The 102,865-nt window shown below is 71.6% G+C and overlaps 2 protein-coding genes across 2 annotated transcripts; both read right to left on the reverse strand.

Moving 5' to 3' along the window:
- Window positions 1–188: 188 nt before the first annotated feature.
- Window positions 189–81,510, reverse strand: IPO13 (importin 13; the record flags this gene model as incomplete). The annotated part of the gene is made up of 19 exons (XM_075914636.1): window positions 81,324–81,510; window positions 67,224–67,960; window positions 59,156–59,296; window positions 57,470–57,611; window positions 55,621–55,787; window positions 54,957–55,077; window positions 52,867–53,014; window positions 52,259–52,440; window positions 51,683–51,709; window positions 35,130–35,264; window positions 34,560–34,703; window positions 32,493–32,573; window positions 11,539–11,676; window positions 11,189–11,285; window positions 9,963–10,015; window positions 4,093–4,159; window positions 3,963–4,021; window positions 594–683; window positions 189–203 (listed from the first exon to the last, which is right to left on the reverse strand). Coding segments are annotated over exons 1-19 (2,604 nt in total), but the record flags the coding sequence as incomplete, so codon positions are not given.
- Window positions 81,511–88,153: 6,643 nt separating this feature from the next.
- On the reverse strand, window positions 88,154–97,607 carry ARTN (artemin). The gene is given in 6 exon segments (XM_075914637.1): window positions 88,154–88,389; window positions 88,391–88,722; window positions 91,171–91,360; window positions 91,522–91,589; window positions 96,367–96,469; window positions 97,276–97,607. Coding segments are annotated over 6 exon segments (813 nt in total). The 5' UTR covers window positions 97,300–97,607; the 3' UTR covers window positions 88,154–88,293.
- Window positions 97,608–102,865: the final 5,258 nt, after the last annotated feature.

The following is a 102,865-nucleotide window of genomic DNA, read 5'->3' on the forward strand; positions in this document are numbered from 1 at the left end:
CCTGCAGGGACAGCGCCGCTGAGCCCCCCGCCGGCCCCCCACCCCGCCCCACCCGGCCCCCGACCCCCTGCAGGGACAGAGCCGCTGAGCCCCCCGCCGGCCCCGCCCCGCCCCACCCGGCCCCCGACCCCCTGCAGGGACAGCGCCGCTGAGCCCCCCGCCGGCCCCGCCCCCCACCGCCGCCCCACCCGGCCCCCGACCCCCTGCAGGGACAGAGCCGCTGAGCCCCCCACCCGGCCCCGCCCCGCCCCACCCAGCCCCCGACCCCCTGCAGGGACAGAGCCGCTGAGCCCCCTGCCGGCCCGGCCCCGCCCGGCCCCCCCACCCCCTGCAGGGACAGAGCCGCTGAGCTCCCCGCCGGCCCCGCCCCGCCCCACCCGGCCCCCCCCACCCCCTGCAGGGACAGAGCCGCTGGGCTCCCACGCCGGCCCCGCCCCACACGCTGCCCAGGATGGGGCAGGCCCCCCCAGGAGCAGGAAGCCCACCAGGCACAGGGAGGAGTCAACGCTCCACCAAGCCTCCTGTGGGGACGCTCATTGGCAGGCACAGCAGCCCCCCAGGCCTGCCCCCGGCTCCGGGCCCTGCCCCCTTACCTCCAGCACAGCCTGCAGCAGCAGCTTGCCATTCTCATGCACCACCTGCCCCACGGGGGGGACTTCTCCGCAGCGAGGCAGCAGCTCCGTCTGCAAGGGGACGGGAGCCCAGAGCAGCCCGTCAGGCGCCGCCAGCCCGTGCCCCAGAGAGCCCCCTCCCCCCGGAGCTGGGCCCGTGGACGTGGGGCCAAACCCCAGGAGCCCTGGGCACAAAGGAGCAGGACACCCAGCACCGGCTCCTTGCCTGCTCAGACAGGCCGGGTGGGGAGCGGGCAGAGCGCGCCGCAGGGCAGGGCCGGGTGGGGAGCGGGCAGAGCGCGCCGCAGGGCAAGGCCGGGGTGAGGAGCGGGCAGAGCGCGCCCCAGGGCAGGGCCGGGGTGGGGAGCGGGCAGAGCGCGCCCCAGGGCAGGGCCGGGGTGGGGAGCGGGCAGAGGGCGCCCCAGGGCAGGGCCGGGTGGGGAGCGGGCAGAGCGCGCCGCAGGGCAAGGCCGGGGTGAGGAGCGGGCAGAGCGCGCCCCAGGGCAGGGCCGGGGTGAGGAGCGGGCAGAGCGCGCCCCAGGGCAGGGCCGGGGTGGGGAGCGGGCAGAGCGCGCCCCAGGGCAGGGCCGGGGTGGGGAGCGGGCAGAGCGCGCCCCAGGGCAGGGCCGGGTGAGGAGCGGGCAGAGCGCGCCCCAGGGCAGGGCCGGGGTGGGGAGCGGGCAGAGCGCGCCCCAGGGCAGGGCCGGGGTGGGGAGCGGGCAGAGCGCGCCGCAGGGCAGGGCCGGGGTGGGGAGCGGGCAGAGCGCGCCCCACGGCAGGGCCGGGGTGGGGAGCGGGCAGAGCGCGCCCCCAGGGCAGGGCCGGGTGGGGAGCGGGCAGAGCGCGCCCCAGGGCAGGGCCGGGGTGGGGAGCGGGCAGAGCGCGCCGCAGGGCAAGGCCGGGGTGAGGAGCGGGCAGAGCGCGCCCCAGGGCAGGGCCGGGGTGGGGAGCGGGCAGAGCGCGCCGCAGGGCAGGGCCGGGGTGGGGAGCGGGCAGAGCGCGCCCCAGGGCAAGGCCGGGGTGAGGAGCGGGCAGAGCGCGCCCCAGGGCAGGGCCGGGGTGGGGAGCGGGCAGAGCGCGCCCCAGGGCAGGGCCGGGTGAGGAGCGGGCAGAGCGCGCCCCAGGGCAGGGCCGGGGTGGGGAGCGGGCAGAGCGCGCCCCAGGGCAGGGCCGGGGTGGGGAGCGGGCAGAGCGCGCCCCAGGGCAGGGCCGGGGTGGGGAGCGGGCAGAGCGCGCCCCACGGCAGGGCCGGGGTGGGGAGCGGGCAGAGCGCGCCCCAAGGCAGGGCCGGGGTGGGGAGCGGGCAGAGCGCGCCCCAGGGCAGGGCCGGGGTGGGGAGCGGGCAGAGCGCGCCCCAGGGCAGGGCCGGGGTGGGGAGCGGGCAGAGCGCGCCCCCGGGCAGGGCCGGGGTGGGGAGCGGGCAGAGCGCGCCCCCGGGCAGGGCCGGGGTGGGGAGCGGGCAGAGCGCGCCCCCGGGCAGGGCCGGGGTGGGGAGCGGGCAGAGCGCGCCCCAGGGCAGGGCCGGGGTGGGGAGCGGGCAGAGCGCGCCCCAGGGCAGGGCCGGGGGGGGGAGCGGGCAGAGCGCGCGCCAGGGCAGGGCCGGGGGGGGGAGCGGGCAGAGCGCGCCCCAGGGCAGGGCCGGGGTGGGGAGCGGGCAGAGCGCGCCGCAGGGCAAGGCCGGGGTGAGGAGCGGGCAGAGCGCGCCAGGGCAGGGCCGGGGTGGGGAGCGGGCAGAGCGCGCGCCAGGGCAGGGCCGGGGTGGGGAGCGGGCAGAGCGCGCGCCAGGGCAGGGCCGGGGTGGGGAGCGGGCAGAGCGCGCCCCAGGGCAGGGCCGGGGTGGGGAGCGGGCAGAGCGCGCCCCAGGGCAGGGCCGGGTGGGGAGCGGGCAGAGCGCGCCCCAGGGCAGGGCCGGGGTGGGGAGCGGGCAGAGCGCGCCCCAGGGCAGGGCCGGGGTGGGGAGCGGGCAGAGCGCGCCCCAGGGCAGGGCCGGGGTGGGGAGCGGGCAGAGCGCGCCCCAGGGCAGGGCCGGGGTGGGGAGCGGGCAGAGCGCGCCCCAGGGCAGGGCCGGGTGGGGAGCGGGCAGAGCGCGCCCCAGGGCAGGGCCGGGGTGGGGAGCGGGCAGAGCGCGCCAGGGCAGGGCCGGGGTGGGGAGCGGGCAGAGCGCGCCCCAGAGCAGGGCCGGGGTGGGGAGCGGGCAGAGCGCGCCCCAGGGCAGGGCCGGGGTGGGGAGCGGGCAGAGCGCGCCCCAGGGCAGGGCCGGGGTGGGGAGCGGGCAGAGCGCGCCCCAGGGCAGGGCCGGGTGGGGAGCGGGCAGAGCGCGCCCCAGGGCAGGGCCGGGGTGGGGAGCGGGCAGAGCGCGCCCCAGGGCAGGGCCGGGTGGGGAGCGGGCAGAGCGCGCCCCAGGGCAGGGCCGGGGTGGGGAGCGGGCAGCGCGCGCCCCAGGGCAGGGCCGGGGTGGGGAGCGGGCAGAGCGCGCCAGGGCAGGGCCGGGGTGGGGAGCGGGCAGAGCGCGCCAGGGCAGGGCCGGGGTGGGGAGCGGGCAGAGCGCGCCCCAGGGCAGGGCCGGGGTGGGGAGCGGGCAGAGCGCGCCCCAGGGCAGGGCCGGGGTGGGGAGCGGGCAGCGCGCGCCCCAGGGCAGGGCCGGGGTGGGGAGCGGGCAGCGCGCGCCCCAGGGCAGGGCCGGGGTGGGGAGCGGGCAGTGCGAGCCCCAGGGCAGGCCCGGGGTGGGGAGCGGGCAGAGCGCGCCCCAGGGCAGGGCCGGGTGGGGAGCGGGCAGAGCGCGCCCCCGGCCAGGGCCGGGGTGGGGAACGGGCAGAGCGCGCCCCAGGGCAGGGCCGGGGTGGGGAGCGGGCAGAGCGCGCCCCAGGGCAGGGCCGGGGTGGGGAGCGGGCAGAGCGCGCCCCGGGGCAGGGCCGGGGTGGGGAGCGGGCAGAGCGCGCCCCAGGGCAGGGCCGGGGTGGGGAGCGGGCAGTGCGAGCCCCAGGGCAGGCCCGGGGTGAGGAGTGGGCAGAGCGCGCCGCAGGGCAGGGCCGGGGTGGGGAGCGGGCAGAGCGCGCCCCAGGGCAGGGCCGGGGTGAGGAGTGGGCAGAGCGCGCCCCAGGGCAGGGCCGGGGTGGGGAGCGGGCAGAGCGCGCCCCAGGGCAGGGGCGGGGTGAGGAGTGGGCAGAGCGCGCCACAGGGCAGGGCCGGGGTGGGGAGCGGGCAGAGCGCGCCCCAGGGCAGGGCCGGGGTGGGGAGCGGGCAGAGCGCGCCCCACGGCAGGGTCGGGGTGGCAGCAGGAGAGGGGCCCTGGCTATGTGCCCCGCCCCCTCCAGAGCCAGGGGTGCCCGGGGGAACAGCCGCCATACTCACAAAGAAGCCACAGGCGGCTTTGACGGTCAGGGCCTCGGGGAACTTGAGGGAGAGGACACCTGAGGGGCAGAGAGCACTGGGGTTAGTGGCCCGGCGGGCGGGGGGAGGGGGCGTGTGGGGGGCTACTCACCGCACTGGAACACGGCCGGCACGTCCAGGCTGCTGCACAGGAACAGGTCCGGCTTCCTTTTGAGCGCCTGCGGAGCACACACACAGCCACAATAACCCGCTGCGCCCCACCCTCGCCGCGGGCACACACTTACCTGGCTGCCCCGCTGCCCAGCACACGGGCGGAGACGCGCCTGACGTAGAGGGGTCCCCGTGGGGCTAGCGCGCGTCACCGGGTCAGTGCCAGGCCACCCCCACGCCTTGGCTGGCAGCCGCCTGGCAGCGGCTCCGACGTGCGAGGGGCTTCAGCTTCTGCTGCCCGGAGCCCCCAGCTGCAGTCGTTTGCTGGCCCAGGCCCCCCTTCCGAGCCAGGGACTCCAGCGCCAGCCAGCGGGGAACGCCAAGGAGCGCCCCAGGGCAGGAGGGGCGGCGCCTCGGGCCCTTTCCCGAGCTCGCGGGGCGGAGGACAGGCCCCCTGCTGCCCAGCTAGCGCGCGGCCTGGCCTGCCAGCACCACGGACAGCGCAGCCGCCTTCCCTCTACCCCTGCCCCAGACCGGCCGGGTACCTGGCTCCCGCCCCCCTGCTGAGCCCCGTGCCTGGGCTAGCCCAGCCTCTCCGCACGCTGGCAAACAGCCTAGCCCCCGGGACCCCCAACGGACCTCCCGCCCGGCTCACAAGCCCGCTCTGCAGAGCGCCGCAGGCCAGCCTACGGTGTGCTCTTCGCACGCCGGGCCACGTGTGCCGCCACGGGCTCTGGTGCTACAGGTGTGCACAGCTCTCGTGCACCGCACCGCCCGTGACCCCGGCAGCGCACAGCAGTGTGAAAAGCTGGGACGGCTCCTGTAACGAACAAACTAAACGGTTCCCTGGGCCCCCCCGGGGCGCTGCCAACGCCTCACAGCAGCGGGCTGGCCGGCCGACGGCCCAAGGGAGCTGGGCCCCCCCGGGCGCTGCCAACGCCTCACAGCAGCGGGCTGGGCCGGCCGACGGCCCAAGGGAGCTGGGCCCCCCCTGGGGCGCTGCCAACGCCTCACAGCAGCGGGCTGGCCGGCCGACGGCCCAAGGGAGCTGGGCCCCCCCGGGCGCTGCCAACGCCTCACAGCAGCGGGCTGGCCGGCCGCCGGCCCAAGGGAGCTGGGCCCCCCCGGGGCGCTGCCAACGCCTCACAGCAGCGGGCTGGCCGGCCGACGGCCCAAGGGAGCTGGGCCCTCCCGGGCGCTGCCAACGCCTCACAGCAGCGGGCTGGCCGGCCGACGGCCCAAGGGAGCTGGGCCCCCCCGGGCGCTGCCAACGCCTCACAGCAGCGGGCTGGCCGGCCGCCGGCCCAAGGGAGCTGGGCCCCCCCGGGGCGCTGCCAACGCCTCACAGCAGCGGGCTGGCCGGCCGACGGCCCAAGGGAGCTGGGCCCTCCCGGGCGCTGCCAACGCCTCACAGCAGCGGGCTGGCCGGCCGACGGTCCAAGGGAGCTGGGCCCCCCGGGGCTTGGTGTGGGAGCTGGGGGCTCGTCTCCAGCATGCGGCCCAGCAGCCGGTCTCCTGGGCGGGACCGGTGTCTGCTTGCCTGCCCCACGTTCCACACCGTGCAGTAAGCTCCCCCACGCCAGGAGCCGCCAGCCCCCCACTCCCGCTCTGGGTGCTCCCAGAAGCCCAGCTGCAGCCAGAGCCCGACCATCCCCACAGCCCCACGCCCAAAGCAGCCGGCCCCGGTTAGCTGCTGTGCAGGTGCAGCCTGCGGGCCATGCTGGTGCCAGCCGGCAGGGAGAGAGGCAGCTGGGCGGGACCCCCGCGAGGCCAGGAGGGGCCTGGCGCAAGCAGCCCTCGCGCAAAGGCAGGCGGCCGGCAGGGTGCAGCCAGGGCCTGGGGCGGCCAGGCCGAGGGAGCGAGCTGCCTGTGGGACAGGGCCCCCGGGTCACGCTGCCGTCGGTGCAGGGCCCAGGCCGAGGGAGCGAGCTGCCTGTGGGACAGGGGCCCCCCGGGTCACGCTGCCGTCGGTGCAGGGGCCCAGGCCGGGGGAGCGAGCTGCCTGTGGGACAGGGCCCCTGGGTCACGCTGCCGTCGGTGCAGGGCCCAGGCCGAGGGAGCGAGCTGCCTGTGGGACAGGGCCCCTGGGTCACGCTGCCGTCGGTGCAGGGCCCAGGCCGAGGGAGCGAGCTGCCTGTGGGACAGGGCCCCTGGGTCACGCTGCCGTCGGTGCAGGGCCCAGGCCGGGGGAGCGAGCTGCCTGTGGGACAGGGCCCCTGGGTCACGCTGCCATCGATGCAGGGCCAGGCCGGGCAGGAGCCTGGGGCCGGGCTGGGCCGTCCTGTCCGATGGGCACTGCTGGGTGGGGCTGGCACCGGAGGGGCTCCCCCGTGCTGGCCAAGATGCTCGTCAAAGCAGCCGAGGGAGCAGCCGTCAGCCCCGCCCCGCCCGCTCAGGGGCTCCGCCCTCGCAGGGGTCACAGGAGACAAGGTGGGGCAGGCGGACAGTTACCCCCTCGGTGCCCTCTGGCCTCCCCACGCCCCAGGAAAGGCAGGGGAGGCCGCAGGGCACCGGGGGCCCAGGCATTGCTGCGGGATGCCAGACGCAGGTGCCCAGGGCGCACTGATGGGCAGAGGAAACTCTGGGGCATCTGCTGCCCGGCTGTGGCACCCCGCAGGCCACGTGCTGAGGGCTGCCCCGGAGCGCCTGCCCCGCCCCGTCCAGAGCCCCGGCTGAGACACGTCCCGGGGCCTGGCAGGCTGCTGAGTGGGAGGAACGGGGCTCCGGGCAGCCCGGCGCACAATGGGCCACAGGCCTCTCCGCCTGCAGGGGGAGGTGGCTCGAAGCGGGGCCCACCGGCCAGCCGGGACCCGTTGGGTCTGAGTGGGAGGCCAAACGCTCTGGGGCTTCGGGCGCAGGGCAGGCACGGCGCCGCTCACCCAGCCTCAGAGGCGCCGCACCACGTGCAAGCGCGGCTCCGGGCAAACCGGCTCTCCGCGGCCCCGGGCTCCCGAGTGCCGAGTGCCGAGAGCGGGATGAGAAGCCAGCCCAGGCTCGGGCCTGGCTACCGCCGCAGTGCCTGCACGCTGGCCTCTCCCTGCGGGCTGGGCTGCCCCCCAGCCTGGACCTGCCCTCTGCGCTGGGGCCAGACAGTGAAACGAGAACGGGGGAGGGGTCGCTGGCTAACCCCACCTCTCTGGGGCAGTGCCTGGCCAGGCCTCGGGGCAGCCGTGGGGCTCTGCAGTGGAGCGTCTCCCGCGGGGCCTGGCCAGGCAGCAGACAGAACCCCTGCAGCCCCATGCGGCAGAGCAGAGCGCCGGCCGGGCGGGCCCAGGGCACCGCAAGGGGCTGGCGCACAGCTGGCCAGGCGGGACGAGAGCAGGGCCTGTCCACACACCCCGCGGTCACAGTGCACAAGCAGCTCCCCGCGCCATCCTGTGGCCTTAGAAAAGGTTCCGAAAAGGGCAACAAACGCTGAGGGGTTGGGACGGGTCCCAGGGGAAGAGCGATTGAGGAGACGGGGACTTTCCAGCTTGGAAAAGAGACTGAGGGGGGATAGGGTGGAGGTCTGACGGGGGGTGGAGAAAGTGAAAGTGATTTACTGATTCCCACAATAGAAGAACTAGGGGTCGCCCGATGAAATGAACAGGCGGCAGGTTTAAAACAACCAAAAAAGTTTTTCTTCACACAGCGCACAGTCAACCTGTGGAACTCCTCGCTGGAGGATGTTGTGAAGACCAGGACTGTAACAGGGTTCAAAAAAGAGCTAGATAGATTCAGGTCAGAGCCTCAGGGGCACAGCCAGGGCAGGCTGAGCGGGGCTGCCAGGACGGGCCCTGTGACTAGCCAGCCCAGCACTGCCCAACCAGGCTCCAGCACGCAGACCCCTCCCCAGGCACCGGGAACCAACGCGCATTGCTATTGCTGCCTGCCTCCTCTCAGTCCCTGCTAGAGGAGCTGCTCCAGCAGACCTGCAGCCCGAGCCTGGCACAGCATGTGCTCCAGCCGTGGGGGGGTGGGGGGAGGCGCGTGCCCCGGCGCAGTGCTGTGCTCCAGCCGTGGGGGGAGGCGCGTGCCCCGGCGCAGTGCTGTGCTCCAGTCGTGGGGTGGGGGGAGGCACGTGCCCCGGCGCAGTGCTGTGCTCCAGCCGTGGGGTGGGGGGGGAGGCGCATGCCCCGGCGCAGTGCTGTGCCGCTGTACCCCGCAGCTCTCAGCCCCGCGCCCACCCCCCACCCCTGCGCCTCGCACTGCTCCGTACCCCGCAGCTCTCAGCCCTGCGCCCACCCCCCACCCCCTGCGCCTCGCACTGCTCCGTACCCCGCAGCTCTCAGCCCCGCGCCCACCCCCCACCCCTGCGCCTCGCACTGCCCCGTACCCCACGGCTCTCAGCCCCGCGCCCACCCCCCACCCCTGCGCCTCGCACTGCTCCGTACCCCGCGGCTCTCAGCCCTGCGCCCACCCCCCACCTGTGCGCCTCGCACTGCCCCCGTACCCCACGGCTCTCAGCCCCGCGCCCACCCCCCACCCCTGCGCCTCGCACTGCTCCGTACCCCGCGGCTCTCAGCCCTGCGCCCACACCCCACCCCTGCGCCTCGCACTGCTCCGTACCCCGCAGCTCTCAGCCCCGCGCCCACCCACCACCCCTGCGCCTCGCACTGCTCCGTACCCCGCAGCTCTCAGCCCTGCGCCCACCCCCCACCTGTGCGCCTCGCACTGCCCCGTACCCCACGGCTCTCAGCCCCGCGCCCACCCCCCACTCCTGCGCCTCGCACTGCTCCGTACCCCGCGGCTCTCAGCCCCGCGCCCACCCCCCACCCCTGCGCCTCGCACTGCCCCGTACCCCGCAGCTCTCAGCCCCGCGCCCACCCCCCACCCCTGCGCCTCGCACTGCTCCGTACCCCGCGGCTCTCAGCCCTGCGCCCACACCCCACCCGTGCGCCTCGCACTGCTCCGTACCCCGCAGCTCTCAGCCCCGCGCCCACCCCCCACCCCTGCGCCTCGCACTGCTCCGTACCCCGCGGCTCTCAGCCCTGCGCCCACCCCCCACCCCTGCGCCTCGCACTGCTCTGTACCCCGCGGCTCTCAGCCCCGCGCCCACCCCCCACCCCTGCACCTCGCGCTGCCCCGTACCCCGCGGCCTTGCACACTGCTGAGCCGCCCGCCCCCGGCTCAGGGTCCAGCAGCCAGGAGAAAGGCACTGAGCCATGGCCCACAGACACCGGCCAGCCCTATCTCTGCCCCATCCATTCCCGCGCCCGAGACCCAGGCAGCGCCCGCCGTCTGAAAGCGCCTTACTAGCCCTGCCCGCCAGTGCCCCAGGACTGACTGCTCCCGGCACGAGCGCAGGCTGCAGGTGGGCAGCACAGCCCCCGGCCACGCGCAGCGCTCCCCTCGTCCGGACGCCAGCCTCCAAGAGCGGGTCCCTGCCCCAGCGGCACAGGCAGCTCCTCAGGCCTGGCTGCCACCAGACATCTTGCCCCCACCACCAGACGGCTCCACATCCAACCCTAGATGCCACGCAGGGCAGCGGGGGCCGCACCGTCCCCGGGGAAAGCCGTCCCGCTTGGCTCGGCTCAGCCCCAGGGGACCTGGCGCCTGGCCCAGAGGGGAACAGGCTCTAGCTTCCTGTGGCGCCAGCCTGAGCTCGGCGCAGCAGGAGGTGCCCTGTCCCAGCCCTGGCTGTGCCCCCGCGTCGCGCCAGGAGGCGGCAGCGCCGAGGCCTGGCACCGCAGGGCCCTGCCCGGGGACGGCGCAAACCCAACGAAAGGAGAATGTTTTGTTTTCAACTTCCACGGAAACAGATGGAGAAACTCGATATTCAACTAAAAGGAAAAAAACGTTTTCAACAGAAAGCTAAAAATAGGTTTAAATTGAATCAAATAAGAGAAAGAGAGAGAACAGAAAGTGAATGAATAAGAAACTAAAACACACCTGTGCCAGGAGTTGCATAAATGAATCAACAATATCAGGATGATCCCTGGGCCCTAAAAATATAATAAAGATGTAACTGAAGAGAAATCATACAAACAGCAACTCAACATCATATAGTTATGTGATACGGAAGAGTTTACAAGTGAAAACAGGAGTGTGGGGGCAGGAGGTGCGAGGGGGGGACATGAGCAGCTTGAAGCAAGTTAAAGAAACAAAACATACAAAACTCATGGAACTGGAGAGCCCAAGGACAGAAAGACACCGCGCAGAAGGGCCAAGCGCCCGGCAGAGCTCCCGGCAAGGAGGGGAGCGGGGGAGCGAGCGTTTGCACTGGGGCCTGGAGGGGCGTCTGCAAAGCCCATCTGGTCCTGAAAAGCAACGGCAAGTCAATGGCAAACCTCAGCAGAGGAGGGGCCCGGGCCCGGGCCGAGCTCGGCTGGCTTTGCGGCCCATCTGCCTGCAGGAACCCGAGAGCCGCCTCCTCGCGGCCTTGCGCAGCGCCGAGAGCTGCACAGCACGGCCACGGCCACGGCCACCCCGCCCCGGCCTCCGCTCACAGCGGCGCGGCCCGCGCACGCGCCCCCCGGCCCTCTGCACACAACAGGCCCCCCGTTGGGACCCTGCTCCCTTCCCCAACCGAGGCTCCTCGCCCCGGGGCCTGGGCACCTCCCTCCCACAGCTGCCTCCCGCGCTCCAGCGCCGGCAAGCCCCGCAGGTCCGCACACCCCGGCAGGGAGGCCCTGGCCCGGCCCCGCGCAGCCTCTGGGCAGCGCCCGGCCCAGCAGGCATGGGCCAGGCGCCCGGTTCCACAGCAGGAGAAAGCAGCCAGTCCCAGCGCACAGCGGCTGATGCCCCGCTGCCGGGGGAGGTGGCCCGGCCCTAGAATCCAGGCTCTGGGTGGGCCCACGGAGGCCCGGCCAGTCAGGCTGCTGAGGGCGGTGGGGCTGAGAGGGGGACGTCCCTTTCTGCTCCTGCACCCGCCGGGCGCCGCCGGCCCGTGAGAGCCCCCCAATACCAGACACTAGCCCCTCGGTGCCAGACTCTGCCACGCGCCCGGCCCGAGGCCCCGCCGCCCGGCCCCGTACGCAGCCCCTGCCCTGCGCTCTGAGCGGCTGGCACGGGACACGCCGTCCCTCCCGCCAGGCCCAGGCCAGGGGACCCGCCTCCCCAGAGCCCATGCGGGAACGAGGGGGCGGCACCCTGCGGGGGAGGGCTGCCCCACGTACCTTGCTGGAAGAGGGTGAGCGTGACGGAGGTGACCAGCAGGAACAGGGCTTCGATGGGAGGGAAGTGGGCAGGCTCGTGAGCGAAGATGTGAACCAGCTGGAAGAGAGAGGGGGATGGAAGAGCCACACGCCCCCGCAGGCCTGGCCTTACGCCCACTGTGCCCGCTGCAAGGGGGGCCGGGGCAGCACGCCAAGCGATGCCCCGCTGGCTCCCAGACGGGACGGGCAGAGCCCCCCTGCCCTGCTCACCGTGTGCTGGACCCCTTCACAGGACCAGCCCCAGCAGCAGGCTGGGAGCACGGGGCCTGGCCGGCCCAGCCAGCGCGCGGGGTTCTGGCCCCAGCACTCACCTGCCGCGTGAGGTCCAGCGCCGAGGCCTGGGGGATGGTGCTGTACATCTGCCCCAGCATCTCGCACAGCTGGGGCACCATGGGGGCAAAGTCCTCCAGCAGGGTCTTCACGGACTTCTCAAAAATGGCGCAGACGGACTGCAGGGACAGGCGGGCACAGGAGTCACCCCCAGCTCTGCCCAGGAGGCACTGGGGGGGGGGGGCATTACGGGCTCAGAACCAGCCCCACTGGCGCCTGCTGCATCCTGCAGACAAACTTCACTGGCAACGCAACTCCCTCCCCCCACCCTGCTTCCGGCCCCGGGCTCCCCCCGGCCTTGAGCCCCCCACCCCCTGCTCTGGGGCCGCCCCCCCTCCCGACCCCGGCCTTGAGCCCCCCACCCTGCGCCTTCCCCCCCTCCCGACCCCGGCCTTGAGCCCCCCACCCTGCGCCTTCCCCCCCTCCCGACCCCGGCCTTGAGTCCCCCACCCCCTGCTCTGGGGCCGCCCCCCCTCCCGACCCCGGCCTTGAGCCCCCCACCCCCTGCTCTGGGGCCGCACCCCTCCCGACCCGCAGCCTTGAGCCCCCCACCCCCTGCTCTGGGGCCGCCCCCCCTCCCGACCCGCAGCCTTGAGCCCCCCACCCCCTGCTCTGGGGCTGCCCCCCTCGAACCCGGCCTTGAGGCCCCCACCCTGTGCCTTCCCCCCCTCCCGACCCACAGCCTTGAGCCCCCCACCCCCTGCTCCGGGGCTGCGCCCCCTCCCGACCCCGGCCTTGAGCCCCCCTGTGACGGCGCGTTGGGGGTTCCCCGTCTCCTGCACCCCGAAATGGCACAAAGAGACTGCACCAGCCGGTGGAATAGAGGAAGTTTATTGCCTCTCCAGGATACAGCACAGCACAGATGTAAGCTGGTCACAGAGCTGGGCTAGGATGCCTCAGGCCCCCTTGAGATGGGGGAGACTGGGCCCCTAAACTCCAGCCCCTTCTCCTAGGCTGTCTCCTCCATGCTCCCAGACAGCAACTAACTAACCCTCTTCCAGCCCTGCCCCCCAGCCAGGGCAGCATCCCCCTTCCTTTGTTCCTCTCTATGGGGGGTGTCTGGCCACTGGTTCAACAAGTTTGGCATTACCTCTGCCTAGTGAGGTTTTCCCTGCTGGGTCTTGCTCCAGACAGCAGGGGTCACCACATCCCAGCAAGTGCCCCCACTACGTCACAGTTCTCCCCCTGCTCTGGGGCCGCCCCCCCTCCCGACCTGCGGCCTTGAGGCCCCCGCCCCCTGCTCTGGGGCCGCCCCCCCCGACCCTGAGCCCCCCGCCCCCTGCTCTGGGGCCGCCCCCCCCTCCCGACCCCGGCCTTGAGCCCCCCGCCCCCTGCTCTGGGGCTGCCCCCCCTCCCGACCTGCGGCCTTGAGGCCCCCGCCCCCTGCTCTGGGGCCGCCCCCCCCGACCCTGAGCCCCCCGCCCCCTGCTCTGGGGCCGCCCCCCCTCCCGACCCCGGCCTTGAGCCCCCCGCCCCCTGCTCTGGGGCCGCCCCCCCGACCCTGAGCCCCCCGCCCCCTGCTCTGGGGCCGCCCCCCCCTCCCGACCCCGGCCTTGAGCCCCCCGCCCCCTGCTCTGGGGCCGCCCCCCCCCCGACCCCGGCCTTGAGCCCCCCGCCCCCTGCTCTGGGGCCGCCCCCCCCCGACCCCGGCCTTGAGCCCCCCGCCCCCTGCTCTGGGGCCGCCCCCCCCCGACCCCGGCCTTGAGCCCCCCACCCCCTGCTCTGGGGCTGCCCCCCCCCCGACCCCGGCCTTGAGCCCCCCACCCCCTGCTCTGGGACCGCCCCCCCCCGACCCCGGCCTTGAGCCCCCCACCCCCTGCTCTGGGACCGCCCCCCCCCGACCCCGGCCTTGAGCCCCCACACCCCCTGCTCTGGGGCTGCCCCCCCCCGACCCCGGCCTTGAGCCCCCCGCCCCCTGCTCTGGGACCGCCCCCCCCCGACCCCGGCCTTGAGCCCCCCGCCCCCTGCTCTGGGGCCGCCCCCCCCCCCGACCCCGGCCTTGAGCCCCCCGCCCCCTGCTCTGGGACCGCCCCCCCCCGACCCCGGCCTTGAGCCCCCCGCCCCCTGCTCTGGGACCGCCCCCCCCCGACCCCGGCCTTGAGCCCCCCACCCCCTGCTCTGGGGCTGCCCCCCCCCCGACCCCGGCCTTGAGCCCCCCACCCCCTGCTCTGGGGCCGCCCCCCCGACCCTGAGCCCCCCGCCCCCTGCTCTGGGGCCGCCCCCCCTCCCGACCCCGGCCTTGAGCCCCCCGCCCCCTGCTCTGGGACCGCCCCCCCCGACCCCGGCCTTGAGCCCCCCACCCCCTGCTCTGGGGCTGCCCCCCCCCCGACCCCGGCCTTGAGCCCCCCACCCCCTGCTCTGGGGCTGCCCCCCCCCCGACCCCGGCCTTGAGCCCCCCACCCCCTGCTCTGGGGCTGCCCCCCCCGACCCCGGCCTTGAGCCCCCACACCCCCTGCTCTGGGGCTGAGCCCCCACACCTCTGTGAGGCGCGTCGGGGCCGGCCAGCGGAGTAGGCGGTTTCATTGCTTCAGGGAACCAGCCCAGCGGAGCGCGACGTTGCCACAGGAGCCAGGGCAGAGCCTTAGTCCTCTCAGGGGCAGGGGCCTCACCCCTTCCTTGGTCTGAAACACCCCCCTGCTCCCAGCCCAGCCAGCCTGCCCCAGCCCCCAGCCCCTGTCCCCCAGCCCCAGGCGGCTGCGCCCCGGCTTTGCTCCCATTGCTCCACCTCGCCCAAGAGTCAGGCGGAGGGGCCATGGCCTACGGCCCCCCTCAGGCCAGCCCCTGCACACGGACACACGGTCCCTTCCCTGCGGCCAGCGGGGTCACCCCCAGCCCAGCACGGCAGCCAGTGAAACCCAACCGGCGAGCCCAGGGCCACAAGAGTGGACAGCCCCCCCCCCCACAGCCTCACTTCCTCTCTCTACCCTTTCTCTGCCCCCCCCCCCCCCCCGCCACTGCCCCTCTCCCGACCCACAGCCCCTGCCAGCCAGCCCTGGGCTGTCCCCCTGCGAGGTACTGAAGGACCCGTCTCTGGCACGGGGGGGGGGCGGTCTGTTCCCGCTGACTCCCCCACATGGGCACGGCCCAGACACCCCGGCCCCGCCTGAGCAGATGGCAGGGCTCCCCAGGGGACACAGAGGGAGGGAGGGGGAGACCAGCACCAGGTTTGGGGGGAAGGGTCAGTCTTTGGCTGAAAAGCAGGAAGGAGACAGACTGCGGAGGGGCTGGGAGTCAGGGGCCCAGGGACCCATCTCAGGGGGGCTGAGGCCCCCTGGCCCTGACTCCTGTAGCCGCGTCACGTCTGTGCTGGGCTGTGTCCGGGGGGAGCAATGAACCCCCCATGGTGCTGGCTGGCGGAGCCTCTTCTGGCTCCTACAGGGCTGCAGGATCGAGGGGACCCCGACCTGGAGTCACAGACCCATCCAACGCGGATATACTCCAGGGACCTCACCTAAGCCAGCCCTGTCTGAAGGGGAGAGGGATGGGTTTAACCTCTCCCCTGTGTGAGGGGGAGCTGGGGGGGCACAGGGAGCACTGGGGTCTCTGAGGGGAGGGGGGGATGGGTTATAACCTCTCTCCTGTGTGAGGGGGGCTGGGGGGCACAGGGAGCACTGGGGTGTCTGAGGGGAGGTGGGGGATGGGTTATAACCTCTCCCCTGTGTGGGGGGGTTGGGGGGGGCACAGGGAGCACTGGGGTGTCTGAGGGGAGGTGGGGGATGGGTTTAACCTCTCTCCTGTGTGAGGGGGTGCTGGGGGGGCACAGGGAGCACTGGGGTGTCTGAGGGGAGGGGGGGATGGGTTATAACCTCTCTCCTGTGTGAGGGGGGCTGGGGGGCACAGGGAGCACTGGGGTGTCTGAGGGGAGGTGGGGGATGGGTTATAACCTCTCCCCTGTGTAAGAGGGGGCTGGGGGGCACAGGGAGCACTGGGGTGTGTGAGGGGAGGTGGGGGATGGGTTATAACCTCTCCCCTGTGTGAGGGGGGCTGGGGGGGCACAGGGAGCACTGGGGTGTGTGAGGGGAGGTGGGGGATGGGTTATAACCTCTCCCCTGTGTGGGAGGGGGCTGGGGGGGCACAGGGAGCACTGGGGTGTGTGAGGGGAGGTGGGGGATGGGTTATAACCTCTCCCCTATGTAAGGGGGGCTGGGGGGCACAGGGAGCACTGGGGTGTGAGAGGGGAGGGGTTTAATCTCTCCCCTGTGTGAGGGAGGCTGGGAGGGAACAGGGAGCACTGGGGTGTCTGAGGGGAGGGGGGGGATGGGTTATAACCTCTCCCCTGTGTGGGGGGACACTGGGGGGGCACAGGGAGCACTGGGGTGTCTGAGGGGAGGTGGGGGATGGGTTATAACCTCTACCCTGTGTGGGGAGGGGCTGGGGGGGCACAGGGAGCACTGGGGTGTCTGAGGGGAGGTGGGGGATGGGTTATAACCTCTCCCCTGTGTGGGGAGGGGTTGGGGGGCACAGGGAGCACTGGGGTGTGTGAGCGGAGGTGGGGGATGGGTTATAACCTCTCCCCTGTGTAAGGGGGGCTGGGGGGCACAGGGAGCACTGGGGTGTCTGAGAGGAGGTGGGGGATGGGTTATAACCTCTCCCCTGTGTAAGGGGGGCTGGGGGGCACAGGGAGCACTGGGGTGTCTGAGGGGAGGTGGGGGATGGGTTATAACCTCTCCCCTTTGTGAGGGGGAGCTGGGGGGGCACAGGGAGCACTGGGGTGTCTGAGGGGAGGTGGGGGATGGATTTAACCTCTCCCCTGTGTGAGGGCGGGCTGGGGGGGGCACAGGGAGCACTGGGGTGTGTGAGGGGAGGTGGGGGATGGGTTCTAACCTCTCCCCTGTGTGAGGGGGGCTGGGGGGCACAGGGAGCACTGGGGTGTCTGAGGGGAGGTGGGGGATGGGTTCTAACCTCTCTCCTGTGTGGGGGGGGGGGCTGGGGGGGCACAGGGAGCACTGGGGTGTGTGAGGGGAGGTGGGGGATGGGTTCTAACCTCTCCCCTGTGTGAGGGGGGCTGGGGGGCACAGGGAGCACTGGGGTGTCTGAGGGGAGGTGGGGGATGGGTTATAACCTCTCCCCTGAGTAAGGGGGAGCTGGGGGGGCACAGGGAGCACTGGGGTGTCTGAGGGGAGGTGGGGGATGGATTTAACCTCTCCCCTGTGTGAGGGGGGTTGGGGGGGCACAGGGAACACTGGGGTGTCTGAGGGGAGGTGGGGGATGGGTTCTAACCTCTCCCCTGTGTGGGGGGGCTGGGGGGGCACAGGGAGCACTGGGGTGTGTGAGGGGAGGTGGGGGATGGGTTATAACCTCTCCCCTGTGTAAGGGGGGGCTGGGGGGGCACAGGGAGCACTGGGGTGTGTGAGGGGAGGTGGGGGATGGGTTCTAACCTCTCCCCTGTGTGGGGGGGCTGGGGGGCACAGGGAGCACTGGGGTGTGTGAGGGGAGGGGGGATGGGTTAGAACCTCTCCCCTGTGTGGGGGGGCTGGGGGGGCACAGGGAGCTCTGGGGTGTCTGAGGGGAGGTGGGGGATGGGTTCTAACCTCTCCCCTGTGTGGGGGGAGCTGGGGGGGCACAGGGAGCACTGGGGTGTGTGAGGGGAGGTGGGGGATGGGTTCTAACCTCTCCCCTGTGTGGGGGGGCTGGGGGGGCACAGGGAGCTCTGGGGTGCGTGAGGGGAGGTGGGGGATGGGTTCTAACCTCTCCCCTGTGTAAGGGGAGGCTGGGGGGGCACAGGGAGCACTGGGGTGTCTGAGGGGAGGTGGGGGATGGGTTCTAACCTCTCCCCTGTGTGGGGCGGCTGGGGGGGCACAGGGAGCTCTGGGGTGTCTGAGGGGAGGGGGGGATGGGTTCTAACCTCTCCCCTGTGTAAGGGGGGCTGGGGGGGCACAGGGAGCACTGGGGTGTCTGAGGGGAGGGGGGGATGGGTTCTAACCTCTCCCCTGTGTGAGGGGGGCTGGGGGGGCACAGGGAGCACTGGGGTGTCTGAGGGGAGGGGGGGATGGGTTCTAACCTCTCCCCTGTGTGAGGGGGGCTGGGGGGGCACAGGGAGCACTGGGGTGTTTGAGGGAAGGTGGGGGATGGGTTCTAACCTCTCCCCTGTGTGGGGGTGCTGGGGGGCACAGGGAGCACTGGGGTGTCTGAGGGGAGGGGGGGATGGGTTCTAACCTCTCCCCTGTGTGAGGGGGGCACAGGGAGCTCTGGGGTGTCTGAGGGGAGGGGGGGATGGGTTCTAACCTCTCCCCTGTGTGGGGGGAGCTGGGGGGGCACAGGGAGCACTGGGGTGTGTGAGGGGAGGTGGGGGATGGGTTCTAACCTCTCCCCTGTGTAAGGGAGGCTGGGGGGCACAGGGAGCACTGGGGTGTGTGAGGGGAGGTGGGGGATGGGTTCTAACCTCTCCCCTGTGTGGGGGGGCTGGGGGGGCACAGGGAGCACTGGGGTGTGTGAGGGGAGGTGGGGGATGGGTTCTAACCTCTCCCCTGTGTAAGGGAGGCTGGGGGGCACAGGGAACACTGGGGTGTCTGAGGGGAGGTGGGGGATGGGTTATAACCTCTCCCCTGTGTGGGGGGAGCTGGGGGGGCACAGGGAGCACTGGGGTGTGTGAGGGGAGGTGGGGGATGGGTTCTAACCTCTCCCCTGTGTAAGGGAGGCTGGGGGGCACAGGGAGCACTGGGGTGTGTGAGGGGAGGTGGGGGATGGGTTCTAACCTCTCCCCTGTGTGGGGGTGCTGGGGGGGCACAGGGAGCTCTGGGGTGTGTGAGGGGAGGTGGGGGATGGGTTCTAACCTCTCCCCTGTGTGGGGGTGCTGGGGGGGCACAGGGAGCACTGGGGTGTCTGAGGGGAGGTGGGGGATGGGTTCTAACCTCTCCCCTGTGTGGGGGTGCTGGGGGGGCACAGGGAGCTCTGGGGTGCGTGAGGGGAGGTGGGGGATGGGTTCTAACCTCTCCCCTGTGTGGGGGTGCTGGGGGGGCACAGGGAGCACTGGGGTGTCTGAGGGGAGGGGGGGATGGGTTCTAACCTCTCCCCTGTGTGGGGGTGCAGGGGGGGCACAGGGAGCACTGGGGTGTCTGAGGGGAGGGGGGGGATGGGTTCTAACCTCTCCCCTGTGTGGGGGTGCAGGGGGGGCACAGGGAGCACTGGGGTGTCTGAGGGGAGGGGGGGATGGGTTCTAACCTCTCCCCTGTGTGGGGGTGCAGGGGGGGCACAGGGAGCTCTGGGGTGCGTGAGGGGAGGTGGCTCGTGACTTCTGGCTGAGCGGAGCTGCAAGCAGAGGTGCTCAGTGTAGCTGGTTTGGTGCCTTGGAGTTAAGGAGCCCCAGCGCGGGGCTGTAAGTAGCCTGGTTCTCTGCAATTCGCCCTCATCTGCCCTCCCGGCCCGCCCCAGAGACCCCCCATATCACAGCGGGTGTATCCGGCCCCCCACCAGTTCCAGCTCTCCCCCTCTCTGTGTGTGACACACAAGCCGCCGGCGGGAGGTGCTGAGGGTTCCGGGTGCGACGGGGTGAGCTCTGAGGTCGCAGTGGGCCGGGGCGTGGGGATGGGAAGAGCCTTGTACTTGGTGGGTCTGGGTTTCGGAACCGCCCGCCGTGCGAGGGGGGCACCGGCCTGTGCGAGGGGGTTGCCTGTGCCACTTCCGGCTGCCCCGTGTGAACAGGAGGCTCTGACTGGCTTGGGGCCGAGGGGAGGACTCCCGGCGGGGGCTCAGCAGCCGGGTCACTAAGCAATTCTCAGTGGCATCCCTTGGAGCACCCATTGGTACATCCCCCCAGCTCTGCCGGCGCCCCTCAAACCGGACCCGCAGCCCCAGGCCTTAGACCCCCAAACACAGCTCTGCCGACCCCCCTCAAACCGGACCTGCAGCCCCAGGCCTTGGGCCCCCCAAACACAGCTCTGCCGGGGCCCCTCAAACCGGACCTGCAGCCCCAGGCCTTGGGCCCCCCAAACACAGCTCTGCCGGGGCCCCTCAAACCGGACCTGCAGCCCCAGGCCTTAGACCCCCAAACACAGCTCTGCCGGGGCCCCTCAAACCGGACCCGCAGCCCCAGGCCTTAGACCCCCAAACACAGCTCTGCCGGGGCCCCTCAAACCGGACCTGCAGCCCCAGGCCTTAGACCCCCAAACACAGCTCTGCCGACTCCCCTCAAACCGGACCCGCAGCCCCAGGCCTTAGACCCCCAAACACAGCTCTGCCGACTCCCCTCAAACCGGACCCGCAGCCCCAGGCCTTAGACCCCCAAACACAGCTCTGCCGACTCCCCTCAAACCGGACCCGCAGCCCCAGGCCTTAGACCCCCAAACACAGCTCTGCCGACTCCCCTCAAACCGGACCCACAGCCCCAGGCCTTAGACCCCCAAACACAGCTCTGCCGGGGCCCCTCAAACCGGACCCGCAGCCCCAGGCCTTAGACCCCCAAACACAGCTCTGCCGACTCCCCTCAAACCGGACCCGCAGCCCCAGGCCTTAGACCCCCAAACACAGCTCTGCCGGGGCCCCTCAAACCAGACCCGCAGCCCCAGGCCTTAGACCCCCAAACACAGCTCTGCCGACTCCCCTCAAACCGGACCTGCAGCCCCAGGCCTTAGACCCCCAAACACAGCTCTGCCGGGGCCCCTCAAACCGGACCTGCAGCCCCAGGCCTTAGACCCCCAAACACAGCTCTGCCGGGGCCCCTCAAACCGGACCTGCAGCCCCAGGCCTTAGACCCCCAAACACAGCTCTGCCGGGGCCCCTCAAACCGGACCCGCAGCCCCAGGCCTTAGACCCCCAAACACAGCTCTGCCGGGGCCCCTCAAACCGGACCCGCAGCCCCAGGCCTTAGACCCCCAAACACAGCTCTGCCGGGGCCCCTCAAACCGGACCTGCAGCCCCAGGCCTTAGACCCCCAAACACAGCTCTGCCGGGGCCCCTCAAACCGGACCTGCAGCCCCAGGCCTTAGACCCCCAAACACAGCTCTGCCGACTCCCCTCAAACCGGACCCGCAGCCCCAGGCCTTAGACCCCCAAACACAGCTCTGCCGACTCCCCTCAAACCGGACCCGCAGCCCCAGGCCTTAGACCCCCAAACACAGCTCTGCCGGGGCCCCTCAAACCGGACCCGCAGCCCCAGGCCTTAGACCCCCAAACACAGCTCTGCCGGGGCCCCTCAAACCGGACCCGCAGCCCCAGGCCTTAGACCCCCAAACACAGCTCTGCCGGGGCCCCTCAAACCGGACCCGCAGCCCCGGGCCTTAGACCCCCAAACACAGCTCTGCCGACTCCCCTCAAACCGGACCCGCAGCCCCAGGCCTTAGACCCCCAAACACAGCTCTGCCGGGGCCCCTCAAACCGGACCCGCAGCCCCAGGCCTTAGACCCCCAAACACAGCTCTGCCGACTCCCCTCAAACCGGACCCGCAGCCCCAGGCCTTAGACCCCCAAACACAGCTCTGCCGACTCCCCTCAAACCGGACCCACAGCCCCAGGCCTTAGACCCCCAAACACAGCTCTGCCGGGGCCCCTCAAACCGGACCCGCAGCCCCGGGCCTTAGACCCCCAAACACAGCTCTGCCGGGGCCCCTCAAACCGGACCTGCAGCCCCAGGCCTTAGACCCCCAAACACAGCTCTGCCGGGGCCCCTCAAACCGGACCTGCAGCCCCAGGCCTTAGACCCCCAAACACAGCTCTGCCGGGGCCCCTCAAACCGGACCCACAGCCCCAGGCCTTAGACCCCCAAACACAGCTCTGCCGACTCCCCTCAAACCGGACCCGCAGCCACAGGCCTTAGACCCCCAAACACAGCTCTGCCGGGGCCCCTCAAACCGGACCCCCTGCCCCAGGCCTTAGACCCCCAAACACAGCTCTGCCGGGGCCCCTCAAACCGGACCCACAGCCCCAGGCCTTAGACCCCCAAACACAGCTCTGCCGACTCCCCTCAAACCGGACCCGCAGCCCCAGGCCTTAGACCCCCAAACACAGCTCTGCCGGGGCCCCTCAAACCGGACCTGCAGCCCCAGGCCTTAGACCCCCAAACACAGCTCTGCCGGGGCCCCTCAAACCGGACCTGCAGCCCCAGGCCTTAGACCCCCAAACACAGCTCTGCCGACTCCCCTCAAACCGGACCCGCAGCCCCAGGCCTTAGACCCCCAAACACAGCTCTGCCGGGGCCCCTCAAACCGGACCTGCAGCCCCAGGCCTTAGACCCCCAAACACAGCTCTGCCGGGGCCCCTCAAACCGGACCCGCAGCCCCAGGCCTTAGACCCCCAAACACAGCTCTGCCGGGGCCCCTCAAACCGGACCCGCAGCCCCGGGCCTTAGACCCCCAAACACAGCTCTGCCGGGGCCCCTCAAACCGGACCCGCAGCCCCAGGCCTTAGACCCCCAAACACAGCTCTGCCGACTCCCCTCAAACCGGACCCGCAGCCCCAGGCCCTAGACCCCCAAACACAGCTCTGCCGGGGCCCCTCAAACCGGACCCGCAGCCCCAGGCCTTAGACCCCCAAACACAGCTCTGCCGACTCCCCTCAAACCGGACCCGCAGCCCCAGGCCTTAGACCCCCAAACACAGCTCTGCCGACTCCCCTCAAACCGGACCCGCAGCCCCAGGCCTTAGACCCCCAAACACAGCTCTGCCGGGGCCCCTCAAACCGGACCCGCAGCCCCAGGCCTTAGACCCCCAAACACAGCTCTGCCGACTCCCCTCAAACCGGACCCGCAGCCCCAGGCCTTAGACCCCCAAACACAGCTCTGCCGGGGCCCCTCAAACCGGACCCGCAGCCCCAGGCCTTAGACCCCCAAACACAGCTCTGCCGACTCCCCTCAAACCGGACCTGCAGCCCCAGGCCTTAGACCCCCAAACACAGCTCTGCCGACTCCCCTCAAACCGGACCCACAGCCCCAGGCCTTAGACCCCCAAACACAGCTCTGCCGGGGCCCCTCAAACCGGACCTGCAGCCCCAGGCCTTAGACCCCCAAACACAGCTCTGCCGACTCCCCTCAAACCGGACCTGCAGCCCCAGGCCTTAGACCCCCAAACACAGCTCTGCCGACTCCCCTCAAACCGGACCCGCAGCCCCAGGCCTTAGACCCCCAAACACAGCTCTGCCAGGGCCCCTCAAACCGGACCCCCTGCCCCAGGCCTTAGACCCCCAAACACAGCTCTGCCGGGGCCCCTCAAACCGGACCCGCAGCCCCAGGCCTTAGACCCCCAAACACAGCTCTGCCGGGGCCCCTCAAACCGGACCCGCAGCCCCAGGCCTTAGACCCCCAAACACAGCTCTGCCGACTCCCCTCAAACCAGACTTGCAGCCCCGGGCCTTAGACCCCCAAACACAGCTCTGCCGGGGCCCCTCAAACCGGACCCCCTGCCCCAGGCCTTAGACCCCCAAACACAGCTCTGCCGGGGCCCCTCAAACCGGACCCGCAGCCCCAGGCCTTAGACCTCCAAACACAGCTCTGCCGACTCCCCTCAAACCGGACCAGCAGCCCCAGGCCTTAGACCCCCAAACACAGCTCTGCCGGGGCCCCTCAAACCGGACCCGCAGCCCCAGGCCTTAGACCCCCAAACACAGCTCTGCCGGCGCCCCTCAAACCGGACCCGCAGCCCCAGGCCCTAGACCCCCAAACACAGCTCTGCCGACTCCCCTCAAACCGGACCCGCAGCCCCAGGCCTTAGACCCCCAAACACAGCTCTGCCGGGGCCCCTCAAACCGGACCAGCAGCCCCAGGCCTTAGACCCCCAAACACAGCTCTGCCGGGGCCCCTCAAACCGGACCCGCAGCCCCAGGCCTTAGACCCCCAAACACAGCTCTGCCGACTCCCCTCAAACCGGACCTGCAGCCCCAGGCCTTAGACCCCCAAACACAGCTCTGCCGGGGCCCCTCAAACCGGACCAGCAGCCCCAGGCCTTAGACCCCCAAACACAGCTCTGCCGGGGCCCCTCAAACCGGACCCACAGCCCCAGGCCTTAGACCCCCAAACACAGCTCTGCCGGGGCCCCTCAAACCGGACCCACAGCCCCAGGCCTTAGACCCCCAAACACAGCTCTGCCGGGGCCCCTCAAACCGGACCTGCAGCCCCGGGCCTTAGACCCCCAAACACAGCTCTGCCGGGGCCCCTCAAACCGGACCCGCAGCCCCAGGCCTTAGACCCCCAAACACAGCTCTGCCGACTCTCCACAAACCGGACCCGCAGCCCCAGGCCTTAGACCCCAAAACACAGCTCTGCCGGGGCCCCTCAAACCGGACCCACAGCCCCAGGCCTTAGACCCCCAAACACAGCTCTGCCGGGGCCCCTCAAACCGGACCCGCAGCCCCAGGCCTTAGACCCCCAAACACAGCTCTGCCGGGGCCCCTCAAACCGGACCCCCTGCCCCAGGCCTTAGACCCCCAAACACAGCTCTGCCGACTCCCCTCAAACCGGACCTGCAGCCCCAGGCCTTGGGCCCCCCAAACACAGCTCTGCCGGGGCCCCTCAAACCGGACCCGCAGCCCCAGGCCTTAGACCCCCAAACACAGCTCTGCCGGGGCCCCTCAAACCGGACCTGCAACCCCAGGCCTTAGACCCCCAAACACAGCTCTGCCGACTCCCCTCAAACCAGACTTGCAGCCCCGGGCCTTAGACCCCCAAACACAGCTCTGCCGGGGCCCCTCAAACCGGACCCCCTGCCCCAGGCCTTAGACCCCCAAACACAGCTCTGCCGGGGCCCCTCAAACCGGACCCGCAGCCCCAGGCCTTAGACCTCCAAACACAGCTCTGCCGACTCCCCTCAAACCGGACCAGCAGCCCCAGGCCTTAGACCCCCAAACACAGCTCTGCCGGGGCCCCTCAAACCGGACCCCCTGCCCCAGGCCTTAGACCCCCAAACACAGCTCTGCCGACTCCCCTCAAACCGGACCCGCAGCCCCAGGCCTTAGACCCCCAAACACAGCTCTGCCGGGGCCCCTCAAACCGGACCAGCAGCCCCAGGCCTTAGACCCCCAAACACAGCTCTGCCGGGGCCCCTCAAACCGGACCCACAGCCCCAGGCCTTAGACCCCCAAACACAGCTCTGCCGGGGCCCCTCAAACCGGACCCACAGCCCCAGGCCTTAGACCCCCAAACACAGCTCTGCCGGGGCCCCTCAAACCGGACCTGCAGCCCCGGGCCTTAGACCCCCAAACACAGCTCTGCCGGGGCCCCTCAAACCGGACCCGCAGCCCCAGGCCTTAGACCCCCAAACACAGCTCTGCCGACTCCCCTCAAACCGGACCCGCAGCCCCAGGCCTTAGACCCCCAAACACAGCTCTGCCGGGGCCCCTCAAACCGGACCCACAGCCCCAGGCCTTAGACCCCCAAACACAGCTCTGCCGGGGCCCCTCAAACCGGACCCGCAGCCCCAGGCCTTAGACCCCCAAACACAGCTCTGCCGGGGCCCCTCAAACCGGACCCCCTGCCCCAGGCCTTAGACCCCCAAACACAGCTCTGCCGGGGCCCCTCAAACCGGACCTGCAGCCCCAGGCCTTAGACCCCCAAACACAGCTCTGCCGACTCCCCTCAAACCGGACCTGCAGCCCCAGGCCTTAGACCCCCAAACACAGCTCTGCCGGGGCCCCTCAAACCGGACCCGCAGCCCCAGGCCTTAGACCCCCAAACACAGCTCTGCCGGGGCCCCTCAAACCGGACCCGCAGCCCCAGGCCTTAGACCCCCAAACACAGCTCTGCCGGGGCCCCTCAAACCGGACCCGCAGCCCCAGGCCTTAGACCCCCAAACACAGCTCTGCCGACTCCCCTCAAACCGGACCTGCAGCCCCAGGCCTTAGACCCCCAAACACAGCTCTGCCGACTCCCCTCAAACCGGACCTGCAGCCCCAGGCCTTAGACCCCCAAACACAGCTCTGCCGACTCCCCTCAAACCGGACCCGCAGCCCCAGGCCTTAGACCCCCAAACACAGCTCTGCCGGGGCCCCTCAAACCGGACCCGCAGCCCCAGGCCTTAGACCCCCAAACACAGCTCTGCCGGGGCCCCTCAAACCGGACCCGCAGCCCCAGGCCTTAGACCCCCAAACACAGCTCTGCCGACTCCCCTCAAACCGGACCTGCAGCCCCAGGCCTTAGACCCCCAAACACAGCTCTGCCGACTCCCCTCAAACCGGACCTGCAGCCCCAGGCCTTAGACCCCCAAACACAGCTCTGCCGACTCCCCTCAAACCGGACCTGCAGCCCCAGGCCTTAGACCCCCAAACACAGCTCTGCCGGGGCCCCTCAAACCGGACCCGCAGCCCCAGGCCTTAGACCCCCAAACACAGCTCTGCCGGGGCCCCTCAAACCGGACCCGCAGCCCCAGGCCTTAGACCCCCAAACACAGCTCTGCCGGCGCCCCTCAAACCGGACCCGCAGCCCCAGGCCTTAGACCCCCAAACACAGCTCTGCCGACTCCCCTCAAACCGGACCCGCAGCCCCAGGCCTTAGACCCCCAAACACAGCTCTGCCTGGGCCCCTCAAACCGGACCCGCAGCCCCAGGCCTTAGACCCCCAAACACAGCTCTGCCGGCGCCCCTCAAACCGGACCCGCAGCCCCAGGCCTTAGACCCCCAAACACAGCTCTGCCGACCCCCCTCAAACCGGACCTGCAGCCCCAGGCCTTGGGCCCCCCAAACACAGCTCTGCCGGGGCCCCTCAAACCGGACCTGCAGCCCCAGGCCTTGGGCCCCCCAAACACAGCTCTGCCGGGGCCCCTCAAACCGGACCTGCAGCCCCAGGCCTTAGACCCCCAAACACAGCTCTGCCGGGGCCCCTCAAACCGGACCCGCAGCCCCAGGCCTTAGACCCCCAAACACAGCTCTGCCGGGGCCCCTCAAACCGGACCTGCAGCCCCAGGCCTTAGACCCCCAAACACAGCTCTGCCGACTCCCCTCAAACCGGACCCGCAGCCCCAGGCCTTAGACCCCCAAACACAGCTCTGCCGACTCCCCTCAAACCGGACCCGCAGCCCCAGGCCTTAGACCCCCAAACACAGCTCTGCCGACTCCCCTCAAACCGGACCCGCAGCCCCAGGCCTTAGACCCCCAAACACAGCTCTGCCGACTCCCCTCAAACCGGACCCACAGCCCCAGGCCTTAGACCCCCAAACACAGCTCTGCCGGGGCCCCTCAAACCGGACCCGCAGCCCCAGGCCTTAGACCCCCAAACACAGCTCTGCCGGGGCCCCTCAAACCGGACCTGCAGCCCCAGGCCTTAGACCCCCAAACACAGCTCTGCCGACTCCCCTCAAACCGGACCCGCAGCCCCAGGCCTTAGACCCCCAAACACAGCTCTGCCGACTCCCCTCAAACCGGACCTGCAGCCCCAGGCCTTAGACCCCCAAACACAGCTCTGCCGGGGCCCCTCAAACCGGACCTGCAGCCCCAGGCCTTAGACCCCCAAACACAGCTCTGCCGGGGCCCCTCAAACCGGACCTGCAGCCCCAGGCCTTAGACCCCCAAACACAGCTCTGCCGGGGCCCCTCAAACCGGACCCGCAGCCCCAGGCCTTAGACCCCCAAACACAGCTCTGCCGGGGCCCCTCAAACCGGACCCGCAGCCCCAGGCCTTAGACCCCCAAACACAGCTCTGCCGGGGCCCCTCAAACCGGACCTGCAGCCCCAGGCCTTAGACCCCCAAACACAGCTCTGCCGGGGCCCCTCAAACCGGACCTGCAGCCCCAGGCCTTAGACCCCCAAACACAGCTCTGCCGACTCCCCTCAAACCGGACCCGCAGCCCCAGGCCTTAGACCCCCAAACACAGCTCTGCCGGCGCCCCTCAAACCGGACCCGCAGCCCCAGGCCTTAGACCCCCAAACACAGCTCTGCCGACTCCCCTCAAACCGGACCCGCAGCCCCAGGCCTTAGACCCCCAAACACAGCTCTGCCGACTCCCCTCAAACCGGACCCGCAGCCCCAGGCCTTAGACCCCCAAACACAGCTCTGCCGACTCCCCTCAAACCGGACCCGCAGCCCCAGGCCTTAGACCCCCAAACACAGCTCTGCCGACTCCCCTCAAACCGGACCCGCAGCCCCAGGCCTTAGACCCCCAAACACAGCTCTGCCGACTCCCCTCAAACCGGACCCGCAGCCCCAGGCCTTAGACCCCCAAACACAGCTCTGCCGACTCCCCTCAAACCGGACCCACAGCCCCAGGCCTTAGACCCCCAAACACAGCTCTGCCGGGGCCCCTCAAACCGGACCCGCAGCCCCGGGCCTTAGACCCCCAAACACAGCTCTGCCGGGGCCCCTCAAACCGGACCTGCAGCCCCAGGCCTTAGACCCCCAAACACAGCTCTGCCGGGGCCCCTCAAACCGGACCTGCAGCCCCAGGCCTTAGACCCCCAAACACAGCTCTGCCGGGGCCCCTCAAACCGGACCCACAGCCCCAGGCCTTAGACCCCCAAACACAGCTCTGCCGACTCCCCTCAAACCGGACCCGCAGCCACAGGCCTTAGACCCCCAAACACAGCTCTGCCGGGGCCCCTCAAACCGGACCCCCTGCCCCAGGCCTTAGACCCCCAAACACAGCTCTGCCGGGGCCCCTCAAACCGGACCCACAGCCCCAGGCCTTAGACCCCCAAACACAGCTCTGCCGACTCCCCTCAAACCGGACCCGCAGCCCCAGGCCTTAGACCCCCAAACACAGCTCTGCCGGGGCCCCTCAAACCGGACCTGCAGCCCCAGGCCTTAGACCCCCAAACACAGCTCTGCCGGGGCCCCTCAAACCGGACCTGCAGCCCCAGGCCTTAGACCCCCAAACACAGCTCTGCCGACTCCCCTCAAACCGGACCCGCAGCCCCAGGCCTTAGACCCCCAAACACAGCTCTGCCGGGGCCCCTCAAACCGGACCTGCAGCCCCAGGCCTTAGACCCCCAAACACAGCTCTGCCGGGGCCCCTCAAACCGGACCCGCAGCCCCAGGCCTTAGACCCCCAAACACAGCTCTGCCGGGGCCCCTCAAACCGGACCCGCAGCCCCGGGCCTTAGACCCCCAAACACAGCTCTGCCGGGGCCCCTCAAACCGGACCCGCAGCCCCAGGCCTTAGACCCCCAAACACAGCTCTGCCGACTCCCCTCAAACCGGACCCACAGCCCCAGGCCTTAGACCCCCAAACACAGCTCTGCCGACTCCCCTCAAACCGGACCCGCAGCCCCAGGCCTTAGACCCCCAAACACAGCTCTGCCGACTCCCCTCAAACCGGACCTGCAGCCCCAGGCCTTAGACCCCCAAACACAGCTCTGCCGACTCCCCTCAAACCGGACCCGCAGCCCCAGGCCTTAGACCCCCAAACACAGCTCTGCCAGGGCCCCTCAAACCGGACCCCCTGCCCCAGGCCTTAGACCCCCAAACACAGCTCTGCCGGGGCCCCTCAAACCGGACCCGCAGCCCCAGGCCTTAGACCCCCAAACACAGCTCTGCCGGGGCCCCTCAAACCGGACCCGCAGCCCCAGGCCTTAGACCCCCAAACACAGCTCTGCCGACTCCCCTCAAACCAGACTTGCAGCCCCGGGCCTTAGACCCCCAAACACAGCTCTGCCGGGGCCCCTCAAACCGGACCCCCTGCCCCAGGCCTTAGACCCCCAAACACAGCTCTGCCGGGGCCCCTCAAACCGGACCCGCAGCCCCAGGCCTTAGACCTCCAAACACAGCTCTGCCGACTCCCCTCAAACCGGACCAGCAGCCCCAGGCCTTAGACCCCCAAACACAGCTCTGCCGGGGCCCCTCAAACCGGACCCGCAGCCCCAGGCCTTAGACCCCCAAACACAGCTCTGCCGGCGCCCCTCAAACCGGACCCGCAGCCCCAGGCCCTAGACCCCCAAACACAGCTCTGCCGACTCCCCTCAAACCGGACCCGCAGCCCCAGGCCTTAGACCCCCAAACACAGCTCTGCCGGGGCCCCTCAAACCGGACCAGCAGCCCCAGGCCTTAGACCCCCAAACACAGCTCTGCCGGGGCCCCTCAAACCGGACCCGCAGCCCCAGGCCTTAGACCCCCAAACACAGCTCTGCCGACTCCCCTCAAACCGGACCTGCAGCCCCAGGCCTTAGACCCCCAAACACAGCTCTGCCGGGGCCCCTCAAACCGGACCAGCAGCCCCAGGCCTTAGACCCCCAAACACAGCTCTGCCGGGGCCCCTCAAACCGGACCCACAGCCCCAGGCCTTAGACCCCCAAACACAGCTCTGCCGGGGCCCCTCAAACCGGACCCACAGCCCCAGGCCTTAGACCCCCAAACACAGCTCTGCCGGGGCCCCTCAAACCGGACCTGCAGCCCCGGGCCTTAGACCCCCAAACACAGCTCTGCCGGGGCCCCTCAAACCGGACCCGCAGCCCCAGGCCTTAGACCCCCAAACACAGCTCTGCCGACTCCCCTCAAACCGGACCCGCAGCCCCAGGCCTTAGACCCCCAAACACAGCTCTGCCAGGGCCCCTCAAACCGGACCCCCTGCCCCAGGCCTTAGACCCCCAAACACAGCTCTGCCGACTCTCCACAAACCGGACCCGCAGCCCCAGGCCTTAGACCCCAAAACACAGCTCTGCCGGGGCCCCTCAAACCGGACCCGCAGCCACAGGCCTTAGACCCCCAAACACAGCTCTGCCGACTCCCCTCAAACCGGACCTGCAGCCCCAGGCCTTAGACCCCCAAACACAGCTCTGCCGGGGCCCCTCAAACCGGACCCGCAGCCCCAGGCCTTAGACCCCCAAACACAGCTCTGCCGGGGCCCCTCAAACCGGACCCGCAGCCCCAGGCCTTAGACCCCCAAACACAGCTCTGCCGGGGCCCCTCAAACCGGACCCCCTGCCCCAGGCCTTAGACCCCCAAACACAGCTCTGCCGACTCCCCTCAAACCGGACCTGCAGCCCCAGGCCTTGGGCCCCCCAAACACAGCTCTGCCGGGGCCCCTCAAACCGGACCCGCAGCCCCAGGCCTTAGACCCCCAAACACAGCTCTGCCGGGGCCCCTCAAACCGGACCTGCAACCCCAGGCCTTAGACCCCCAAACACAGCTCTGCCGACTCCCCTCAAACCAGACTTGCAGCCCCGGGCCTTAGACCCCCAAACACAGCTCTGCCGGGGCCCCTCAAACCGGACCCCCTGCCCCAGGCCTTAGACCCCCAAACACAGCTCTGCCGGGGCCCCTCAAACCGGACCCGCAGCCCCAGGCCTTAGACCTCCAAACACAGCTCTGCCGACTCCCCTCAAACCGGACCAGCAGCCCCAGGCCTTAGACCCCCAAACACAGCTCTGCCGGGGCCCCTCAAACCGGACCCCCTGCCCCAGGCCTTAGACCCCCAAACACAGCTCTGCCGACTCCCCTCAAACCGGACCCGCAGCCCCAGGCCTTAGACCCCCAAACACAGCTCTGCCGGGGCCCCTCAAACCGGACCAGCAGCCCCAGGCCTTAGACCCCCAAACACAGCTCTGCCGGGGCCCCTCAAACCGGACCCGCAGCCCCAGGCCTTAGACCCCCAAACACAGCTCTGCCGACTCCCCTCAAACCGGACCTGCAGCCCCAGGCCTTAGACCCCCAAACACAGCTCTGCCGGGGCCCCTCAAACCGGACCAGCAGCCCCAGGCCTTAGACCCCCAAACACAGCTCTGCCGGGGCCCCTCAAACCGGACCCACAGCCCCAGGCCTTAGACCCCCAAACACAGCTCTGCCGGGGCCCCTCAAACCGGACCCACAGCCCCAGGCCTTAGACCCCCAAACACAGCTCTGCCGGGGCCCCTCAAACCGGACCTGCAGCCCCGGGCCTTAGACCCCCAAACACAGCTCTGCCGGGGCCCCTCAAACCGGACCCGCAGCCCCAGGCCTTAGACCCCCAAACACAGCTCTGCCGACTCCCCTCAAACCGGACCTGCAGCCCCAGGCCTTAGACCCCCAAACACAGCTCTGCCGGGGACCCTCAAACCGGACCCACAGCCCCAGGCCTTAGACCCCCAAACACAGCTCTGCCGGGGCCCCTCAAACCGGACCCGCAGCCCCAGGCCTTAGACCCCCAAACACAGCTCTGCCGGGGCCCCTCAAACCGGACCCCCTGCCCCAGGCCTTAGACCCCCAAACACAGCTCTGCCGGGGCCCCTCAAACCGGACCTGCAGCCCCAGGCCTTAGACCCCCAAACACAGCTCTGCCGACTCCCCTCAAACCGGACCTGCAGCCCCAGGCCTTAGACCCCCAAACACAGCTCTGCCGGGGCCCCTCAAACCGGACCCGCAGCCCCAGGCCTTAGACCCCCAAACACAGCTCTGCCGGGGCCCCTCAAACCGGACCCGCAGCCCCAGGCCTTAGACCCCCAAACACAGCTCTGCCGGGGCCCCTCAAACCGGACCCGCAGCCCCAGGCCTTAGACCCCCAAACACAGCTCTGCCGACTCCCCTCAAACCGGACCTGCAGCCCCAGGCCTTAGACCCCCAAACACAGCTCTGCCGACTCCCCTCAAACCGGACCTGCAGCCCCAGGCCTTAGACCCCCAAACACAGCTCTGCCGACTCCCCTCAAACCGGACCTGCAGCCCCAGGCCTTAGACCCCCAAACACAGCTCTGCCGACTCCCCTCAAACCGGACCTGCAGCCCCAGGCCTTAGACCCCCAAACACAGCTCTGCCGACTCCCCTCAAACCGGACCTGCAGCCCCAGGCCTTAGACCCCCAAACACAGCTCTGCCGGGGCCCCTCAAACCGGACCCGCAGCCCCAGGCCTTAGACCCCCAAACACAGCTCTGCCGGGGCCCCTCAAACCGGACCCGCAGCCCCAGGCCTTAGACCCCCAAACACAGCTCTGCCGGGGCCCCTCAAACCGGACCCGCAGCCCCAGGCCTTAGACCCCCAAACACAGCTCTGCCGGCGCCCTCAGTGGCTGAGCAGAAGGGCTCTGCCCAGAGCAGCCTGACCCACTGTATCCCTGGTGCCCGCCGTGGGGCAGGCTGCGGTCCCCGTGCCAGGGCTACCCGTCGCCCCACCCCCACCTACCTCCACCACCTGGGCATCGTTCAGCCATTTGCTCAGCACCTGCCGGATGAGCTGGAAGACTTGCTGCAGCACGACCACCACCTGCCGGGGCAGAGCAGCCGCTCAGGCCTGGCAGCGGGGGCACGGAGGCCTCTGCCCGCTGGGGGAGGGATGGGAGTGTCTGATCGGCCAGTCCCCCCCTTGCTGGCTCTCTCAGAAAGAGGCCGGAGCGGAGGTGGGGGGCGGGGGAGCACCCTGGAAATGTGCCCAGCAGAGGCTCTTGTGAAACAGGGTGCGGAGCCCGGGGCAGCGGGGAGTCGGCACCTCCTCCTGGAAACCCTGCTCAGCTAGTTGAGTAGCCCTGCTGGGGGGTAGCAGACGGGGCTCCGCCCACTGGGAGGAGGGGGACACAGACGGGGCCCCGCCCACTGGGGGAAGGGGGGACACAGACGGGGCCCCCGCCCACTGGGGGAAGGGGGACACAGACGGGGCCCCCGCCCACTGGGGGGAGGGGGACACAGACGGGGCCCCGCCCACTGGGGGAAGGGGGACACAGACGGGGCCCCGCCCACTGGGGGGAGGGGGACACAGACAGGGCCCCGCCCACTGGGAGGAGGGGGACACAGACGGGGCCCAGAGCTAAAGCTTGAGGCACCCAGACTCTCCGGGCAGGGCGCAGGGACCCGCGCTGCAATGGGCAGCCCCTGGCTCGGGGAGGCAGCGGGGTGCGAACACCAGCCTGGGGCCCCGGCTCGGCAGGGCAGGAGAGGCTCCTCCAGCCCCCTCCTCCCGGCCAGGCCGCCCAGCCTGCGGGCAGCGGGGCAGCAGCTCGGGTGGGGGGGGGGGCGCCCAGCCACAGAGCTCCTAGGGCAGCGCGGGGGGCCCCTCGGGCGGGGGGGGCAGCCACAGAGCTCCTAGGGCAGCGCGGGGGGGCCCCTCGGGCGGGGGGGGCAGCCACAGAGCTCCTAGGGCAGCGCGGGGGGCCCCTCGGGCGGGGGGGGGCAGCCACAGAGCTCCTAGGGCAGCGCGGGGGGGCCCCTCGGGCGGGGGGGGGCAGCCACAGAGCTCCTAGGGCAGCGCGGGGGGCCCCTCGGGCGGGGGGGGGCAGCCACAGAGCTCCTAGGGCAGCGCGGGGGGCCCCTCGGGCGGGGGGGGCAGCGGCAGGGCTCCTGGGGCAGCGCGGGGGGCCCCTCGGGCGGGGGGGGGCAGCCACAGAGCTCCTAGGGCAGCGCGGGGGAGCCCCTCGGGCGGGGGGGGCAGCCACAGAGCTCCTGGGGCAGCGCGGGGGGGCCCCTCGGGCGGGGGGGCAGCGGCAGGGCTCCTGGGGCAGCGGGGGGGGCCCCTCGGGCGGGGGGGCAGCGGCAGGGCTCCTGGGGCAGCGCGGGGGCCCCTCGGGCGGGGGGGCAGCGGCAGGGCTCCTGGGGCAGCGGGGGGGGCCCCTCGGGCGGGGAGGGCCAGCGGCAGGGCTCCTGGGGCAGCGCGGGGGGCCCCTCGGGCGGGGGGGGCAGCGGCAGGGCTCCTCGGGCAGCGCGGGGGGCCCCTCGGGCGGGGGGGGGGGGCAGCGGCAGGGCTCCTGGGGCAGCGCGGGGGGCCCCTCGGGCGGGGGGGGCAGCGGCAGGGCTCCTGGGGCAGCGCGGGGGGCCCCTCGGGCGGGGGGGGCAGCGGCAGGGCTCCTGGGGCAGCGCGGGGGGCCCCTCGGGCGGGGGGGGGGCAGCGGCAGGGCTCCTGGGGCAGCGCGGGGGGGCCCCTCGGGCGGGGGGGGGCAGCGGCAGGGCTCCTGGGGCAGCGCGGGGGGCCCCTCGGGCGGGGGGGGCAGCGGCAGGGCTCCTGGGGCAGCGCGGGGGGGCCCCTCGGGCGGGGGGGGCAGCCGCAGGGCTCCTGGGGCAGCGCGGGGGGCCCCTCGGGCGGGGGGGCAGCGGCAGGGCTCCTGGGGCAGCGCGGGGGGCCCCTCGGGCGGGGGGGCAGCGGCAGGGCTCCTGGGGCAGCGCGGGGGGCCCCTCGGGCGGGGGGGCAGCGGCAGGGCTCCTGGGGCAGCGCGGGGGGCCCCTCGGGCGGGGGGGGGCAGCGCGGGGGAGCGGCGCCACCCACCGGGTTGGGGCCCTGCGGCGCGGGCGGCTTCTTGGCCTCGGCGCTCTCGCGGTCGTCGTCATGGTGGCTGATGTCCAGCGTGGTGAAGAGGTTGGAGAGCAGGCCCAGGATGTGCACGATGGCCAGTTTGTTGGAGGGGTTGGGCTGGCAGGGGAAGCAAAGCGTCAGCCCCGGCCACGGGCCCCTCCCCCCGGGCTAGCCACACGCCGTGGCCCCTGCGGCCTCAGCACAGCCCTGCCCCCGCGGGCTGGAGCCAAAGCTCTGCTGCAGAACGGCGCCGGACGCGTGCGGGAGCCGCTGCGGGGCTGGCAGGGCCGGCGAGGAGCGGGGGCTGGCGAGGGGCCGACGAGGGGCGAGGGGCGGGGGCCGGCGAGGGGCCGACGAGGGGCGGGGGCCGGCGAGGGGCCGACGAGGGGCGGGGGGCGGGGGCCGGCGAGGGGTGGGGGGCGGAGGCCGGCGAGGGGCCGACGAGGGGCGAGGGGCGGGGACCGGCGAGGGGCGAGGGGCGGGGGCCGGCGAGGGGCCGACGAGGGGCGAGGGGCGGGGGCCGGCGAGGGGCGGGGGCCTCACCGTTTCCTCAGCCAGCTTCTCTAGCTGCTGGACGTAGGGCGTGATGAGCGAGTGCAGGTTCTTCAGGATCTCCTCCACCTGCAGCGCCGAGAGCAGGAAGCCCAGAGCCTGCATCAGCCACATGCACTGACTGGTCTGCGGAGAGGGGAGGGACAGGTCAGCAGGCACCCCGCCCGCTCCGCCCCGCCCGGCGCTCTGAAGTGGGGGCCGGGCCGGAGGCCGCACGGGGAGCCCTGGAGCTGGGGCTGGCCCGGAGGCCGTGCTGACCACAGATGCCTGCCCCAAGCTAGGCAGAGAGGGGCAGCCAGGGGCATGTCCCAGAGAACAGGCGCGCTCCGCAGGCTCCTCCCCAGGGGACATCTGCCCTCCGCCAGCCTGCTGCCCAGGACCCCTCCTGCTGAACGGGCCGGGCTGAGGCTCCTGCCTGGACGGAGGATGAGATGGGCTGGGGGCAAGGAGCCAGCCCAGGCAGAGGCCCGAGGGACCGGCTCACTCCAGCCTTGGCCCATGCATGGCACAGAGGCCTGGCTCTGCCGTGCGGGGCTGGGCGTGGGCAGGGGCCCGTGGGCAGGCCTGGCTCTGCCGTGTGGGGCTGGGGGCGGGCAGGGGCCCGTGGGCAGGCCTGGCTCTGCCGTGCGGGGCTGGGCGTGGGCAGGGGCCCGTGGGCAGGCCTGGCTCTGCCATGTGGGGCTGGGGGCGGGCAGGGGCCCGTGGGCAGGCCTGGCTCTGCCGTGTGGGGCTGGGGTGGGCAGGGGCCCGTGGGCAGGCCTGGCTCTGCCATGTGGGGCTGGGGGCGGGCAGGGGCCCGTGGGCAGGCCTGGCTCTGCCATGTGGGGCTGGGGGCGGGCAGGGGCCCGTGGGCAGGCCTGGCTCTGCCGTGCTGGGCTGGGGGTGGGCAGGGGCCCGTGGGCAGGCCTGGCTCTGCCGTGCGGGGCTGGGCGTGGGCAGGGGCCCGTGGGCAGGCCTGGCTCTGCCGTGCTGGGCTGGGGGTGGGCAGGGGCCCGTGGGCAGGCCTGGCTCTGCCGTGCGGGGCTGGGGTGGGCAGGGGCCCGTGGGCAGGCCTGGCTCTGCCGTGCGGGGCTGGGGGTGGGCAGGGGCCCGTGGGCAGGCCTGGCTCTGCCGTGCGGGGCTGGGGGTGGGCAGGGGCCCGTGGGCAGGCCTGGCTCTGCCGTGCGGGGCTGGGGGCGGGCAGGGGCCCGTGGGCAGGCCTGGCTCTGCCGTGCGGGGCTGGGGGCGGGCAGGGGCCCGTGGGCAGGCCTGGCTCTGCCGTGCGGGGCTGGGGGCGGGCAGGGGCCCGTGGGCAGGCCTGGCTCTGCCGTGTGGGGCTGGGGGTGGGCAGGGGCCCGTGGGCAGGCCTGGCTCTGCCGTGCGGGGCTGGGGGTGGGCAGGGGCCCGTGGGCAGGCCTGGCTCTGCCGTGCGGGGTGGGGGGTGGGCAGGGGCCCGTGGGCAGGCCTGGCTCTGCCGTGCGGGGCTGGGCGTGGGCAGGGGCCCGTGGGCAGGCCTGGCTCTGCCGTGTGGGGCTGGGGGCGGGCAGGGGCCCGTGGGCAGGCCTGGCTCTGCCGTGCGGGGCTGGGGGTGGGCAGGGGCCCGTGGGCAGGCCTGGCTCTGCCGTGCGGGGCTGGGCGTGGGCAGGGGCCCGTGGGCAGGCCTGGCTCTGCCGTGCGGGGCTGGGGGTGGGCAGGGGCCCGTGGGCAGGCCTGGCTCTGCCGTGCGGGGCTGGGGTGGGCAGGGGCCCGTGGGCAGGCCTGGCTCTGCCGTGCGGGGCTGGGGGCGGGCAGGGGCCCGTGGGCAGGCCTGGCTCTGCCGTGCGGGGCTGGGGTGGGCAGGGGCCCGTGGGCAGGCCTGGCTCTGCCGTGCAGGGCTGGGGTGGGCAGGGGCCCGTGGGCAGGCCTGGCTCTGCCGTGCGGGGCTGGGGGCGGGCAGGGGCCCGTGGGCAGGCCTGGCTCTGCCGTGCGGGGCTGGGGGTGGGCAGGGGCCCGTGGGCAGGCCTGGCTCTGCCGTGCGGGGCTGGGGTGGGCAGGGGCCCGTGGGCAGGCCTGGCTCTGCCGTGCGGGGCTGGGGGTGGGCAGGGGCCCGTGGGCAGGCCTGGCTCTGCCGTGCGGGGCTGGGGGTGGGCAGGGGCCCGTGGGCAGGCCTGGCTCTGCCGTGCGGGGCTGGGGGCGGGCAGGGGCCCGTGGGCAGGCCTGGCTCTGCCGTGCGGGGCTGGGGGCGGGCAGGGGCCCGTGGGCAGGCCTGGCTCTGCCGTGCGGGGCTGGGGGTGGGCAGGGGCCCGTGGGCAGGCCTGGCTCTGCCGTGCGGGGCTGGGCGTGGGCAGGGGCCCGTGGGCAGGCCTGGCTCTGCCGTGCGGGGCTGGGGCGGGCAGGGGCCCGTGGGCAGGCCTGGCTCTGCCGTGCGGGGCTGGGGGCGGGCAGGGGCCCGTGGGCAGGCCTGGCTCTGCCGTGTGGGGCTGGGGGTGGGCAGGGGCCCGTGGGCAGGCCTGGCTCTGCCGTGCGGGGCTGGGGGTGGGCAGGGGCCCGTGGGCAGGCCTGGCTCTGCCGTGCGGGGCTGGGGGTGGGCAGGGGCCCGTGGGCAGGCCTGGCTCTGCCGTGCGGGGCTGGGCGTGGGCAGGGGCCCGTGGGCAGGCCTGGCTCTGCCGTGCGGGGCTGGGCGTGGGCAGGGGCCCGTGGGCAGGCCTGGCTCTGCCGTGCGGGGCTGGGGGTGGGCAGGGGCCCGTGGGCAGGCCTGGCTCTGCCGTGCGGGGCTGGGCGTGGGCAGGGGCCCGTGGGCAGGCCTGGCTCTGCCGTGCTGGGCTGGGGGTGGGCAGGGGCCCGTGGGCAGGCCTGGCTCTGCCGTGCGGGGCTGGGGGCGGGCAGGGGCCCGTGGGCAGGCCTGGCTCTGCCGTGCGGGGCTGGGGGCGGGCAGGGGCCCGTGGGCAGGCCTGGCTCTGCCGTGCGGGGCTGGGGGCGGGCAGGGGCCCGTGGGCAGGCCTGGCTCTGCCGTGCGGGGCTGGGGGCGGGCAGGGGGCCCGTGGGCAGGCCTGGCTCTGCCGTGCGGGGCTGGGGGTGGGCAGGGGCCCGTGGGCAGGCCTGGCTCTGCCGTGCGGGGCTGGGGGTGGGCAGGGGCCCGTGGGCAGGCCTGGCTCTGCCGTGCGGGGCTGGGCGTGGGCAGGGGCCCGTGGGCAGGCCTGGCTCTGCCGTGCGGGGCTGGGCGTGGGCAGGGGCCCGTGGGCAGGCCTGGCTCTGCCGTGCTGGGCTGGGGGTGGGCAGGGGCCCGTGGGCAGGCCTGGCTCTGCCGTGCGGGGCTGCGGGTGGGCAGGGGCCCGTGGGCAGGCCTGGCTCTGCCGTGCGGGGCTGGGGGTGGGCAGGGGCCCGTGGGCAGGCCTGGCTCTGCCGTGTGGGGCTGGGCGTGGGCAGGGGCCCGTGGGCAGGCCTGGCTCTGCCGTGCGGGGCTGGGGGGTGGGCAGGGGCCCGTGGGCAGGCCTGGCTCTGCCGTGCGGGGCTGGGGTGGGCAGGGGCCCGTGGGCAGGCCTGGCTCTGCCGTGCGGGGCTGGGGGTGGGCAGGGGCCCGTGGGCAGGCCTGGCTCTGCCGTGCGGGGCTGGGGGCGGGCAGGGGCCCGTGGGCAGGCCTGGCTCTGCCGTGCGGGGCTGGGGGCGGGCAGGGGCCCGTGGGCAGGCCTGGCTCTGCCGTGCGGGGCTGGGGGCGGGCAGGGGCCCGTGGGCAGGCCTGGCTCTGCCGTGCGGGGCTGGGGGTGGGCAGGGGCCCGTGGGCAGGCCTGGCTCTGCCGTGCGGGGCTGGGGGCGGGCAGGGGCCCGTGGGCAGGCCTGGCTCTGCCGTGCGGGGCTGGGGGCGGGCAGGGGCCCGTGGGCAGGCCTGGCTCTGCCGTGCGGGGCTGGGGGCGGGCAGGGGCCCGTGGGCAGGCCTGGCTCTGCCGTGCGGGGCTGGGGGTGGGCAGGGGCCCGTGGGCAGGCCTGGCTCTGCCGTGCGGGGCTGGGGGTGGGCAGGGGCCCGTGGGCAGGCCTGGCTCTGCCGTGCGGGGCTGGGCGTGGGCAGGGGCCCGTGGGCAGGCCTGGCTCTGCCGTGCGGGGCTGGGGGCGGGCAGGGGCCCGTGGGCAGGCCTGGCTCTGCCGTGCGGGGCTGGGGGCGGGCAGGGGCCCGTGGGCAGGCCTGGCTCTGCCGTGCGGGGCTGGGGGTGGGCAGGGGCCCGTGGGCAGGCCTGGCTCTGCCGTGCGGGGCTGGGGTGGGCAGGGGCCCGTGGGCAGGCCTGGCTCTGCCGTGCGGGGCTGGGCGTGGGCAGGGGCCCGTGAGCAGGCCTGGCTCTGCCGTGCGGGGCTGCGGGTGGGCAGGGGCCCGTGGGCAGGCCTGGCTCTGCCGTGCGGGGCTGGGGGTGGGCAGGGGCCCGTGGGCAGGCCTGGCTCTGCCGTGCGGGGCTGGGGGCGGGCAGGGGCCCGTGGGCAGGCCTGGCTCTGCCGTGTGGGGCTGGGGGTGGGCAGGGGCCCGTGGGCAGGCCTGGCTCTGCCGTGCGGGGCTGGGCGTGGGCAGGGGCCCGTGGGCAGGCCTGGCTCTGCCGTGCGGGGCTGGGGTGGGCAGGGGCCCGTGGGCAGGCCTGGCTCTGCCGTGCTGGGCTGGGGGTGGGCAGGGGCCCGTGGGCAGGCCTGGCTCTGCCGTGCGGGGCTGGGGGCGGGCAGGGGCCCGTGGGCAGGCCTGGCTCTGCCGTGCGGGGCTGGGCGTGGGCAGGGGCCCGTGGGCAGGCCTGGCTCTGCCGTGCGGGGCTGGGGGTGGGCAGGGGCCCGTGGGGCAGGCCTGGCTCTGCCGTGCGGGGCTGGGGGTGGGCAGGGGCCCGTGGGCAGGCCTGGCTCTGCCGTGCGGGGCTGGGCGTGGGCAGGGGCCCGTGGGCAGGCCTGGCTCTGCCGTGCGGGGCTGGGGGCGGGGAGGGGCCCGTGGGCAGGCCTGGCTCTGCCGTGCGGGGCTGGGGGTGGGCAGGGGCCCGTGGGCAGGCCTGGCTCTGCCGTGTGGGGCTGGGCGTGGGCAGGGGCCCGTGGGCAGGCCTGGCTCTGCCGTGCGGGGCTGGGGGCGGGCAGGGGCCCGTGGGCAGGCCTGGCTCTGCCGTGTGGGGCTGGGCGTGGGCAGGGGCCCGTGGGCAGGCCTGGCTCTGCCGTGCGGGGCTGGGGGCGGGCAGGGGCCCGTGGGCAGGCCTGGCTCTGCCGTGCGGGGCTGGGCGTGGGCAGGGGCCCGTGGGCAGGCCTGGCTCTGCCGTGCGGGGCTGGGCGTGGGCAGGGGCCCGTGGGCAGGCCTGGCTCTGCCGTGCGGGGCTGGGGGCGGGCAGGGGCCCGTGGGCAGGCCTGGCTCTGCCGTGCGGGGCTGGGGGTGGGCAGGGGCCCGTGGGCAGGCCTGGCTCTGCCGTGCGGGGCTGGGGGTGGGCAGGGGCCCGTGGGCAGGCCTGGCTCTGCCGTGCGGGGCTGGGGGTGGGCAGGGGCCCGTGGGCAGGCCTGGCTCTGCCGTGCGGGGCTGGGGGCGGGCAGGGGCCCGTGGGCAGGCCTGGCTCTGCCGTGCGGGGCTGGGGGCGGGCAGGGGCCCGTGGGCAGGCCTGGCTCTGCCGTGCGGGGCTGGGGGTGGGCAGGGGCCCGTGGGCAGGCCTGGCTCTGCCGTGCGGGGCTGGGGGCGGGCAGGGGCCCGTGGGCAGGCCTGGCTCTGCCGTGCGGGGCTGGGGGTGGGCAGGGGCCCGTGGGCAGGCCTGGCTCTGCCGTGCGGGCTGGGGGCGGGCAGGGGCCCGTGGGCAGGCCTGGCTCTGCCGTGCGGGGCTGGGGGTGGGCAGGGGCCCGTGGGCAGGCCTGGCTCTGCCGTGCGGGGCTGGGGGCGGGCAGGGGCCCGTGGGCAGGCCTGGCTCTGCCGTGCGGGGCTGGGCGTGGGCAGGGGCCCGTGGGCAGGCCTGGCTCTGCCGTGCGGGGCTGGGCGTGGGCAGGGGCCCGTGGGCAGGCCTGGCTCTGCCGTGCGGGGCTGGGGGTGGGCAGGGGCCCGTGGGCAGGCCTGGCTCTGCCGTGCGGGGCTGCGGGTGGGCAGGGGCCCGTGGGCAGGCCTGGCTCTGCCGTGCGGGGCTGGGGGGTGGGCAGGGGCCCGTGGGCAGGCCTGGCTCTGCCGTGCGGGGCTGGGGGTGGGCAGGGGCCCGTGGGCAGGCCTGGCTCTGCCGTGCGGGGCTGGGCGTGGGCAGGGGCCCGTGGGCAGGCCTGGCTCTGCCATGCAGGGGCTGGGGTGGGCAGGGGCCCGTGGGCAGGCCTGGCTCTGCCGTGTGGGGCTGGGGTGGGCAGGGGCCCGTGGGCAGGCCTGGCTCTGCCGTGCGGGGCTGGGGCGGGCAGGGGCCCGTGGGCAGGCCTGGCTCTGCCGTGCTGGGCTGGGGGTGGGCAGGGGCCCGTGGGCAGGCCTGGCTCTGCCGTGCGGGGCTGGGGGTGGGCAGGGGCCCGTGGGCAGGCCTGGCTCTGCCGTGCGGGGCTGGGCGTGGGCAGGGGCCCGTGGGCAGGCCTGGCTCTGCCGTGCGGGGCTGCGGGGTGGGCAGGGGCCCGTGGGCAGGCCTGGCTCTGCCGTGCGGGGCTGGGGGCGGGCAGGGGCCCGTGGGCAGGCCTGGCTCTGCCGTGTGGGGCTGGGGGTGGGCAGGGGCCCGTGGGCAGGCCTGGCTCTGCCGTGCGGGGCTGGGGCGTGGGCAGGGGCCCGTGGGCAGGCCTGGCTCTGCCGTGCGGGGCTGGGGTGGGCAGGGGCCCGTGGGCAGGCCTGGCTCTGCCGTGCTGGGCTGGGGGTGGGCAGGGGCCCGTGGGCAGGCCTGGCTCTGCCGTGCGGGGCTGGGGGCGGGCAGGGGCCCGTGGGCAGGCCTGGCTCTGCCGTGCGGGGCTGGGCGTGGGCAGGGGCCCGTGGGCAGGCCTGGCTCTGCCGTGCGGGGCTGGGCGTGGGCAGGGGCCCGTGGGCAGGCCTGGCTCTGCCGTGCGGGGCTGGGGGTGGGCAGGGGCCCGTGGGCAGGCCTGGCTCTGCCGTGCGGGGCTGGGGCGTGGGCAGGGGCCCGTGGGCAGGCCTGGCTCTGCCGTGCGGGGCTGGGGGTGGGCAGGGGCCCGTGGGCAGGCCTGGCTCTGCCGTGCGGGGCTGGGGGCGGGCAGGGGCCCGTGGGCAGGCCTGGCTCTGCCGTGCGGGGCTGGGGGTGGGCAGGGGCCCGTGGGCAGGCCTGGCTCTGCCGTGTGGGGCTGGGCGTGGGCAGGGGCCCGTGGGCAGGCCTGGCTCTGCCGTGCGGGGCTGGGGGTGGGCAGGGGCCCGTGGGCAGGCCTGGCTCTGCCGTGCGGGGCTGGGGGGCGGGCAGGGGCCCGTGGGCAGGCCTGGCTCTGCCGTGCGGGGCTGGGGGTGGGCAGGGGCCCGTGGGCAGGCCTGGCTCTGCCGTGCGGGGCTGGGGGTGGGCAGGGGCCCGTGGGCAGGCCTGGCTCTGCCGTGCGGGGCTGGGCGTGGGCAGGGGCCCGTGGGCAGGCCTGGCTCTGCCGTGCGGGGCTGGGGTGGGCAGGGGCCCGTGGGCAGGCCTGGCTCTGCCGTGCGGGGCTGGGGGTGGGCAGGGGCCCGTGGGCAGGCCTGGCTCTGCCGTGCGGGGCTGGGGTGGGCAGGGGCCCGTGGGCAGGCCTGGCTCTGCCGTGCGGGGCTGGGGGCGGGCAGGGGCCCGTGGGCAGGCCTGGCTCTGCCGTGTGGGGCTGGGGGCGGGCAGGGGCCCGTGGGCAGGCCTGGCTCTGCCGTGCGGGGCTGGGGGCGGGCAGGGGCCCGTGGGCAGGCCTGGCTCTGCCGTGCTGGGCTGGGGGTGGGCAGGGGCCCGTGGGCAGGCCTGGCTCTGCCGTGCGGGGCTGGGGGCGGGCAGGGGCCCGTGGGCAGGCCTGGCTCTGCCGTGCTGGGCTGGGGTGGGCAGGGGCCCGTGGGCAGGCCTGGCTCTGCCGTGCTGGGCTGGGCGTGGGCAGGGGCCCGTGAGCAGGCCTGGCTCTGCCGTGCGGGGCTGGGGGTGGGCAGGGGCCCGTGGGCAGGCCTGGCTCTGCCGTGCGGGGCTGGGGGTGGGCAGGGGCCCGTGGGCAGGCCTGGCTCTGCCGTGCTGGGCTGGGGGCGGGCAGGGGCCCGTGGGCAGGCCTGGCTCTGCCGTGCGGGGCTGGGCGTGGGCAGGGGCCCGTGGGCAGGCCTGGCTCTGCCGTGCGGGGCTGGGGGTGGGCAGGGGCCCGTGGGCAGGCCTGGCTCTGCCGTGCGGGGCTGGGGGCGGGCAGGGGCCCGTGGGCAGGCCTGGCTCTGCCGTGCTGGGCTGGGGGTGGGCAGGGGCCCGTGGGCAGGCCTGGCTCTGCCGTGCTGGGCTGGGGGCGGGCAGGGGCCCGTGGGCAGGCCTGGCTCTGCCGTGCGGGGCTGGGGGGCGGGCAGGGGCCCGTGGGCAGGCCTGGCTCTGCCGTGCGGGGCTGGGGGCGGGCAGGGGCCCGTGGGCAGGCCTGGCTCTGCCGTGCGGGGCTGGGGGTGGGCAGGGGCCCGTGGGCAGGCCTGGCTCTGCCGTGCGGGGCTGGGGTGGGCAGGGGCCCGTGGGCAGGCCTGGCTCTGCCGTGCGGGGCTGGGGTGGGCAGGGGCCCGTGGGCAGGCCTGGCTCTGCCGTGCGGGGCTGGGGCGGGCAGGGGCCCGTGGGCAGGCCTGGCTCTGCCGTGCGGGGCTGCGGGTGGGCAGGGGCCCGTGGGCAGGCCTGGCTCTGCCGTGCGGGGCTGGGGGTGGGCAGGGGCCCGTGGGCAGGCCTGGCTCTGCCGTGCGGGGCTGGGGGCGGGCAGGGGCCCGTGGGCAGGCCTGGCTCTGCCGTGCGGGGCTGGGGGCGGGCAGGGGCCCGTGGGCAGGCCTGGCTCTGCCGTGCGGGGCTGGGGGTGGGCAGGGGCCCGTGGGCAGGCCTGGCTCTGCCGTGCGGGGCTGGGGGCGGGCAGGGGCCCGTGGGCAGGCCTGGCTCTGCCATGCAGGGCTGGGGGTGGGCAGGGGCCCGTGGGCAGGCCTGGCTCTGCCGTGCGGGGCTGGGCGTGGGGCAGGGGCCCGTGGGCAGGCCTGGCTCTGCCGTGCGGGGCTGGGCGTGGGCAGGGGCCCGTGGGCAGGCCTGGCTCTGCCGTGCGGGGCTGGGGTGGGCAGGGGCCCGTGGGCAGGCCTGGCTCTGCCGTGCGGGGCTGGGGGTGGGCAGGGGCCCGTGGGCAGGCCTGGCTCTGCCGTGCGGGGCTGGGGTGGGCAGGGGCCCGTGGGCAGGCCTGGCTCTGCCGTGCGGGGCTGGGGGTGGGCAGGGGCCCGTGGGCAGGCCTGGCTCTGCCGTGTGGGGCTGGGGGTGGGCAGGGGCCCGTGGGCAGGCCTGGCTCTGCCGTGTGGGGCTGGGGGCGGGCAGGGGCCCGTGGGCAGGCCTGGCTCTGCCGTGCGGGGCTGGGGGCGGGCAGGGGCCCGTGGGCAGGCCTGGCTCTGCCGTGCGGGGCTGGGGGGTGGGCAGGGGCCCGTGGGCAGGCCTGGCTCTGCCGTGTGGGGCTGGGGGCGGGCAGGGGCCCGTGGGCAGGCCTGGCTCTGCCGTGCGGGGCTGGGCGTGGGCAGGGGCCCGTGGGCAGGCCTGGCTCTGCCGTGCGGGGCTGGGCGTGGGCAGGGGCCCGTGGGCAGGCCTGGCTCTGCCGTGCGGGGCTGGGGGTGGGCAGGGGCCCGTGGGCAGGCCTGGCTCTGCCGTGCGGGGCTGGGGGGTGGGCAGGGGCCCGTGGGCAGGCCTGGCTCTGCCGTGCGGGGCTGGGGGTGGGCAGGGGCCCGTGGGCAGGCCTGGCTCTGCCGTGCGGGGCTGGGGGCGGGCAGGGGCCCGTGGGCAGGCCTGGCTCTGCCGTGCGGGGCTGGGGGTGGGCAGGGGCCCGTGGGCAGGCCTGGCTCTGCCGTGCGGGGCTGGGGGCGGGCAGGGGCCCGTGGGCAGGCCTGGCTCTGCCGTGCGGGGCTGGGCGTGGGCAGGGGCCCGTGGGCAGGCCTGGCTCTGCCGTGCGGGGCTGGGGGCGGGCAGGGGCCCGTGGGCAGGCCTGGCTCTGCCGTGCGGGGCTGGGGGTGGGCAGGGGCCCGTGGGCAGGCCTGGCTCTGCCGTGCTGGGCTGGGGGTGGGCAGGGGCCCGTGGGCAGGCCTGGCTCTGCCGTGCGGGGCTGGGGTGGGCAGGGGCCCGTGGGCAGGCCTGGCTCTGCCGTGCTGGGCTGGGCGTGGGCAGGGGCCCGTGGGCAGGCCTGGCTCTGCCGTGCGGGGCTGGGGGCGGGCAGGGGCTCGTGGGCAGGCCTGGCTCTGCCGTGCGGGGCTGGGCGTGGGCAGGGGCCCGTGGGCAGGCCTGGCTCTGCCGTGCGGGGCTGGGGGCGGGCAGGGGCTCGTGGGCAGGCCTGGCTCTGCCGTGCGGGGCTGGGCGTGGGCAGGGGCCCGTGGGCAGGCCTGGCTCTGCCGTGCGGGGCTGGGCGTGGGCAGGGGCCCGTGGGCAGGCCTGGCTCTGCCGTGCTGGGCTGGGGGTGGGCAGGGGCCCGTGGGCAGGCCTGGCTCTGCCGTGCGGGGCTGGGGGTGGGCAGGGGCCCGTGGGCAGGCCTGGCTCTGCCGTGCGGGGCTGGGGGCGGGCAGGGGCCCGTGGGCAGGCCTGGCTCTGCCGTGCGGGGCTGGGGGTGGGCAGGGGCCCGTGAGCAGGCCTGGCTCTGCCGTGCGGGGTGGGGGGTGGGCAGGGGCCCGTGGGCAGGCCTGGCTCTGCCGTGTGGGGCTGGGGGCGGGCAGGGGCCCGTGGGCAGGCCTGGCTCTGCCGTGCGGGGCTGGGCGTGGGCAGGGGCCCGTGGGCAGGCCTGGCTCTGCCATGCAGGGCTGGGGTGGGCAGGGGCCCGTGGGCAGGCCTGGCTCTGCCGTGTGGGGCTGGGGTGGGCAGGGGCCCGTGGGCAGGCCTGGCTCTGCCGTGCGGGGCTGGGGGTGGGCAGGGGCCCGTGGGCAGGCCTGGCTCTGCCGTGCGGGGCTGGGGGTGGGCAGGGGCCCGTGGGCAGGCCTGGCTCTGCCGTGCGGGGCTGGGCGTGGGCAGGGGCCCGTGGGCAGGCCTGGCTCTGCCGTGCGGGGCTGGGGGTGGGCAGGGGCCCGTGGGCAGGCCTGGCTCTGCCGTGTGGGGCTGGGGTGGGCAGGGGCCCGTGGGCAGGCCTGGCTCTGCCGTGCGGGGCTGGGGGTGGGCAGGGGCCCGTGGGCAGGCCTGGCTCTGCCGTGCTGGGCTGCGGGTGGGCAGGGGCCCGTGGGCAGGCCTGGCTCTGCCGTGCGGGGCTGGGCGTGGGCAGGGGCCCGTGGGCAGGCCTGGCTCTGCCGTGCGGGGCTGGGGGCGGGCAGGGGCCCGTGGGCAGGCCTGGCTCTGCCGTGCGGGGCTGGGGCGGGCAGGGGCCCGTGGGCAGGCCTGGCTCTGCCGTGCGGGGCTGGGGCGGGGCAGGGGCCCGTGGGCAGGCCTGGCTCTGCCGTGCGGGGCTGGGGCGGGCAGGGGCCCGTGGGCAGGCCTGGCTCTGCCGTGCGGGGCTGGGGCGGGCAGGGGCCCGTGGGCAGGCCTGGCTCTGCCGTGTGGGGCTGGGGGCGGGCAGGGGCCCGTGGGCAGGCCTGGCTCTGCCGTGCTGGGCTGGGCGTGGGCAGGGGCCCGTGGGCAGGCCTGGCTCTGCCGTGCGGGGCTGGGGGTGGGCAGGGGCCCGTGGGCAGGCCTGGCTCTGCCGTGCGGGGCTGGGGTGGGCAGGGGCCCGTGGGCAGGCCTGGCTCTGCCGTGCGGGGCTGGGGGCGGGCAGGGGCCCGTGGGCAGGCCTGGCTCTGCCGTGCGGGGCTGGGGGTGGGCAGGGGCCCGTGGGCAGGCCTGGCTCTGCCGTGCGGGGCTGGGGGTGGGCAGGGGCCCGTGGGCAGGCCTGGCTCTGCCGTGCGGGGCTGGGCGTGGGCAGGGGCCCGTGGGCAGGCCTGGCTCTGCCGTGCGGGGCTGGGCGTGGGCAGGGGCCCGTGGGCAGGCCTGGCTCTGCCGTGCGGGGCTGGGCGTGGGCAGGGGCCCGTGGGCAGGCCTGGCTCTGCCGTGCGGGGCTGGGGCGGGCAGGGGCCCGTGGGCAGGCCTGGCTCTGCCGTGCGGGGCTGGGGGTGGGCAGGGGCCCGTGGGCAGGCCTGGCTCTGCCGTGCGGGGCTGGGCGTGGGCAGGGGCCCGTGGGCAGGCCTGGCTCTGCCGTGTGGGGCTGGGGGCGGGCAGGGGCCCGTGGGCAGGCCTGGCTCTGCCGTGCGGGGCTGGGGGTGGGCAGGGGCCCGTGGGCAGGCCTGGCTCTGCCGTGCGGGGCTGGGGGTGGGCAGGGGCCCGTGGGCAGGCCTGGCTCTGCCGTGCGGGGCTGGGCGTGGGCAGGGGCCCGTGGGCAGGCCTGGCTCTGCCGTACGGGGCTGGGCGTGGGCAGGGGCCCGTGGGCAGGCCTGGCTCTGCCGTGCGGGGCTGGGGGCGGGCAGGGGCCCGTGAGCAGGCCTGGCTCTGCCGTGCGGGGCTGGGGGCGGGCAGGGGCCCGTGGGCAGGCCTGGCTCTGCCGTGCGGGGCTGGGGGCGGGCAGGGGCCCGTGGGCAGGCCTGGCTCTGCCGTGCGGGGCTGGGGGTGGGCAGGGGCCCGTGGGCAGGCCTGGCTCTGCCGTGTGGGGCTGGGGGTGGGCAGGGGCCCGTGGGCAGGCCTGGCTCTGCCGTGCGGGGCTGGGGGCGGGCAGGGGCCCGTGGGCAGGCCTGGCTCTGCCGTGCGGGGCTGGGGGCGGGCAGGGGCCCGTGGGCAGGCCTGGCTCTGCCGTGCGGGGCTGGGCGTGGGCAGGGGCCCGTGGGCAGGCCTGGCTCTGCCGTGCGGGGCTGGGCGTGGGCAGGGGCCCGTGGGCAGGCCTGGCTCTGCCGTGCGGGGCTGGGGTGGGCAGGGGCCCGTGGGCAGGCCTGGCTCTGCCGTGCGGGGCTGGGCGTGGGCAGGGGCCCGTGGGCAGGCCTGGCTCTGCCGTGCTGGGCTGGGCGTGGGCAGGGGCCCGTGGGCAGGCCTGGCTCTGCCGTGCGGGGCTGGGGGCGGGCAGGGGCCCGTGGGCAGGCCTGGCTCTGCCGTGCGGGGCTGGGGGCGGGCAGGGGCCCGTGGGCAGGCCTGGCTCTGCCGTGCGGGGCTGGGGGTGGGCAGGGGCCCGTGGGCAGGCCTGGCTCTGCCGTGCGGGGCTGGGGGTGGGCAGGGGCCCGTGGGCAGGCCTGGCTCTGCCGTGCGGGGCTGGGGGTGGGCAGGGGCCCGTGGGCAGGCCTGGCTCTGCCGTGCTGGGCTGGGCGTGGGCAGGGGCCCGTGGGCAGGCCTGGCTCTGCCGTGCGGGGCTGGGGGCGGGCAGGGGCCCGTGGGCAGGCCTGGCTCTGCCGTGCGGGGCTGGGGGTGGGCAGGGGCCCGTGGGCAGGCCTGGCTCTGCCGTGCGGGGCTGGGCGTGGGCAGGGGCCCGTGGGCAGGCCTGGCTCTGCCGTGCGGGGCTGGGGGTGGGCAGGGGCCCGTGGGCAGGCCTGGCTCTGCCGTGCGGGGCTGGGCGTGGGCAGGGGCCCGTGGGCAGGCCTGGCTCTGCCGTGCGGGGCTGGGGGTGGGCAGGGGCCCGTGGGCAGGCCTGGCTCTGCCGTGCGGGGCTGGGGTGGGCAGGGGCCCGTGGGCAGGCCTGGCTCTGCCGTGCTGGGCTGGGGGTGGGCAGGGGCCCGTGGGCAGGCCTGGCTCTGCCGTGTGGGGCTGGGCGTGGGCAGGGGCTCGTGGGCAGGCCTGGCTCTGCCGTGTGGGGCTGGGGGTGGGCAGGGGCCCGTGGGCAGGCCTGGCTCTGCCGTGCGGGTCTGGGGGTGGGCAGGGGCCCGTGGGCAGGCCTGGCTCTGCCGTGCTGGGCTGGGGGTGGGCAGGGGCCCGTGGGCAGGCCTGGCTCTGCCGTGTGGGGCTGGGCGTGGGCAGGGGCTCGTGGGCAGGCCTGGCTCTGCCGTGTGGGGCTGGGCGTGGGCAGGGGCCCGTGGGCAGGCCTGGCTCTGCCGTGCGGGGCGGGGGGGTGGGCAGGGGCCCGTGGGCAGGCCTGGCTCTGCCGTGCGGGGCTGGGCGTGGGCAGGGGCCCGTGGGCAGGCCTGGCTCTGCCGTGCGGGGCGGGGGGTGGGCAGGGGCCCGTGGGCAGGCCTGGCTCTGCCGTGCGGGGCTGGGGGTGGGCAGGGGCCCGTGGGCAGGCCTGGCTCTGCCGTGCGGGGCTGGGGGTGGGCAGGGGCCCGTGGGCAGGCCTGGCTCTGCCGTGCGGGGCTGGGGGCGGGCAGGGGCCCGTGGGCAGGCCTGGCTCTGCCGTGCGGGGCTGGGCGTGGGCAGGGGCCCGTGGGCAGGCCTGGCTCTGCCGTGCGGGGCTGGGGGCGGGCAGGGGCCCGTGGGCAGGCCTGGCTCTGCCGTGCGGGGCTGGGGGCGGGCAGGGGCCCGTGGGCAGGCCTGGCTCTGCCGTGCGGGGCTGGGCGTGGGCAGGGGCCCGTGGGCAGGCCTGGCTCTGCCGTGCTGGGCTGGGGGTGGGCAGGGGCCCGTGGGCAGGCCTGGCTCTGCCGTGTGGGGCTGGGGGCGGGCAGGGGCCCGTGGGCAGGCCTGGCTCTGCCGTGTGGGGCTGGGGGCGGGCAGGGGCCCGTGGGCAGGCCTGGCTCTGCCGTGCGGGGCTGGGGGTGGGCAGGGGCCCGTGGGCAGGCCTGGCTCTGCCGTGCGGGGCTGGGGGCGGGCAGGGGCCCGTGGGCAGGCCTGGCTCTGCCGTGCGGGGCTGGGCGTGGGCAGGGGCCCGTGAGCAGCCCTGGCTCTGCCGTGCGGGGCTGGGGGGTGGGCAGGGGCCCGTGGGCAGGCCTGGCTCTGCCGTGCGGGGCTGGGGGCGGGCAGGGGCCCGTGGGCAGGCCTGGCTCTGCCGTGCGGGGCTGGGGTGGGCAGGGGCCCGTGGGCAGGCCTGGCTCTGCCGTGCGGGGCTGGGGGCGGGCAGGGGCCCGTGGGCAGGCCTGGCTCTGCCGTGCGGGGCTGCGGGTGGGCAGGGGCCCGTGGGCAGGCCTGGCTCTGCCGTGCTGGGCTGGGCGTGGGCAGGGGCCCGTGGGCAGGCCTGGCTCTGCCGTGCTGGGCTGGGCGTGGGCAGGGGCCCGTGGGCAGGCCTGGCTCTGCCGTGCGGGGCTGGGGGCGGGCAGGGGCCCGTGGGCAGGCCTGGCTCTGCCGTGCGGGGCTGGGGGTGGGCAGGGGCCCGTGGGCAGGCCTGGCTCTGCCGTGCGGGGCTGGGCGTGGGCAGGGGCCCGTGGGCAGGCCTGGCTCTGCCGTGCGGGGCTGGGGGCGGGCAGGGGCCCGTGGGCAGGCCTGGCTCTGCCGTGCGGGGCTGGGGTGGGCAGGGGCCCGTGGGCAGGCCTGGCTCTGCCGTGCGGGGCTGGGGGTGGGCAGGGGCCCGTGGGCAGGCCTGGCTCTGCCGTGCTGGGCTGGGGGCGGGCAGGGGCCCGTGGGCAGGCCTGGCTCTGCCGTGCTGGGCTGGGGGCGGGCAGGGGCCCGTGGGCAGGCCTGGCTCTGCCGTGCGGGGCTGCGGGTGGGCAGGGGCCCGTGGGCAGGCCTGGCTCTGCCGTGCGGGGCTGGGGGCGGGCAGGGGCCCGTGGGCAGGCCTGGCTCTGCCGTGCGGGGCTGGGCGTGGGCAGGGGCCCGTGGGCAGGCCTGGCTCTGCCGTGCGGGGCTGGGGGCGGGCAGGGGCCCGTGGGCAGGCCTGGCTCTGCCGTGCGGGGCTGGGGGTGGGCAGGGGCCCGTGGGCAGGCCTGGCTCTGCCGTGCGGGGCTGGGGGTGGGCAGGGGCCCGTGGGCAGGCCTGGCTCTGCCGTGCGGGGCTGGGGGCGGGCAGGGGCCCGTGGGCAGGCCTGGCTCTGCCGTGCGGGGCTGGGCGTGGGCAGGGGCCCGTGGGCAGGCCTGGCTCTGCCGTGCGGGGCTGGGCGTGGGCAGGGGCCCGTGGGCAGGCCTGGCTCTGCCGTGCGGGGCTGCGGGTGGGCAGGGGCCCGTGGGCAGGCCTGGCTCTGCCGTGCGGGGCTGGGGGTGGGCAGGGGCCCGTGGGCAGGCCTGGCTCTGCCGTGCAGGGCTGGGGTGGGCAGGGGCCCGTGGGCAGGCCTGGCTCTGCCGTGCGGGGCTGGGGGTGGGCAGGGGCCCGTGGGCAGGCCTGGCTCTGCCGTGTGGGGCTGGGGGTGGGCAGGGGCCCGTGGGCAGGCCTGGCTCTGCCGTGCGGGGCTGGGCGTGGGCAGGGGCCCGTGGGCAAGCCTGGCTCTGCCGTGCGGGGCTGGGGGTGGGCAGGGGCCCGTGGGCAGGCCTGGCTCTGCCGTGCGGGGCTGGGGTGGGCAGGGGCCCGTGGGCAGGCCTGGCTCTGCCGTGTGGGGCTGGGGGTGGGCAGGGGCCCGTGGGCAGGCCTGGCTCTGCCGTGCGGGGCTGGGGGTGGGCAGGGGCCCGTGGGCAGGCCTGGCTCTGCCGTGTGGGGCTGCGGGTGGGCAGGGGCCCGTGGGCAGGCCTGGCTCTGCCGTGTGGGGCTGGGCGTGGGCAGGGGCCCGTGGGCGGGGGGTGCTGCGAAGGAGGGAAGGAGCCTTACCTTGTGGATCTGCTTCATTAGCACGTCCTGAAGCGGAGGGAGAGAGAGAGGGAGGGCGGCTGAATCGCTGAGTCTCAGGTTCCCCCCCCCCCCCGAGCATGCGGCAGGGGCCTCAGGAGGCACAGCCACCCCCAGCCCGATGCAGCGGCCCAGGGACAGCCGGCACCTGGCTCTTGGGCAGGGCTTTCGAACAGCACAGATGGGGCTCGCGGCTCTCAGCTCCCAGGCAGGGCCCGGAGGGAGCCCCAGGGCAAGATAAGCAGGGCCTAGGGCGGGATCAGGAGCAAACGACTCCCGTGTCGTGGCTGCTGCCTGGCACCGAGCAGGCCCCTGGGCACAGCCCACGTGGCACGGCCGGGGCGCTCCGCACTCAGGAGGCGGTGTAAGAGGCGCCCCTGTGGGGCAGGCAGGCAGGGCCCCAGCCTGGAGCACAGTCCTGGGGCCGGGCCGGACCCCGCCGAGTGCAGCACGACAGCCCAGACGGGAGTCACGTGCTCAGCGGCCGGCCAGCCTGCCCCCCAGCGCTCAGCAGCTCCTGTCCCTGCCCAGCCCGGGGGCCCAGGGGCCCGGCCCTACCTGGGACACGGCCACGATGTTGGCGGCGTAGGGGGGCAGGTCGTACTTGCACTCCCGGCAGATCTTCTTCAGGGTGGAGACGCTGGAGATGGAGAGCTCGGGGTTGCCCAGGGCCTGCAGCACCAGCGGCAGCACGTTGTTGATCATGACGGGGTGGTCAGCCAGCCACTCGGACAGGGCCCCTGCGCACAGCGGGCGGGAGGCAGGTCAGGGGCGGGGCCGGGCTCCGGGGCGGGAAGCCGAGGCGCTCGGGGGCAAGTGTGACTGTCTGCTGCCGGAACCCTGGGCCCGCCGGGCGGGTTTCACTGGGGGTGACCCCGCTGGCCGCAGGGAAGGGACCGTGTGTCCGTGTGCAGGGCTGGTCTCTGAGGCCCCCGTAGCCTGACTCCTGGGCGAGGTGGAGCAATGGGAGCAAAGCCGGGGCGCGGCCGCCTGGGGCTGGGGGCTGGGGGCTGGGAGCAGGGGGTGTTTCAGACCAAGGAGGGGGTGAGGCCTGGGCCCACGCTCAGGCGCCACCCCGGGAGCAGCTGCACCATGACGCACGGCAGTGGGGGGAGCAGGGCCGGGCCGCGGGAGGAGACGAGGGCCCCGCCGCCCCCGGCACTCACCGATGGTGAACATGACCGTGTCGGCCAGCTGCACGTTGCTGATGCTGATGCGGGGGATGAGGCCGATCAGGCCCGGCACCACGTCCGAATAGTTCACGTCCATGGTCTCGGCGATGGACTGGAACCCGTAGAGCAAGGCTTCCGTGTGCTGCTGGGACGGACACCCCGGTCACAGCCTGCGCCCCCAGGAGCGCCCGCCCCGCCCCGCCCCCAGCCTGCGCCCCGAGGAGCGCCCGCCCCGCCCCCAGCCTGCGCCCCGAGGAGCGCCCCGCCCCGCCCCGCCCCCAGCCTGCGCCCCGAGGAGCGCCCGCCCCGCCCCCAGCCTGCGCCCGCCCCGCCCCGCCCCCGGCCTGCGCCCCGAGGAGCGCCCGCCCCGCCCCGCCCCCAGCCTGCGCCCCGAGGAGCACCCGCCCCGCCCCGCCCCCGGCCTGCGCCCCGAGGAGCGCCCGCCCCGCCCCGCCCCCGGCCTGCGCCCCGAGGAGCGCCCGCCCTGCCCCGCCCCCAGCCTGCGCCCCGAGGAGCGCCCGCCCCGCCCCCAGCCTGCGCCCCCAGGAGCGCCCGCCCCGCCCCCAGCCTGCGCCCTGAGGAGCGCCCGCCCCGCCCCCAGCCTGCGCCCCCAGGAGCGCCCGCCCCGCCCCGCCCCCAGCCTGCGCCCCCAGGAGCGCCCGCCCCGCCCCGCCCCCGGCCTGCGCCCCGAGGAGCGCCCGCCCCGCCCCGCCCCCAGCCTGCGCCCCCAGGAGCGCCCGCCCCGCCCCGCCCCCAGCCTGCGCCCCGAGGAGCGCCCGCCCCGCCCCACCCCCGGCCTGCGCCCCCAGGAGCGCCCGCCCCGCCCCCAGCCTGCGCCCGCCCCGCCCCCAGCCTGCGCCCCGAGGAGCGCCCGCCCCGCCCCCAGCCTGCGCCCCCAGGAGCGCCCGCCCCGCCCCACCCCCAGCCTGCGCCCCGAGAAGCACCCGCCCCGCCCCACCCCCAGCCTGCGCCCCGAGGAGCGCCTGCCCTGCCCCGCCCCCAGCCTGCGCCCCAAGGAGCGCCTGCCCTGCCCAGCTCAGGTGCTGGTGCGGGAATTTCAGCTGGTCAGGAGTGAGGGGTGTGACGTAGTGGGGGTACTTGCTGGGCTGTGGTGACCCCTGCTGTCTGGAGCAAGACCCAGCAGGGAAAACCTCGCTAGGCAGAGGTAATGCCAAACTTGTTGAACCAGTGGCCAGACACCCCCCATGGAGAGGAACAAAGGAAGGTGGATGCTGCCCTGGCTGTGGGGCAGGGCTGGAAGAGGGTTGGTTAGTTCCTGGCTGGAAGGCAGGGTATAAGGAGCTGGGGAGGGGGCTGGGACTCCCCTATCTCAAGGGGGGGCACTGAGGCCTCTTAGCCCCAGTCCCTGTAACCAGATTACATCTGTGCTGTGCTGCGCTGTGCTGGAGGAGCAATAAACCCCCCTCAATTCCACTGGCTGGTGCAGTCTGTTTGTGCCATTTCGGGGTGCAGGAGACGGGGAACCCCCAACGCGCCGTCACATGCCCTGCCCAGCTCAGGTGCTGGTGCGGGAATTTCAGCTGGTCGGGAGTGAGGGGCACCGGCAGGGCTGGGGGGGACAAGGCTGGGCTGGCAGGGGCCGTGGGCCAGGAGTGAAGGGCACCGGCAGGGCTGGGGGGGAGGGCCTGGCAGGGCCTGTGGGTCGGGAGTGAGGGACCCTGGCAGGTCTGGAGGGGCCGTGGGTCGGGAGTAAGGGGCACCAGCAGGGCTGGGGGGGGGGGGCCCGGCAGGGGCCGTGGGTCGGGAGTAAGGGGCACCGGCAGGGCTGGTGGGGGGGCCCGGCAGGGGCCGTGGGTCGGGAGGGGGCCTGGCAGGGGCCGTGGGTCGGGAGTGAGGGGCACCGGCAGGGCTGGGGCCCAGGCCGGCCAAGAGGGTTGCCAGGCCATGCAAAGCAGAGTCCCCGGTGGTCTCCCACAGACCTGTTGCCTCTGTAGGCCACAGTGCAGTCGCTGGGCACCCCCAAACCCCCCCATGCAGAGGGCAGGGCGTCAGCTGTGGGGAGCTGGGAACGCAATGGCAGCAGCCCCTGGCAGAGCCGGTCGGGAGCCAGGCGCCTCACGCACCTGCCAGGACGAGGGCTGCTCCGTGCTGGTGAGGAGACGGCCCAGCTTGTCGTACAGGCTGCTCAGCAGCTCCGCTCCCAGCATCTCGTACACGTACATCAGGGTGTCGGAGATGTCCACCCTGCCGAGGGAAACACACGGGCCAGTGCCGCCTGCCCCCCGGCCCCCCGGCCCTCTGCCGCCTGCCCCCCGGACCCCCCCGGCCCTCTGCCGCCTGCCCCCCGGCCCTCCGCCGCCTGCCCCCCGGACCCCCCCGGCCCTCCGCCGCCTGCCCCCTGGACCCCCCCGGCCCTCCGCCGCCTGCCCCCCGGCCCCCTGCCGCCTCCTCCCCGGTGCTCTGCCGCTGGCCGCCCTCCCTTCCCCCCCGCCCGCCCCCTACCCCCAGTCCCCTCCCCGCAAAGGTCCTGGGCCCAGCTACCATAGCAGCGGGTAGGGGCCCCTCTGCCTGTTGCGCTCCCCCCGCGAGGCACCGCCCTGCCGTCAGAGCGCTCCGGCACCTCCCCGTCGCCCGGCGCCAAACCCCTGCCCCACAAGAGCAAGTCACAGCCCGTGGCCCCGGAGAGCTTGGCCCATGCTCCTCCCCAAGCGCCCGTGGGGGCTGCAGTCCTGCCGAGGCCAGGCCACCCCCGGAGCACAGCGCAGCGCCCGGCCCGGCCCGGCCCACCTGTAGATGCGGAACTGCTCCTTCTCGTCGGCAGACCAGAAGCCGTACTCCTCGTCGGAGGGGAACTGGGCTTTGTGCAGCAGCACGTCCACCAGCTGGAAGTAGACGGGCCGGTACACCTGCTGGTACACGGCCTGCCTGTCCGGCTCGAAGGACAGGATGTCATCCTGGGGACACAACAGCCTCGCCTCAGAGAGGGGGAGCCGGCCCCCCAGCCCCAGGCCCCGGGGCTGCGTCCCTGAGGACAGGCTGGAGGCCTTGGCAGACCTGCTGGCCATCCCGGCCCACAGCCTGGCCCCCGCCTCGCTTGGGATGCCAGGCCCCCGCCTGTCCCCCAAACGCAGCTTAGCCAGCACGTCCAGCCAAGGCTCCCGAGCCCCCGCAGACGCCCCGACCCCTGGAGCGCAGCGCGGGGCGGACGTGGGCTCCGGCTCCAGCTCTCCTGGCGCCTGGCGAGCAGCCGCTTGGCAGAGCCCTGGCTGGCGTCAGCCCCCCCGCCACCAGGAGTTTTCAAAGGTAATGGCCAACGGCACTGCGACCGCATCAGCCCACTCCCTCTGCCCCGGGGCGTGGGCCTGCCCAGCTTGTCCAGCCAGCCCTGAGCCCGCTCCTTCCCACAGCGCCTGCCCCCCAAGGCACCTGCGGAAACCCCTCGCTAGCTGCCCCTTGGCCTTCCCCATCACCCTGCAGGCTCTACCCCACTCCCTCCGCTGGCGCCTCAGATGGCTCCCTCTGGGCCAAGCAGTCGCCTGCCGTATGCTGTTCTTCCCGCTCAGGGACGGGTTGCTTTAAACCCCAGGCCACTCTCCTGGGCCCCCCACCGGGCCCCGAGGGAGTCGGTCCGCCTGCCACACCACGGCCAGCGGGACGGAGCCTGGTCAGCTGTTCCCAAAGCCTCGCGGACAGACTGGCCCCGTGTTCCCCAAGCGAGCCCTGGGCGCCTGTCGGGGGCCGTGGCTCCTCACGCCTCTGCGTGGGGGCGACCAGCAGCCCAGCCTTTGGTGTCTGAGCCTGGGGCCCGGGCCAGCAGCGACCAGCGGGCCTCTGGCCGTCCCGGGCAGGTTCCTCACCAGGCCCTGCACCCACCAACGGCGAACCCCACGCTGCTGGCTGGGCGCTAACGGGGGCCAGGACCCCAGGGAAACCGCCCGCCATGCACTGGGCTGGGGAGGTGGAGGGTTCGGAGGTGAGCGAAGGCGCTGGGCAGAGGAAGGGGAGGGCGCAGGCAGGGCGGGGGAGCCAGTGGAGCCTGGTCTGCAGCCCGGAGCCGGACGACGCGGCCCTGCCATGGTCCGGGGCCAGTGTTCCTAGCTAACCCCCTGCCGTGGCGCTGGGTGCTGGGCGGTGCAGAGCTGCGGGGGCCCAGGGAGCCCCGGCTGGCCTGGGGAAAGGGACGGCCCAGGGGCCCACGCTGAGCCGGGGCCGTGGAGACAGGCCCTCACCGCCCCCCCAGGCCCAGGCCCGCAGGCTGCAGACGGTTGCCATGGAGACTGCAGCCCGAGCTGGTGCCAGCAGCACACAGGCCCTTGCCTCGCCGGCTGACGGGGCGTCTAGGCCAGAGCTGGGCGGGCATCCCGGGAGCCCGGGCCCTGTGCTCTGCGGCAGACGGGCAAGGGCGTGAGACTGAGTCCCGGGCCGGGCAGCACGGCAGGGGAGGGCCGAGGCGCAGCGCTCGAGCCAGAAGGAGCAGGGACCCGTGTGCCCGCACTCACAGCCCAGCCCGCTCGCCGCACGGGGAGGCTGAGCTGCAGGGAACATCGGGCAGCGCAAGCCAGGCCTGGGGAGGGTGGGACTCTCCACCAGGCTGCAGCGGCCCCCTCGCTGTGCTGGCCCCGGGGCGGTGGCTCACCTGCAGCGTGTACCAGAAGGTGAGCGTCAGGGAGCTGGTGGTTTCGTTGACGGGGTAGTGCCCCGGGATGCCAGTGCAGAACAGGATCATGTTGACCAGCGCCAGGAAGTTCTGCCAGTGCTGCACCTGCTCCAGCAGGGCTCTGGGGAGAGCAGAGGGAGCAGGGCTGCTGTGGGACCCGGCCCGCACAGCACGGCCCCCCCACGCAGCTGGGGCCAAGCGCCAGAGCCAGGCAGCGTGGCCCGGTGCCCCCAAAGGCCTCCCAGGAATGAGCTGCTGCTCCTCGCGGCTCCTGGCATCCCAGGGGCTCCTGTCCCCCTGTTCTGGGACACGGCCTGGTCAGACCCGGCAGAAGGACCCCGCTGACACTGCACCTCCGTCTCCACCGGCTCTGGCTGAGCGCTCGGGCACCCACAGGGCGGGGAGACGGCCTCCCCCTCGCGCTGCTCTCCCCTAAGCTCCCCTCTCGCCGGCTGGCTGACGGGCTCCTGGCGCAGCGCGGCTGAACGCCTCTGGCAGAGCAGGGCCCGGGGCGGACCCCCCCGTGCCAGGCTGCGCAGGCTGAGAAGCCGGGGGCTGGGCCTTTCTCTCCAGCAGAGGCGGGAGCAGCCTGAAGCTGCAGCGGCTCATTTCTCCCCTTCACGCGGGTCCGTCTTCGCGGAACCGGGCAGCAGTTCCACCCGCCCCGCCTGCCCCATCTCCGGCGCCAGCCTGGCGAGTTGGGGGGGGCCTGAAACCAGCTCCAGCGGCATCCTATGCCAGCGCTTCACGTGGCAGCTGTGAGGTAGTGGGGGCTGCCTGCCTGTACCCCGGTGTTCCCGTCTGGCTGCGCTGCGCGATTCCCAGCGACTCACCCACACGTGTGTGGCCCAGACACCTCGTCTCCGCCTGAGCAGAGAACAACTCTGTTCCCAGAGGGTCCGTCTACACGTGCTCCCTAGTTTGAACTAGGGGTGCAAATGTAGGCGCCCGAAGTTGTTAACGACGGGGGATTTTCATATCCCCTTCGTTAGCAGGATCTCGCCGGCGCGCTACTCCGCTCAACAGCTGTTTCGGAAGCGAAAGTGCGCGCCGGGACGCGTTACTTCCAGCCAAGCCCCTTGGCCCGAACGAACGTTACTCCTCAAACAATGGGTCACAGCTGGCTGTGGGTGGGGGTGCAGGGCCGGGGGCTCCTGATGCAGGCTGCTGCCCCTTCCTGTCTGGCCTGCCCGGCGGGGACCGGCTGACGGCCGTTCCGCAGGTCTCTGCCCACGCCGCTGCCCCCGATCCTTGCTCACCACTCCCCGAGGCAGGGGCGTGTCAGGCTCATGCTAACACCGCTGGCTTCTGGGACCATCCAGTCCATCTGACTCCATACAGCAGCCCCCAGCTAGTCCGGGCCCGTGGCAAGGCCAAGCTCCAGAGAACGGGCACGCCACCCGCCTGGCGGGAGCTGGACTGGAGCAGCTGGCTCCAGCCCCGCTACGGCTCCGGGCAGGGCGCTCGCAGGGCCTGGCCTCGGCAGGCTGCCCCGTACGCACACCAGACAGGCCATGGAGCCAGCGGGCTGCTCTCGGGACCACCCCTCCGCTCAGCACCACGCAGGTGTCTAGCCCCGGGGACAAGGAGGGGCCCTGCCCTTCCCCCCCAGGCATCGGCCCGAGCAGACAGCCCCTCCCAGGGCGGCCACAAGGCCTGACTCACCGGGAATGGTTCTCACCCAGGGCCACGGCGATGCGGCAGATCCCGTGCGAGGTCTCCATGTCCCCAGCCTGGACAGCCTGGCGCAGCTGCTCCTGGAGGCCCAGCACGGGGCCGATGAGCTTCAGGAGGGTGTTCACGTACCTGAGGAGAGCCGGCGTCAGCTACGGGGGTCTCCCCAGCCCCTCCCCACCGGGCCCAGGGGTGCTCTCCTTCAGCCAGGGCAGTGGGCCTCTGGGCCTGTGCAAGTGGGGAGAGCCCAGAGCAGGCCGGAGGGGTGGTGCCCGCTCCGGCACCAGGGACCTGGCCCCACGGGAAGGGGGCGCGATACCCTTGCCTGGACTCAGGCCGTGCTCTGTCCGCGGGCGGGGCCGGGCCGTGGGCAGAGGCACCTCGCAGCGCCATCTCACCAGCCAGTGTTCACACAAAGCCAGCGACTGCCCTTGCCCCAGGGTCAGCCTGCCCGGCAGCGGGCTCGGAGGCGCCGCCCGACAGTCCAGCCAGGCCCCTGGCACCATGCCCACCCAGCATCTCGACCACCAGCCCATCCCGTAGGCGGGGAGCCCCACGCCTGCCGCACCTGCCTGAGGCCGTTCCCACCCAGCCCAGCACTGAGGCCTCGCCCCACACGGACCGGGGAGAGCCTGGACTTCCCAGGGAGCAACATCATCAGGTTTCACAAACGGCATGAGGGGGGTCGTGACATGTGGGCAGCACCCGCCACGCGTCCAGCAGCCAGCGCCGCCAGAGCCCGCCACGCGTCCGGCGCCGCCAGAGCCCGCCACGCGTCCGGCGCCGCCAGAGCCCGCCACGCGTCCGGCGCCCGGCGCCGCCAGAGCCCGCCACGCGTCCGGCGCCGCCAGAGCCCGCCACGCGTCCGGCGTCGACAGAGCCCGCCACGCGTCCGGCGTCCGGCGCCGCCAGAGCCCGCCACGCGTCCGGCGCCGCCAGAGCCCGCCACGCGTCCGGCGTCCGGCGCCGACAGAGCCCGCCACGCGTCCGGCGCCCGGCGCCGACAGAGCCCGCCACGCGTCCGGCGCCGCCAGAGCCCGCCACGCGTCCGGCGCCGCCAGAGCCCGCCACGCGTCCGGCAGCCGGCGCCGCCAGAGCCCGCCACGCGTCCGGCAGCCGGCGCCGACAGAGCCCGCCACGCGTCCGGCAGCCGGCGCCGACAGAGCCCGCCACGCGTCCGGCAGCCGGCGCCGACAGAGCCCGCCACGCGTCCGGCAGCCGGCGCCGACAGAGCCCGCCACGCGTCCGGCACCCGGCGCCGACAGAGCCTGCCACGCGTCCGGCACCAACAGAGCCTGCCATGCGTCCTGCACCAAAAGAGCCCGCCACGTGTCCGGCACCCGTCACCGACAGAGCCTGCCACGCGTCCGGCACCCGTCACCGACAGAGCCTGCCACGCGTCCGGCACCCGTCACCGACAGAGCCCGCCACGCGTCCAGCACCAACAGAACCTGCCATGAGTCCAGAGCCCGCCACCGACAGAGCCTGCCACGCGTCCGGCACCAACAGAGCCTGCCATGCGTCCAGCACCAAAAGAGCCCGCCACGTGTCCGGCACCTGTCACCGACAGAGCCTGCCACGCGTCCGGCACCCGTCACCGACAGAGCCTGCCACGCGTCCGGCACCCGTCACCGACTGAGCCCGCCACACGTCCGGCACCAACAGAACCTGCCATGTGTCCAGCGCCCGCCACCGACAGAGAGGGCAGCCTGTGACATAGTTGGGGGCTGGGCCCACTCTGCTGGACAGTCACTGGTGGCTGTGTGGGCGGGGGTGACCCCTACTGGCCGGTGTCTGTAGCACTGCCCAGCGGGGGGCCGCCCCTGAAGGCCCCCGTGTTACAGAGACCATGGCCCAGGTGGTTCTCCCCTGGCCAGGGGAAGGGGTGGGGCTGCCTGGGGGGGGCGTGTTAGGGGTTTGGAGAAGAGCAGTCTGGGCTGGGCAATCATGAGAAGAGGAGACTGAGCTGAGTGCTGGGGCTTCGGGGGCCTGTGGACCCCACCCCAAGGGGTCTGAAGCTGCTGCCCCCTCACGTCCATGCCCACATGGAACCCGGGCTGGGCGGTACCTCGCAGAGCAATAAGCCCTCCTACTCCACTGGCTGCGGAGGGGTGCAGGGTGGGGGCCCCCGCCGCGCCGTCACACCCCACTCAGGAGTCCCTGCTGGGGCAGCGCTGTGGTGCCATGGGACGGCACGTCGGGGACCCCGGTCCTGCACCCCGTCTGCTACATGAGACTCCGCCAGCCGGTAGAGCAGAGGGGTCATTGCTCCTCCAGGACACCGCCCAGCACAGACGTGACGTGGCCGCCCTAGACCCCTTGGGGCAGGGTGCCTAGGCCCCTGGACTCCCGGCCCTCCGCTCAGTCTCTTCTCCCCGTTTGCCCAGCCTCTGCTCCCAACCCCTCCCTTCCTTTGTTCAGCCCCATCCCTCGGCAGATACCAACCGCTTGGGTCACTGTGAGCTGAGGGGCCTCAGGCCCCCCTCCGCTGGGCCGTGCTTACAGACGCAGGCCAGCAGGGGTCACCCACAGCCCACGCATAGCGACCGGCACCGCACGCTCCCTGTCCCATCTCCTCCCAGCCGGCCGCTGTGCAGGGTTCGCGCCCCTCTCCTGGTGCCGTCCCGCGGGCGGGCCCACCTCCTGCGCTCAGCAGTCCCAGGCAGGCAGTGGACTCAGGGCTGCCAGGACACGAGAGCCGTGCGACAAGCACAAGCGACAGGGAAGAGCTGCTGATGGCCCCCAGAGACAGGCCGTGCTGGAGGCTACTGTGCCGTCTGCCAGTTACCTGGTCACGGAGGCATCTTATCTGGAGATGCAGCTATTCCGCCCCTGCCAGCCGCACGCAGCGCGCTGAGAGAGGTCACGGGCAGAACCGCCGACCCTGCCTGAGCGCCACTGCCCAAGGCCCACCTGAAGCCAGCTCCCCGCCGTACCCGGCCCCGGCCGTAGCCCCACGCTCTGGGCTGCGAGGATGGTTCTCCCCCACCCCGGCCCTCGGGTCACCGAGGCAGGTGACTCTACTCTCCACTCCCCAGAGACCCCGGAGCAGAGCTCGCAGCTCGTCAGCCCTCAGCAAGCCACACGGCGCTGCCAGGAACCAGCAAAGCACCAGAAGATTGGGGGCCAGGGTAGGAGGAGCAGCCTTCCGCGTCCCGGGCGTCTCGCCAGCTGGAAGGCCAGGGCAGGGCTACTCAACACGCAGCCCGGGTGCGGTTCGGGTGCATGTGGGGCTCACCATGGCTGCCCCGGGAACACGGCCCGCAAGGCGAGTCAGCAGTGTGGTCTCCTGCTGATCCGCGCGTTAGCAGTTCCACTCCTGGCCCGGCACTGCTCACGCCAAGCGCTCACACAGCGGGGAATCGGGGGACGCTGCACTGACTTCAATGGGGCCTGCGTGTTGGGCAGTCTCGCCTGCACCTTTGGTTTCATGCTATGCATACATTTGCATACATTTACATGTAAAAGCCACCATGGCATGTGCTGTGTCACTGTGGCCCCCAGGGCTTCCGAGGTTGAGTAGCCCGGGCCCAGGGCTCGCTCAGAGACATCGCGGGGGGCATTTCTCCAGCCTGGCTCAGCCCTGGGGGGCCGGGAGCTCCCGGGCCGGCTGTGGACTGGCCAGGGCAGGAAAGACTTGGGCCAGTGCCAAGCGCTCACTGCGGCACGTCCGCCCCCCCGCGAGAAGGCGAGGCCAGGCACGCGCGGAGTCTCGACCTTCCACGTGGCGGCTCCCAGGGCAGGCTGAACACTGGGGGGGAGGGGAGTGTTTCATCCCCCCTCCCTGTTTCAGAGCCAGGATGCCCCGAGTCTTTTGGGTCACTATGAGCCGGTGGAGCTGGCCGGGCCGGGGGCTACGCTGGGTTTGAAGGCAGCCCACCGAGAGACCTCCCGGGAGCAGCAGTGGCTCCTCTGGCGGAGTGCCACTTCCGTCTGATACCCGTGGACTGCAGGCTGGCTGCTGGCTCTCCAGGTGCCCCGGCGAGGGGGGTGCAGCCGGCGGGGTCCCTCGGGGACGGAGCCTTGGCCCTACGCTATTGCTGTGAAATAAGGACCTGGAAAAACCAAGTGAGGCCTGAAGAAGCCTGCAGCTCGCACAGCCACGGGGGGCAATACCTGAAAAGAGAGCAGGTCCAGACCCAGGGTGGCCTGGGCCGCTTGGCAAGCCGGGCGCCAGGAAGGCAGCGCTGAACACTGCCCGTGGGGCCGGAGGGAACGCAGGCCCTACGACAGCAGGGGGCCCTAGCCTGGGCCACAGGGACTCGGACAGCTCCTAGGGCGACAAGGGGAGCTAACAGGATGCCGGGCTGCACGAATGGGGACCGAGTAGAAGCAGAGCGGATACTGTGCCTCCTACCGGGCCCTGGCTGCAACCGGGGCTGGCATCCCGTGTCCCGAAGGACAGTGCTCAGCCGGAGAGCCAGGGCCGAAACCCTGCCTTCCAGCCACGCACTCCGAGAGCGCCCCGACGGCCACGGACCAGCCCCCTGGGGAGCTAGTGACAATCGGGCTCTCCAGGCCAGCACAGAGGATCGAACCCGAGCCAGCGGCTGGAAGCGGACGCCAGGTACCCTCAGCCTGCGGTTCGGCCTGACGCTATTTGCCCGCTGGGACAACCTGCCAAGCGTCACGGTGGGTTCACTGGCCATTTTAAAATCCCGACGGATGTCTGCCCAACAGCTCTGCTCTAGGAACGCGCCAGGCTCTGGCCCGCGCAGTGCCAGGGGCCTGACAGAGGTGTGTGTCTTTATAGGGCGAGCACACTGCCTCTGGGGAACACGGGGCGGCTGGTAAAACGATGGGGCACTTCCACACTGCCTGGCCGCTCAGCCTGTGCAGTGAGCGAGCCAGAGAACCCGTCGCTGGGCAGCTGCCAGCTCGGAACAATGCCTCAGCGCATGCCCTCACGCCAGGCCGTGCCCCTGGGGTGGCACCCCCTCCCCCGAGGGCTGTGCTGGGCAGTGCCTGGCACCGAGTCGTGTGACCGCTCTTCCCGTCTCTGTTCTCCTGCCTCCGCCACAGCCACCCCCGAACAACACTCGCTCCATAGTGTTCTGTGCAAGGTGCTTCGCACGTTCCTCGTGCCAGCATCCACTCCGTGCACTCACAGCCGGGGTACCTCAGCCCTGCACGCTTTGGGAGGGGGCGAGAGAGGGGCCTGGCCTGCTCTTTGGGGACAGGACTGAATTCTGTGCATTGGTCTTCCCGGCTGAGGACGTGAGGAGAGTCCCAGACCGGAGGCGTCCCTTTAGGTGGAATTGCCCCAGATTGAGGTGTCACGAGAGGAGGTTTCGGAACAAACCGATAAACTCACAAGTAACAAGTCCCCGGGCCCAGATGGCATTCGCCCAGGAGTTCGGAAAGAACTCCAGTGGGAAACTGCAGAACTGTTAACTGTGTTTGTAACCGATCCTTTAAAACAGCTTCTGTACCCAACGACTGGAAGGTAGCCAACGTGACGCCAATATATAAAAAGGGCCCTAGAGGTGAACCTGGCAATTACAGGCCCGTAAATTGTCAGTACCGGGCAAATTAGTTGAAACTATAATAAAGAATAAAATTGTCAGACACATGGATGAACATAATTTGTCGGGGGAAAGTCAACATGGTTTCTGTAAAGGGAAATTCTGCCTTACTAATCTAGTAGAGTTCTTTGAGGGGTCAATAAGCATGTGGACAAGGGGGATCCAGTGGCTATAGTGCACTAAGATGTCCAGAAAGCCTCTGACAAGGTCCCTCACCAAAGGCTCTTAAGTCAAGTAAGCTGTCCTGGGATAAGAGGGACAGTCCTTTCGTGGATTGGTAACCGAGGGTTTGTCTAGACGACAGGCTTTTGTCGATAGATACTGTCGACAAAGCTTCTGTCGACAAAGAGTGTCTAGACTACATCCAGTTCTGTCGACAAAGCAAGCCGCGTTGTTGACACGACAGTGTAGACGCAAAGGACAGGGTAAATGCAATAACGCCTTCTGGCGACAGAACTCTGTGGACAAAGGGCGTTATTCCTCAGAGAATGTGGTTTACCGCCAGCGACAAAACTGCTGAGTTCTTTTGACAAAACCCTGTGGTCTAGACACACCCTGGTTAAAAGACAGGAAACAAAGGGTAGGAATAAATGGTCAGTTTTCAGAATGGAGAGGTAGCTAGTGGGTCCCTCAGCACTCTGTCCTGGGACCAGCCCTATTCACATATTCAGAAATGATCTGGAGAACGGGGTAAACAGTGAGGTGGTAAAATTTGCAGAGGAGACCAAACTGCTCAAGATAGTTCAGTCCTAGGCAGACTGACCAGCTACAAAAGGGTCTCACAACAGGGCAGATGAAAGGTAAGGTCGATACATGCACCGTGATGAACACTGGGGAACACAACCCTGCCTGTCCGTATAAAAGGGTGGGGACTAACTTAGCCGGTCCCACTCCGCAGAGAGCTCTCGGAAAACACCCGCCCCGTGTGCAGCCGCCGTCAGACAAGCCAACAGACGGGCGAGACTCGTTAGGAACGAGAAAGATAAGACTGAGAATACCCTATGCCCCTACCTAAACCCGTGGCACGCCCACCTCTTGAACCCTGCAGGGAGATGCGCTCGCCCGATGGCAGGAGCTCCTTCGGGATAGGGAAAAGCGCAGACAAAGGAACAAGCATGCCCAGGGCCATGGACTCCCGGGCTGGGGGAGGACCGGTTCACGAAGTGCTGAGGAGGCAGCAGTGGGCACCAGAAACCCCTGCAGGTATCGCGGTGTCCCCAGAATGCCCTACCCAGCCCCTCCCTGAATTCACTCGCAAAGCCCAGCTGGGTGTCATGTGGGCGCAAGGTCCCCACGCCACAGGCTGGTGAGAGCGGGAGGAGGCAGCCCAGAAGACGACGCCCTAAGCCACAGGATGCTGGCTTGAACGCAGGGCTCCCCCCGCCCGCCCAAGTCCGAGGCTATTTCTGGGGGCAGGCAGGAGGGCGCCCAGGGCAGCAAGTCGGCTGGAGCACTGGACAGAACCGGACATGGCAGCAGCTTCTCTGCTCTTCCGTCTCACGCCCACCCCACGGCCTGGGGCAGCTGGGGTCCATCCTCCTGTAGTGCGCAGGAGGCTACCGCTCCCAGGGAGCAGCAGCCAGGCTCCAAGGCATGCTGGGGGCATCGCTCTCCAGAAGCGGCATGCGGGCGGGCGTCCGTCTGCCCTGAGCAGCTGTGCAGGGGTCCCGGCAGTGACCGGCCCCACGGCCCCCGCCGCACAGCAGCTCCCAGTGCACCCCGCTGCCGGCAAAGCCCTGCTCCCCCAGGAAAGCGGGGCGAGGCGCTGACCCAGGAAGAGGGGCTGTGCCCAACAAGACCTGCGGACTCGCCATCTGGTGGGCATCGCTGCCACAGCTCGGAGGGTGGCTGCAGCTCAGATACACGCTCATTAGAGGCCCAGGCGGGCGCTGGAGCCGCTGGCAGGGCGCCTCTCCCCAACCCTCCCCAGCTCCGCTCTCCAGGGAGAGTCACGGCCAAGCTCAAGGGGGAAGCGGCACAGTGTGGCTGTCCCTCGCAGCTAGGGCACGGCGAGAGACGGCGAGCCTGCCTCCAGCGCGCTCTTTGGCTGCCCAGCGGAGCTCTCCCTGGACTGAGCCGAGGCAGCTGTTCCACTCCTCGGACACGGAGGCCACAGGAGCCCCGTCTGCAGGAGAGAAGGGCGGAGCCGGCTGTGTAGCACCTGCTCCGGTGGGCGGCAGAGGAGCCTGGCGTGGGCCTGGCCAAGCAGGGAGAGCTGGTTGCAGTGGCCACACGCCAGTCCGCAGGAGAGCAAATGGCCAGGTCCCAGCCCGGCGTGGCGCTGTCCGGGCAGGAGCAGTGACGTGTGTGTAACGCGCTGGCAGGCGGGACAAGCCGGGTAAGAGCCACCCACACAGACTAGCCCCATGGTGAAACCCTCAAGGCCTCCCCCAGGCTGCTTGGCCCATGCGTGCCATCACCCCCCCGCCTCCCACTGCAGCCGGCTCAGAGCCAGCCTCTGGGGCCAGGCGGCTGCGGCAGGCAGACGGGCTCGAAGGGCCCAGCCGGAGCAGGGCGCAGGGACGGGCGCTCACCTCTGGGCGTCGGGCTGGGAAATGGCACTGACGATGGCCTCCACAGCCGTGTCGAAGAGCTCCGGGTCCCGCAGGCCGGCGAAGGCTGCCTGGATCAGGCTCTCGCAGTCCGACAGCGGGATTTCCAGCTGCACCCAGCTGGAGAAACACTTCAGTACCTTCTGCTTGATGAAACCTGGGGAGTCCGGCTGCTGCAGCAGCTGCTCCAGCAAAGGGAAGACGGAGCCGCACTCCTGGGCCAGGACGCTGCGTACCTGGCCCTTGCGGTACTGAGGCAGGCGGCTGGTCTGGAACTCCTCCGGCAGCACCGTCAGCAGTTCCAGGAGCGCCAGGCAGCGCGCCCGCCCATCTGCATTGGAGTCCTCGGCCTGGAACATGCGCACCATGTCCGCCACGGCGCACGGCCAGGCCTCCGGCATCATGCTGAGCGCCAGCGAGGCCAGCGCCACGCAGAGGCGGGTGAGCACGATCTTGGAGCCGCTGGCAAAGCGGGTGATCTGGCTGAAGAGCTGCGACTTGAGGCTCTCGTACTGGTCGGCAGGGATGTCGTTCCAGTAGCGGGAGATCTTGATGTGGAGGGCGCTAGCCCCGAAGTACTGGATCTCCGGCACCTTGTCCAGATTGAGGAGCAGCCAGCTGAAGTGCCAGGCCTGGGGCGAGACCTGGGCCTGCATGAGCCACTTCTGAGCCAGGTTCTTGTTCTCGATATTTGGGTCATAATACAGCTGGTGGAGTGCCTGCCAGAGACAGAAGACATCAGAACATCTCCCCTCGAGCCCTGCCCCCCGGACCCGCCTGCCCCATCGACAGCCCCAAGCCCCGCTCTCATCATGTCCCCACAGACACCACCCACTTCCCACGCCCTACTGGACTGCACCACAGCACGCGGGGCGGGGGGCAGTGGGAGAGAAGAGACCATTCTCCTCTCCCCCCCCCCCCCCGATACTTGTCACCATTTCACAGCTGCGCTCCCGGCGGGGACAGGCTACCCCTCTGCCCTTCGCTTCGCCTGGACCACGAGGCTGAGCCTGGCGGCGCCGCTGCTGGCCAAGAGCCAGCACAGCACCACCACCCCGCTAGGGCCTCAGATTCCCCTTCCCCCCGCCTCTGGAATCCTCCCAGGGCCCTGGGCAAGTCTCCCCACGTCCCAGCGTGAGACCAGGCAGCAGGTGGACACCGTACAGGAGTCGGCAGGCTGAGGACATGACCGTGGGCGTCTGGCTTCAAGGCAGCGCAGGAGGGAGGATAAGGGAGAGGGTCACGCACGACGCTGCTGAGTGTCTGAGCGAGCCAGAGGGAGGCTGTTCCAGACAGACGCCCAGGAGAAGGCTCTTGCACTCCAGCGGGCCGGAGAGTGAGCAGGGAAAGGAGAGGGAGGGCCGGAGCCGTGTTGCCAGAGGCTGGCTGGAGGAAGCCCGGGAGAGGAAGGAGTTTGGGCGGGAAGCAGGCAGCAGGGTTCCGGGAAGCTGGGCGGGGGAGTGAGAGGGAAAAGCACAGAATCAGAGCTCAGCATCTTGCAAGGTGAGAAAATCACCGTCTCTGCTGCCACTGTGCCCCTCGCGAGGCAGAAGCTGTTCTAGGCTTGCAGGATGTGACGGCGCGTTGGGGTTTTCCCGACTCCTGCACCCCCGTAGTGGCACGGACAGACTCCGCCAGCCAGTAGAACAGAGGGAGTTTATTGCTTCTCCAGGATACAGCCCAGCACGGATGTAATCTGGTCACAGGGCAGGCCTAGGCTGCCTCAGCCCCCCTTGAGATGGGGGAGACTGGGCCCCTAAATCCCAGCCCCTTTCCCTAGGCTGCTTCCTCCATGATCCCAGACAGAAACTAACTCTCTTCCAGCCCTGCCCCCAGCCAGGGGCGGCATCCACCTTCCTTTGTTCCTCTCCCTGGGGGGTAGCTGGTCAGACAGGTTGAGACACCCTTGGCTAGGGACTCATCCCCTGCCCTGCTGGGCCGTGGTACAGACAGCAGCCAGTGGGGGTCACCCCCAGCCCACTGCCCAGCATAGCCACCAGCAAGGTACCATCACACAGGGAAAGGGCTCTCTCCTGTGACATCCTGCAGTGGGGGTCAGGCCAGGCCCAGTGTCCGCAGGAAAGGAGTCACACTCAGAACATCTCCCCTCAGTGTGGAGAACCCCCGCCAGCTTGCTAAGGGACAGTCACATCCGTATGGTGCCTGGCACAGTGGGACCCAACGTGGTGGTGACCTGTAGGTGCTACCGTATTGTACACACTGAATAGTAGCCATCAGGGGATGCCAGCATTAAAGTGTACACATGTGGAGAAATCCCTGTGATACTGTACTTTGTATTCAGATCTTGTCCTTTTCGATCTGTCTTTGTTAAGTCTTCTTAGACTCTGCAGCATTTCTCCTAAGAGATCTAGATCTTGTATGACAAACACTGTCTTCTGAGCTCTCCCCTTCCCTCGACTGCCCTGTTGAAATGAATGAGGTGTGAATGGGGACTGAAAGGGGAGCCCCTCCAGCAGCAGCTGCAAGGGTGGAGAGGGGCTGGGAGCCAGACCCAAGCCAATACCTGCAAAGTGAGCTCATGAAGAAGACTGGACAGACAGACGCTTGGGAGTCCAGCAGCAAGTGCCGGCCCTTGGAACCTCTCTCTGGAGCAGCATTAGGTAAGGCCAGGTGATGCCTAATTGGCTGCATGAGAGGGATACATAGGAGGCATCTTGCAGAGGGACCCCGGGTCTTTGTCTTGTCAACATGGGAGCATCGATCCGGATCAGCAGAAGCCCGGCTCCACCCCTCCCCCATCTAACTCACCTGGCCAGTGCAGTGAGGGGGAACAACTTTTGGTAACAACAAGATGGAGTGTGCGTGTGTGCGTGCGTGCGAGAGTGCATGCGTGCTATGTAGCCTATGCATATGATGAACATTGATTGATGTATGTATGTTCAATAAATGTGGGGTGTTGCCTTACCCCCGAAAAAGACCCCGGGTGCTTCTTTTAAGCACAACACGTATAACCTTAGCTCTGCCCTTCTGCACACACCAGTCTGCATTTCATCAAAGTCTGGGTATTCAGAGCTTCTCAAACAGAATTTGAAAGTATCATGCAGCTTTGCCTGCAGCCTTGGTGCGGGGTAGCACGGTGCACTCTCGTATACGTCAAACAGAGTCCACTGAAGTCATTCAAGTGAGGAGCGCTCAGGAAGCAATTCTTACCCCACACTGCACACTGCGGACATGGCAGACCACTGGTGAGCATGTGCTGGCACATACAGCCCTCCCGCCTACTGAGCTCAACTCAGCCGCAAGCTCACGCGCTGAGCAGTGATGGAGGGTGGCGGTGCATGCCAACTGGCGCGGGCATGGTGCACAGCTGCTGATTGGAGCCTGCCCCTGCCCCGAGCAGGCAGAGGCTGCTCCCTGCATGAACCCCACCGATTTCAGAAGGGGCTGCTCAGTCAGAACCCGCTGCAGGATTGCAGCGCACACGGTTAAAACACGACCCTGCATTACCCTTAGCACTAAGTCTCCCCGCAGGCCTGGCGAACGCCCCGCGACACGGAGCACAGTGCGAGGTCACAGAACGAAAGCGAGCAGGAGCGCTCCGTCCCGGCCAGGCCCAGGCTACACTGCTGTATCTGGGAAGCGGGGTGCAATCACATCCCAAGAAATCCAAACCTACGCACGTGTAAGGGGGCAGAGTTAAGGGGGCACTGCTGACTTTCCCATGGGCATCTGCTCACGTCTGAGCGCCCACCCTCTCCACACAGCCTTACCCCTCTCGCCCCAGCAGCTAGGAGCCTCCTGAAAAACACAGTCCCCCCCCAGCAACCTGCTAGCTAAGCAGCCTCACTCCTGGTCTGAAACAAACCAGCCAGGAAGCCGCTGCACGCAGGAGCAGGTGTTTGCTGGGGCTTGCTGACGCCAAGGGTCTGTGCCCAGAATGGGTCACGGCCTACAACATGACAGGGAGAAATCCAGCTGGCAGAGCTCTGGGGCAGGCTGGTCGAACGTGCGCGCAGCCGGGCCAGGCAGAGTTCTCAGGCCAGGGCAATGCCGGCCCCCGCTCCTCCGGCCAGTCACTCCAGGCTGGCCCATGGCCCCCGCTCCCCAAGGCCGGGCGGGTGGCGAGGAGGCAAGCGCGTGACACTGATGCCATGGAAAGACGGGGAATGAAACGCGGGGGGAGGGGCTGGTGCATTCTGACCAGCTCAGCCTGCCTGTGCCTGAAACCAGAGCTGGCTTCTGCACAGCTGACCAGCAAGCTCAGGGCCTGGCAACAGCCCTGCCCGGCCGGCCCTCTGCCAGGGGATGAGGTTTCTCTAGCTCCCAGTGGGAAAGGGAACTCCGGCCAGCCGCTCACGGCTCGGCCCCTTCACCTGGTCATGTTGGGGGCAGGGGAAGGAGCAACAAGCAAGTCCCTGTACGGATGTGGCCTGTTTCTGGAGCCAACGTGGGAGGCCAGAGCCTACGGACTCCGTCTGCAGCCAGACTGGCCGGTCCCCTCCTCGCAGTCCCTGTGTCCCGCCAGGCTGGCGAGGAGCAGCCCCCGTCCCAACGGCGCCCACTGACTGCGGGGAAGCCGCAGGGCTCCACGTGGGCAAAGAAAACTCCGTTGGGCGCGTGGGGTCTGGCGAGCAGCCACCCGGCAAGAGCGGGGAAGAAATCCTGCTCTAGCACTACGGGCCCCGCGTCCCGGCCGTCTGAGCGGGCTGCCTTCAGTCGCTCCTGTCTGCCGGGTCATGCACCTGGCCGGCCGGCGCGGCTGACTGCTCAGGTGATTCTGGTCAGTGCAGGGACCGGGTACAGTGGAGCGAGGCAGGACTCGAGTGCCACGCTGAGCTGGGGCCCTAGGGGAGAGCAGCAGGAAAGGCAAAGGAGCAGAGATCGAGGACAGACCTGGAAGGACTCTCCCCCAAGACCCAGACTACGACCAGAGCTGCCAAGAATGCGCCGTGCGCCCGTGCTGTGCAGCAGCCAGACTCCAGAGGAGACTGCCCCGGCCTGGCCCGCTGGGACTGCGAGCAGGGCCCTGGGCGCTGAGCACGTGCACTCTGCCTGCTTGCTCACCGCTCACAGAGAGCGCGAGGCTCCTGCCGTGTGTGGCTCGCTGCCTGGGAAAGGGCCGTGGGACCGCAGCAGGTACACCTGAGCCCTAGGGCCTGGGGCAGGGGTATTTCAATTAATGGGGTTACCCTAGTGGGTGGGAGCGACAGAGACATCCTGCGGGTAACACCCAGGGCCCTTAGTGCCCAGTGATGGCTTTAGAGCTTTCCTCTCCCGAGGCAGCGCTCCGTCTCCCTGCCCGCACGCGAAGGAAAGACACCGGGGGCTGCTGGCTCCCCGGGAGGAGTGCCCAGGCAGACGCCCGCCTGTGGAGGCGGAGGGCTGGCAGGAGGAGGCAAGCTGCACAGGCCTGCACCCCACGTCCTGGGGGCGCGCCGTAAGCACTCGCCCTCGCCCGCTGGGCCCTAGGAGCCTCGTCCCAGGGGTGCCTCTGGCTGAGCACACAGACCACAGCTACTGGCGCACAGGCGCGTGGAATGCAGCGCATTCAGGCGCACGGGGCCCACACATGTGTCGTGGGGCAGGCTCAGAAGCAGGCCCCGTTGCCTGGCAGTGGCCATCAGGCTGCTATTTCCAGAAGGAATCAGCCCTGGGTTTCTCCTGCAGAAGACGCTCCCTCCCCGCCGGCCAAAGGCAGAGCCTCGCAGCCAGCAGCCTAGCCCTGCGTCAGCCCAGCCGGCTGCCGCCAAGCAACAGAAACCATGGCTACACCGAGCAAGGAGCGCGCCAGCCCCCTTCTCCCCACCACGGCTGGACAGGCAGGAGGGAGAGAACCCCTAGCGAGCAGCCAGCCAGCCAGCCCGCCCCAGCGTGGATCCGTAGCCATAGCCACGGGTTTCTGCAGGCACATCCGCGGATGCGCATCCCTGGGGCTGGACGCGGATACCTGCCGCTCTGCAGGGCACCACATGGAAATTCCCAGCCCCTGGGAACGGCTCCGCACGGCCAAGCAGCCAGTGCTGCCTCTGCAGCTGGGGGGCAGGCAGGTGACGCTGGGCAGTCCCAGCATCCAAGCCCGGGCTCCCAGCCCAACCGTGGACCCTGAAGCCGCAATGGAGCGGCCCCAGGGGACGGCGCTGGGCTTGGTTAGCCCCAGGAGGGACGGCGATCACAGCTGCAAATGCCTCCCCGAGCCAGCGCAGGAACACGCCTCGGCCAAGCTTCAAGGGAGCGGCCCGGAAGAGCAGGGAGCCTCCGCAGAAGGCTGCCCAGCATCTGCACACAGGGCCAGGCGTGTCCGAGAGCCAGCGCCTGCTGCCCCGCCCTGCCCCGCCGCAGAGACCCCGCCTCGCAGCACGGGCAGAAGGGAGGGTGGGGGCGGCCGGCACACAGGCCCGGGAATCCCAGCCCTACAGGGAAACTCCCCGCCCCGGCCGAGCACAGCCCCTCACTCAGCCGCGACCAGAGCCAAGGGAGGCCCTAGGGCCCTGGGTGGGCGTAAATCTGCTGCTACGGACAGTTCTCTGGGACCCACGTGACTTGCCCTCCTGGATGCCCCGAGAACCCTCCCCCAAGGCCCTGCCGTCCCTCTGGGGAGGCCACACGGCACCCAAGCCACGTGGCTGGGAGAAGCTGTTCTCAGCAGCCCCTGCCCACCTCTCCACTGTGGCACCGGGAAGTGACGAGAGCGGGTGCACCCGTCTTGACAGCTTCTTGGGGGGTCGCTCCATCAGCAGCGACTGGCCAGGAGAGGCAGGGATGGGGGCTGGGGCTGGGCGACAGGAGGGGGATTCCCTGTTGTGATCGCTCCCTCCGGGGCCCCGGCATTGGCCACTGTCGGCCGACAGGACACGGGGCTGGACGGACCTTGGGTCTGGCTGCTCTTACGTCCCCAGTGTCCCCATCTGAGCCAGTCCCCGCATCCCACGGTCTCCCACGAGGCAGTCACAGCGTGGCCTAGCCCCCCCGCGCAGGCACCCCCGCAGAAAGGGAGCAGTGCAGCGGGGTCCCCAGAAGCCGGGCTAAGGAGTCAGCCAGAACAGAGGTGGGCTGCATCTCGTGTCCAAAGGCGCGAGGCAGAGGAAAAGTGTCCAAAGCAGGACGGGAGCAGCTGTCGCTTCTGGTCCCAGCTGCAGCGTTCCCAACCCAGCGAGGCCCAGGCCAGGCCGGGGCCGCCCCCAGCGCGGTGACTCTGCGGGGGCGGGGGCAGTGCCAGCAGCGCACCGGGTACGGAGAGAAGGCCTCCGCCAGGAACGAGGCTCTGCCGTCAGGGGCAGCCCTGTGCCCGGCAAGAGCCCAGCAGCCCCTCCGTTCAGGCACTGGCTGCCGTTCTTGGCTTGTTCCGCTCCCTAGGCCCCTCGACTCCTCCCCCTGCAGAGCAGAGCCTCCCGCCCCAGCCAGCCCAGGCCTCGGGGGAGCGCTCAGCAGCCAGGACTGACTGGCTGCACCTGTTGGGCTTTGCGAGGGAGGCAACAAACCAGCGCGGCCCCTGCACGCAAGGCTGGGCTGCAGAAAGCAGCGATGGGCTAGCGGCCAGGAGCTGGAGCTGAGAGCCGGGAAAGCCAAGGCGGGGCCTGTCCTCACCTCCCCCGGGAGGAGCTGGGCACCAAGAGCACAGCGAGGTTCCCCCGTGGCTCCAGAGAGCTCTCCAGCGCCAGTGAAAGCAAGCAGGCCAGCGAAGCTGCAGAGCCGGTGCAGCCCAGATCAGGCACCGCCACGCCTGCCTGCCCCCAACACAGGGAAAGGAAGGGCTCCGACGTGTGCGGGGGCTCTGCCGAGACACAGTGACCTGGTCACGGTGCCGCCATTTGGATGGAGGCCGCTCCAGACCCACTGTTGCTGGGGCCTGCCTTAGATCTGGTGGCCTGGAGCCGACAGGACCATTCCCAGGCCCCTCAGCCTGGCCCAGATGGAGCCGGAAGCTCCCATTGCTAGTCCTGCTGGATGTCGCACAGAGAACGCCCAGCCTCACAGGAGCACTGGCTGCTCCCCGAACCCCCACTGGCCCCCAGGAGTCCCACCCCAGCCCCCACTCAGGCTGTCTCCGAACAGCCCCGGCCCCGTGCTGGCGCGCCAGGGACGCAGGAGACTGCCCTGCTGTCACTGCAGAGGGCTTTACACTGCACTGAGCGAGCCCAGGCCCACGGCTCTTGGCTGCCTTTGATTCGTACCCATGCTGAGCTGGGCGGTGACTCTGCCCCCCATCTCCCACCTGGCTCGCAGGCCAAGCCCCACACCCAGAGCAGCAGCTGGCAGGTCCCAGCCCGTGCCGCACAGAGCTGAGCTCCAGAGGCTGCCGAGGGAAAGGCTGGGGGAAGGGAGGCAGCGCACTCACCCACTCCGAGCGGCAGAGCTCCGTGCCCGCGCCCCGCCGGCACAGCCCACGCCGAGTGCCACCAGCCCGTGAGAAGGCCAACACGCAGGCTATTGTGGCACAGACAAAGGCGCCATCTCTGTCTGAGCCCAGGACCTTTCCGGAGCCGCCTGACCCAGCAGGCGAGGACAGATGCAGAGCTCAGCGGATACACAGCACCGCAGAGATTCACGCCCCCCAGGGGCACTGGCCCCACTTTGTGGGAGGGACGGCCCCGGCGGGGGCGAGGTGTCTCACCAAGGCGCACAGGCTGGCAGAGTCAGAGATGGGCTTCACGTCCTGCCACAGCCCCCCAGTAAGCAGAGGCGTCGGCCTCAGACACAGGCCCGTGGCAAACACGAGGGAGGGGCCCACGGGCAGCGCCTGGGTGAGAAAGCCTGTCACTCGCTTGCCTGGGAAAGCCGAGGAGCCTGCGCCTGGAGCCTGGAGCCTGCTACTGCAGCCACCTGTTGTGGCCGCCTCTGCAGCGCGGACACCGGCCCCACTCTGAGCTCTCCCAGCCCGCAGAGACGAGGTGGAAAGAGAGCCTGCATCCTCCCCCTCCCCCGCCACGCCATGCCTGCGTTTGCCCGCAGTTACTGGGGTGCTGCCCTCGACTGCCTGGTTCACTCAATGCCCCCGGGAGTCTTTCTGGGCAGCAGCAGGAGCATGCCCACTGGGGTACTGGCCACAGCCTAGCTCGCTGTCCTCTGCCACTCTGCAGGCGGGGCTGGAGCAGCAGCAGAGGCACTGCAGCTGGCTGCAGGCTCAGGTAATCTCACATATCCGTCACACTGTGAAAGCGCCTCAGCTAGAGCTAGGCACAGGCAGATTTCCTGCCAATGGAAGCTTAAGTTTTGCAGAAGCTGCTGCCGTCGGACCCCTCGCTCACAGGAGAGAGGAGACCCGGGGGCTGCTCCAGCCCTGAACAGAACCATGCTCCCTCCTTGGGTCCTCCTAACAATATCCCGAGAACAGCTGTTTCCTGGCCACTCAGCCCCCGCTTCCTGCCCAGCACTGTCACCATGTTTAATTGTCTCAGCCAGCCAGCAACCAGACAGGTCAGCTCCAGCTTCAGCCAACGGGTAAGCCAAGCCACCTCCGTGGGCGCAAGGCTGGCGTACCTAACCACTCCTCGCTGCTGCCTCACCAGCCTCCCTTCCCTCGCCCCCCGCAGGTGTTTGTGACATAAGAGCATAAGAATGGCCATACTGGATCAGACCAAAGGTCCATCTAGCCCAGCAGCCTGTCTGCCCACAGTGGCCAGCACCAGGTGCCCCAGAGAGGGTGGACCGAAGACAATGATCAAGCAATTTGTCTCCTGCCATCCCTCTCCAGCCTCTGACAAACAGAGGCCAAGGACACCATTTCTATCCCTTAGCTAATAGCCTTTTATGGACCTAACCTCTATGAAATTATCTAGCTTCTCTTTAAACTCTGTTATAGACCTAGCCTTCACAGCCTCCTCTGGCAAGGAGTTCCACAGCTTGACTACACGCTGTGTGAAGAAGAACTTTCTTTTATTAGTTTTAAACCTGCTGCCCATTAACTTCATTTGGTGTCCTCTAGTTCTTCTATTATGGGAACTAATAAATAACTTTTCTTTATCCGCCCTCTCCACACCACTCATGATTTTATAGACCTCTATCATATCCCCCCTCAGTCTCCTCTTTTCTAAACTGAAGTCCCAGTCTCTTTAACCTCTCCTCATATGGGACCCGTTCCAAACCCCTAATCATTTTAGTTGCCCTTTTCTGAACCCTTTCCAAGGCCAAAATATCTTTCTTGAGGTGAGGAGACCACATCTGTACACAGTATTCAAGATGTGGGCGTACCATAGTTTTATACAGGGGCAGGAAGATATTCTGGGTCTTATTTTCTATCCCTTTCCTAATAATTCCTAGCATCCTATTTGCCTTTTTGACCGCCGCTGCACACTGTGTGGAAGTTTTCAGAGAACTGTCCACGATAACTCCAAGATCTCTTTCCTGATTTGTCGCAGCCAAATTAGCCCCCATCATACTGTACGTATAGTTGGGGTTATTTTTCCCGATGTGCATTACTTTACACTTATCCACATTAAATTTCATTTGCCATTTTGTTGCCCAATCACTCAGTTTGGTGAGATCTTCTTGGAGTCCCTCACAGTCTGCTTCTGTCTTGACTATCCTAAACAGTTTGGTATCATCTGCAAACTTTACCACCTCGCTGCTTACCCCTTTCTCCAGATCATTTACGAATGAGTTGAAAAGGATTGGTCCCAGGACTGACCCTTGGGGGACACCGCTAGTTACCCCTCTCCGTTCTGAAAATTTACCATTTATTCCTCCCTTTGTTTCCTGTCTTTTAACCAGTTCTCAGTCCAAGAAAGGACCTTCCCTCTTATTCCATAGCAATGTAATTTACACAAGAGCCTTTGGTGAGGGACCTTGTCAAAGGCTTTCTGAAAATCTAAGTATACTGTAGCTACTGGATCCCCCTTGTCTGCATGTTTGTTAACCCCTTCAAAGAACTCTAATAGATTAGTAAGACAGGATTTCCCTTTACCGAAACCATGCTGACTTTTGTCCAACAAATTATGTTCTTCTACATGCCTCACAATTTTATTCTTTACTAAGAATAACAAACTACTGCAGTCTCCCAGGGATGCAGCAGCTACCGCACCCAAGCAGCCCGGGGCCGGCTACACCAGCGCCCTGTTTCTAGACGTGGTCAGGACCAGAAGTCTCAGCAGAAGGAGCAACAAAGCACCTAGCGGTCGATTGTGGAATGATCTGACTGCTCTGCACCCCCCAACACACACCTCCCATCAGTGCTTCCCTCTGGCCTGGGACATGTGGCTATTTCTGGAACGCTCTAATATCCATAGCACAGCCAATAGTTTCTCTTAATCCTACTAAGCGCCTTCCCTCAACGACCCCTTGTAGCGAGGAGTTCCACAAGTTAATTGCAGACACAAGTATTTCCTTTAATTTTCCATTTGTCATCTTTCAGCAGACCTGGCTGACTCTTGTTCTCGTGCCACCCTCTCTTGCCCCGTGGTTGCTTGTTATACCCTCTACCACATGCCTTCTAGAACTGCTCTTTGTACAGCTTTGCCTTGCCTCAGGTTGAAAGACCCCCTCTTTCATGAAACAGGACTATGCAGCACTTTAAAGACTAACAAGATGGTTTATTAGGTGATGAGCTTTCGTGGGCCCTCAGATCAAGGAAGTGGGTCTGGCCCTCAAAAGCTCATCACCTAATAAACCATCTTGCTAGTCTTTAAAGTGCTGCATAGTCCTGTTTTTTGTTCCAGCAAGACCAGAGTAACACGGCTGCATCTCTATTACCTCTTTCATGTGTTTGTCCAGTGCCTGACAACACTCCCCCCAAAGTGGGGGTCTCAAGCTCTAGTGGGACCCACAGTAATTTCGCAGACTGTGCCCCCCACCATTCAAGACGACACATCAAGGGGTCACCCGAACCTCTTTTCCCTGAGGCTGCTTAAGGAGATTTATAGTCTGTTGAAAAGCCTGTTAAGAACCAAACCTGCGTCTAAAACGAACTGCCAGCGTCCCTTCGTCCCGAGCAGAGGAGAGAGCGCTTACTATTTATTCCTTAACACAGCACGCAAGAGCCCCAGCACCGGACTGTGCTAGGTGCTGTACACACACAGGCCTAGGAGCTTGGGGGGGGGAGGGTGCGAGTTAGTCTGTACAGGATAAACTTAGAAAACAACCAATGGTCGGTAGCACTGATAGACTCACAAAGCAGGTAGATGGGATTCGTGGGCACAGCCCACTTCTGCAGATGACTGGAGTTAGGAGTCAGGCTAACTCCTAAGGATGACTCAGCTTAGGAGTCAGGCTTCCTGGCTTCTACTCCCAGCTACATCACCTCATGGCCAGTCTCTTTATGCCAATCTGTAAAATGGGGAGAACAGGATTTACTGTCTCTGCAGAGAGACTGGCCATTAATTGGTGTTTGTAAAGCGCTGCCCCACCCTCAGATTGCGTGTCCTGTGGAAGGGGGGCAGTGTCGCTCTGAGAGGGATCTGGAGTTAACAATGTAACAGCTGCAAACACCAAACACGCAGCGCCTTGGGATGCCTCCGCATTAGCAGGAGCGCTATAAGCCAGACAGACTCAACTGGAGTATGGGGGCACCAGAACGGGACACGTTTCAGGAAAGGTGCCGACAAATGAAAGAAAGCCCAGAGAAGAGCAACCAAAATGACTAACAGGCTAGAAAACATGAGCCATGAGGAAAAGGGTAAGGCCGGGGTTTGTTTGTCTGGAGAAAAGATAGCTGAGGGGATACAAGAACGGTTTCAAGTACATAAAAAGTAGTTACAAGAAAGGAGAAAAAAATGTTCTTAACCTCTGACTGACGGGTTTAAACTGCAGCAAGGGGAGGTTCAGGTTGGACATTAGGAAAAACTTCCTCACTGTCAGGGTGGTGAAACACTGGGATAAATTGCCCAGGGGGTTGCCGGATCTCAGTCACTGGAGAGATTTCAGAGCAGGTTAGAGAGACGTGACATGATACTCGGTCCTGCTGGGAGTGCAGGGGACTGGCCTCTTGAGGTCTCTTCCGGTCCAACAATACCACGTCTCAAGATACAAGTCGGCTCATGCAATATTGTAGGCTTGGGACTGGCAGGCCACCAAGCAGGTTTTCTGCTGGGCTGCTGCATGACAACTGGCCATTACTGCGCCCAAATTCGGCCGCAAGAGGCACGAGAAAGTGTGCGACAGAGCTACCTACCACCCCCAGAACGGCACGACTCTGGTAACAAGGGAGCAGAGGCTGCAGCACATGGCTCACCAGGCTGGCTACAGAACCTGGGGTGGTGAAAGTAACGAGTCTGTGGCCCTTGGCCTATTGGCTGGAAATGCTGGGGGCTTCCCTGGAAGAACAGCAGCGTCAGCAAAGCTACCCCCCCGAGTGCTGAGTCCCGAGGGCCCTGCTGCTCCGCAGGGCGGAGGAGACGCAGCATTTCAGCTCAGAGAACAGCTGGGGCGTGCAGAGAGGGGAGGTGCTTGTGCCAGTGGCTAGGGCACAGGGCTGGGGCCCAGAGCCCGAGAGCGGTTTGTTTGGTAGAGGTTGGGGAGGGCAGAGCGACATTAACCGTTGGAATCACTTGAATCTCTCAGCAAAGCCCTGGGACTCCCAAATTCCAGCCCAGCTCCCCCCCCCCCCCCGACTGCATCACGTGACTCCTCTGGGCCTGTGGAAGGGGGGGAATGCCCCGGACTGGCATCCTAGGCTGCACCATGAGATTCCCACATCCTCCCGGCACAGCAGCCAGGTGCCAACAGCCCTGCCCAGAGACGGACCCTCTCCCGGACACCTGCCCACAGCCGCCGTCACTGGCTGCCAGTTAGTGTGGCACCTGCGGGCGATTCTGCCCCCATTCCCCAGCAGGGCTGAGGCCTGGGAGGACTCAGGTGACTCTTGCAAGGAGAAGGCCTTGCTCCAGAAGGGAATGACAACACCCCTCTGCTGCCGAAGGCTGGGCGCGTAGTGACATTTCACAGGCTCTTGGGGCGCTGGGCCCTGGGGGACTCGCCACAGACCCACCAGCCGCACCCCCTTGGTGGAGGCACACCCCAAAGAACCGCCCAGCCCGGCTGCACTGCCCGATCCCCGAGCAGGCCCCCCAGGCAGCCCGACTGGGGGGAGCAGCCAGGGTGCCTGGGGCAGACGTAGCGCTGGGGGGAGGCCCAGGCAGGTGTGGGGCAGGCGGGGTGGGAAGGACAATGCCCCGGGGGGGGGGGGCTCACCTGCTCCACATTCTCCACCGTGAAGTCCAGGTGCGGCGCCGCCGGGCCCCTGCGCTCCATCGTGGCGGGGGGGGTCGCGCTGCCCTCAGCGGCACCGGCCAGGCGGGGGCGGCATCGCGGGGGCTACGACCGTTCTGTCCGTCCGCGGGGGCCCGGCGGGGGGGTCCGAGGCCGGGGGGGCCTGTGGCGGGGGGGGCCTGTGGAGGGGGGGTTCGCGGGGGCCTGCGGTGGGGGGGGGCTGTGGAGGGGGAGGCTCGCGGGGGGGTCCGAGGCCGGCGGGGGGGGGCCTGTGGAGGGGGGGTTCCGAGGCCGGGGGGGCTCGCGGGGGGGCTCGCGGGGGGGTCCGAGGCCGGGGGGGGGCCTGTCGCGGGTTTGTTCGCGGGGGGGTCCGAGGCCGGCGGGGGGGGTCCGAGGCCGGGGGGGTTCGCGGGGGGGTCCGAGGCCGGGGGGGCTCGCGGGGGGGCCTGTCGCGGGGGGGGTTCGCGGGGGGGGTCCGAGGCCGGCGGGGGGGCCTGTCGCGGGGGGGTTCGCGGGGGGGTCCGAGGCCGGCGGGGGGGGCCTGTCGCGGGGGGGGCTCGCGGGGGGGGCCTGTCGGGGGGGGCCCGAGGTCGGCGGGGGGGGGTTCGCGGGGGGGTCCGAGGTGGCGGGGGGGGCCTGTCGGCGGGGGGGGGGGCTCGCCGGGGGGGTCCGAGGCCGGCGGGGTGGGGTTCGCGGGGGGGCCTGTCGCGGGGGGGGCCCGAGGTCGGCGGGGGGGGCTCGCGGGTTTGTTCGCGGGGGGGGTCCGAGGCCGGCGGGGGGGGTCCGAGGCCGGGGGGGGCTCGCGGGGGGGGTCCGAGGTCGGCTCGCGCCCCGCCGCTCGCGGGCTGCCTGACAGCGGGGCCGGTGGCGGCGCCGGGCGGGGGCCTCGCTGGCGGGGCTGCCCTCGCGCTGCCTGACCGGCCGGACCACTCGCCCGCCGAGCGCCGCGCGCTGTGACTGCCGCAGCCCGGCCCCGCCCCGCCTCTCGCGCTCCCCGGCCCGGCCCGGCGCGGCCCTAAGGCGCCTTTCCCTGCAGGCGCGGCCCGGCCGACCTCAGCGAGGACCCCGGCGCGAGGCACTCTGGAGTTGTAGTTCCGGCAGCTGCGGCGCCCCCTGGCGGCCAGAGGCAAGCGGCGTGCGACCGGCTCCCCTCTGCGCCCAGCGCCGCGGGCAGGGGTCCCTGGGGGCTCTGCGGGGGGGCGGTCACGTGGGCAGGGGGTCCCTCGGGGCCGTGGGGGGGGGTAAATGGGGCAGGGGTCCCTGGGGGCTCTGCGGGGGGGGGGCCGGTTACGTGGGCAGGGGTCCCTCGGGGCCGTGGGGGGGGGTAAATGGGGCAGGGGTCCCTGGGGGCTCTGCGGGGGGGGCCGGTTACGTGGGCAGGGGTCCCTCGGGGCCGTGGGGGGGGGGGGGTAAATGGGGCAGGGGTCCCTGGGGGCTCTGCGGGGGGGCGGTTACGTGGGCAGGGGGTCCCTCGGGGCCGTGGGGGGGGGGGGTAAATGGGGCAGGGGTCCCTGGGGGCTCTGCGGGGGGGCGGTTACGTGGGCAGGGGTCCCTCGGGGCCGTGGGGGGGGGGTAAATGGGGCAGGGGTCCCTGGGGGCTCTGCGGGGGGGGGCCGGTTACGTGGGCAGGGGTCCCTCGGGGCCGTGGGGGGGTAAATGGGGCTGGGGGCTCTGCGGGGGGGCGGTTACGTGGGCAGGGGTCCCTCGGGGCCGTGGGGGGGGGGTAAATGGGGCAGGGGTCCCTGGGGGCTCTGCGGGGGGGCGGTTACGTGGGCAGGGGTCCCTCGGGGGCCCGTGGGGGGGGGGGGTAAATGGGGCAGGGGTCCCTGGGGGGCTCTGCGGGGGGGCGGTTACGTGGGCAGGGGTCCCTCGGGGCCGTGGGGGGGGGGGGTAAATGGGGCAGGGGTCCCTGGGGGCTCTGCGGGGGGGGCGGTTACGTGGGCAGGGGTCCCTCGGGGCCGTGGGGGGGGTAATGGGGCAGGGGTCCCTGGGGGCTCTGCGGGGGGGGCGGTTACGTGGGCAGGGGTCCCCTCGGGGCCGTGGGGGGGGTAAATGGGGCAGGGGTCCCTGGGGGCTCTGCGGGGGGGGGCGGTTACGTGGGCAGGGGTCCCTGGGGGCTCTGCGGGGGGGCGGTTACGTGGGCAGGGGTCCCTCGGGGCTGTGGGGGGGGGGTAAATGGGGCAGGGGTCCCTGGGGGCTCTGCGAGGGGGCGGGTTACGTGGGCAGGGGTCCCTCGGGGCCGTGGGGGGGTCCCCTGGGGACCATGGGGGGCTTAAAAGCCAGTCCCCCCCCGCACTGTCTCCAGGGTGCCCCCCCCCGCAGCCTCTCTCAGAGGCATCGGGGGGGGGGGCGGGAGGGGGCGCTCTGTCTGCACGAGCCGGGCAGCCGGGACGGGCTCTGCACTGGGGACGGGTCGTGCGGGCTGTGCGGGGGGGCTGCGCTGCGCGGTTCCCACGACTCCCCCACGTGCATTGCCCAGAGCCCTGGGCCCGGCCTGGGCGGGGAACAAGGCTCTTCCGGGGGGGGCGGCCCCTGGCTGGGGGCAGGCCTGGAGCGATAACCCCCGTTCTGCCGGCTGGCGGAGCTCGCCCCGCTGCAGACGGGGTGCAGGGCCGGGCCCCTTGCTGAGAGGGAGCCCCCGCTCCAGGGCCCCGCTGCGGGTGGGTCGGGGGGCTGCCTGGGGCCTTGTGGCGGCCGTCCCAACCATCCTATGGACAGGGCCTGGGTGCAGCCGGCCGGGAGGTGGGTGTGGGGCAGAGCAGGCTGCCGGGTCACTCCGGATCCTGCCACCGGGGTGAGTGGGGGGGGGGGGGGGTCGCCGCCGTGCCAGGGCCCCTGGTAATCACCCCACTCACGTTTCAGGAGAAGGGTCTTCGGGCGAGGGGGGAAGGGGCAAGGCAGAGCCTGCAGCAGCCCAAGCCCCTCACATGCGACCCCCCCAACCCCACCAGCTGTGCCAAGGGCAGGCAGCTGCATCCGAGCCCCCCCTCCCCACAGGCGCCCAGAGCCCAGCACAGATGGGGGGGGCGAGACCCATGCTGGGGCCACAGGGAGGGGACGGGTGCCCCCTGGAGGAGGCAAGGCAGGGGAGTGCTCCAGGAAGGGTGTTGGAAATGGGAGCCCACGCAGGGCTGTGTGGCCCCTACACAGTGTCATGAAACCGGTGCCTCCAGAAACTCCCCCCACAACCATTGTTCCCCCACTCGGAGCTGGGCTTGCAGCCGGGGGGGGGGGGGGGGGCAGGGAGGTGACACGTTATTGGCTTTTATAATGAGCAGCCAGATCACGGCTGCGCCCGGGGGGTGTTTGCCCCAAGTCCGTACAAAGGGGCCACGGGAGGTGTCACGTGACAGCTCGTGTCCTACTGACCTTACGTCTGCTACTCGTGTGCTTGTGCCACGTCTGCGTGTGGGGTTGAGCGTGGGCTCTGGCTGGTGCTGAGTGTCCCTGGGCTGCCTGCTGTAAAGGACTGGTCAGTGGATGACTCTGCTCGCTAGCAGGGCTCTCAGTGGCCCGACACACCTGAGGGAGGCGTCTGGAAACCTGCAGACCAGGCAGTACCCCATGGCTGCCGGCGTGTGACTCATGTGCCCAGCTCTGGCTTGGGAGACACCAGAGATGCGTAACTGACGTGCCATGCGGCCGACTCCACCCTGTCTCCAATCTCACTGCTGATCCCAGACGCAGCCTGGCGGGGGACAGCGAGCAGGGCGGGTTGCCGACCTGCCCTGACGTCTCTGGTGCACATCCTACTTCGAAGCCAGCAGCTTGCACCATCTCTGCTAGGAGCCTGCATCGGGAACTGGGCGACTGGCGCATGTAACGTGTTCTCCTGAACAGCCTCACTCGCCACCTTTCCTGTCTTTTGTTAATAAACCTTTAGGCTACGTCGAGACTGGCCCCTTCTCCGGAAGACGCATGCTAATTTCGAACTTTGGAATAGGGAAATCCGCGGGGGATTTAAATATCCCCCGTGGGATTTAAATAAACATGGTCGCCGCTTTTTTTCCGGCTTGGGGAAAAGCTGGAAAAAAGCGTCTAGACTGGCGCGATCTCCGGAATAAAGCCCTTTTCCGGAGGGTCTCTTATTCCTACCTTCCAAGCCAGAAAAAAAGCGGCGGCCATGTTTATTTAAATCCCGCGGGGGATATTTAAATCCCCCGCGGATTTCCCTATTCCAAAGTTCGAAATTAGCATGCCTCTTCCAGAGAAGGGGCCAGTCTAGACATAGCCTAAGAGTTTAGGTGCTAAAGGACAGGCCCAGCGTGATCCTGGGGGTAAGATCCAAAGTGTAAACTGACCGGGATCTGGGGCTGCTTCTTTGGGACGGGAAGGACCCATTGGGGGTAGGTGAGATCGGGTTCTATAGCCCCTCACCTGTGTTAGGCCTGGGGCTGACTGGGGCACAGGGGGAACTGGGGTGTCTGGGGTGTTTTGCTCTTGAGGTTCCTGCCGGCCGGATTGGCAGCTGGCGCGCTCGGTGTGTGGCCTGTTGGGAAGGTCTCCAGTTGGAGGCTGTTAGGAGCCCTGGTTCTGAGCAATTCACCCTGAGCGGACGCCCTCAGCGGTGCCAGACCCGGCCCGGCTCGTCACAGGGAGCAGAGCACTGGGTCAGCAATGGGGGTGGGGGAGCTGACCCACTCTTACCCACTCAGCGGTGCCCCAGATTTGCAGGTGTCCCGCCCAGCTGCACATGCTGCCCTGCGCCCGAGAGTGGGTCCCCTGCGGCTGGGGGAGTGGGGGAAGTGGGGCAGGAGCGGGGGCAGGACGGCCCCAGGCACAGTCTCAGCCACGTGGCCCGTCACTTTATTGCTACCGAAAAATACAACTGTACAAAAATAGAGCTTCTCCCCACTTTACAAATGCAGTCGGAGTGATACAAAAGGGAGGGAGGGCGCCTCGGGGCGGGGGGGGGGCTGCTGGGCCCAGGCCCAGGCCTTCCTAGCAGCAGCAGCTTTCCAGCAAACCCCTCGCCCCTGGCCCAACGTCATAAATAGGAGCCGCCGCTCGAGACCAATAAATAAATAACTTAGAGGAATAAATAGTCAGTGCGTGGCCTGGCTGCCCCACGGCACCAGCGCTGGGGGGAGGGCAGGCTCCCCTCGGGGGCAGGCCCAGGCTGCCCGGCCCCACGGCAGCGGGTGCACCTGCCTGGCTGCTGGTGGTGCCTGCACCCAGCTGGATCCCAGTCTCGGCTCGACACAGCCCTGGCTGGGATGAGTGAAGTGGGGTTGGTCCTGCTTTGGGCAGGGGGCTGGACTCGATGCCCCGAGGTCTCTGCCGGCCCTGGGATTCTAGGGTTCTGTGCACCCCGGGGCTGGCACCTGCCCCTCTCCCAGCAGCCCTCAGGCCTCTGCAGCCAACCTGCGCCCCACTGGGCCCCCAACACCCTCCTGCCCCCGCTGCCTTGTTCCTGCTCCCTGCAGATGGGAGAAAGGGGGCGGTGTCTGCAAGGCCCCCTGTTCCTCGGCTGCCCCGGCACTAGCAGCCCTTCCCTGAAAACGGGGGGCTAAAAACTGCCCCTGGGTGGGTCTGGGTTTAATTCCCTGGGGAAAGGCCGGGCCACAAGCAGCCAGGACGGGCGCGCGCCCAGTGCCACGCGGGACAGGACGGGCGCGCCCCCCCAGTGCCACGCGGGACAGGACGGGCGCGCCCCCCCAGTGCCACGCGGGACAGGACGGGCGCGCCCCCCCAGTGCCACGCGGGAGAGGACGGGCGCGCGCCCCCAGTGCCACGCGGGAGAGGACGGGCGCGCGCCCCCAGTGCCACGCGGGAGAGGACGGGCGCGCGCCCCCAGTGCCACGCGGGACAGGACGGGCGCGCCCCCCCAGTGCCACGCGGGACAGGACGGGCGCGCCCCCCCAGTGCCACGCGGGACAGGACGGGCGCGCCCCCCCAGTGCCACGCGGGAGAGGACGGGCGCGCCCCCCCAGTGCCACGCGGGAGAGGACGGGCGCGCGCCCCCAGTGCCACGCGGGAGAGGACGGGCGCGCGCCCCCAGTGCCACGCGGGACAGGACGGGCGCGCCCCCCCAGTGCCACGCGGGACAGGACGGGCGCGCCCCCCCCAGTGCCACGCGGGACAGGACGGGCGCGCGCCCCCAGTGCCACGCGGGACAGGACGGGCGCGCCCCCCCCAGTGCCACGCGGGACAGGACGGGCGCGCCCCCCCAGTGCCACGCGGGACAGGACGGGCGCGCCCCCCCAGTGCCACGCGGGACAGGACGGGCGCGCCCCCCCAGTGCCACGCGGGACAGGACGGGCGCACGCCCCCAGTGCCACGCGGGACAGGACGGGTGCACGCCCCCAGTGCCACGCGGGACAGGACGGGCGCGCCCCCCCAGTGCCACGCGGGACAGGACGGGCGCACGCCCCCAGTGCCACGCGGGACAGGACGGGCGCATGCCCCCAGTGCCACATGGGGCCTGTCCCGTTAGGGGGCAATTCTAGCAAGGGGCCCAGAGGTGCTCAGGGGCCTGGCGCAGCCTTGGCTAGGGCCAGCCCCTGCTCACGCTGCCTCTAGGCCAGCTGCCTTCCACGCACCGCTGGCGTCGGGCGGCAGATCTCCGCAGGCCCCGCCCCACGGTGCTGAACTGCGCCGGAGGCCTGACGCTGGCCCCGGTGTGCAGGGCGCGCCCGGCTGTTTGGCACAGGAGTGAGCAGGGCCCAGCCGGCAGGTGCCCTCCCAGCGCTTGGCAACGGCAACGCCTGACTCTCCACAGCAGCCCCCTCGGCGCCCCGCTGCCCCCCGGCCTCCGCAGAAGGGCTCGTGTCCAAGCGCAGGGCGAGCCTTCGTCTCCCCACGTAGCCGCTCCTTGGGGAGGGCTGGCCCCGCCTCTGCCCTCGCACGGCCCCGCCTCTGCCCTCGCACGGGCCCGCTGCTCCTCGTGCGCCGTGGGGCCCAAAGTCCAGGCAGGGCCCCGGGCCGAGGCCGGCCCTGAGCCCGCCGCCCCTCAGCCGATGCATTTGCACTCGGCCGCCAAGAGCTTCTCCACGGTCTGCCAGGCGTGGTGCACGTTCATGAAGGACACGTCCTCGTAGCGGGTGGGGGCGGCAGCAGGGGTGGCTGAGCACGTGGCCCGGCGGCCCCTGGACGGTCCTGTCCCGCAGCAGGGCGGCCAGCGTCAGGTCGTAGTTGCTGCGGCTGCGATGACAGGCCCCGCTGCAGTACTTGAAGAGCACGATCTCCTCCGAGTCGAAGCCCAGGCCCAGGTCCCGCACCATCACCCTCTGCGTGCGCAGGCCGCAGCTGTCGCCCTTCCGGAGCCGGCTCCGGCCCGCCTTCCTGCCCTTGCCGGAGCCCGGGGGCGAGCGCTCGGCCCGCCACAGCCGGTCCTGGGCCAGCTCCAGCGCCCCGGGGCCCGCTGCCGTCCCGTTGGGCCCTGCGAACACAGGCCAGTCAGCCGGCGAGTGGCAACCGGCTCTGACCCACAAAGCCATGCCCAGCCCGTGCTGCGAGGTCTCTCTGGGCAGGGCCCACCCCTTCCCTGGGGCTATGGGGCAGGCCCTCGGGGGGGCCTCCATCACCGGCTGCTCTGGGCCGGGCATGCTGGGGCCCACGGAGACCCCTGCTCCCGCAATGGGACACGAACACGCAGGCTTGTGGGGCCTGAAGTGCCCAGACAATACTCCATGCCCCCCCGGCACCCCCCGGCGCCCAGCCCTCCTGCCCCCCAGTGCCCAGCCCTTCTCCTGCCCCGTGCCCCCCCCACGGCGCCCAGCCCTCCTGCCCCCCAGTGCCCAGCCCTTCTCCTGCCCCGTGCCCCCCCACGGCGCCCAGGCCCTCCTGCCCCGTGCCCCCCCCACAGTGCCCAGCCCTCCTGCCCCCCAGTGCCCAGCCCTTCTCCTGCCCCGTGCCCCCCCCACGGCGCCCAGCCCTCCTGCCCCCCAGTGCCCAGCCCTTCTCCTGCCCCGTGCCCCCCCCACGGCGCCCAGCCCTCCTGCCCCCCCAGTGCCCAGCCCTTCTCCTGCCCCGTGCCCCCCCCCACGGCGCCCAGCCCTCCTGCCCCCCAGTGCCCAGCCCTTCTCCTGCCCCGTGCCCCCCCACGGCGCCCAGCCCTCCTGCCCCGTGCCCCCCCCACAGTGCCCAGCCCTCCTGCCCCCCAGTGCCCAGCCCTTCTCCTGCCCCGTGCCCCCCCCACAGTGCCCAGCCCTCCTGCCCCCCAGTGCCCAGCCCTTCTCCTGCCCCGTGCCCCCCCCACGGCGCCCAGCCCTCCTGCCCCCCAGTGCCCAGCCCTTCTCCTGCCCCGTGCCCCCCCCACGGCGCCCAGCCCTCCTGCCCCCCAGTGCCCAGCCCTTCTCCTGCCCCGTGCCCCCCCCACAGTGCCCAGCCCTCCTGCCCCCCAGTGCCCAGCCCTTCTCCTGCCCCGTGCCCCCCCCACGGCGCCCAGCCCTCCTGCCCCCCAGTGCCCAGCCCTTCTCCTGCCCCGTGCCCCCCCACGGCGCCCAGCCCTCCTGCCCCGTGCCCCCCCCACAGTGCCCAGCCCTCCTGCCCCCCAGTGCCCAGCCCTTCTCCTGCCCCGTGCCCCCCCCACAGTGCCCAGCCCTCCTGCCCCGTGCCCCCCCCACAGTGCCCAGCCCTCCTGCCCCCCAGTGCCCAGCCCTTCTCCTGCCCCATGCCCCCCCCACAGTGCCCAGCCCTCCTGTCCCCCAGTGCCCAGCCCTTCTCCTGCCCCGTGCCCCCCCCACAGTGCCCAGCCCTCCTGCCCCGTGCCCCCCCCACAGTGCCCAGCCCTCCTGCCCCATGGCCCCCCCACGGCACCCAGCCCTCCTGCCCCCCCAGTGCCCAGCCCTTCTCCTGCCCCGTGCCCCCCCCCACAGTGCCCAGCCCTCCTGCCCCATGGCCCCCCCACGGCACCCAGCCCTCCTACCGCCCCAGTGCCCAGCCCTTCTCCTGCCCCGTGCCCAGCCCTCCTGCCCCATGGCCCCCCCACAGCACCCAGCCCTCCTGCCCCGTGCCCCCCCCACGGCGCCCAGCCCTCCTGCCCCGTGCCCCCCCCCACGGCACCCAGCCCTCCTACCCCGTGCCCCCCAGCGCCCATCCCTTCTCCTGCCCCGTGCCCCCCTCCCACCGTGCCCAGCCCTCCTGCCCCATGGCCCCCCCACGGCACCCAGCCCTCCTGCCCCGTGCCCCCCCCCACGGCGCCCAGCCCTCCTGCCCCGTGCCCCCCCGGCGCCCAGCCCTCCTGCCCCCCCAGTGCCCAGCCCTTCTCCTGCCCCGTGCCCCCCTACCAACGTGCCCAGCCCTCCTGCTCCGTGCCGCCCCCACGGCGCCCAGCCCTCCTGCCCCGTGCCCCCCCCACAGCGCCCAGCCCTCCTGCCCCGTGCCCCCCCCCACGGCGCCCAGCCCTCCTGCCCCGTGCCCCCCCCCACGGCGCCCAGCCCTCCTGCCCCGTGCCCCCCCAACGGCTCCCAGCCCTCCTGCCCCGTGCCCCCCCCACGGCGCCCAGCCCTCCTGCCCCCCAGTGCCCAGCCCTCCTGCCCCGTGCCCCCCCCCACGGCGCCCAGCCCTCCTGCCCTGTGCCCCCCCCACGGCGCCCAGCCCTCCTGCCCCGTGCCCCCCCGGCGCCCAGCCCTCCTGCCCCCCCAGTGCCCAGCCCTTCTCCTGCCCCGTGCCCCCCTCCCAACATGCCCAGCCCTCCTGCTCCGTGCCGCCCCCACGGCGCCCAGCCCTCCTGCCCCGTGCCCCCCCCACGGCGCCCAGCCCTCCTGCCCCGTGCCCCCCCACGGTGCCCAGCCCTCCTGCCCCGTGCCCCCCCCACGGCGCCCAGCCCTCCTGCCCCGTGCCCCCCCCACGGCGCCCAGCCCTCCTGCCCCGTGCCCACACCTACCGGCGAGGTGGCTCCAGGCTGCAGCCAGTGCTGCCCCCTTGCTGGGCTCTGCTGTGGGGCTGGCAGTGGGGGTGCCGCTCGCTGTGGGTGCAGCCCCCAGGGTGGTGTTGAGGTGCCAGGTCTGCAGGGTCCCGCTGGCCAGGCTGCTCAGCAGCGAGAGGATGGTGAGGGCGCCCCACAGCGCCCCCTCCTGGAACACAGCACAGGCTCAGCACGGCAGCTGGGGGGGACCAGGCTGCCACCCCACAGGCAGGGCTCCCAGGCGGCCCATGAGAGGGCCGGAGGCAGCGGGAGAGGAGCCGCACACGCCAAGCCTGGGCTCTGGGGTCGCCGCCGTGGGGCTGCACTCACCCTGGGCCTCTGGCGCAGCGTCCTCCTGGGGGGGGAGGCCAGCCCCCCCGCTGCCTGCTCCATCCCGTCTGCAATCACAAAGAGCCGGGGCTGGGTGAGGCGAACGCCTGGGACCCACCCACTGGGTTCCCCGCCCCCCGTCCAGCCCCACAGCTCCGACCCCCCTCGCTCTTGGGGGGGGGGGACACGTCCCTCTGGCCTGTTAGGCAACACAGCCCCAGCCCCCCACCTGCAACGTCATCAACCCCCACCCCCACATTGACCCCAACCCCCCCGACCCTCCCCCGCACCCCTGGGCTGGCCGGCCTGGCCTGGCAACGTTCCCCTCGCTCAGGGCGGGACCCAGTCCCCACCGGCGCCAGTGCCCAGGTGCCAGGCATGTCCAGTCCCAGCCCTGGCCCAGTGCCCGACGGGGAGGGGGCCAAGCAGTGGAGCCCCCTGGCCGCCAGACCTGGGGGAGCCCAGCTCCTGGGGGAGAGGGGAGGCTGCGGGAGCCAGGGGCAACTTATTCCCACTCAGCCCCTTGCACGGCCGGGGGGGGGGGGGTCACAGGCCCAGAGCAGTGGGGAGGGACCTGCTGGGGGTGGGGCAGGCCCAGAGCAGTGGGGAGGGACCTGCTGGGGGTGGGGCAGGCCCAGAGCAGTGGGGAGGGACCTGCTGGGGGTGGGACAGACAGCACCACGCGACCAGCCTGGCCCAGCAACTCCCCTGTCAGAGCCTGGCCTGCCCGCCCCCCTGCTATGGGGCAGGGCAAGGAGTTCAGCCCCCACTGCAGCCAGACAGCGCCAGGGCCCCCTTCCTGCAACCTCCGGGCCAGAGCAGGCTGAGTCGGTGCATGGGGCTGCTCCCCGAGGGGGGGGTCCCTGAGCCCGCAGCTCGTCTGGGTCGCCCCAGCCCCAGATGGGAGGCAGGATTCCGGGGGTGGGTGTCATTGCAAATGCTCCAGCCCCCGGGGACAGGCTGCGGCTGGGGGGGACACGCCCAGCATGTGTCTGGCAGGCTCAGGGCCCAGGCAGGAGGGTCAGACCCCTCACTGGCCAGACTGGGGTTGCCCTCCACGGCAGTGGCCAGTCCGTCCCTGAAGATGGGGGCTCTGTGGTCCAGTGGCAGTGAGTTCCGCAGGTTTCTCTGGTGCTTGCCCCTGGTTCTGCCCGGCTCGCCTGGCCTCTGCCACAGCTCAGCGGCCCTCCCTGGACCCCTGTTCTGGGACCTTCATCCCGGGGGCACCAAGTTCCAAACCCAAGCCAGCCTGCAGCATCCCCCGCACGCCTCGTCAGAGCCAGGCCAACCTGCCCCAGGGCCACGCCCAGCCCAGGGCAGGGGCACACACGGCGCTCCGCCAGCCTCCCCGGAGCAGACCCGCCCCGGCCCTCCACACAGGCCACACCTGCCTCTGCCCACCCCCGTCTGGAGCCCAGCGAGCCCCTCGGATCGTCCCTGCCCTCCTGCGTGGCCTGAGCGCCCAGCGTGCCCTGCCTGCTCCCCTCTCCCAGGAACCAAGCACAGACCCTCTGCCCCTGCCATCCCCTGCCCCCACTCGGCACTGGCCCCGGGCAGGACGGCTGACCCCGACGGGGCGGGGTCTCGGGTGGGAGGGGCGGGATCTCAGGCGGAAGCGGGGGGGGGGGGGAGGGGAGGCCTATCCTGCTGGGTACAACGATCTTATTTTCTGAACCAGCTGCAGTTGGGGAGAACGGTTTAATTTAAATTACAAAACAGACGGAGGGTTTGAACTTTCTCATGTTAGTTTATCAAACTTCATTTTAAGTAAAGTAGAATCGTGCGTCCAACACAAAAGGTTTCAATATTTTCTTTATTTATGGCTGGGGTGGGGAACCCTTTTAGGGTCGGGGGTCACTGACCCACAAAAAAAAATCAGTTGGGGACCACACAAGTGAGAAGCAAAAAAACTCCTCCAACCCCCCCAACCCTCAGTGACGTGGCCCCAACTGAGACACCTCACTCCTCTGGTGCCCCAGCCCAAAGGGGGTGAGGGGAAGGAAGGGAAGTGGGGGGGGGGGGACTGAAGTTCAGGGCATCCCATAGACCAGATTTACTTTAGGGTCCTCCTTAGGCTCTGGGGGAGGGGCATAAATGAGGGGTACAGTGCACAAGACAGGGCTGCCAGCAAGCAGGGAAGGGATGGGCTGCAGGATCTGGGGTGCAGAAGCAGGCTGGGAGTAGGGAGTCTGGCCAAGTGGAGGGAGCAGGAACAAGGGAGGGTGGAGCCGGGTCTCGGGGGGAAGGGAAGTGAGGGGACTGGGCGCGAGGGGGACCCTCACCTGGCTCCGTGCCCCCCTGCAGCCACGCTGTCCCAGCCGCCCGAGGGAGGCCCTGCTGCTGCTGCAGCCACAGGTCAGCCCCGGAGGCTGGAGACGCCGCGGCGGCCACGCAGCCGGCCCTGGAGCGCAGGCCGAGGCGCGGCTGAGGGGCCTGAGCCCCAGCGCGGCCGAACCTGCGGCAGCCGGGAGCGCTCTCCCGCGGCTGGGCGGGGCCCGGCTCACCCGTCGGGGGCGGGGCCTGGAACTGCCCCACTGAGTGGCTTTTGCCCACCCCTGCCCTGCAGCCTGAGCTCCACGCCAGGGGCCTCCCAGCTCAGGCTGCGGCGCGTGCTCAGTCGCCTCTCGCCTCGCTGTGAGCGGCCTCCGAGCCCCCCCTCCGGCGTGGGGGTTACACCAGCCGGGGGTCACACAAGCACCCCTTTCCTGGGGGCTGCGGCTGCTTCCCCCTCTGCCTGCGGGGCCTGGGGTCAGTGGGGTGGCCCATGCCCTGCTTGCACAGAGCAGCCCCCAGGCTCAGCCGCCTTTGTGGGGCTGCGACCCCAGGAAGGCAGAGCCGTGCAGGAAGTTTGGCCAAGGGCCCCACAAGCAGGATCCCGGCCCCGCTCCCGGGCCCAGCATGAGTCAGTGCAAGGGGCCCCCCCAAACCCCCAGGGCTGGCTGAGCTGCAATTCCCAGTAGACCAGAGGGTGGCAGCACAGACCAGCCTGTGCCAGTCTCACCCAGGCACAGAGCCCCCCCCCATCCCACTCCCAGGGGGCCGCCAGCCCCACCCCAGGGTCGCCCCTCCACGCAGCAACAGGCAGGTCGGCGGGGGAGGGGGCGTCTTGTCTCCTGGTGCTGCACTCGCCATGCCCAGCTCCCCTGCTGCTGCAGAAAGGGTGGTGGGGCCCTGCCCTGAGCTGCCCCCCGGTGCCCAGGCGCCCCAAGGCCGGGCCAGCCACTGCTCAGCAGCGAGGGGCCAGTGCTCCGGGCTCCATCAGCACCAGCCAGGGCTCTGGAGCAGCAGCAAAGCGGGGGGGGGGGGGGGGGGGGCAGGGGGCAGAGCAGGAGCAGGGTCTGAGGAGGCCCAGCGGGGGGGAGGAAGCCCTGGAGCAGGGTCCGGGGAGGCCCAGCGGGGGGGGGGAAGCCCTGGAGCAGGGTCCGGGGAGGCCCAGCGGGGGGGGGGGGGAAGCCCTGGAGCAGGGTCCGGGGAGGCCCAGCGGGGGGGGGGAAGCCCTGGAGCAGGGTCCGGGGAGGCCCAGCGGGGGGGGGGAAGCCCTGGAGCAGGGTCTGGGGAGGCCCAGCGGGGGGGGGGGGGAAGCCCTGGAGCAGGGTCTGGGGAGGCCCATCAGGTGGGGGGGGAAGCCCTGGAGCAGGGTCTGGGGAGGCCCAGCAGGTGGGGGGGAAGCTCTGGAGCAGGGTCTGGGGAGGCCCAGCAGGTGGGGGGGAAGCCCTGGAGCAGGGTCTGGGGAGGCCCAGCAGGTGAGGGGGAAGCTCTGGAGCAGGGTCTGAGGAGGCCCAGCAGGTGAGGGGGAAGCCCTGGAGCAGGGTCTGAGGAGGCCCAGCAGGTGGGGGGGAAGCCCTGGAGCAGGGTCTGGGGAGGCCCAGCAGGTGGGGGGGGGAAGCCCTGGAGCAGGGTCTGGGGAGGCCCAGTGGGGGGGGGGGGGAAGCCCTGGAGCAGGGTCTGGGGAGGCCCAGCGGGGGGGGGGGAAGCCCTGGAGCAGGGTCTGGGGAGGCCCAGCGGGGGGGGGAAGCCCTGGAGCAGGGTCTGGGGAGGCCCAGCGGGGGGGGGGGGGGGCACGGCAGACACCAGAGCTGGCTGCAGGCCCAGACAGACCCCAGTGGTGGGGGGCGTAGCCGGCACCTGCCGTAAAGGTGCATTCGCTGACTCCCGGGGAGTCCCGGGGAAAGGACTGTGCTAGCTGCCCCCCCATTTCCCCCCCTGCTTCTGCCTCCCTCAGCCAGCGCAGCCCCGTGCCCTGGCCCCCCAGGCTGGCGCTTCTCGGCCTGGCCCCCCGGCAGCCAGCACCAGGCCACGCAGCCTGGTCCGTCCCACTGAAGGGGGGAAGGGGGCACCTCAGGCCCACCCCTGGCGTGGCTGCAGGGCCACCCTGGGGCGTCCCCCCCCGGCCTCGGCAGGCTGCGGGGCTCCGGGCCGAACGCCCCGGACGAGTCGGCTCCAGCTGCTGCTCCAGGAGGCTCTGGGGGGATCCAGCCTGGGACCCCGAGCCCAGCCCCCAGCTCAGCCTCCTGCCCCCGGCAAGGGGCCCCAGCGCCGCCTCGGGACGCGCCTGCCCCCAAGTCCCAGCCGGGGGGGGAGCGCCCAGCCCCCGGGCCCCAGCGCTGGCAGGAGACGCGCGTGGGGGGCAGGGCGGGGGCCCGGCGGGGCGGCCCCGGGGGGGGGGGGCTGCGGAAGCGGATCTGGGAGGCTGCCGGAGCCTAAACGGGGATTAGCCCGGCGCGGCTGGGGGGGGGGGGCAGCCCCAGAGTGACCCCCTGCAGGCGGAGCGCGGCGACCCGACACAGCAAGGCCAGCGGGGAAGCGACCCCCCCCACCCCCCCGCGCCGGGCCGGCCCCACTCACCGTGCGCGCCAGGAGCCTGCGGACCATGCTCCGGGGGTCGCGGCTGGGACGCGCCTCCCTCTGCCCCCGGACACCGGCCCCCGGCGGGCCTCGAGTCCGCTCCCTGCGGCCGCCAGAGGGACACAGTCACCGGGGCTCCCGGCCCGGGGCGCGGACCGCCCGACCCCCCCGGAGACCGACCCCCCCGGACCGCCCGACCCCCCCGGAGACCGACCCCCCCGGACCGCCCGACCCCCCCGGACAGACCGACCCCCCCCGGACCGACCCCCCCCGGACCGCCCGACCCCCCCCTGAGACCGACCCCCCCCCGGACCGCCCGACCCCCCCTGGAGACCGACCCCCCCCGGACCGCCCGACCCCCCCTGGAGACCGACCCCCCCCCCGGACCGACCGACTCCCCCCCCCGGAGACCGACCGACCCCCCCCTTCGGAGACCGACCCCCCCCCCCCCCGGACCGACCCCCCCCGGACCGCCCGACCCCCCCTGGAGACCGACTCCCCCCCCGGACCGACCGACCCCCCCCGACCGACCGACCCCCCCCTTCGGAGACCGACTCCCCCCCCGGACCGACCGACCCCCCTTCGGAGACTGACTCCCCCCCCGGACAGACCGACCCCCCCGGACAGACCGACCCCCCCAGGAGACCGACCGACCCCCCCCAGGAGACCGACCGATCCCTCCGGCGAGACCGACCCATCGACCCCCCAACCCACAGGTCCTCGGTCGATCTCCGTCCCAAGAAAGACAGACCGCCCCCCCGGACAGACAGACCGCCCCCCCCACGGACGGACAGACAGACCGCCCCCCCGGACAGACAGACCGCCCCCCCACGGACGGACAGACAGACCGCCCCCCCCACGGACGGACAGACAGACCGCCCCCCCCCCGGACGGACCCCGGCCCGGTACCTGTGGGTCGCGGTGCGGGCGCATCCCCGCGGGCTCCGGCGCTCACCCGGGCCCGGGGGCCATGGCCGGGCTGCCCGGCCGGCTCACGTTGTCCGCATGGCGCGGCCCGCGGGCAGGTGCACGGCGCTGCGGGCCGGGCCGGGCCGGGACTCCCCGAGCGGGCTGGGACCTGCGGCTGCCGGCGGGGCTCGCGGGCGGCCTCTGGGAGGCAGGAGCCGGCTCCATCCTCCTCGCCCGGCCGCTTCTGGTGTCAAATTCCAGCGCCCCGTCACCTGATCCCGGGCGGGGCGGAGCCGGGACAGACACACGGACCCCCCCCCGCCGGGACAGACACACGGACCCCCCCCCCCACCCAGCCGGGTCAGACACACGGACCCCCCCCCCCCCCGCCGGGACAGACACACGGACCCCCCCCCCCGCCGGGACAGACACACGGACCCCCACCCACCCAGCCGGGTCAGACACACGGACCCCCCCCCCCCACCCAGCCGGGTCAGACACACGGACCCCCCCCCGCCGGGACAGACACACGGACCCCCACCCACCCAGCCGGGTCAGACACACGGACCCCCCCCGCCGGGACAGACACACGGACCCCCCCCCCCCGGCCGGGACAGACACACGGACCCCCACCCACCCAGCCGGGTCAGACACACGGACCCCCCCCCCCGCCGGGACAGACACACGGACCCCCACCCACCCAGCCGGGTCAGACACACGGACCCCCCCCCCGCCGGGACAGACACACGGACCCCCACCCACCCAGCCGGGTCAGACACACGGACCCCCCCCCGCCGGGACAGACACACGGACCCCCCCCACCCACCCAGCCGGGACAGACACACGGACCCCCCCCCCCCGCCGGGACAGACACACGGACCCCCACCCACCCAGCCGGGTCAGACACACGGACCCCCCCCCGCCGGGACAGACACACGGACCCCCCCCCCCCCGCCGGGACAGACACACGGACCCCCACCCACCCAGCCGGGTCAGACACACGGACCCCCCCCCCGCCGGGACAGACACACGGACCCCCCCCCCGCCGGGACAGACACACGGACCCCAACTCCCCCCCCCCTCCGGGACAGACACACGGACCCCCCACCCACCCAGCCGGGACAGACACACGGACCCCAACCCCTCCCGCCGGATCAGACACACGGACCCCCACCCACCCAGCCGGGTCAGACACACGGACCCCCCCCCGCCGGGACAGACACACGGACCCCAACTCCCCCCCCCTCCGGGACAGACACACGGACCCCAACTCCCCCCCCCCGCCGGACAGACACACGGACCCCCCACCCACCCAGCCGGGACAGACACACGGACCCCCCCCCCGCCGGGACAGACACACGGACCCCCCACCCACCCAGCCGGGTCAGACACACGGACCCCAACTCCCCCCCCCCCGCCGGGACAGACACACGGACCCCCCCCCCCCGCCAGGTCAGACACACGGACCCCCACCCACCCAGCCGGGACAGACACACGGACCCCAACCTCCCCCCCCCCCCCGCCGGGACAGACACACGGACCCCAACCCCTCCCGCCGGGACAGACACACGGACCCCCCCCCCGCAGGACAAACACACGGACCCCAACCCCCCCGCCGGGACAGACACACGGACCCCAACCCCCCCCCCCCCCCCCCCCCCCCCCCCGCTGGGACAGACACACAGAACCCCCCTCCCGCCCACTGGGACACACATGGATCCGCCTTCCCCGGTGCCCGCCAGGACAGACACACGGACCCCCCGCCCACCCAGCCAGGACAGACACAGGGAGTCTTGCTCAAGTTCAGGCCTTTCCCTTTATTGCCCTGGTTTGCATGGTCCAAATCACATGGGGGGCAGGGGAACTGGGGACTCTGGGTAGTGGAGCCTGGGTGCTAGGTTGGCCTGGGGGATTCTGGGTAACACAACGTGGGGTGCTGTGGGGGTCTGAGCAGCAGCGTCCCCGTTGGGGTCCCCAGCCCGGCCCATCATCCTCGCAGGCCTGTCCCCGGGGGGGGGAGCCGAGCCACCCAGCTCCCACCCAGCTGACGGGCCCCGCGCTGCGCCCAGCCGGTCCCACCCCCGGCCGAGGGACGCGAGGCCTAATCCTCGCCCGCTGAGCCCACGGAAATAGTCGCTTCACCTCGCCCGCACCTTTGTGCTTAATCCCCTTAGGACGGCGGCACGAGGCCGGTACCCGCGCTGGCCTGCGGCCCCCGGGCCTGCCAAGTCCCCCTCCCCGCAGGCCCCCTCCGCTTTGCCCTGTGCCTAGGGTGAGCCCCCACCCCTCGCTGGGGGAACACGCTGCCCCGGTGCCAGGCCAGCCACGCCTTAGCCACCTGGCCTGAGCAGGGGCATCTCCGGGCTGGCCGCCCGCCCGCCCCCTGCCCCTGGCTGCCAGGCCACTCACCAGAGCCCACCCCGCCCACACGGCAGCACCAGGCGCATTTGCTAATCCCGGGGATTAGCGGGGGAGGCTCAGCCCGCTGGCTGTGTGACCAGCCCACCTGGCGTGGCTGGGGCTGGCCCATGGACAGCAGCCCTCCAGCTGCCGCCTCGGGCCAAACCCAGCCCGGCTGGCCCCCCAGTGAGGGACGGGGGCAGAGCGCGGTGTGCTGGGCACCTCCTGGTCCCTGCTGCGTGCCCTGGGCCTGGCAAGCCGCGCTCGGGCGCTGGGAGCTCTGGGGACGGGTGGGGAGCGGCCCTGGTCAGGGCCAAAGGGCAGGGGCCAATTGTGCCCCAAAGCTCTGAGCAGCCCCCGCCCTGCGCACCCGCTAGGCCAGGCTGGGCGCCTGCTGGTCCTTCCGGGGGCACCCGAGGGACTGGAGGTGAGCCCCCCGGTGAGTGCCCTGGCTTCATACAGAGCCCCCGGAGCTAGCACCCCAGAGCGGAGGTGCCGGGGCCCGGGAGGAGTGCGGGGCCAGCCCCCAGGACGGGGTGGGAGGGGGCAGCCTTCCCCCCAGAACCTGCCCGAGGACCTTGCGAGCTTGGGCAGCGCCCGGGCCTATTGCCACAGGAGTCTGGCCAGGAGTTTGGGGACCCGCCCTGCCCTAGCGGCGAGTCCCAGCAGCCTCCTGCCCACCGCCCTGTGGAACCTGCGGTGGCTGGTGGCCTGGACGGAGCCCGGCGCTCCGGGCCACAGCCTGTGCCATGCACGTCCCCAGCCGGGCTCCCAGCCCGCTCCGTGCCCCAGCGACCCTCCTCAGCCAGGCCAGGGCCCTGACGTGTCTGCTCGGCCCAGGACCTGGGTCCCTCTGCCCCTTACCCCCACCCCAGGCCGCTGGATCACGTGCAGGCCCAGGCAGTCACGCCCCCTCGTGGAGGCCCTGAGCTCTAACCACTGGGATGCGCTGCCCAAACGCCACATGCTGACTTCATGCCTCCGCGCGAGCGGCTCACCTGGCCGGCTGGGGGCCCACCCCTCGGCTCCCGGGAGCCATGTGCTCGACGCAGACACCGGCAGGGCCCTGGCTCTCAGCAGAGGACCCTGGAGGACCGGAGTGTGCCCAAGCACCAGCATCCCAGCACGGGGTGGGGCGGGGCGGGGCGGGGCTGTGCCCTGCCAGCGGCTGCCTGCCCTGGAGCCGGGGACCAAGGCGTGCTGGCGTTTGCCCAGGGCACGGCCACGCCGGGTGAGCTCTTGCTGCGGGAGGCGCCAGGTTTCCTGGGTTGGGGAAACCGAGTCGTGTGGCACCAGAGCAGGGCTTCCCAAACTTTTCGGCATCACGCCCCCTTTTTGATTTTTGAGAAACCCTCACGCCCCCTCCCCTCCAGAATTTCTTCAGGCCCCCCAGTTTGAGAACCCATGCGCTAGGGGCTCCCGGCTGTCTGTGCCGCCTGGCCTCTGGGGGTGCCCTCTCCACAGCAGCGTGGCCGCCCCTCCTGCCCTGCGGCTCCCACCCCACGGGAGGTCTTGCAGCTGCCCTGTGGCCCTGGCAAGGCAGAGGGAGGCTGCACGGGACGTGCTGGGACACCCGGGGGGCGGCGAGAGTCCCAGACAGCGGGCTGCCTGCTGGCGACAGACTGGCTGCAGCCAGGCCGGACGCTCGTGTTTCGAACCCCGGCGCCCGCTGGAGAACAGAGCAGACGCAGGGCACGGCCTCCCCGGAGCCTCTCCCAGGCGGTGGGGGAGACCCGGTGGTGGCCTGCCAGAGACGCTGCCTTAGAGCGCTGGCGGGCGGGTGGATGTTACCCCGGGAGCGGCCCCCTCTGCTCTAGGTGGCCTGCCCGGAGTCGCCGGACGCCTGCCTGCTGCTCACTCGCGGCTCTGGAAGCCGTAGAAAGGCTGCTGGGTTTGGAGCAGGACACGTTAGGGCAGGAGCGAGCGGCGTTTGCTTTATCGAGGGAGTCGGACGCCGCTTCATCCACCGAGTCCCCCCCGAGCGCTGGGACTCCTGCCTTCCGCGTGGCGGTTACGCCCGGTGGCAGAGCAGGCTGTGCCGTGCAGCCGGGGGGGCGGATCATCCATCCAGGGCCACGCTGCTTAGACCGAGCCTGCGCGTTCAGCGGAAGGTCTCGGAGACCTGCCGGCGTCTCAACGTATGTCCCACGTGGAAAGTCCGTCCTGCGGTCTGTGGGGTTCCCTGCCTGGAGCCTCCCGCGGGCGATATCGCCATGGCCTGGCCTTGGCTGTCAGTGCAGCTCCGAGCTTTGGAAGGGAAACAAAACCACTTCAATTATAAGGTGTCTTAGCAACCTTGTTCCGTCACTTAGGCTTTCGTGAGAACTTCCCTTCCTGCTCGGAGAAAGTAAATAAGGAAACATTATTTCCCTCTTCTCACAGCCACAAGACTCGGGGTCACCCAACTGCATTAGTAGGCAGCGGGTTTAAAATAAATATAAGGAAGTATTTCTTCAAACAATGCGCAGTCAACTTGGGGAACTCCTTGCCAGGGGATGTTATGAAGGCCAAGACTATAACAGGATACAAAAGAAAAGCAGATCAGTTCCTGGAGGACAGGTCCATGGACAGCTGTTAGCCAGGCCGGGCAGGGAGGGGGTGTCTGGCCACTGTCAGAGGCTGGGAATGGGCGAGAGGGGAGGGGTTATGTGGGGATTCCCTGTTCGGTTCCCTCCCTCTGGGGCCCCTGGCATAGGCCGCTGTGGGCAGACAGACACTGGGCTGGACGGGACTTGGTCTGACCCAGCCTGGCCGCTCTGAGATCTGCCGGGGCAGCAGGGAGGGGCAGGCGCGGTTCTGTGCGGGACGGGCGAGGGGGACTTTTGCTCTTTGCCTTTCACAGGGCGGCGCTAACCTGGACACTGCGGCTCTAAGCTGGACACGGCCCCAGGAGCGCAGTGCAGGCGCCTTTTTGCTTTTCCTCCCCGCTGGGCCCAGTTCGGACCGGGAGCCTCCCCGCCGGTCGGCAGGACGCCAACCAGGTCCCATTGCAAAATCCGGAGCTGAGCTTCCTCCTGCACGTGCCCTGGAGACACCACAGCCGCGAGACGGCGAGGATGGACTCTGGCGCCTGCCCCTGGGTTTGCATCCGGGCATGCGGAGCCCCAGGCACTTGGCTAGCTGGGCTACGCCCTTGGGAAGAGGAAGCGGACCTCCACCGGGGATGGGCCTGCACCCCCCAGGAGAGGGG

The sequence above is a fragment of the Pelodiscus sinensis genome, unplaced genomic scaffold (assembly GCF_049634645.1).
Source record: "Pelodiscus sinensis isolate JC-2024 unplaced genomic scaffold, ASM4963464v1 ctg99, whole genome shotgun sequence".
NCBI lineage: Eukaryota > Metazoa > Chordata > Testudines > Trionychidae > Pelodiscus > Pelodiscus sinensis.